General features: G+C 38.2%; 5 protein-coding genes across 11 annotated transcripts; 4 read left to right on the top strand and 1 right to left on the bottom strand.

The window, feature by feature from the left end:
- Positions 1–17602: 17602 nt before the first annotated feature.
- lsg1 (large 60S subunit nuclear export GTPase 1) lies at positions 17603–61386 on the top strand. Of its 2 annotated transcripts, XM_077534570.1 has the most exons (15): positions 17603–17667; positions 18311–18360; positions 56777–56903; positions 57087–57207; positions 57306–57392; positions 57472–57558; positions 57650–57710; positions 57788–57964; positions 58972–59313; positions 59396–59497; positions 59586–59729; positions 59821–59944; positions 60363–60442; positions 60562–60732; positions 60817–61386. In XM_077534570.1, exons 3-15 carry the CDS (start codon positions 56852–56854, stop codon positions 60994–60996), a joined length of 1728 nt encoding a protein of 575 aa, XP_077390696.1. In that variant the 5' UTR covers positions 17603–17667; positions 18311–18360; positions 56777–56851; the 3' UTR covers positions 60997–61386. The 2 variants fall into 2 exon arrangements, with proteins under 2 accessions (XP_077390696.1, XP_077390695.1); XM_077534569.1 differs by lacking the exons at positions 17603–17667; positions 18311–18360 and adding an exon at positions 55786–56180.
- fam43a (family with sequence similarity 43 member A) lies at positions 53208–55276 on the bottom strand. The gene is made up of 2 exons (XM_077534571.1): positions 55131–55276; positions 53208–55020 (listed from the first exon to the last, which is right to left on the bottom strand). Exon 2 carries the CDS (start codon positions 54989–54991, stop codon positions 53963–53965), a length of 1029 nt encoding a protein of 342 aa, XP_077390697.1. The 5' UTR covers positions 54992–55020; positions 55131–55276; the 3' UTR covers positions 53208–53962.
- Positions 61387–61758: 372 nt separating the features above from the next.
- Positions 61759–69946, top strand: tmem44 (transmembrane protein 44). Of its 3 annotated transcripts, XM_077534690.1 has the most exons (11): positions 61759–61998; positions 62466–62592; positions 62655–62745; positions 62871–63031; positions 63445–63531; positions 63621–63791; positions 63903–64028; positions 64144–64209; positions 64339–64467; positions 67768–67859; positions 69695–69835. In XM_077534690.1, the coding sequence occupies exons 1-10, from the start codon at positions 61805–61807 to the stop codon at positions 67843–67845; spliced, it is 1230 nt and encodes a 409-aa protein (XP_077390816.1). In that variant the 5' UTR covers positions 61759–61804; the 3' UTR covers positions 67846–67859; positions 69695–69835. The 3 variants fall into 3 exon arrangements, with proteins under 3 accessions (XP_077390816.1, XP_077390815.1, XP_077390813.1); XM_077534689.1 differs by lacking the exon at positions 67768–67859 and having other exon boundaries at positions 62466–62544; positions 69695–69946; XM_077534687.1 differs by lacking the exon at positions 67768–67859 and having other exon boundaries at positions 69695–69946.
- Positions 69947–70401: 455 nt separating this feature from the next.
- Positions 70402–72152, top strand: LOC144027189 (sulfotransferase 1B1-like). The gene is made up of 5 exons (XM_077534519.1): positions 70402–70570; positions 70701–70798; positions 70881–71064; positions 71681–71773; positions 72040–72152. The coding sequence occupies exons 1-5, from the start codon at positions 70522–70524 to the stop codon at positions 72150–72152; spliced, it is 537 nt and encodes a 178-aa protein (XP_077390645.1). The 5' UTR covers positions 70402–70521.
- A 3903-nt stretch (positions 72153–76055) lies between these two features.
- atp13a3 (ATPase 13A3) lies at positions 76056–102887 on the top strand. Of its 4 annotated transcripts, XR_013285289.1 has the most exons (35): positions 76056–76288; positions 81789–81874; positions 84451–84538; positions 84629–84802; positions 85537–85767; positions 86146–86216; positions 86404–86487; positions 87176–87245; positions 87367–87501; positions 88599–88671; positions 89252–89383; positions 89463–89645; positions 89834–89991; positions 90279–90467; positions 90611–90672; positions 92299–92449; positions 92624–92740; positions 92918–92935; positions 93278–93431; positions 93606–93726; positions 93817–93941; positions 94080–94240; positions 94396–94524; positions 94604–94683; positions 94781–94823; positions 94918–95027; positions 95125–95221; positions 95455–95527; positions 95612–95789; positions 95973–96151; positions 96239–96327; positions 96402–96482; positions 97051–97134; positions 98737–98985; positions 101664–102887. XR_013285289.1 is itself a non-coding variant. In XM_077533696.1 (34 exons), the coding sequence occupies exons 3-34, from the start codon at positions 84488–84490 to the stop codon at positions 98923–98925; spliced, it is 3792 nt and encodes a 1263-aa protein (XP_077389822.1). In that variant the 5' UTR covers positions 76056–76288; positions 81789–81874; positions 84451–84487; the 3' UTR covers positions 98926–102887. The 4 variants fall into 4 exon arrangements, 3 of the variants coding, with proteins under 3 accessions (XP_077389822.1, XP_077389824.1, XP_077389823.1); XM_077533696.1 differs by having other exon boundaries at positions 98737–102887; XM_077533698.1 differs by lacking the exon at positions 101664–102887 and having other exon boundaries at positions 97092–97134; positions 98737–98888.
- The last annotated feature ends 1677 nt before the right edge of the window (positions 102888–104564 follow it).

The raw sequence follows: 104564 nt of genomic DNA, 5'->3' as shown, positions 1-104564 counted from the left end.
GTACCTTCTACTCAATACCAATACTCTAAATGAATTACATCTTTAATATTCGGATAATGTAAGCTTCAAATTGCTACGTTATGTGAAAAACACATGTTAATTTTTGTCATTGTTTTCATTGTTTTGGGGATGAAAGTGAACGCAGACATCCCAAAAATGTAAAAAAAAAAAAAAAAAAAAAAGTCTTTTTCGAATAGCAGCAACAAAATACCCAATTCTTGATGAACCGTAAAAAGGTTTGTTGGTTGAATTTTTCAGCCTTGGGGTATCTAATTCAGTATGATTTAGAAGTTTGATGTTATGTTTGTGTGGTCAGTTTTTGTGAAAATATCTATTGTGTTTCTGTCAGTACACAGTGTGGCATATGTTTACAGAGGATAGGTAAAAGAGACATGAATTCATATAGGGTGGATGAATGTGTCTTTATGTGTCTCATTATAAAAACCTGCCTTCTTTCTGTCACAAACGAGCTGACCTAGTTCTGTCACTCGCCTTGAAAAATAACAGTCAGGATCTTGGATCTTCACCCCTGATATTTACAATGATCTATAAACTTGATCTTCTAGAGGGACAATGACAGGAAATTATATTTGTTCCCGGTTATCTTGATTATTTTCATTGTGGCAGTAGCAGTTTTTCCTTTATGTCAAAATTGTCTCATGACTGCCTTCAAAATAACTTTTTTTTTTTTTTTTTTGGGTCACTCTTTGTGTTGTGTTGAATGGCTGGATCATCAATGACACTTTATTCTTTAGGACTCCGTAGGGAGTCCCATTGAGGCTAGTTTAGTGAAATCGTTTACCGGTATATTCTTTTCATGCACGTCTCTCCTTTTGGCTCACGTTATGTGAACCAAGAATGGTTTGTCAATCTATGAGCCTCTCATGAACTGTAAGTAGACCAGATGTCCCTGATTAGCCGTGAAATGGTGGATTTTGCAGCCCCTCTGGGTTGTCTCACTTGTACGATGCCCCATCCCGTTTGGTTGGTTGGTTGGTTGGTTGGTTGGTTTTGTTTTTTAGCCTGCTCAGCAAGTCAATTGTTTGGGCCATGTGTATGTCAATCACACAGTTCGTCATAGCAAATCATACGTTAAACCAATTAAAACGGATCTCAACTGTTAGTCCTTCTTCCTATTGACTATACATTAATATTCATGTTTGCGTATTACCGGAACTGCATCTACTTTCTGCTTCCATGTTTAAGAATTATGGTAAATGTGATCAGCCATATTTGCGAGCTGAGCGTTTCTGGCGGTGTGTTTCTTATGGTAATTAGATTGCCACAACACCGGACCGAGCAGGATGACTTGTTTAACGCTGTATAACTGGCAACAAAGATCGCATTAGCTAAACTGACACGCTCACCACATTGACTATAGTGATTATTTTTTTGTTATAAATAGTTCCTTGTGAGAATTCATTGTATATTTGGCTTTCATCAAAATTGTAATGTCCCAGTTTTTTTTTTTAACTTCTCCTCACCCTACTTTCATAGCCAAACAAGAATAACAAGTACATTAGGCCTATACTCTTAACAGAGACTGTGTCCTATATAAATAATCAACTGTAATGTAATCATATATGTCACACATTTGTTAAGCGTATACATACAGTGGAACCTGTGAAGTCAAACAATCCATTTTGGGATACCAGTCGATCTCCAATTTGTATTTCAGAAGCTGTGCTTTATTGTGTTTGTCATATTTACTTCAATTTGAATAAGTTGAACATGCCAAGTTCTCCTTTAAAGCGCACAGGTGACACATAATGATGGGATGCACAATACAGTGAGAAGAACAGATGACCTTGACAGGCCTGTCCAATCCACAGGGAACTTGTTGCTCAACACAAAGAAGACAGCGAGATATGAGTAGACTGTCTCGAGTGCTCAACCTAGACATATTACAGCCTTTTATTGACAAAATAGGGACTCATAATGCCTACTTGGAAGATGCAAACTGTGAGCACTGGCCAGGGACACTGACCCACATAACGTATGACCATCTTGCTGAAATTAGATCTCTAAGTTGCCCTACTTCAAAATCCACAGGGATAATTAACATTTACATTTACACACCAGTTATAGCTTTGCTGTATTCATGGGTCTGTTCAAGCATCTTTGATGGATTACTCGTCTGCTGGCTCACACTAATAAGCATTCATGTTTCTACTCCATTTAAGTTCCTTTTTATTACAAAAGTTTTTTGGGTTTTCATGTTGTCTTTTGTCTGGTTTGTCTTCCTTGTCTAGTTGGCGTTAACCGTGTCTTCCCTTCCCGGTATGTGTGACCAATCAGTGCCCTCAGCCTATTGTGTTTCCCAGGTGTGTCTTGTTAATGTTGGTTATTTAGTCAGTGCTGTTTGTTCACACGTTGTGGGAGCATTGTCTTGTCTTGTCCTGTTGTGGCGTGCTGAGTTGGTGTCGTTTACGTCAAGTCGAGTTTCCCCAAAGCCAAGTCGAGTTTCCCCAAAGCCAAGTCAAGTTTCCCCAAAGCCAAGTCAAGTTTCCCCAAAGTCAAGTCAAGTTTCCCCAAAATCAAGTCAAGTTTCCCCAAAGTCAAGTCAAGTTTCTCCCACGTCAAGTCAAGTTTCCCCGCATCAACCCAACTCTCTTCACGTCCAAGCCAAGTCGTTCCACGTCCCAGCCAAGTCGTCCCACGTCCCAGCCAAGTCGTCCCACGTCCCTGCCAAGTCGTCCCACGTCCCTGCCAAGTCGTCCCACGTCCCTGCCAAGTCCCCCACGTTCGTGCCAAGCCGCCCCACGTTCAGTCCAGTCATGGCGACCAGTCTGCTCACGTTCCGTTCAGTCCTGTCATGTCAACCAGCTTCCCCTTTCCCAGTCAAGTCTTGGTGCCCAGTCCTCTCACGTCCCATCCCGTCTTTTACTTATCCATAAAGTTCCTTATATAGCCATCCCTGTCTGTCTCCCTGTAATGTTTCTCCGCCATTGGGTCCATCTCCCCTCACCCACTCGCTCTCCACCCAGCGTGACACCACAAAACCCTACAACTGAAATACAACAAAGTTTCCCATTGTTTGATTTCACTCAATATCATGAGCATCATGTCAAATACTTAATCTGAGAACCGATCAGATGTGAGTTACCCTCTTAGCCCCGGGAGAGAGGAAATTCTAATGCCATGACTGTAAAAAGGGGACCCATTGCCTTGGTCTGCCAATGCAGAGACATCTCATGTTACAGAGGCCTGTCAACCACCAGGACAGCCCCACAACATATAGGACCTTTTAGCACTCTGGGCCACCCGCAGGGCCATGCCACTGAGGAGCTTTTAAACCAACTCGGCAACTGCAACCCCAGGTATGAGAAAGCTCACCTTCGAGTACTCAGACTGCTTCCTCATTGCAAGATGTGATTTATTATTGTGTTGGTAAGGATAAGCGGTTCAGAAAATGGATATTATTATTAGTGTTTATTGTCATTATTGTTTTTTCTCAGCTTCTTTTTTCTTCCTTTTTTTTTTTAGTATTACTGAGTGAGTCTGATGACAATTTATAATGCAACCTTTTCAATCATTTCTCACCTACTATATACTTAAGTCTTAACTGTACATTTAAATGTGCATTCTGTCTCACTCAATTCATTGCTTGTGTTTGAGCAAGACATTCTGAAAGGAGGGAAAAGCCTGTACGGCTTCTCAGTCCAATTATATCTGTTCATTATGTTTGCAGTTGTGTGAGGTCAAATAGCAACAGCAGCAGCAGAAGTAGGTCAGTGTGTTACAGCGCATGCAACAGGGCACCTGCACAGTATCTCCAGCGGTGATTAAGAGCCACCAAGGCCGCGTCAATGCATCTATTAGGAAAGGTTAAATGCTAACAGGATGTGCTGATGTCACTTGGAGAGTAATTTCTGCGGAGGATTCACCAAGTCAGACAGATTAGACGTTTTTCTGAGCTTTTGAATTGGGCATGAATTGAAATGGAATTATTCACACTTGTCGGAAGTGAGATGCAAATGCGGGAGGCCAATCGAAGCAAGGCCAGACTTTACCTTTCATGATTACAAGCTGACCTAATTTCACCACATTCATCCGATTCTGAAGCATGAGGCTGCAGTATTTGGGCCATTGCAAATCAATACAAAAGAAGTCAGTCGTAAGAAAAAATCTAAAAACGTTTTGTATCATAAAGATGTCATTAGAAATAAAATAAATATTAGAATTAGCATTCAGTATGATGTACTACAGTTTTACATCACTTTACTACCCAACCACAATCATAAGTTTCTGCTCATCTTTCCCAGATTCCAAATCCATTTCATTGAAGTCTTCCTGATTATGTTCAAAATCCACTCCTCGCCCCTCTGCAAATTCTGAGTCATCTCTTCTTCCCCCTGCATCTGAGCCTTTCTCTTCCTCAGATGCTACTTCATGGTTCAGGATCATGCTCTGATTCAGTCATGAACCTGCCCCGGTGTAGATACATTGAGCACTAGTTTTTCTGTGGTTTTCTTCCCATGCTCCACAAGCTGTGTCTTGTGATATTTATATTTACTTTTAAAAGTCCCCCTATTGTTTAATAAGAGACAAATATGGTGGTCCGGCCAATGGGCCACTGACTATCTGCATGGTATACACGTACAGCCCATCACAGATTACCATGGGGGCACCAATCAACACACCCTGTTTCTATTTTGAGCTGCATGGATAAATATCCTACGAGTGCATGTGCACACAGTTGTGTGTGTGTGTGTGTGTCCTTATTCCTTGGCCCAGATGGCTGCTTTCCACGCAGTGTCTCTGCTGGAGTGGTGCTAATGAATTGCTGGCACTCGAGGCCCACAAGTCAAATAGTCACTCACAGCCCTTTTGCACATGCTGTTCTCTAACTGATTATGTAGACAAGTGTAGGCTTTTTTTTGGTCTAGGAGGACACTTTTTGATCTTAGCCTGATGCCTGTGTGCTCAATTTGATGTTAATATGCCAAGAAAGAGACAGACAGCGCGACAGAGGTCTCAATCATGAGTGATGCGCTTGCGAAATCGCAGAAAAGCATCATTTCGGACATGTCGAGTTCACAAATCATTGATGTAACTTTATGCATAGTAGTGGTGCAACGAATCATCATTGAGCCGTGGTTGGTTCGGATCAGGCCCCACACGGATTGGTTGGTGGGAGGAAAAACAAAACTACACATTCACGGTGGACACCATTGAGAAATGTCAAGGAAGCTGAAACATACTCAATGTAACACGCTAAACATAACTTCAAAATAAAGTTTACCAAATACAGTATTGCATTGATGGCAATGCAAATTTACTTTGAAGTTGGCCCACACCGTAGCGTAATGGCTAGCTTGACTGCCCTTTTAGACGTTTAGGATTTCTTTATCGTAGGTTTGATCGACATTGTAGTTGCGACCGACATCAACACAACGCTATCCCAAACTCGTATTCAATCTCTAATTTAGGATGCTAAGAAACCGCTAGTTAATTACACCATCATTGTATGATACGGCAGAAGTCTTCGAGGTAAGTGGATAGCAGCTAACTATTAGCATTACCAACAAGTGTCTAGCTGATAGCTGTTAGTTTGACAGCTGGTACCTGGTTTAATTATTTTTCAATATTCTGGACCAAGGCTACTTTGTAATTCACTCTCCATGTTTAAAGGAAGGGAATGTGCCTTAAATTGCACTTGGTCTTTTCATAATTATTAAATAAATAAATATAACTTCCTCTTTTATTTTCTAAAACACTTTTGCCCATTAAAAAAAAACAACATTCAACTCAAAATGTCAAACGTAGCCGTTTAGAATTTAGGAACACAACATTAATCCATGAATACCGGTACTTATTTTACACATGGTCCTTGTATAAAATAAGATCATTTCTGCCTCATATTGCAGTTAGTTGTGTTCCTAAATCCTAAAGAGATTTTTTTTTAATGAGAAAAAGGTGTTTTATCAAATAAATGAAGACAAAGTATTATTTATCTTTTTATTTTATTTTTGCTGATTGGAAAAAAAACGACCCGATCCGCGGCTCAAATCCATCATCTGCTACAAGCCGTGACTTTTGTGATCCGTTGCAACACTAAGTACATAGTGTACGAATTGGCACACAAATTTGTGGAGATGCAAAGAACAGGGTTGCACAATTCAGTAGGTCACTGTTTCATTGTTGTGGCACAAGCATACTTTTTACTAGGCAAAAGAATAAACGTAATGATGAATCTTCCAGCGTAATACATAAAGGAAGAGAAGAAAAAGACAGGTGAGTAAAATCAAAAGATAAATTCACCATGGAAAGAGAAGGGTTTTTTTTTTTCTTTGAATGTTTGACCCATGGTTTTCTATTCAAAGAATACGCAAGTGCCTTGAATGAAATTACATATTTCATCTTACACAAGAGGATGAGGATGCTTTGTGAAGGGGATAACTGTAATAGTTTGTAGTACTTGAAGTTCTGTGCGTCTTTAAATGGAAAACAGCAGTGGTGGTGCAGTGGTAAATCATCTCCCCACCCCCCCTTTTTTTTCTTTCTTCAATCTTCAATCAAAATTGGCTGGCGCCACTGAATAGTTGGCCTGTAGCACCCAGTGGGAGCCTCTGTTGTTTGGCCTTGGCCTTACATGTGCACGTGAGGAATTTGGGACACACGCTGCTCACATTTAAAGGTGGACACTGGAGGTCTCCGCGTGTCCGAAAAGCTTCCCTAGAATGTGCACGAGTGTCTTTGAATATGAATGTAATCTGACAAGCACGCGGCATAGCACTAATTAGTCAGGTTCCAACTGCTACTTAAATGTTAGCTTCTTCCAAGGACCTTTCGTTGAATAATAGTGTGACAAGAAGACACTGCATCTGTTTGGTGTCACTTGAACTGACACAGGAATATAATAGTTTAGTGTGTACTAAACTATTGCTAAACGAACATCAACTGCGGTCATACCCAACGTGAGATACCCACGTCGCGTTCAGGTATCCCGTGTACGAGGGCAAATCAGTTCACCTGAGCTAAATTTCTGGGTCACCATTGTGGCTTGGGGGAGCATTTGAAGGATTGTTTTTCCTCAACATGACCCACCCTATAGTCAACCTCCAATTGGCTCATCAGTCCTCATGTCAAAAGTTACCCAATTTAATCAGCGTAGGCATGGCGTACCAGCCAATTAGAGGCATGGGTAGGCCATGGGTGAACTGTGTGCATCGGGGGAGGGAATTTAGAAGTGATAGCAGTCATGTCTGGGGTCACGCCAGGGTTAAGTTTGACTTCATGGTCAAGTGTCTGTTTTGAACTGATGTAACCATCAGCTGGTTTCAACCTGAAATACGGTATGTGATGTCAGGACCTGTGTGATGTCAATCTTTACTTCTTTAGGTGATGTCTGGACCTATGTGATGTCAATCTTTTTAGTCCTTTACCTAGTGACAACCAATCAGATTGATTCACTGTCTGTAGTAGCGTTCTGAGAAGTGTTTGTGTTTGCCGGATTATTGCTTTCTGTTCCTCTGTACAACTCTCTTTGTTTCTCCTCTAATCAAGTTTGTTCCTTGCCTCTCGATGTGAATAAATAGGTAAAATTCTTATTTGTGTCTGCGCTTTGGGATCCAATCTTCAGCACATGACAATACCGTATACGCAATACTGACTGAAAAAGAAGTGGGTATACTCTCTGTATGCCCGTGTACACCCTGGACTACACCACTGGTGTTAAACCTCCTGGCCACCTCAATGATGAGTGATGTTCTCTTTTTTTTTTCTTTCTTTCCTCTCAATAGAGATGGAGATGTTGTGGACTGGTAAACATTACATGTTATATTTATTATCAAGCTTCATTTTTAGTGGGGGGTTTTAGGGGGGGTATTTTTTTCCTCAAAAGGGTGTTAATTATACGTGGAGTTTATGGCTGAGGGTCGACTGTAAATGAACTGTGTCCTGTAAATGTTGGTTAATATAAATGTTAAAATAGATAATTTCTCTTTGATCACATAAAGCCTAATCTTGTTTTGATTATACAGTAAATAAACAATTTAATTAAATCGACATATTTCTCCATCTTCTGGTCAGATCGAATCGGTGATCGTCCCATAAAATCCTGATCCCATAATGTCTAATTTTAAGCGATGGGAGGATGGCTAAAAATGTCTTTAAAGCTCATTTGCCGCCATTTACGTCTATAGAAGTCAAAAATTAAATTTAACTGTGCTGGCAGTGAATGAGTTAATATCGCCGAAGGTTAATTTTCTCCTCTGTTCCAAGTAATGGTCAACATTTAGATTTTTATAGTGACAAGGCGGCTCAAGTTTAGTATAAGCATGGCAGCTGTGTTAGTCACAAGGCTGTAATAATAGACATAAATAGACAATAGTCTGTGCTTTTCCTCTTCCTGTTGGAATAAAACAGCCCTGGGTCTTTTCCCATTTTTGCCACAGTAGCGCATAAAAAAAAAATAAAAAAATCACCACGAATGGGATAATGATAGCTCATTAATCATTTTTTTTTTTTTTTTTATTTATTTTTATATCGTACAGTAAATGGGTTGCAAGAATCTCTCTGAATGTTCTGAAATCTTGTTGCAATGCCAGTGTGATAGAGGGCGGTCAACTTTATTTTTGCACAATCACAATTTTTCATCCCAACAAAGCATATCTTTGTACTTGTAATGATTACATGTTTTTCTTGAAAAGTACTTTTTTTTTTTTTTTTTTTTTTTTTTTTTTTTTTTTTTTTTTTTATGTGTTGTACTTTTATTAGTCTGTCACTTTGTGAGGTTACCGCCCTTGCTCTCATCACACTGACATACATTTCTAAATTGATGACCTACATTCACTTTTCTGGTCTATCAATGCTGAGTCTTCTTTCTGTCTCTTGCTCTCTCGCTCTCTTTCTCACACCTCCAGATGCTGTTGTCACCACTTTGTGGAAAGGTGAGTGTGTGGGCACATGCTTTCAAGGAACGAATGAATGACAAATACATTTCCAAAGGGCAAAGCTGCAATTAATCTTCGGAATTGAACATTTTCCTCACCTTTGTGATTCTACCTTTGATCCGGTTTTATCCCACCAATCGGCTTCCCTTGTGTCCTTCTCAAGTGTTTTTTCCCTCTGAACCCGAGCCTATTTAATCCTGGTATGTGATTTTTAACATCTTACATGACATCCAAGTCAACACATGACAAAGTTGAAGAAAAAAAAAAAAAGTGTGTTGAACTCCAGATGACCGCCCTGTGTCTCCTCCTATAATTAAATAGAATTCCTGAGTGTTTAATGCGAAATTTGAGTCTACATTTCAATCATGTTGATTGTTTAATTTCATATCCACAGTTTATGTGTAGAGACGAACTCATAAAACCTCATTGTCCAAATACTTTTTCTGGACCTAGCTGTATGTGCTGTTCTTGTTTCTGTTCCATTCTTTATTGAACAAAAATAATATTTCTAAGAATTCTTGCTCTCCTTGTTCAGCTCATCTATTTCAGAGAGCACTTCGTCCCCGGAGATGTAAAATGTTGTTGGAAAAACTGCAAACCTAATCAGATTAGGAACAACTGTGTCGTGCTCACTTTTTTAGATTGAATGTCTAAGCATTATTTACGACATCCACATGATGTCATTGTCTGAATTAAGGTCACTTGAAATGGACGGCAACAAAAATATTTGATAGTTGTTTGAAAATTTGAACTCTCCATGAATATGTGAGTGTGTGAGAAGGAAAACTGGGATATGTTTGAATATCCTTGATGGATGGAGCTATCAATTTAATTTATATTCTGTTATCTTTTGCATCACTGTTAATTTGACTTGGACTCTATATGTTCTGTTTTCATGGAGTTAAAAATGTCAGATGTGTTCTCCCCTGAATAAGAAGATTAAAAATATACAGTAATTTTGCAAACAGGTTGACATCACTTCTGAAAAATGTCAGGTTTTGTGTAAAACAATACCACTAAAGTACCTATAAAGTGAAATACATGTCTATGACACTCCATAGAGAAGAGCGTTGTTAGCAACCCTGCCAAATATGAATGATTTATAAAAAAATAAAAATAAAAGTGAAATATATAAATTGGGGCTCTATGTATGTTTTAGCAATGTCCCTATTTTCAATAAATTTGCAAAAAAAGAAAACCTTTTTCCACATTGCCATTAAAGTGCGTTATCCATCCATCCATTTTCTTGACCGCTTATTCCTCACAAGGGTCGCGGGGAGTGCTGGAGCCTATCTCAGCTGGCTCTGCGCAGTAGGCGGGGGACACCCTGGACTGGTTGCCAGCCAATCACAGTAAAGTGCGTTAGAATTAAACTAAATTGTTTCAAAGTTGTTCCTGAAGACAAACATTACCGTCTATTATTGACAGATAAGAGAATCAACTTTAGATTTCCGCCTCTCCATTTGTGATTGTTCAATATTTCCTCTCTTCAAGGTCAGGAAATAAGTGGTTTAAAAATGGGTCAGTATATTTTCAAGCAATCTTGTTTTCCCCAGCAAATGTTTCCCAGCACGTGAGCTGCAAGATTGCTTTGAAAAGTCAAGACGTGAATCCAAGGAAGGAGTTGGGGGATTTGGTGTCAAAGAGTTCATGTGTTTTTGAATACCGCTTCAGGTTATATTTTGCCAATTCTCAAGACTGAGTGAGTGATTTTAAAATGCCATTATGAATGTTCACAAAGGATTCTTGGTTTCAAACTAAAAAAGGTTTTGGCGTGTGTGATTATTCTTTTTCATGTGATTAACTGCAAGCACAAAGAGAAGAGTGCCTTGTGTTAAAATTTCAACACTGAGAAGAGAGGTGGTCTCTAGTTGACTTCTTGTTATTGCCTTGGAGACTGCAGTCACATTTATTTATTTTTTATTTTATTTATTTTTTTATTTTTTTTTATTTTTATTTTTTTTGAATTTGCAGTCACATTTATAACTTAAGACACTTTTCCTTGCATGTCAAATGATTCTTTTTTAAATGTACCAAAGTCATCATAATTTTGCTGCAGCCTACACTCTACCTTCAGACAGACATGTGACCTGGAATGGTTGCATGTTAACTGCTTGCCAGTGACAGACAGCCTAATGAGATCACAACCGCGCCAACATGATAAGTAGGTACACAGTGTCCCTCAGGACTGCATACTAGCTGGAATTCTACCAAGAATTTTGAAAGAACTTTGCACAGATAAGGAGTCTCATCTTATTCATGTTATATATTTGGATTTTTTGTTGTGCTTCTGCTATATTTATTATTATTATTATTATCATTATTTAAGAACAATAGTTTTAGGGGTATATTCACTAAGAATGCGCTGCGCAAAATATTGCACCACAACTGCACCCGCAGTTTGCGCCCACTTACCCACCTAAGGATATTGCGCTAATCATATACCGGCGCAAACACGCCCACAAAACAGCTTGGAGCAAATTTGCACCTGATTTAACACACATGGCAATGGATTTGCGCCAAGAACATGGTTGTTATAGTAACAGTTGCGAGAAAGATGACATTATCAGAAAGCGAGCTTGGACCGAGAGTAAGCCTTTAGAGCGCCATTAAGCTGTAGAGAGCAGAAAGGACGACAACGACGTCATTCATTCATAAAGTATACATTATTGGTGCGATCGTTTTTTAACAATATATTTTCAGAGGTTGGTGTGGGCGTACAGTATGCATCTGGCACGTAAAAATGGAAAATGCCTCCCCGCCATTGCCGATCAGCCCAGGTTAGGTTGTGTCCTAAACCAACATAGAAAATGTCCCTCTCTCTCTCTCTCTCTCCTCTCTGCATGATCATCCAGAGAGGGACGTACACCATGGACCTCCACACCAAGCACTGCTGTCATGATCATGGTGCGGCAGGTTTATTCATGCTTTCCCATTGATGCACTAACGCTAGCGCTAATAGCCACACGGAGTTTGCGTGACACAAATAACGTTTATGGTCTATTTGCATTGGGGTGTGCATATTTTGCGTCAAATGTATGCAAATTACCTGATTTAAATATGCGCAAATAACAATGGCGCAAGCGTCCGCCTCTGCACGTGTTTAGTGAATTAGGCGCTCCCAGATTGCTCCATTATTACCGGTTAGTGCCGTGTAAAGGCGACGCAAACCTTTAGTGAATATGCCCCTTCGAGTTTTATTTGTATCACATCCAGGTGTGTGTTTTAAAGGTTTCCTGTATAGCTCAATTCATATGAGCTCAAATGTGCGGCCACGTGGAATCTTTGCCATTAAAAAACATGGGATAAGATTTTTAAAAAATAATAAAAATAACATGTATCCCAGGCCTAAATGTTTCAGATAAGAAAATTAATAGCACACCAATCCTGATTCTGATAAATCGATTATCAATATTATTCTTGTGATTAAAAGCAGGAATCTAATACAATACGGTGCAATAATGACGCTGTGAATATTGAATAAATGCTGATTATTATTAGTCCTTATTGCTTGTCCCCATGTTTTTTGCACATTCGAGCTAGTGTTTGCTCACAGGGTTTTAGACAAAAAAAAACAAAAAAACATCACGGATGGGAGGTGAAACCCAGCCAGATAGAATTCGGAATGTGTGATCACAAGTGTCGGGTTTAAGCAGAAATATTGAAAAAGATGACATCTAGGTCTAATGAGTCTTCATCTGCTTTTATGAGTTCAGCCTGACCTCATTGTGAAGGCATAGCGGCACCCTGACCTCTTATTTCATTACGCTGCTGCTTCTTGGTAATATGACAGTGAGGGAATGATGGGGAACTACTTTGGCATCCCCTCCCGCTGAAATGTGTCTCACAAAGTTTTCCTTCTCTTTTCTTCATTGATACGCCTCAGTAAAAAAAAAACATGAAACAACCTGCTCTTATTTGTAAACTTCTATACATTTTATTTTGCTTTGGCAAGACCTCTTTGAGTTTTTACAGCACATGAAGCAGTGTTTCTAAATAGAGGTTGCACACACGCACACACAAAGACATTAGTCATGCTCTACAAAGTCGCTGACAAAGCCTCATTAGAGAGGAGTTAGATAACATTTTCTAATTCTGTCCAAATGTTCTAATAGGATTTATTTTTAATTCCTGTGCTCCATATTTATTTACTGATATGATGATGTTGAAAGTTCAAAATTGTACCTTTTGCATTTATTATGTTTCTTTTTTGCAATAATTTTATTTCAGGATTTCCCAAATGTATTCAGCTTGGAATTCTGGGAATGGACTACATTTCTGTCCCTTCCTGGGACCAAAATAAAAGAAAATAATGTAATAAAATAACAAAAATACAGTATATGTAAGAAAAGTTAAATAAAAACATTATCTTGTACTGACTTCCTCCCTGATCCATCATGCTGTTCAGTCCGGATTTCTTTACTCTATCACTTACATTTATTTATTATATGTTCCTTACACTATTTAACAGGGACGGAAATTGAAAGGAAGTATTGTTACAACAGGGAAATAATTTACCAAATTCCAGTTTTCAACCTTTTTGTTTTATCGATAGGCAATATAAAGGTGCTAATTGGCCTATGTTGGAACCTGTTGAAGTCATCCAATTATGAACAATGACAGAACACATACAAGATTAAAACATACATGAATGAATGTATAAATAAATAAATAATAGCCAGTTGGATACATTTTATTTTCTCAGTTTGTTCTATTGTAACAGTCTGGTGCTCTCAACTGGAGATGTGTGCAACTAAAGGCTTTATCTTTATCACCCTCTTGCCTGGTTTCGAAAAATAAGATTAGGAGGATAGATTTAGCCTCAATGCTTACAAATAATTTGGCGCACATGAAACAATGAGAGTGGAGAGGAAAAAAAAAAAAAAAAAAGCAACCGAACACAAGACAATTTAGTACCAGGAAGAGCATTCTGAGGATGTCTTGACAAAGAAAAACTGAGACTGGAGATGATGTTATTTATTTTTTTGTACCCTTATGAGCTGTGACTGCTGGGGAATTGCTTCTCAAGGTCTTGGAGTGCAGCCAAGTTGAGATAAAGAACAACCACACACAGAGGAATATTGATGTTTATTATCTCCTTTAATGGAGTCTACTAAGTACAAACTCAAATGTTGTAAACATTTGTGACTGGCAGAATTGTGAGTACAATTGTCGATACGCATTTTCTAATGAAATCACAAGTCATAATAAAGATATTGCACTCGAAGAGTAAAAGCCCAACCAGAGAATATTATTGTTGGACTGTCTATGTTTATGTAATAAGTTAGTAGCTCAGTAAGCATGTAAACAATTTTGCAGTCAGCAAAGAGCAGGCCAAAGCAACAACATGCACTTTAACCCCATACTTCAAGACCATTTTAGCCAATAAGAATCCTGAAGTCAATTTCTCGCTCTTTGTAGCCCGTTTCAATTTAAATAATAATTATGAATTTAAAAAAAATAAGTATATATATATATATATCCTGCTTTTAATCTACAGGATCTTTCTGCAGGACTGATCAGCTCAGCTCATGCCATTTAAATAGCTTTGACTCAACAAGACCAGCCAATGATGCAAACAGTTTTGGACAGCGTGGCACCTCCTGCTGATGGGATCGCCCAGCCTGCTATTTACTCGACGAGTAGACTTGGCATCCAAACCCAGACTTACAGTAAACTGCGATCCGCACAACCAAGGTCACAGAGTGATTACTGTTCGGCCTTATGAAACCCGTTTGAAACATATTTAGGCCCACTAAAGCAAATTGTGTAATGAGAGAAATGCGGTACGCAGAAAGGCATTCGTAGTTGAAGTGAAGAAGAGTGCACTGGCGGCGAACGAGAGGTCAGAGGCTCCACAAATCATAAACATTCACTGGGAACTCATCCCTAAGAGCCTAACGACGGGCATTTCTGCTCATCCTGTAAATAACGCCGCTGTTGCGTGAGCAGCAGGCATCAAACCTTCATTGTTCATGAGCTCCATCATAGCTGTGCCACGATGGAGCTCATGAACAATCAGACTGCCCACCTCACAGCATAGATGTTGTTCCACTATGTCAAATCTCAAGTGTGCAATTAGTGGAAGGAAAGTAGCCGCTTTGGTTGGCCATAATGGAAGTCATAATCAAAAGTCAGCTATAACTGCTCCCACAGCAGTGGAGCCCTCCAACTCACAGATCTGCAAAATTACCAACACTGGGTCTAACCTTCCCCCATGTAAGGTTATGCCACACACTGCAAAAGATAACACCGGTAACAAAAATAGAGCCCAATATGGTTTTTTTTTTTTCCGGAGGTACATATTGCACCATAGTTTAAGCAACTACATGTAGTTCACATTCACCAGGACCACAAACGACACATGCTATTGACATGGACTAGCGTGCAGATAAAATATTGGGTAAGTAGTACGGCTTGACTGCGTTTCTACTAAATGCCTGTTGGACTCCACTAAGCCACTAGCTTGCTTTCACAGCAATCACAAAGCTAGCCTTTAGACGCTACAAGCACATGAGCCTTTGAGCAGACAAAATCACATAAGCAGCATTTCTAATCATTCACAATGAAAGGAGTATTTGAATTCAAGCATAGGATTAAGGTTGCATAACATCAAATTGAACACGGTTGTGATCTAACAATTTAAACACTTTTTTTTTTTTTTTTTGACAAGTCGAGCTACTTAGAGTAAATACACTGCAATGGAGTACGTAGAGAAAGGTAAGGGTAGATTTAGTAAATACTTGTGAGAGAATAGCACATACAAGATGGCAGTGTTGTACACTTTGTTCTAAATGTTACATCATCAGACCGATCTGTTTACTATGATGCTAATGACTGAATGTTTGCGCCACATCTGAACAACTGTGAAATGTCTACTGAGCTTGCCATGTTGCACGACTCACTGCGAGGAGCCAATAAAACATCTTTGCGATGACGTCGCCTTATCGGTGGGGTCAGACCAGAATACAAAATGTGTGTTTTCCATGTCAACTGTCTTTTTCTCACATGCTTTCCAAATATTTCCCAGTGAGTGAGGGGAAAAAAGGAGAAGTCCCGAGAGTGCCATTCTGAAATGTGGTTGCATTATTATAGCAGCATAATCAAAGTGTAAATGATATACGTGTTGTGTAATAGGCAGCCTATTTCCAAGGGCCTGGAGCTTTCTATTTGAAAACAAACAGTGAGATTAGCTGTTAGAAGTGTGCCCGTACAGAATGTCCACATTAGTTGATCAGGAGACTCCAACAGAAATAGAAACACACAAACACAGGAGACTGTTTGAAGGCTAATAGTTAGCTACCCAAAATATATCACATGAGATCTTGCCAGCATTCTATTAAGTTTTGTAGAAACTTTGCAATTTGTTTAAAATCCAACTTGGCCAAATTAGCCAACCAACAAGTGTGAATCAAAACAATACATCCATGTTCTGGTGAGAAAGTAAAGCAAACTCTACTTTTGTAGCAGAAAGCTTTATAGATGAAAATCAGTCTAATATCTTATAGGTATGATTTGACATTTGAACTTTGTACATAAAAGTATCGTAATATTCAAGTTGTTTTGACGCTATAGGTCTTTCATGGTTCCCAAGCCCCAAGGTATGTCATAATTAATGATCATGTTCAATGATCAAATGAATTGCTTTTGGCCCAGAAAAACACAATTGCTACTCCATGTGACATTTGTGCGATTTGAGGAAAAATTTCCATTTCAGCTATCTTCTACATGCAGAGTCGTAGATAGCACTTTCATTATCTAAATCACGTGATTTAAAAATGACCAAATTAGAAACACCTTCAGCTTGAGTTCTTTCCATCGGAGTTCTTCCTGTGGCAATCACAGTCAGGTGGTCTGGTTCTGGCTGATAAGACTTGAGCATCTATTTCATGCAGTCATAGAGAGCTTAAGGAGTCATAAAGTGATGCTCGCTGGAACGGTTGTGAGAAAATGTGAGACACATTTTATTCTGATTGTCTCAAAACATCAAAAACATGCTGGACTCCGGCCCTCGAGGACCAGACTTTGACATTTGTACTTGACTAACTTTCCATTTAAAAAAAAAAAAAAAGAGAGAGAGAGATGAGCATCAATTCCAGACACATTTTGTTGCGTTTTGGGGAACCTCTTAAGACTTTGGTTCTGAATCACAAGGATCCCGAATGATGGGCAATAACTTGCATTTTCACTCTAACAGATTGCTTGCAATGTGAGTAGGCATGTTGCATGTGAGCTACAATGTGCTAACGATTGCAATACAAAAATAAAAAATATTGAAATTGGACATTAAATACTATATTAAATTCATTTATCCCAACAAACATATAAGAAAACATGACAATTGATATGTTTTCAATGTGTCGTCACCATTTTTGTTTAATTGATGTAACAGGGGCAGATATCACAAGTTTTATTTCTTTCTGCCCCTATCATTTCTTTTTTGAATTAAAATTTGAATTGAAATTGAATTGAAACATTCACCAGTGACTTTCTAGCACAGCTTTGACAACAATGCAGACTGTGAAGGTTGGAAGGCTTTTCAATCTTACAAAGACGTTTTACTCCTCCTTCCGTCACATTGAGTGACGCTTGGAAAAAAAAAAAGAGAGAGGGTAGTGTGACTTGTGGCTCACGTGTGATTCTCAGCCGCCGGATGGGACGGGGGTTATTTAGGCCACAACAAGTGAGGATGCAGGATTGCAAAAGTAGGCGAGGCGTGGATGGAAGATTTGCAGTGGGCGAGTGCATGATCGGGGTGAGGCGTTTGAATGTGAGTGCACTTTTGTCAGCAGCCGCATACAAAACAAGAAGAAAATGCTAAAACGTTTATGATTTTGTGATGTGACGTACAATATAGCAAGGGAGTGCCCCACCAGATCCACAGATGGTGCTATTTTTCTTGCTTCTAATATACAGGATGTTAGTGAATTTAGTAGGGTGGCCAGATGTCCCGTTTACTTCCAACTGGCCAGTGCATTGACTTGTTTAGCACTGTTGAACAGTCAACCAAGATAGCATTTAGCATTAGCGTTTATTGATGCGTATGTGTGCGTAATCCACATATTTATATCCATCTCAGGAGTCTGACATTTTATCCTGCACCGCCCTTTGCTGTCGCCTGAAATTGACGTCAAACCGCCTTCGGGCTCGCATTGCAAATGTCATGACTCACCTGTTTTCTGAGTTTGGTCACATGATGCTCACAATGCGACTCATTTCTGTCGCCAACTCATGCCGTTTTATCCTAAAATGGCGCCTCTTGTACACTGATGATTTACTTACTTCATGTAATTCTTAATCCACATTATTAATCTGTACTGTGTTTGGACTAGTGGGGGCACACACATTTTTGCCTTGAGTTATTTTTCGTCAAGTTCACCGCTGCATATTAAAACTTGCCATGTAATTCTTAGGGAATCGCCAACAGATGTAGAGAGAGAGAATACTGCATGTGCCTGGGGAGGTGAGTCTTAAACAGTTAAACATAGTGTTTCAGTGTATATTCTGTTGCATGTTGTTTACTGATCTGCCAGAACAAAAATGTGTGTGCCACTTTTGTCTCGATCTTACCACTATACTACAGATGGTCATCACAATTTTTCTCTTTGCATCAATGCTCTGTAATAGCAATTGTATCACACAAAAAGCCAAAGCAAAAAACACAACAAAACATGACTTGCATAAGAGGAATATTTCTCTTTCTTTCTTTCTTTCTTTCTTTCTTTCTTTCTTTCTTTCTTTCTTTCTCACTGTAACTAATCAGAAACTAAACTTAACGCTAAGCTCCAAAGTTCATAAATTGTAAAATAAGCTAACGCACGGTTGTCGTGAGACTACGACAGATAGAAAGCAGTGTCCTTAGGAAAAGCATAAGGAGTGCGTGTTGACCTACATTTGGCATGACATTCTAGATGATAAAAAAAAAAAAAAAATGATGGCTGAATTGAACGGTCATGAGGCACGTGCACCAGCAAGTCTCAGGTGTCTCTGGCCAGGACACGTGCGGCGGATGTACTGTCTCAAGCTGTCCTCGCTGCGCTGTGGTGATGCTGACATTCACCTGGTGTCAACTCTCGCTTGCGTTATGGGCAGCTGACTTGGTGAATTAAATGACGTCATAAAAGCAGCAAAGTGGTGACATGATGCCAGCTGGTTAAGTGGGGCATCCCGATTTTAATTTTGTAGATGCACCATCTGATCCTAAGTAAACCTGTCTGCTGATGCCTTTGCTGTGACTTTAGACGTGCTTACCTACAATGCTGTCTAGAAAATCAGGTTAACACGCTGTGATGGGAACAGCAGTGAACATGGCCCATTACATTTTCTTCCTATTTGTCACAGTATTAGCCATCCAGTTTCTAGCCTGTGCTAGAAACAGCCTGTGCTCAAGAGGGTCAAGTGTGAATTGGAACTTTGTATTGTTTTTGTTTTTGTTTTATTTGCAAATGTATTGTAAATCAAAAATAAGGGGGGAAATTAGGGCTTTCAAAATTAAAGCATAGTCTGGAGATTAATTTTAATTCTTTAAACCATTTTAAAAAATTAATTTGGTTAACTCAGTTTTATTTACTTTCTAGGTAATATTTTAAACTTTCTTTATAGGTAATTTTACTTGCTTGATGCTTGTTGGAGAATTCTAAAATAGTTTTCGCACTTTCCAAAGCCAAATTCAAATAGCAGATTAGTTGTACTTCTTTAGCAGATTATCCATCCATCCATCCATCCATCCATCCATCCATCCATCCATCCATCCATCCATCGTGAACGTGCGGCGCATCTAAGAGAAAATGATTTTACTTCAATTCCATTATTTTACACGAGTAAATATCTGTTACAAGCTTGGTAGAACATAGTAGAAAAAAATATATAACTATAAAATAATAAATAAATAATACAATATAAAATATTGCTCGATTAGTTAGTAAAACAAAATAATCATTCGACAGCGCTAGAAAAAACGTCAATAAATTTTGGAATAAGACGGCAACAATAACAAAATGTGGAAAATGTGAAGTGTGGTGAATACTTTTCTGATTCCATGTAGTTTCAATCCATTGTAATGATTGATTGATTGAGTTTTATTGAACAGATAAACATCACAAGTATAAAATACAAGTTGTTCAAAAGGAGTAGAAAGAAGTAAAAAAAAAATGTATCAAGTCCTACTCCCTAATGCTTTAATATACTGAAGTTGTTTTTACGAACATAAAAGTTAAACAATAGAAAATAAACAAAACATGTTTTGAAATATTGAAACATCCATTTGAACTCGGACAGTGATTCTCAGTGGTACAAGTATCACTAGTACAGTATATGAATTACCACTAGTAGTACACAACAGAATCCATTGACAAAGTGCATTTCAGTTGTGTTGCACTTTAAAGTTAAGAACTGTTTGTTCTTTTAACATGTATTTAGGTGGGGGGGTTTTTTCATATATTTTGGACTTTTTTGGAAACTACTATGTGGGATGACTTATTTAGCTAGGTGAGAGTGTCAACACATTAGATACGTAGCTCTTAGCATGAGAGTCACAACTTCAAAATAAACACCAATGAGTCATGTTTCATATGCGTACATTCCAGTGTGTGCAATGAGCCGCTCCACAGATGTTTCCTCTCTGTGTTGTTATTCTCAAGTGTGCACCTGAGGGTCTCCACCTCACATGTATGAATGTGGCCTGGACTGCTCACATCCCCTTTAAACTGGTGCACTAATTATATTTGCAAAAAGTGTGGTCGTTTTCTGGCTTTTAGAGGAAGTGACAATCATCACATTGTTAGACGAAAGGAGCTATACAAACATGTCTCGCTACATGTTTGAATGCGTGAATAATAGACGATGGCCAAGAAGGGGAAGGTGATGGTAGTGACTAGTGAAAGTGTTACAGTGGTTGGTTCATCATTTACACTGTACATTTTTCCACTTGCTGTCGACTGAAGATGACATCACCTGTGTTGAGGAAGTGATAACAACCAATCATAGCTCAGCTGTTTTCTGGGTTGAGTCACAAACTGAGCCATGATTGGTCGTTACCTGTTTCCTCAGCACAGGTGATGTCATCATCAGTCGATAGCAAGTAGAATTTTTTTTTTTTTATGTATTAATTGTACGTGAAAAATAATGAAGTTATCAAATTAATTCTGGACAAAATATTAACTTTTCACTGCTGAAAATGACACTCTAAGTCACTTATGAAACCCCAGTTCAGGTCCTTTGATTAGTGGTTATAGTCATGTTAAAATATGGAAAATGTTTGTTTTAAGTATCACAGTACTTAAAACTGGCTGTTAACACTCAATGCCAAGACAAGATTAACGAGATACTTTACTTATTTAGGCATTTTTGGCAGTCAAACATTAATATGTTGCCTATAATAAATTTGATATTTTCATGATTTTTCATGTACAATTAGTACCTTTAAAAACACATTTTGCAACTTGCATTCAACTGAAAATAACATCACAAGGGTTCAGGTAACCAATCACAGCTCAGCTTGTGAATGTCACATGACCAAACCTAGAAAACAGTTGAGCTGTGATTGGTTACCTGAGCCCTTGTGACGTCATTTTCAGTCGACAGCAAGTTGTAAATGTGTTTTTAAAGGTGCTAATTAATTGTATGTGAAAAATAATGAAAGTATTAAATTAAGTATAGACAAAATATGAACTTTTTATTGCTATAATGGGCTAAATAAGTGAAGTATCCCTTTAAGTAATAAGTATCTTAAAATAAGCAGTCAGAAATACCGCATGTTAAATGCATTTGGAAGTAAATATTTTGTGATATGAGAAGATTAACAAAAGTCTGATTACTTGACTGGAAAAAGTAATATAATTGTTATTCACAAATGTGCACATTTTTTACCGGCATAACTGATAATGACTTTGGAATTCATTAAAAGCATGTATCCACATGACTAATTAAAACATAGCATGTTTATAATAAGTTTGGATGTTCATTCTTTGTATTGTTGTATTGATGTTTTGTGTAAGCTTCCTTTTACCTTGCTGCACATTTTTACACACGCAGGCATTACGTTTTCAGTCTTTGCATTTACATATACAGTCCTGCAAAACAATACATGCAAGTATGCTTGTATGCGTCTGTGGGCACGTGTTAATGTGTGAGCAAACGACGTCGCCCTTTTCTGCGTTTAGCTGTCTTGTTCAGAAATATCACGTGCGTGCGGCACATGCATCAAAAGGTCTCGTGACGTTTCTAATGTGTCTCTGTATTTATAGTATCCGTGGATTATTTTCTCTCGTGGCACTTAGAAGAATATCTAATAATAAGCACAGTGTTTGAGTAATGACTTTGAAAATGGGGCCACTAATAATGGAGACAAAGGGTAGATTCCACAGTCACCTCTTGGTTTAAATAGAAATGTGCTTCGTGCTTACTTTATACTCTCCTGTCTCATGCAGATTATACCATTATGTGCATTATGTAGTTTGTGCGACAATCTGCGACGACAGAAAGCATGTGCAGGGCAGTCTTTTTTTTTTTTTTTTTCTCTTCTCACTCGTTTGTTGAATCAGTAGGAGGTGAACAAACCAATAAGAGCTTGTCACCGGAATTCTCAGCAGTTTGACACGTGCCAAAGCATTGAGCGCCTGAATGAGCGTGTCACAATCAGGGACACGTTTTGTTCACGCACCAACAATAAGCCAGACAAACTTTCTTTGTCTGCTAACAGTTTGTTGCTGAAGTTTTGTCATTGTGTTAGACATACAGGGAATGTGGTTTTATTGCTACGACTAAATTTCAGTTTATAGAGTGTGTCTGTCATGAGACAAGGTCAAGTTTGTGCACGACACAATTGAGCACAACCACTCGAGAAAATAAATAGTTTCATTTGTTTTTATGTTTGTTTAATAATTCTTTTTTTAAAAATATTTCTGGACATATCTTCAGAAGTGGTCACAGAGTGTTTCAGCCATTGATCATGAGACACCCACGGCCCTATTTTGGTAGCCTGTGAGCGTGACGTAAAAACAGGTGCACCTTTATTTTGGTGCAAGGGCAAGTCTAATTTTGTGTTTATGAATTTGGTAGACACACTTGGCGCCCTGAACTGCCAAGCTCCCCCTCGGCGCATATCCAATTTGGTGACAAAAAGAGTAGATTTTAGACTCGGTAAAAGCAGGTCTAAATGGTAGCACATGTGATTATTTTTGATGCACTAAATTGAGGCGCAGGCACAATTTTGGCTACCTGTGCACGTGTGTGGTGCATGTCATCAGATTTGATACCTAAATATGACAATTGTGGGGAAAAATATCTCTGAATAATTGTAGAACAAATTATAATCATTATCATCGTAAAACACATTTTAATAGCACTCTTAAACACTCCTTTCGTTTAGCTGTAAATTACTGCAGTCAGATGCTTAAAGGGACACTTTACTTATTGATCCATTTTTAGCAGCAAAAAGTTGCTACTTTTTCAATAATTAATTTGGTGACGTGATTATTTTTTTATGTACATTTAATAACTTTTAAACCGATGTTAAAATGAATCGAACGCCGGCATGTTTGATACACGTGACTAAATAACCCGGATGTTTACGTCACTTAGTGTGTAAACGCTGCACTATGGAAGCGCTATGCAACGCAGCCGTGCATCTAGCGTCAAACCCGGAAGGATTAAACCTTATCGCTTCGAGCCAACACGACAAAATAACCCTACCGAAGGAAAATCTGCCTTGGATGTGAAAGTTGTGGCGCCAGATGGTCTTTTCGGGCACAAAATAAACTTTAATGAACGAGTGAATCAGGCGGTGGGTGAGTGGTGCTCGTGCGGGAGCTGCAGGAATGGACAATCCGCTAATAAATGTGTGCTGTCTGGAAATAAAAGAAATCGAGGATCGGTTCCTTGCGGACAATCTCAACTGCATCCTGGAACATCAGACATTCAACATGGCAATACTAAATAGACATTCTCAGGATAGCTTTGGTTGCGATGAAAGATGTGAAGAAGAAAAGTCTTGGAGGAGCAAATATCCAACAGGTAAAGTGACACACAGCACGAGCAATGCAAAACGTGTGGAACTGACAAACTATTTCAGGAAAAAGAAAAAAATAGTAAAATTATATGTATCGTCGTTACAGCGCCCAACCTCCCCTAGCTGTTTTTTTTTCTTTTTTTGCGTAGCGTCCCGATGATGTAAACGAAAGCTTGCAAGAAGGTTGTGTATTAACCGTGTTTATTTATAGACAAAATGAAGTAAGGAAATGCGAGACGCCGTTACCTAGGCTGGTTATCAATGGTTTGGATCCGAACGAAATTAATAGAAATGCAAATGAAACTGGAATGCACCACAGGAAGAACAGCGGGACAGAACACAAATGTAGTACGTCGCACATGCCGATGATAATGACACTAATCCACATTCAATAAATTTTTTGTTAAAATAAGATTATGAACATGGTCAATTTGTGAAGTATAAACAACTTACGAGCTAATAAAACATAACGTCCGCGCCTGCTTGTCCTTGCCGGGATGTCGACAGCACTTAGCAAGCCATTTTCTACGCAAATAGTCTTTTTTTTGGGGGGGGATAACATACCAGTGTGCTCCTCGCGGGTTTTTCCTTGACGACACCTTGCAAAATTTTGCAATACAGTAAGGCATAAGTGACGTTTGTGTCTTCCTCGTCGTTCTGTCTGCGTGAACTACTGTTCGCCAAGCGAGTATACACACTTGTTACGTCACCACTTGAGGGCGTTCCAACACGGAAGTACTTCTATGTTGAAAAAAGTTAAATAAATCAATATTTGGGTGTATTCTTCAGCTCTTATGCATGTTTCGTAGCTAAACTAACTATTTACTGCCAATCAAGCCATACATGTAAAATTAAAGGTGCCTTCCTTTAAGCTTAAAAGAAAACAATGAAAACTCAAAAATCATCACATCATGCAGTGGAGGAGCTACAGTTCGGTGCACTTTCTCACTGTTTACTCATTGCATATGCTAATTAGTGAATATGACAGCTGCAAGCTAAAATTGTAATTAGGTTAGGTACTGCAATATTAAACGGGTCTTTTTCTAAAATATAGCAATTTTATTTAATTTTTGAAGAGTTGCTGTTATCTTTGTTGACACGTTGATGTGGTCATGCCTCCGATTTACACTGGATTTGTATTAGGATGAAAAATTTGAAATAGAATTGACTGCATGTGCGCATGTGTGTTATGTAACCGTCGGATTTAGCAGAACATCGCCTGCAGCCACGTTGTCACAACTCCAGATCACAGTGACACTGAGCAGCACACTCTGCTCTTCCGCAGGACTGTTGTGACAGGTTGCTTAATCCAGCGCATCCTCGGCTCCTAAAATATATAGCAGCACCTCGGTCTGTTCTGGGTCACCTGCAAAGCCATCGGGAGGATGCGTCTGAGTTGAGAGAAAAGCCAGTTTCAAGAAACTCTCGCTAACTGTGAATATACACAGGAAATATATTATTCATACTAACTCATCTTTGCTGGTTTAGTATTCATTCTGTTCATGGTTGGTTCAGAGTTGGTGGATAATATATGGATCAGTTTTGATTTTTTGGCTCCTAACTCTATAAAGCCTGAACCATGAAATATATGAGAGAAAGTTCTGATTCTTTGTGAATAGAATATTAATTGGTCATTTCAAGCAAACTTTTTTTTTTTTTTTTTTTTGAAAATCAACTTCCACATATGACTTTTGATTTGTGTCATATTTGATACATCGGGTCACAATGCATTAAATTTGTACATTTATAACTATAAAAAATGTAATAACGAACAGACAATTGAAACATATTAGTATTACCAAAAATCAGAACGTTTACCAGTATTAATAAATATAGGTGTCTTTTCTCAATTGGGGCAATTTTGCAAGGTCTCTGGAAAAGCCATCAGCTGGGTGATACTGCCCTCTAATGGATTATCCGTGCAATGCATGTGTCAGATCATAAACATCAGGGTTTTAATGGAAAAAAAAATATTATACTCATGAAATAGAGGGCTAAAAATGTCTTGTATTTAATATGATATGTTTGCTTTATAGGGTTAAATACGAGGAGGACCGTGTTTTGCTTAAACGCAACTTGAGTAGTTTTTCCTCTTTGGTTTGGTTCATCATAGAAAGACAGGTTCTAAATATTTTTATTATGGCTCAAGCATTATCTCCCAAAACGTATTCATTAGTGCCTACTGGAAAAAAAAAAAAAAAAAAAAGCAAAAATCCCCAAACACCAGTTTCACTCATCAACATGAAATTGGACGGACATGTCTGTCATAACAAGACGCACGAAAAAAGGTCTCAGGAACCCTGAAATTGAACAAGAAATCGGCCATTTTGGATTGAAGTAGCCATTTTCCGCGAATTCCCGCTATTATTTCACTTGTGTCAATAGAAAAGAGGACAAAAGCATTTCTGCTTTTGCACATTAATTATATTACAAGAACCACTTCCTCAACAGTAGCATGCAGTGATGTGCCTCTGAGTAAATCCTATTAAATACCTCATGTTTACCTTTCCAGTTCTCTGTAAAGCCCGAGGATAAACGGCAGCAAAGCGCCAACGAATCCGCTAATAGCGGTTGCTATTGTCATCCATCTTTTTATGTAACAATTGCAGACAGATGTAGTGCTGAATGGATACTAACAGTGAAGATGCCTTTTGTTTTGTTGCTTTGTGCTTCTGTTGGTGGGGAAGTGGACATCTGTTTCTTGGCAACCAAGAAATAGTCACAGCTTGGCGAGCTTAAAAGGAAAAAAAAAACAAAAAAACAAGCAGTGCGCTGTTAAAAGTTTCATTCCAGTGTAAAGAGTTAGTACTAGGGTGTTGCTGGTATTTCAGTTTAGGTAGCGGAATGTTTTAGCTGTCATGTTTGAGGAAGTACACACACTGTATGTCACATGTTCATTGTGAAATCTGGAACAGAACTTTTTTTTTGGCAGAGAAAGTTTGACACTGAGGAAAGCTTCTTAAATCAACTCATTATGTCATAGAACTCGTATTAACAAAGAGGCTCTCTTTCATCAATTTTGGCAGTTTTCTTTCTTATATAATCTGTCTGCCAGTTCTGTTTATTTGGGAACATGACAGACAGTGACACCACCTGTTCCAACACACAAACGTTAGTCAAGTGCTACCTTTACTCATATTGTATTCTTTGGCAGTGACAGAACAGTAATGTACATTCAACTGGAGTCACAGAACATTCATACATGACATGTTCAAATATCACTTGAAAAATATTCTTAGAATTATTATTATTTTTTATTTATTTTTTTGCTGATAACATTTTTGGTACGGTTTTTATGGTGTGTGTGTGTGCAAAAATATTACGGCCAAAATGTAAGAGATAATCACGAGGATGTCATCTTTTTGTTCATATGAGTGCTGACTCAGCATTCACTCTTAAAGAAACATCATTGCACAAGTGCTGAACTGTGAATGAATCAGTGAATGACGGTAAATGTGTCGAGAGATAGATCCCTTTTATCGGAGGCAACACAGTGTTACCATAATTAAGACCTTTTCACACTGCACTCGCTCAGGGTCAGTGGTCAATTAATTGAGTTCATTAAACAATAGATTCATAAACGTATATTTAATGAACTGTTTAATGAACTGATAATGAATTAATTTTCATCACAATTAATTCAACTTAATATCTTCACTTTTGATTAACTTAATTCAATCGTGTGTTACCGACTGAAGCATTTTTTTTTAAGTTGGTCGACAATTTGTAATCTTAAATTGGTTCAACGATTCACTCTTTTTCGAGTGTACAACAGGTGCAACACAGGAGGCTCCGCCCTAGAGTGCTCTCTAAGAAAACAAAACGGCAAAACAGGCAGAGAAAGAACTAGGAACTTAACAGACAAGACCTATATAATAACAAAAATGGATGATGGATCATATTGTACATACTAAGACATTCTAATAGCCTGTTATGAATCTACTGTTCAGCCGCTGAGGTTTAAAAACTTTTCAAGTACATGCTGGAAATGAGGTCAGTATGGAAACTGAGTACTCGCAGTTATTCATTGCATGAATGCGTGATAAGCATAAAACTAGTTTTGACTATTGCACAGTTGCTGAGATAGGAATATTGGGATATAGTTGCCAAACCGCCTCTGTTGTCATTGTGTGACCACCGGTGTGCGTTGCTGTGCAGAAAGCATGCAGCCCCCCCGATGCCTCCTCCCACCTCTGAGATTCAGTTGGCATGGAGAAAAGTCACAAATATTTCACTCAACTGAAAGTCCTGGCAGCCAATGAGGGAAAAAAACATCAAACATGAAGGTTGTTTTATTTTCTACTGTGGTGTCAGTAATCTCATCCTGCCAACATTCATATTAGACAAATGTTACACTAATGTGAGGAAGTGATTTTCTCACGTATCACAGTTTTTGTTTTTTTTTATAAGGTATGACACCAACATGTTATTGTGTTGTAGTGGTTTCTGGCTGGATAAACAGATGAACATTCATTTTGGTGGATTAGATAGAGGTACCAAAAAAAATTAAAATAAATAAATATATATATATATATCTATATATATATATATATATATATATATATATATATATATATATATATATATATATATATGAACATTTTAAATATTTTTTATTTCAAGAGTTTTTTTTTTTTGGGGGGGGGGGGGGGGGGTTAAAAAATATATATCTTTTTTTACTTTTTCCACTTTTTTTTCCATTGCATTTTGGACACAAATTATGCGTAGACATTCACTATTCACAGGCTGGCACGGGTTCCGATCCCCATGCAAATAGCAGGCCTTAAATGTTATACATTTACGTGTCTTCTTTTGTAGCTTCAATCAAAACTACCCATTTTCATATTTTTATGTTCTTCAGTTCAATGCTGTGAACTTTAAAAAGCCCTTGAGTGCATATGAAACATTTAAAAGGTTCACACCAGGCCAGATCAGTAAGTGTTGGCTTAAAAGTGCTTTTAAAAAATCTCTGCAGCAAGTTATTAGCGGAGGTCAGTTAATCGTGGCCGGCGTACCTTTGACCACCGATCCTCTGCTTAAACCTGAGGCTGATTGGAGGATGTGTAGATTACTCAGACACACACATAAGACTGTCTCCCTCCACAGCAGAGAAGCACACGCATGCATGCATGTAAAAGTAGCTGAGTAGTGTGTGCAAAGCCTGTTTGCTGCCACTAATTATTGAAGTGGATGACAGACATGATGAGAGTACAGGCAAGTTTCGGGGCAGGCGGACTGGAATGTCAATGTGAACAAATGTGGGTGTGGATGGTGATGAATAAACATTATCTTCTTAACCTTCCGTTTACGAGATACTGGAGGGGGGTTGGTACCCAGGCCCCTTGCTTATCCCACTTATGATGCACCATTCCTGGGTAAAACTGCTCCCAATTTCCCAGTACTGTTCTCCAGGACGTATCTCTAGAACGGTTCACCCTATGGGGAAAAGGAGCACATCCCTGCAACCCCATGGCCGAAACCTTTCCAATGGTATATGGCTCGTCACCGTGCGACCTTCCCTTCCCCGGATCCAGGGGTTGCACTTCAGACCTACCTTTACCCAGAAATCAAGCACATTTTTCGGATACAGCTAGGGTGATTTACACTCCCCCCTACCGGGTGAACGATAGGCCCTGCAGAGAAAACCAGCACATCCCCGGAACCGGCTCGACCTCAGCTTGTCGGTGCCGGACCTCCACGACCCTTTAGGCCGCGGAATCAGCTACCCCACTCGCAGGAGATCCAGGCCTGGAGGCCTGCTATGCTTGTTTTACTGTCCGCAATTAATGAATGACAACGTGAAATGAGTTAGTAAACCAGCAAAAGATGCTGTGTCAGTTCTTGTGCCAGCATCATGAGATGACAAAACATCCTGTCTCTTCAATAGCTCTTTGTGTTGAATTTGATCAAAAAGCGCCACCTCGCTTGAAACAAAGGCACGGGTTCATGATCAGGACGTTGGCGTCAGAGGCTGCTCTGATTTAAACACCTTTTGGAAGGCTTTCTTCCGGAGCCCGCCAGTACACGAGCCAAAAGCGGGTTCTTCTGAATCCTTTCCTCCCCTTGCACTGGCGGCAGCTCGAAATAGCCCAGACGAGCAGGCCGAGTCGGAGCAGATTGCTCTTGGCGTCATCTCGGCCAAAACCTCTGCAGTCATCCTGCTAATCAGCAGAGACGCGAGGAAGGTTGCTTTGCACGAGCCAGACGCAGATCAGCCTCAGCGGGGGATGGCAGCCTGCTGCTAATTATAGAAGCAGAGATACAGGTGACTGTAAAAGAGACTTCCTTCTTGCATAGCACAAATGCAAGAAATATCGTTTTGCTTGCTGTTTGTTGGTTTGCAGGTTGAAAATTCACAAACATGCTAAACTAGACTTGCCTCAGCATGCAAATTAAAATGTGCCCGTTTTACCCGCTATGAGCAAAATATCAGGTACACTGGGTGTGCGGCAGCTTCATCAATTTCGTGGACTTGCACGAAAATGAAGTTATGACCCTTCTTAGGAAATCACACGTAAATCGGGCCCCTATTAGGCCTATATCGGGCCTATTAGTTCAATCAGCAAAATGACTCGATAGGAAAATACACATACAGACTCATGTCTCAAGATGTCTTAAAACCCAAATCAAGACATTATATATAAATTGGAAAAAAATAATAATAATTATGTATGTATATATATATATATATATATATATATATATATATATACATACATAATAATACATACATATAATAATACTCGTACATACGTAATAATTAAAGTAATAAAGTAGTTGTGGTTCACTTGCAGTCATTAACTCATTTGCTCCCAAAAACGTATAAAATCATTGTTTTTTAAATATTGCCATGGTCCCAAAAACGTATTTATGCATTTTTTAAACGTTTTATTTTTTATGCTAGAGCATACAGGAGCCTTTGATGCAGCCTCTGACTTGAAGGTCGCTTAAAGCAATGTATTTATTACAAAAACAATGGCCAGCAGGTGGCAGCAGAGTATAACAGATCAACCAGGGCCATGTTGCAACAAGCTCTTTTCCCCATGTACTAAACAGATTTGTGAATAATGATGAAACTCGGCTATATTCTAATGCTAATTGCTGCAAAACTGAAATAGATACAAATATACTTTTTTTAAATAAGAGATTCTAATCTTTCTTTTGGTAGGTTCCATGTTTTTATAGCAAGAGAACACAATATTCTGTGGGCCTTGCAAAATCAGTCAGAATCCAGTAAAACAGAAAAAAAAGTGAATGAGTTAGTGCTCTTTAAATAAAGTTGAGTTGAGTAGTACTGTATATTCCAATCCCGAAAAACCGCCAGGATTGAGTGACAATACAGATACGAATAGAAAAGTAATGAACATAAAAAAAAAAAGTTTTTCATATAATTGCTTGTCTGTAATGTAGTAAAGCATTTGTGTGGTCTGGTGACATGATGAGTCGGAGTTAGCTAGTCTTTGTAAGTGTTTTCATTCTAAAATTATGAGTCAACTGTTTATGAAGTTCCTGGCAAAGAGAAAGAAGCTATGTCAGCGCCTTTTGGTCTGCATTGTTCAATAGCGGAGCTGGAAACAGGGCGGACTGAGTCTAACTATATTTTGCCAGACTTTGTCTTAGATCTTCGCAAGTCCTTAAGAGTGCATCGGGGGGTACCGATGATCCTCTCAGCAGTCGGTTTTGTCCTTCAGAATGTGACAAACACAGTACCGATTCAATAAAAAGCTGCTTAAAAGTACCTCAACAGCTCGTGTAAAAGATTGTGCTTCCTCACCAGCAGCATGAAGAACATCCTCTCATTCATGGGCCTTTTGAGGATGGCGTCGATGTTGCCGCAGTTCCCAGGAACGAGGCATTTGAACGGTGTGAGTCACAGATGTTTTTTAGGGTTAGAGTTAGTACCCAGGCAGGTCTTAAACAGACCAAGGTCTGTTAAATAGAAAGATGGGGAGAATTCCAGTACAGAGAATTAATATGTGCAACACAATATTCAGGTCCAAGAGTACTTTCTACATTTCTTTCACCAACAGGCAAATCTTGTGAAAGGTTAATACGAGAGATGTTGCACTGCTATTGAAGTTGCCATTTAAAAAAGTTTTCAAGGTTGAAATAGAATTGGAATGCATTTAGTGTTCGAATGACGTCATTTCATGGAAATGTCAGCCCTTCAACTGAGTAGTTTCTTTCACAGCACTTTAGCACAGGAAACTCGTTTCACCTCATGACAGCGGCGTATTGTTATGCACACCCTGATGCGTTTATTCATTCAATGATGGCCATCATTAAATAAACACGAGAGGGGCCATTCTTTGCAAACTCCCCTGTAATTTAGTGCCAAGCATGCTTGGACAGCACACCCCCACACACACCTACACGGTGTTCTTTTTCTTTTATGCTCGCTGTTGTGTGGAACAAGGGTCAGACATTTCAATTAGCAGCACATTCAATGGAATCCGCACGTGTTCACGCTGATTTGAATTTCTTTTACATCACGTGCTCGGATGCACATGGTGGACATGTAGTCAGAAGGTTGTTGGTTTAGTATAGTTATGTGTCCTTGGACACCCACACCTGTTCCTGATGCTATGTCATTAACGTAATTATCAATGTTGTTGGAAAAGAACTTAAAAAAAACAACAACATGTTTTTTGGCTATCCAGTGTAGGCAAATGTGAGAGGTGGGAGAATCCAAAACTGTCAAATAATAATTTAGCCAGTCATAATCAGGAAAGAAATCTAATTATTTTTCTTTTTAGCCATATTGAATGAGACATGCACCGCTGTCCTACATTGTGATCATTCATACCACGTGGTATCACAAAAAAACCAAAGGGTTATATTTATCATACAATTTAAAATTTGGAAGGAACAATATGTTGACTATAATTGCTTCATATTTTTAAAATTTTCTAATTATTTTTCAACACTTGTTAAACTCAAAATTATGTAAGTTTTGGAGTTTTACATTGTTTAACTTGATCATGTGTTTTATTAGTTTGTTCATAATAAAGCAATTTGTCAATTATTTAATGAGATCAATTAATTAAAAACAATAAAAATTAATAATTCATGTCCAGGTTAAAGTTCCGCGAGACATATTACAGGACTGCCGGCAATGTAAAGTGGGCCGGAATAAAGAACTTGGCCATTCTGTGATTGGCTGGCGACAAATCCTGCGTGTACCTCATCTCTTGACCCTAATGACGACGCAATTTTGTTTTGTTGATCACAGAAATGTGCTTGAATAAAGATAAAATAAATACATTTACGCAACAGCAACCACCAACTGCCAGTTCGGTTCTTGCAGTGTGTCAGCTGATCCTCTTGTAAGGAAGTAGATTGAGCCATACATATAGTTAGACACATACACACTTGTTATCGAATGGCGAACATGTGAGGCTCAGATGATGAATACATCGAGACAGGCTGACAAAGGAGACGAGCGGTGGCCACTGGCAGGTCATCCAGCTTCCAAACACATTCTCCAAACCTCTGTCCTGTTTCCTGTTTACCGCGAGGCGCTATTGTCCACACGTATGTACGAGGCCTTCGAGTGGAACAATCGACTCAGTGTTAAGGAGCCTGAAAACACACGTCCATTTCCTGTTTGCGAATCATCCGTTCCATTTCACTCAGATGATCCAGCAGGCCTTGGTTTATGAATTTGTGAGGGCTTTCACTATAACTGTGCTTTCGTTACTTCCGCATTCTAGCCAGTGCGCATCCTGCTGATTGCAGAATGTGCCACTTGCCAAAATGTCAAGTGTGACTGGACAGTGGAGTATCAAGCTAACATTGGGGGGAAAAAACCTTCAAATTTGTCATGAGGCAATCTGAATATACATTTACATGTGAAAGAGACACCCCTTAAAAGCTACTTAAAGCTTATTTGATGGGGGCTCGGACCAGAAACGAGATAATCAACAAACTAAAGAAATGCAGACAAACATGCAAAACAAAGAACATCCTAAAACTACACAAACAAACAAACTTAAAACAAAGTTGTTAAGTTATATTTGGAGATGTGTCAAAGGTGATGATGTGGGAGGTTAACAAGTGCAGGTCACTTCATAAAGAAAAACATTTCAGTGGAGCAGTTTGTTCTAGCCTGACGCCTGTTTACCCATCACACATCCTGTGTCTGTGTGCTAGTGTGAGTGTGTGCATATATGTGTGCCTTTATTTTTAAAATGTGTCCTTTTATTAGTCTACCCTGTTATGTGTCTATTTTTTACGGTCTATTTCTCAGCCTAACACACATACACAAACCCAAAGATAAAACACTTTGTCATTGTGTCAGCTCAGGCCCAGGTGGATTCACTTATTTCTAATGAGTAGAAGGAAGTACATGTGGGAAAAGAAGCAGAGATCTTTTTCTGCTCAAAAGTCAACCTGACACCATCACCAAGTGCAGAATTTTGTGAGACTTCTGATTTCATTACCCATTATGTAGCTCGTGAAAGCTTTCCACAATTTATAATATGACGGGGTGATTATTAGAGTTCCCTCACAGATATTAGGTAACAGACAAAAATTTTGTTACTGCCTCGCAAATGTACATAATAGCCACTAATTTTTATTCAACATTTGACCAGCTCTGGTGAAATTATATTAAAGGGATACTTGACTGATTGAGCCATTTTCCACGGTAAGAAGTTAATGTTTTGTCCAGAATTTATTTGGTAACTTTTTTTTTTTTTTTCATGTACAATTAATACCTTTAAACACATTTTCCCACTTGCTGTCAACTGTTGATGACATCACCTGTGCTGAGGAAATAGATAACGACCAATCACGGCTCACCTGTTTTCTGGGTGAGCCGTGATGTTTAAAGGTATTAATTGTTCATGAAAAATAATGAAGTTATCATGTTCATTATAGATAAAATATCTTCTTACTGTTGCACATTGTCTACTAACCACTTGTTTTCATACACTCCGACTACAATTTTAGGTTTGGGCTGCTTGGAAAAGAAATTAGAGATCTGAAGGAGAGTATTTTTGGAGAAATCTCAAAATTGAAATTTGTAAACATCTGCCTTATTGTGGGAATGCTGAAACATTCCCACATATGTTACTGTGATTTTTATTCTCCACACTTTTTTTTGCCATGTAACAACTCCCACGTAATATTTCCGATTTACACTTTTCAACTTGCTTCAAAAATTCACGCCTCCCGGGGTATATAGTGTGTGATTCCACATTACTTACATTATTCTCACAATTTAATGTTAAATATCAACTTTTCCCCATTCATTTTCAATGGGATAAAGATTGAACTATTTCTAAGTGCCACTTTCCACGCCCACTTCTATACATATAACATATCATCATTACCAGGTGTTTGATACTGCTCGTTGGCACAGTTGGTAAAGTGCATTGTCCAGTAACCAGGAGGTCGTCATTTCATAATTGTTCTTTCAATTTACTTCATAAGCATTCCACATGCATCCAAATCTTAGCATTCAGCTATTAGCATTCAGCTTTCCCATGCAATTTCTCCAGAAATTGCTCTTAGTGTAGTTTTTCTTGATTATTTGAAAGTAGACCATGTGTGAACACTTTAGCCAGAGTGCATCACATTTAAAATGAGAGGGTAAAATAAACTTACTATATATCCAGTACACTGCACAGCTTAGTAATTTGCGTGGTAAATATAAAACATCACTAGATGACTGAGACAGAATCTCAGGTGTTAAACGTACACTCTACTTACACACAAGTGGTATTAAATAAAGTGAACTGAATTAAATTGACATTATTTTGCATGGTAAACATGATTCTTACATGTGAAAAGACAGCATCACTGAAGCGATTGCGTTCAGTTCGGTGGATGCCGGAACTGTTGAGAGACAAAACAAAGAAACTTCCAAAGGGATTCGCCCTCACACCCAAACATGAGCCGATGATAAGACGGTCGACAGACAGAGTTGTGTACCTATTTATAAACTGTGGCTTGTATATTGGGCAGAGTCAGCTTTGTGTGTTCCAATGCGTTGATCTCTGGCTTTGCTAACACAAATGCCGTAAAGCCACGTTTCCCATCCAGTCGAGGAGATAAGAGATTTTCTGCTATTCTGGTTGACAGGAAGCCTTTGCACAACAACAATGAAGATACACGTGCAAAACAAACATGCACATTCCTGCTCACATTCTTTCAAGCTCACCCGCTCACTAAACACGTTTGTGTGCGCATATACATACATATAGCAAAGCCCTCTAAACTGCTACAGCTTTGGAAACACACTGGCTTTAAAAAGGAGAATAGTCTCTTGGGTTTTAAGGTAATTGCTCATAATTGTGTGAAGTCAACTCAACTTTATTTATAAAGCGCTTTAAGAACAGGCGTTGCTGTATACAAACTACTGTACATAAACATCAGTTTTGCAGTAAACAAGTGCGAATACAGGTTTTTTTCCCCCAAGTAAATACAAGTAAATATATTTTACATCAGTAAATAAATAAGAAGTAGTGAATAAAGAGATAAATAAATAAATACATAAATAAGTAGACTAAACATCAAACTCATACACACCACAAAACACCAAGAACAAGTCTCATGGTGCGCCAAAAGCCAAAGAATACAGATGTGTTTTAAGACGTCTTTTAAAAGAGGTTAACGAGGGGGACTGCCTAATATTTAGTGGAAGGTCGTTCCAAAAGGAGGGACCGGCAACAGCAAAGACTCGATCTCCTCTAAGCCTCCGCTTAGTCCTCGGTACCTCCAATTGAGTCTGGTCTGCTGACCTGAGGCACCGGGCAGGTGTGTAGGGGTGCAAGAGCTCGGCGAGATAAAGTGGGGCAAGACCATTGAGAGATTTGAAAACAAATAGAAGAATCTTCAAATGGATTCTAAATTTCACGGGCAGCAGGTGAAGAGAGGCCAGGATAGGGTTTATGTGTTCCCTCTTCCCGGCACCAGTAAGGAGACGAGCAGCAGCATTTTGGACAAGCTGGAGACGCTGCAGGGAGGACTGGCTGATCCCAAAATAAAGTGCATTACAATAATCCAGCCGAGATGTAACAAAGGCATGGATTACCATTTCTGAGATAGGAGATTTTTTACCTTAGCCAGCTGTCGAAGATGAAAAAAGCTGGATTTGACAACAGTGGCAATTTGCCGGTCCAGTTTAAAGTCACTGTCCATCTTGACACCCAGGTTTGAGGCTGTTGGCTTCAGATATTGTGCCAGAGGGCCCAAGTCGGCAGGATGAGAAAACACATAAGCATGGGGAAAATGTGCAAACTACATACTGGACCAGACGACCAGAGATTTGAACCCGAGAACTGTGAGGCAGACGTGGCCGCCACATTTCCCACTGTACTGTCCCAAAACAAAGTGTGCTACTGTAACATTAATGCTGCCTTAATAACAGACATCTCAATAGACAGTGTTGCTTTCAGATATGAGTGACCCAATTTATGTTTTGTTTTTTGTTTTTTTTAAGATATGAGCAGTCATTTATTATTTTAAATTTTTGTCTTTGACTTGTGAGCAAATATTTTAGATACGTGTGTTGTAGGGGCAGTGAACATTACTGACTTCACAACAAGCAGCAGTTTGGCAAATAGAGCTGTCAAACGATTATTTTTTAATCAGATTAGAATTTTGATTAATCACGATTAATCACTTGCTTAAAAAAGGCTTTTTAATCAGCATTTTTTTTTTTTGCCCGTCAAATTTGTAGAGCACCTGTTGTGTTCTTTTCGACATTTAAAGGGATACTTGACTAATTGAGCTCTTTTTCTAATCAGTTCTACTTGCATAATTTAAAATGAAAAAAAAAGACACCATCATTTTGAACATGAATGTCATGCGCAGACATTTATTAAATTCTTTACTTTCATTTACGTAGTTATTTTTATTGCTCAAACACAACCTGCGCTACATTTAATGTCACCATCTGCCATCACGCTAAAGGATCATCTGCGGTCAAAATTAATAGTGTGATTAATCTGTGTTAATACATGATTAATGTGATAATCTATTTGTGATTAATCAATGTGTTAACACTTTAACTTTGACAGCACTAGCAAATAGTGAACTTTTTTTTTTTAAGAGGATTTAAAACGTATAACAAAGAAATTTCAAACAACCAGGCAACTTTGCTTCCGCTAGCTTAATGCTAATACACAATAGACGAGCTAATGTATAGCATTGATACACAGGGGTCTGGCATATCTGCTGTATACAACAGTTGTCATCCGAGAGTGATGTCATGCACATCTTTCATGAGTCTATTGAAAGTGTGAATTGTTTTCTAGAAACTTACCAAACAGGATCAATTCTCACATAGTTCTTGTAGCTGAACAGAAACTGGCTCCACCCTGCTGATATTAGGTGTTTTTGTTGGCAAGCCCATTGACACACCACATTTAATTGCTCTAAAACAGACAGCACTTGACGTACTCACTCTTTTCTGGCCTACTTGTACCTTGTGCAGTTTCTAGCTTGATTAATTGTCATCCTACTTTGTCTGGCTTATCCATGGGAGCGAAGGTTGTGCTTATGGCGCTTGACGGCTACTTTGGACCGTCACTGAACATTTCTTCGACGTCAAATCAAAGTCACACTATCAGCAGGTTGGATCTCCAGAGAGTTCCGCACACGCCTTGTGATGGTGTGCCAAACATCTGTGGTTGTTTTCATTTATTAACATCGGAAGAGCACAGAGTTTGTTAGACTTTTAGCCCTCCTGTTTTGTTTGGTAAACCGAAAATGTTCATGAATTATTGTGACCTGCTGTGCAAGTAAAGGAAATAACTGGCCCAGATTTTCACATTTTTATTTCCAATTTTAAAATAGTAACATTTGTGATGCCTCAGTCTGAACACTGGAGGGCATTGCGTCGGTATGCTATGACGTACATGACTTAGAAGAAGAATAAAGGCACGAAGACTGTAATGCACTCTGTGCTAAACTGGAAGTAAAGCGAATACATCAAGAAATACAAGACGGATTATTAAGAATATTATTCCCGACCTAACCCGAATGTCAGGTACAGATGGCGACTCCCACCCATTGTGAAACTCTGCGGCGAACAAAGGCTTTCACTTGCGGTGATCGAAGCACAATAAAACCAATGCTAATGAGCCCACATTCTATCAATGACGGGCAAGCTATTAACGTGTTACAAAAGCACACGCACTTCAAATGCCATGCTGTGACACACAGTAGCAACCCAGTACTCATATGTGTATTTGTGTTACTGAAAGCAAAAAAAAAAAAGTGTTTTATTATAAACTTTGATACCATCTATTGATGTGTCAGCAGTGTGCCCGTTTCTTAGCCTCCACCACTTTCAAATTGAACAAATCGAGATTCTTATTGCAACATTTAATTCCCTGCTTGATAAGAAACTTTTATGACAAACATTGGATTGTAATGCACAACTTTGATCTTAAAATCGGCAGTTTGCAGTGACCTTGTCTTGTATAAAAACAAACAGCATTCTCACTAAATACAACACCATCTTAATTTAGGGTGCCACAAAATATGACACAATAAGTAAGTGAGAACATGCACACAACTATTATTGCATTTTGAAGAATCACACCAACTAACGTGAATAGTTCCAAGTCAGCTGCAACAGGCTCCAGTTTCCCACGATCCTGAACAGGATAAATTGTATAGAACATGGATGGATGGATTTTGGGCCCCATATGTTGCGTATGTGGTGCTTTACCTTCTGATTGTGCCTTCATATATTTTGCCCAATTTAGCTGAAATGAAATGACAGCGTTAATCCTATTAGCTCTGCACTCCTTGGATTAAATATGGGGCAGATTAAAAAAAAAAAAAAAAAGCACTTTGGAGTAATTGGTTTCATTTTAAAGCCTCTTATATTTCTTATGAAGTGCGGCTTGTAACACAGCAGGGTTTTCTTTAAGTTGTGACTACTATCTTATTATGTTAAGGTACTTCCTAAACATGTCTGTTGTGTCATGTGTATTTACCTTATTTACTGTTTTATTCATTTCAAAAGTTTCAAAGATTTTAATGTCTATAAATTTGGTCGTGCCAGATTATGTTGTTGAAACCAAAGTGTTAAGATTCTCAATGTTCACACCCAGTATTCAAAACATGCTTACGCTCACACACTCTCGCACAAAGTACAGTCCCATTTAATCTAATGTATCCTGACTGGGAACATTCCTGCCACGCTAAGTCAGTGTATTTTGCTTATTGGAGCAAACAATAGTATCTGTCAATTTCATTTTCATAAATGAAAGGATTATAGAGCCTCGTGTTGATCTTTTGCATTCAGGCCAGTGCACCGCAATTCCTCTGTGTTCCCACGTTTGATAGGCAACACCTTGTACATGATGTGGCTGGCAATTCCATTTCTCACATGATAACCCACCATCTCTTTATTGACCTGACATAAACTTGAGTAAGTCAAAATTTACCAACCCTATGTCAAAAGTAGGTCTCTAATGACATTAGCTTGTTTTTTGGCCTTTTATTCCTTTTTCTTTTAGTGTTTGTTTTTATTTCGTCTTTTTAGCTCCAGTGTTTCCTGGGTGCCTTTCCACATATGGTTTCTCTGTGCCCCGCCATGTTTTATTTTATTTTATTTTATTTTTTATTTTATTTTTTATTGTATGTGTGTGTGGATGGAGGGGTGGGGGAGTGTCAGTGATGTTGGGGTCTTGGGGGGGGGGGGTTAATTGTTAATTGTCTTATGGATTTTTGAATTGTTTAGCACCTTGAGCTGCATTTTAATGTATGTATGGTGCAATATAAAGATTGATTGATTGATTGATTGATTGATTGATTAAACATTATTTTTGTATTTCTTTTGCTTTTTTGCCTTATACTATCACAGAACCATACCACACTGAACAGTTGAACAAATTAAGGGATGGCCAAATTAGGTTCACCTATACAGTAGTACATTGTAGGTTCACCCTAAAATTTCACTGGAAATCTGATTGTCTGTATTTATTTTTTTTGTGAGAAGTGTATGTCCAGGACATAATGTTACAGTATTAGAGCAAAACCCTAGACCCCTCCCCCCAAAAAAATATTTGCCCCAATACCTTATCATAGCTTGCTGCACCTGAAAGGCTGCATTGTTGTGCCATGCACAATCCACAAGTGCACATGGGAGGTTATTCATGTCACACACCTGCCCCAGATATGAAACGTTACTGAACCACGGAAGATGATTAAAAGATTTAAATCGGTGGGCGATAATTGGTAGTTATTCATTCAATCTTTCTGGTTTAAACGTCTGTGTGTTTAGTTTTATACACTGCTCATTATTCGGTGTTGGAGGGTTTATGTGTGACTCCAGGTGGAGGGAAGAGGGGGCAGTTTGCAGCAGGAGACCGGAGAATAAAATCAAGGAAACGGGAAGGAAATGACGAAGGCCGTCCTCTGAACCTGCACAACTACCACTTTGCCTTTGTCATCCTGTGTGGAAACTTGGACTCGCACAAACACACATGCGCATGCTTGCTGTGTTGTTGTTGTGACTAGGATGAAAAGTTCAGCACACAGACATAACAGCCAGGAGATAAAGAGAATAAATGAGGAGGGGGAAATTAGTCGGTAATGATATGAAGATTTATGGAAATATGCTACAAAATGGTCATCAAATACGTGAGTTAGTTGCTGTGACTGATTAGTGTTTTATAATACACATAGTACATATTAATGAGAGTTTATGTGACCTTTTATATCAAATAAATTATACTTTTAGTCAACTACTATTTTTGTCTTTACTTTTTCCTAACATACAAGCAGAGAATGAAGCCAGTTTATCCACAGTGATGACACAATCAGTACCACAATACAAGGAACCTGCATCAAACAATACAAAAAGAATTTGCCATTATTTGTTTTAACCTGCCTACAACACTGGCTTGTTCTCAGTGGAGTTTGTGTATTTATAAATCACTTGAACAAGAAGTTGCTCTGAGGTAATTATGATTCATCCGTTAGGAAGAGACGCAAAAACAAGTAAGGAATGTCAACGGAAGGTCAAAGGCCGCGACAAGAATGCCATTGGCATGTTTGTTATCGCATATTTGCACACACATGGCCATAAGTGTGAGGACGCAACAGTCGGGATTTTTTTTTTCCTACCATGTCAGACAACATGAAACATGCATTAACTGTACAGGCATCTTTTTGTATCTTTTTTTTTTTTTTTTTTTTTCCAATATCAATACCTCAAAACTATATTTAAGTGTGACATTTCGGTAGTTGTGTTTGGCGACGTGTCTGCTCACCCAGTGAAAAAACAATCAATTCTTTTAGTCATTATGCTGGGTTTTTCACACTGGCTTTTTCTTTTGAAAATTAAAAATATGATGTTTAAAATAGCTTTCAGCCTTGGTCATCATGGTAACAGGGAGACATATGAACCATGTCTCATTTGCATGTGGCTTTCTGCTTTAAATCTGGGTTGATTTTTTTTAACTTCATGTTTTTCTTCTCTCTTAAGTGCTCTTGTTGAATGTGCCCCTAATTTTCAAGGTTGAAACTTTTTTTGATGCAACATTTCAGGCACATTTCCCCTCATAATGTTGTCTGGTCTGCAAATTGTACGTTTGCTGCATTCAAATGTGATTCAATCCACTCTAAGTGGAATTGTTGAACTGTAGAGTGCATAAAATGTTTTGCTCCAAGGGAAGGCAAGGTCCAGAATAAATTTCAATGGGGATCAATTGTGTATGGTGAAATCAATTAAACTTCCAGCTACAGTATGATTAATAATATAGTACACAACTTGTAATTGAAATTAGGTTTAATTCGGTTGGTGTTCTGTTCTGTATGCATATAATTACCGGTAATCTTTGTGGTTGTCAACGTACATGACACCTTCTTTGTTTGTCTCCTTGACTCCCAGCAGTGAAGAATAATTGAAGGGTAATTATCAGACGAATCAATGGCAACAGACCTTGTGAAGGTAGTCCAAGATGAAATTAGATGTTGCTTCAAGATGCTAACGAGACTGCCTTAGTTACCAGATTTCATGCTGAAATCCTCAGGTGTCATTTTTGTGTTTATAACATCATAAATCATAAATTTACATTATTGCTCAATGAGTACCGAACAGTCAGACATAATCCCGTGTTGCTTGAAAAAAAATGAGTAAAATAAAACATAAATATTTACAGTTGTGCTTGAACGTTTACACACGCTAGTAGGTCAACTTATGAGCGCACTGTATGGTGGGAAAAAGGCCCGTAAAATCCAAATTGCTGTGGCAATTGTTTTGACATTTTTAGAAGTTGAAGTTGACATGAGTTGAGATGTGATTGTGAATTTTGGTGACAATACATATGTTTTTTTTGTTTCATTAAGCCACGTTTAATACATATACAGTGGCACTAATAAGTTTGCCTAACTCAAGGCTACGTAAACTTTCAAGCAAAAATGACATATAAATAAGATATAAATACAACTATATAGATAAATTAATACACATGAAATGCATATAATGAACAATGAATGAAAGGGAAAAAAAAGAAGTAAAAAATAATTATAATAAAACCACATGTTGCTATTTCTGGCTGGAGTTATAATCATCACGCTTGTGAGGCAGTTTATCAAAAACAAAACAATAGTGAAAGAAAAAGAAACAGATAAACACGCTTGAGTCAATTATTTGGATTAGCAGTACTCAACCTTTTTTTGCACCATGGGCTAGTTTCATGTGAAAAAAAATATTTCAACAGGCCAATCCAGTGCGGGTTACACTGGAAACCAATCACGACTCAACTTGCGAGCATCACATGACCAAACTTAAATAGGTGAGCCGTGATTGGTCGTTACATTAGCCTGAGCGACTGTGATGTCATTTTCAGTCGACAAGTGGAAAAATGGCCGCCCCCTGAAATCGATTTTTTTTTAAAGGTGGACTTTGTTGCTTAATTCATATTCCACAAATGTACGTGTGTGCATTAGACATGAATAGATTATTTTTTTTTAACTTCCTCAATAAACCAACAAAATGCAAAATGATGTGTTACATACAGTCTAAAGTTTGGGATTTGCCCTTTGTGATCACAAGCAGAAGTCTCGCATTGTATCAGTACAAGCTGGCTCAGCTCCAGGTGAGAGAGGCGGGCATAGCAACAGGCACGGTCGGTGAGCATTTCCTGGACGGCGTTTGGCTCCTGGGAGCCCATGACATGATAATTCGGCGGCGGTTGCGACCTATTGCAGGGGGATTACAGTCGGGCGGCACGGTTGCTCCGTTGTCTCCGGGCGCTTGCATGGCCTTCGTCTTAAGAGGCTTTCAGAGGCTTCACAGAGCTGAGCGGCCATCTGGCTAAACCTTCTGCAGCCAGTCACACATGCAGATGATGTCAATTGGGAGTTTGAAAAGAAGTACGGAACACAGACTTGGCCCAGGTTTTCAACTTTCGTGCCACCTCCTAGATTCAATGAGCCAGAAGCAGCCGGATGAAAACCTTTGCAGCAAGTTAAAAAAAAATATTAGATTAAAGATTTGTTTGTTTGTTTGTTTGTCCTACTACTACTACTACTACTACTACTATTACTGCTGTGGCTACTGCTAAAAATAATTAATGGCAATAATTTAATTAAAAAGTATTTTAGTTTACTTAAATTTCTTCCAAGAATGTAATATTAATTAATTATAGGTGTTTTTGTTCCTGTGTGACTTAAAAAAAATCTATATATATAAAATCTATCTATATATATATATATATATATATATATATATATATATATATATATATATATATATAGTAGTTTATAGAAAAATAAATAAATTTAAATAAATGATGGCTGGCAACCGGTCCAGGGTGTACCTCATCTATGTCAATAAATAATTGTCAGAAATAAACATGCACGTGTAGATTTATTCATATTCACAGCAATGCCTATAGTTTAATTTTTCAACCAGGTAAGACATATAAAAAATATATATAAAAAAAATACCAATAATTTAATGAAATTATGTTTTAAACTAATTACATTGTTGTCATTGTTATATATTAATTTGTTACTAGCGTGTATCAAATGTTACAGTTTAAATAATTTATTTTGTGATGTACGTATAAATATTTTATAAAATGTAAGAATAAGTTATTACTGTAAATAGATTAAATATATTACACTTGTTAAATCTAATATTAACTTTTATTTTCCACATATTTGAGGTTGTAGCTCTTTAAAGTATCATCTACAACAGTGATTCCCAACTAGTGTGGCTTGGCACATTTCTGTGCTGTGATTGTCCCAATGACATTATTGAAAAGTTCAAATGGGGATATTCAAGCACAATTATAAACACTATCTACAGACTTGAATTTACCTGAGGCAACTTTCCATGCTTACACTTTTCGTCCTGTTTCTCTTTTATAGAGTAGAAACATCGCAAAGATCTCCGCAATCAAAAGACCTTTTATTGCATTCCCCCTTGGAGGGGGACACATTTTTGGCACTGAACTGCTTCCAACAAATATCGTTCTTTGCTCCCTTTCATGTGACTACACCGAAGGTTCAGTCCTGTTGTTCTTGTGGTTTGGGGAAGGAAGATGGTATCAAGACCGTCCAGCTCCCTTTGTTACATAACTGCAAAACAGCTAGAATATGCTTTTCTCCTCTCTGGGAACATTTACCAGGTGTGTTAGAACAGGACTGGTTGTAGCAAACGATACATTTTAGACCAGAAGTACAAACGGCGAGTTTTCTCTTTCATTGTTGCCCGGATTCTGACTTTGTTCAGTGTGTGAGGAGAAGTGACACTTGTGACAGGATAATTCATGTCTACTTCACCATGACAAGCATGCATCTCCAAATTGTAAATGTTTTTTGTTTAGTTTTTATATATATATTTGTACACAAAATAAATTGAAATAGATTTGTAGGTATGTGCTTTTCACCAAAAAAATGACTAGTGAGTTTCAGTCTTGCTTGAACAGTGTTTGTGGTAAATAGGTAGTAAAAAATGTGTTTTTGGACAATTACTAGGGTGACTGCACCCAGTCACGACAAGTATCGACGAGTGTTGATCTGGACTCGTAATGGGATGCAGAATGGGCCGAATGCCTTGAATCAAATATCCATTCAGCAGAAACAGAGAGGCTGATCCCTTCTCACAGCCACATTGAGTCGATAGCAGTCGGCCTGTATGCAGTGCCCTCGATGGCACCCATCCATCAGTGACAGCTTGTCTCTGGTGTACAGCTTAGTCAGCCCATGGAAAAAAAATATAATTGATTACCCATGCCAATGTAATCACTGCCTCTATTGTCTATAGTGTGTCAGTGAGCTCAGATGGTACGCTTATTGATGAATAAAACTTGCGGCCCAGAAGACATTAGACAACAAGCATAAAGTGCAGTATGAGGCGTGTGTTGCAGTGATAGTCGTTTATGTAACCATGCCAGCACTGCGTAAATACGTCATGTTTTATAGCAGTGTGGACCTTTGTCTGCAAGGTAATCTGGGTACACACTGAACAAAATTTTCATAGAACAAATTTTTCTTTTAATGTGAGTTCAAACATGACCAGGAAAAACTGTCTTGTTTGTGTTTCCTACATTTAAGATGGCCAACACAGTCATACCAAGACTGACCTATGAGAGGCAGCATGGTGCAACATGACACTGTGGGGAAATACAAAGAAGAAATAAGAGAAATAGTTTAGTTTAGTTTAGTTTAGTTTAGTTTAGTTTAGTTTAGTTTAGTTTAGTTTAGTTTAATTTAGTTTAGTTTATACATGTATTGAAAGTTGACATACATCTCTGTTTCAAATTTGTTCTGGTTTTTATTTTCCTGAACATCGATGTTCCTCTCAACTCATAATTGCTAGCTCTGTGTTGGAAGAGCTTCTGGACACAGCAAGGGAGCATATTATTATTTATTTTAAACATAAATTTGACCTTTTTAAACTCCACCAGCTCGTTAAATTTAGGTATATGTAGAAGTATTTAAGTATAGTATAAGTATAAATCTTACCTTAACTTGTTTTTACTATGGTGAATGACTTGAGATAAGACATGTTTTCCTAACATTCAACAACCGGTTGTTCCTCTATTCCAGGTCGCTATCGGCTACAGACTTAAGGATTTACATGTGTAAATATTCAGCAAGTTTAACATTTATGATTGTCGTCCCTAACTGTTTTCAGAACAGATATGGAATGAAAAATCAGTCTAAACTCACTTCAGCCCTCACGATAATCACTCAGAATATTCTTGTTTAGCTATCTGGCAATCAGGCTTTTGCTGACTTGGAAAAGGGTTCAAATTATGTTGCATTTGTGGAATATAAATTAAGTAGCTGAATCCACACGTTTTCATCCATCTGGCGGCCATTTTGCCACGTGCTGTCGATCGAAAATGACATCGCAGTTGCTCAGGGCTCAAGTAACGACCAGTCACGGCTCACCTGTTTACTGAGTTTGGTCATGTGACGTTTGCAAGCTGAGCTGTAATTGGACTCATTACCATAGCCCTGAGCAAGTGACTTAATGTTCTTGATTAGAGGAATCACAAAGACTGTGATAGTCCATCCTCCGAGACACTATCAAGGCTCTCATTTGACATTTCATCTGTTGCCTGCCTTCATTTGAAACAGGAAAATTACACATGAGGATTTCGACATGAGAAAAGTAGGCCAGTCTTGCTGGTACCTAAGGTAGCGCACGCACACACAGCCTACTTCCCCTGCTTGCTGTCATTACTGAACAGCACAACAAGCTCAAAACATACTGATGGGTATCTGATTAGACTCATGAAAGGATCCCCCAGGCTACATCGCTCCCAGACAGTCAGCGCCCAAGAGGTCACCCAGTGATTTTTCTTTTCTCTATGCTAGGTTATTATTCCATTTCCTCCCTGTGAGCGGAAAGACCAAAATAACCCTGCTGAAATCTATGGCTCTCCAGGGGCAAGGCTTTGTGTTGCAGCAAGTGGAAAACAAGTGTGCCACTCGCTGAATGGGACACTGTGAGATATAAAGTTTCAAGGCCTGGTGAGTCAATGGACACAGACGCCACTTATTTCACTCTGTAAGGAGAGCCAGTGATGAGCGTGACACTTAGCATTAGGTCTCAAAAGGCACCATGTTGTCTGAAACTGAACTGATTTAATCTGTACCTACCTGCAATTGACAACCAAGAAATAATAATACAGGAATGACATCACAAATAAAGTCAGAATTTCAATTTTAAAAAAATAAAAATAAAATCTGCTCTCATTCTGTCAACGTTTTATTCCTGCTATGAAATATTCTTTAGTTTAAGGTGGCAAATATAACTGTTTAAGCAAGATAAGCTTGTTGACATTGTAACTGGAGCACATCCACAGTATGTTCCCAAGGTTAGCCCTATGCTGGATATTGGTCTGTGTAACCAACCTGTTGTCAAATCATGACATGGTCAGATCCTCTCGGATGTCAACCACTCATACAATGTGCAGAGCGGAAGAAAAATGTATGTGCCGTATATAGAAGTGCATGTTTGACGGTGAAAGGAAGTGGAAGCCCCTTTGCACCTGCACATATTTCCCACACCGAGTCAAGATTGACGACATTTTAATATAGCGCAATGGTATACCTACAACTTCATGGGAACAGTTTGTGGAAGGCCCCTTTTCTGTTTCAACTTTGACTGACTGAGTTTAGTGTGTCAAAAATACTGACCTGACACAATGCCACCCCTAGAAAAACAAAACTTTCGCTTTGAAAAATTTGTGGGACTCTTGCACGTAACGTAACATTGACGTCACATTTTTTTTATTTTTTCAGTAAGGCTGATATGCTGCTGTAGATAAGTGTCATGACTGGGTCATGCAATGGTTATGTTTGGGTCATGACCGTGAGGTCAAGTGTCTGTTTTGAACTGATGTAACCTAGTTTCTAGTTTCAACTAGTCTTAAGCTATGTGATGTCAGGAGCTATGTGATGTCAAGTATCTTTAATCTCTTTATCTGGTCAACAGCCAGTCAGATAATTCCATGTCAGTCCTGTTACCCACATGTCTAGCCACAGCCAATCTGATCGATTCACTGTCTTTCCTCTGTCCAGCTAGCCACCTGTTCCTCTTTTCCTCAATGCCTTCTTGTTGTTTCTGATCAAGTCAAATTAGTTCCACACCTCGATGTTATGCAAATAAAGTGTTAAACTCTTATTTTGTGTCTGCGCTTTTGGGATCCAACCTCAGAACATAACAATAAGATTAACCATCAATCAAACAAAATCACACCATTATTTCTTCACGTTTTTAATATCTTTGTGACCAACTCAAATTAATCTTTCACTACATAAGAACAGCTACTCTGATAAAACCAAGTAAAAATTATTTTAAAAAAAGAATTATTTATCTATTTTTTTAGAGATCTGTGCCTGAAGGGGGGTGGGGGGTCCAGGGCCCCCTATGGCCCACCCATAAGGATGGGTCTGGGCTTATTTCATAATGTTTTCCCAAGCACATCTCAGCCAAATCACATACCAACTAATTTGCTAAGGCGCAATATAATGACTGTGTAGGCATCCCCACTTTTTAAGGACCATTATTTTCTTTAGATGTTCACTTCTCAGGAATTCATTGAGGCTCCATTAAGAGCAACACACCAAATATTCATGACAAATGTGAATGAAATGACACACACGTAAGAGTCAGATCAAGAAAGATACCTGTCAGAGGAATGTAAACTGAAAGTAGGTGTCGCCTTTGGATTTCATTGTGTCAAAGCTGTCTGCCGTCAGCACTCTAAATAAGGAGGTAATTCCTCCAGCAGCGGTGCCTTTAATTAAAGTCTGTGTTTTAATTACACGCTGCGTCAACATGGATGGCAGCGTCAAGCTCAGCACTTGCCAGGAGTTCTTCAGTGCAGGCACTACGAAACGTCTAATTATGTTCTCTGGGTGTGTATGAACTTGTCACAAGCAGTCTCTGGCACTGTTCCCGCACATTAGCTTGACAGCTCTGACTCAGGCCACTGCGACAGCGCCAGTGTCATTAGATTCAACTGTGTGAAACTCCTCATGAATGATAAAGAGGAAGATTTTGTAGCAAGCCATTAGATGTCATTATCTTTTGGCTCAGATTTGCACCTTTTCCAACTAAGAAATTCTGTTCTTTGACATGCTCACTTCTAGCACAGACTGCATGGTTAGATGTTGACATTTGTTTTTTTTTAATAGCATTTTGTTTTTTGATTGAACACTTGAAATTAACAATCCAAATGTGTTTACATTTGACAGCAGTCTATCCAATAGGCGAGGGGTTGGCAGAGTGATTTCAAAGTGCGACCGACAATCGACAAACAAAGCAGGAAAAGCAACCGTGCTAGTTCTTGTTTAGGCTGCTAGGAAACCACTTCCAAATATGGGCAAACTTGCCCTGGACGTTTCCTAGTTAATAAACCCTTTTGTAGATTGTAGACATAAAAACAAATAAATAGAACAGACTTTTCTTCTTTTTCTTTTGGCTTGGCTTGTTTGCGGTTATTATGTTCTGGAGTTGGATCCCAAAAACCCAGACACAAATATGATTTTAACTATTTATTCACATCGAGGGGCTTGGAACAAACTTGACTAGACGAGAAACAACGAGAGTTGCACAGAGGAACAGAGGTAATAATCCGACACAAACACACATTTCTCAGACATCTTATATAGACAGTGAATCGATCTGATTGGTTGTAGCTAGACGTGTGGGTAGCAGTTGACTAGATAAGGAGATTAAAGATTCCCGACACCACATAGCTTCTGACATCACATATCTTAAGACCAGTTGAAACTAGATGCTGGTTACATCAGTTCAAAACACTTGACGTCACTTGGGTGGCCTTAGTTCAGCAAACATAACCCTTGCATGACCCTTGCATGACAGTAAACATGACCCTAGTCATGATGACAGTAAGCATAACCCTTGCATGACCCTAGTCATGACAGCGGTAGAGTATGTTGCATAAATGATATTACTAGGGCACTTGCCAGGGTGAAAGGCAACGGGGAAAAAAATCAAATCCTTTGCAGTAAATTTTCATTGAGTAATGTTTTTTTTCATGGGGGTGAACTTCATGTTTTCTTGGATTTGCTGTGTGAACACAACAGGAATTTTGTGTGCAAGTGATGCGTGTTGCATTTTGTGCGATAAATATACATGTTACTTTAAACATACGCCAGTGCCAGTGCTCCAAACTCCTAACTTGTATTTCTTGACGGTCAAGTCATTCCTGTCACATAAGTATTCTGACTCTGCTAAGAGTCATAACATTAAACATGGCAACATGAGTCGATCCAGTTTGTGAATCATATTTGATTAGCACTGTCTTTTGACGGGAAGCCTCTTTCATGCTGCCACGCCAAATAAGTGAGTTGAGCAAACACCCAGGTGTTTGTTTAACAAGTAAACGTCGATGGACTCTCCTTATCAGTAAGATAGTGCATGCATTGCCACCTTTGGATGTTTGGAAAAGCATTCGTCATCGCAAACACTGTCACGTTTTTAAATAGGCACACAATGCGTATATGGCCTTAGTTCAGCAAAGCCTTTGTGAAAATTGATCATTTTCGCTGAGGTGTAACAGATGCAGCTGTGAAAATGTAGGTCAGGGAAAAATGTGTTCACCTAGAACTACATCGAGCTGCTGTTAACGGCAGGAGCGGCCAACGAGTGTTCTGTTTGTGTGCGTGAGGCCATGGCCACAGATGAGACACGACAGGGCAGATGACGAGGTCACCTTGTCTACGCAGCAGGGCTGTGCAAAATTCACAATTCAATTCAATGGATGAATAGGAATTGACTCCACCATGTTGAATCGAATTTGATTTACAGGAAGTGGAATTAAATTCAATGCAACTCAGAGAAACTCATTCTCAACATATATCAGTGAGAGAATGAGACAATTATGTATTTCACGAGTGTGCTCCAAAAAAATATGTCCAAAATGTTTTAAAATTAAATTTTAAAGACTTGGAAAAAGTAATATAATCAGGGAAACGAAGTGTTATTCAAACAATTTAAAACATGTTACAGTTGTAATGATCTGTTTCATCTGAGTTTACTTTTAATATTAATTTAAAAAAAAAAAATACACATTACTACTTACTATAATTAAAAACGAAGTCAGCCCCAAATTGTTCTTTACAATAATATGTTCTATGTGCCCCACACTAGTCTAAACACAGCATTCTGATTAATCAGAATCAGCTGGTGAACGTCACATTGCCAAACTCAAAAACAGCTGAGCCGTGATTGGTCATTACTTGAGCCCTGAGCAACTGTGATATCATTTCCAGTCGATGGCAAGTGGCAAAATGTCCACCCCCTGGGATGGATAAAGATGGATGCATTTTAATGCGTAGCTCATAGTCCACAAACACAATATTAATCAGAATGCTGTCTTTAAACTGAGACTGAGAACATTGTAGAGAACAGTTTTGCATGGACCTCCCTTTTAAGTATTTTGTATATAAATAGGATTATATACCGTAACGTTTCACTCTTTATATTTTTGTTGAGTGTATGTTGAGCAATTTCAATCTTATTGCAGTCACGGATAAAATAATAATAAAAAAAAAAGTCAAATAAAAAGCACTACAGATAAGGCAGCAGTTTCAATCCCTTTGTTGAACTCCAATATTCATTTTTTTGGTCTTTGTTTCTCTACCTAAATCCATAGAGAGGGAGAGTATTGTTTTCTGTTAGCCTAGCGTGACCAATAGGATTGTATCGGCTGTCCTTACAAGATAAAGGTCACCATGCAGACAATATTTTCCTCTTTTGACTCTTATTGTCTCTCTCCTTGTGCATGTTTTCTGCTGTGACTGTGCACTGTTTCATTTCTGCACTGCATACCGCACCACATGCATCAATACATCAATAGAGATGTGTGACATCACTGAGCCAAATGAGGGGCAACTGGGACGAGCAACATTGTGTTGCTCGCCAAATATGAATGGATAGTATATTTAAAACATGTTAACAATTGCTAAGTCACATTTTTTAACGGTCATTTCGGAGTTGTGGGCAAGTTCCACTCAAGGCAGTGCTTGTTTTGTGCAAAGCAGACAATGACGACCATGTGACTCATGCGTTTGTGCACATAACACAATAAAACAATCCAGTGCTTCTGTTGCCAATAGTGAAGACCCATTTGATGGTCAAACTGCCTGTGATGTGAATGAGGCCGGTGACAATGAATGAGAAGTGGCCTTGCAAAATAACTTCTCAAAACTGATTTTTGATAATAAGCAAAAACTTACCCAAAGTGTAGGAATACACTTTTCAGTGGACGCAAACAGGAAACGAGCAACAAAGAGCACATGTTCTCACACAAAACCCATGAATTGACACATTTTATCACTTCCGTCTTTTTTTTATTATTATTAATGAGGTTCACAGAACAAACCACATTTTGTATTATTTAGAAAAAAATACATATTCATACTTTAAAACATCTGAACTTACATCTTACATAAAATGTTTCTTCTTTTGCACAGCAAAGATATCACATTTATGTTTAAGACAACATAAAAACAGACATCGTGTACATTGTAGTCAATGTGACACTTGAGTAAAGTCCACATTCACAAGCGTGCAAAATTAAACAATAGAAAGGGGTGTCATTTAAAAAAATATATATTTAAAAAAAAAATGGGTTGGCTCCACGAAGGCAGGGTGGGGAACCTGAAAAAAATACAACCAACAAGCATGTGTGGAGGAAATGCTGTTGCATGGCAGGTGGGAAGAAATGCACTTTGCATGACGTAAAAAGGCCCGCAGACCAAGGTCCCCCACCACTGAACAAAAGAAAAACTAAACAATATATTTGGATCGTAGTGATCACATTTTCAACAGATTATGTTATTTTCACCACTGGGAAAACTTGGGTAAACAAGTCTTGAGGCAAATCCTCTTAAATAAGAGACGGGAATTAGTCCTGCAATTTGGCAGGTTAAAAACCACGCATCCCCACGTGAATGTTTTTCTAACCCTTCCTCACATTGTTGTAGAGGCACAAATTTAAGAAAGTCTCCATGCTGTCAACAGGTGGTTTGTGTCTTGGAGGAGACACGTTGGCTCAACACACAACAGAGGCGTTAGTGTCATGTCATTTCACTGTACTTTTATCTCGCCGAAGCCGTTGCACAGTGTGTGGAGCTCATGGCTGCTCTCTATGGACGATTCGCTCCCCGTGCTCTCCCCTGATAGTAGTCTGGTAACTTTGAGGTCAGCTTTCAGTGTCTGCACGTCGTTGCCTATACTCATCTCCCCCAAATCGTTAATAATCTGAGTGAGTTCCTGTTTGCCATTGGCCACACATTCCTCCGTGTCCAGAATGTCCTCGCATTCAAAGTGCATGGCCCTCTCCTCCTCCTCCTCCCCGAGCAAGTCCTCCGTGATGGAGCCCAACTTCGGCGCGCTCCGGCTGCGCTCCACCGGCGGCTTGTAGTAGCACTGGCCGTTCAGCAGCTTCCTGAGAGGCGCCAGGGGGATTGTTTGCTCCCCGATAAGTTGCTGCTGCTGGTGCCGGGCGTCGTCCCTCCGCTTCAGGCGCTTGAACTCCGCCAAAGCCGTGGCTGAGGTCTGGTAGAGCAGCAACGCCATCGCTTTCGCCTTCTCCGGCTTGGACACGAGCACGGCGTGGCAGCGCAGCATCACCGCCTTGTGCTTCATTTCGTGCCGGTAAATCCACGCGAACACCTTGGGCAGCCTCGGGTCCGCCACGCAGTAGGTTATCCGGTGCAGCAGGTACAAGTGTCCCGGCCTCCTCGCCTTGTCGTCCACATGCACCATGCGGATGCCCTGCGAGCTGATGGTGAGCCGCATCTTGGTGCCGTTTTTTCCCATGTCGCTCTTGCCCCAGATCTTGCTCACCGCCACGTCGGTGCAGCCGTCCCCCTTGGACTGGATGGTGGTGGCGTTGCCCAGGTAGAGCACCGTGTAGGTGGGGTCGTCGCTGGTGATCTTGACCTTTTTCCGCTTGGACTTGAACATGTTGCCCACCCGGTTGAGCGCGCTCTCGGGGCAGGACTTGGCGAAGGAGGTGAGCGCCGAGTAGTTGAGACTCACCGCATAGCCCTTCTGCTTGGATTGTTTGTCTTCCTCGATCAGGTCGAACTTATTCTTCTTCCAGGGCAGCATTTTAGAGCCGTTCGCAGCGAGCACCTCGACTGAGAGAGAAGGAAAAGTGAACTTTTTGAAAAAGCACTTCTAAAGTCTAGTGAATGTCTTGTGCTTTCTAATCCTAGTCATGTGTGAGCTATTCTATGAGACACCGTACTTCATGTGTCCATCCTCTAAAGTGGTCCATCGCAGCATGTTGCGCGTGAAGTTGTCAACTGAAGACAAGCCGACTCGGATCTGAAGCGTATATATTGGCACAAACCATTTCGATGTTGTAGGGGGGACCGAACCAAATGAGAATGCTGATGTTGAGAATGTAAAGCGAAAGCCTCATAAGGCAGGAGTCATCCTCACGTATGTATGACACCACCCTCCGGTTATTACGAGAGCTGCATGCTCAAGTACAGTACGATACCGTGCATTATGACGAAATTAAATACAGTATTAAGTACTAAACTAAACTATGAAAAATTGTTTTAGTACTAAAAGAAAACAAAAAAATGCAAACGTTGCCCTTGCATATATTTTTTCATATGTTATTATGTTAACGCAAACGCTTATATTTTAGTGGAATCACGTATCATTCATGCATTTTCTTCTACATTCTCTGACAGACGGACACGTATTTGGCACGTTCCATAACTGAGTAACACAACAAATAGACTAGTTTCTGTATGTAATATTTTGCGTTTAATTTACTAACTGTTCTTTAAATTGTGTAGCCTATGTTTTTGAAAAACTGTATCAGCTTGGGGAACAAATCTGCTATGGTCGCGTTTCCTTTCAGGACATCTTTGTTAGTTGGACACATATTTGGAATGTTCCACAGCCGCATAACACAGATTGGCTACAAAACAAATTATACATTTTATATTTCGATAAAAAAAAGCTGATTTGTCATATAGGAATACATCAGTTCTCAGAATACTATTCTTGTACAACATCGAAGTTGTCTTTGTCAAGTTTTTACCGAATTGGTATATTCCATTTCCGGTTCTTAGGACAACAACCCATTGCACATGTACGTCCGTCGGTGGTGGTTCTCGTGTTTTTACAGTCAGATAAATTATTTTTTTGGGGAGGGTGAAGTGATTCTGTAAGCGGCGTAATGGGTAAGAAGAAGGCTGGAGGAGGACCAGCACTGGGCAGAGCTCTGATAAAAGAGAAATTTCAGACAGGCCGAAGCAAAAAGAGGGCTGACACATGGGTACGGCATTTACACACATTTTATCTAATTGGGATGTCTTATGAGTCAGATTTGTCTTTAGATAGGTTTCTTTAATGACATTTAAGTAATCAAACACGGTGGGAATTAAGACATCGTTCCACATAATCGGGCCAGACTGTTGTCACTTAGTTAAATTTCTTCAAGTTAGGAAGCCCCATTTGTTGTGACTTTCAAGAAATTTTTAGAGTTGCGTACTACAGAGAATCATGGCTGATTTGTACGTTTGTCATTGTATTTCTTACTATGAGTATTGGGCAAATGCAGTACAAGTCACGATTTTTAAAGCAAGATGTTCAAGTTACTATATTGTTTATGTTGTTTGCAGCATAGTACATGCTGACAGATGTATATAATATTCCTGTTGCTAAAGGAGGTAACAAAAATAAAATATTCACCACAGTACTCTCAATATTAGATTTACTTGACTGCCAGTGAGAACTGAGTGCAGCATTAGGACTGTTGTGGTGCAATGTTGTGGATGATATGTGCAACAGTAGCAATATGTTCTCATGAGAATATTATGTATCCCAGGAGGTCATTTAATTGTTATTGGGCAACTTTTTTTATGGTTCTAGCTGCACACGAGTGAGCTGAATGATGGCTATGACTGGGGAAGGTTGAACCTGCAGTCAGTGACTGAACAGAGTTCCATGGATGACTTTTTGGCTACTGCAGAACTAGCAGGAACAGAGTTTGTAGCTGGTAAGTGATCCTCTTATGCCCTCTTGTAATGAATAAAAATCAAACAAACAAAAAAAAAGACCATCAATTGCATAATTTCATTAATATGCTGCAGTGAGTCATCAATTAATATGTCATCATTTAACATAATTTTATTTTTATGAGAACACTTTCTAGCTTGTATTTTTCTTGTATTTATTATAGAGAAACTCAACATCAAGTTTGTACCAGCTGAAGCTAGAGCAGGTTTGTTGACAGCTGAGGAGCGAAAGAGGCTGAAGAACCTTCATGAAGACAACAAGCATTTTCTCAGAATCCCTCGACGGTAACTTAAAAAACAACAACAACAAAAACAATAACATATCAAATCAGCATGTACCATTTTATTTTATTGTATTTTTATTTCTCTCTTTTCTTTCCCAGCCCCCATTGGGATGAAAGCACCAGCCCTGAGGCACTGCAGTTAACCGAAAAGGACAGCTTCCTGGAATGGAGAAGACAGCTTGCACAGTGAGTCATGTTCTCCATACTATTTAAACTTCTGTTATTTATCAGTGTATCAATAATGTAATGTCTGTTGTTTCTTAAGGCTGGAAGAGGAACAGAAGTTGTGTCTCACACCATTTGAGAGGAATCTGGAGTTCTGGAGGCAATTGTGGAGAGTCATTGAGAGGAGGTATATATATGTATATATATAAAAAACCTTCCCTGTCTATCTCAGAATGCAGTCTTTGAAAATTGAAGCGTCATTTTGTGACTTCCTGCAGTGACGTTGTTGTTCAGATCGTGGATGCCAGAAACCCGTCATTGTTCAGATGTCCTGACCTGGTAAGAATGTTTTATTTGTATTCTTTTTGTCTCCATTATATGGTATTCATTACATTGTTATGATTGTATGCTACAAGGAATTATATGTAAAAGAGGTGTCAGAAAATAAGGTGAACATGCTGCTGATGAATAAGGCAGACCTGCTGACCAGGGAGCAGAGGCGAGCGTGGGCCAGACACTTTGAGAAAGAAGGCCTGAGGGCAGTTTTTTGGTCCGCCCTCGCCGAAAGCGACAGGCTGGATGCAGAGGAAAAGGTGAGCATGCATGGATTGGAAACAAATTATAAATCAAACATACAGTACACAAGGTTTGCTTTACGGGGTTCCCAACAGACAAGGTTTCAAAGTTATGTCATCGCCGTAGGAACAGAACACCGACGTAGAACGACCCTCTATTATACTTGTTTGCATTTTGAGTGAGTATAGATAGAATTCTGGCGGTGTCATTTTTAATCATGGTTAAAGTTTTTTTTTTTTTTTTTATGAGATTATTAACTCATTCACTCACAGCCATTTTCACTGAAGCAGCCCCCTTCATTCCCGGTTCTTTTACTGGATTTTGACTGATTTTGCAAGGTCCACAGAATAATGTATTTTATTGCTGTAAAAACATGGAACCTACCAAAAGAAATATTAATTTCTTCTTTCATCAGGAAAAAAAAGTACATTTATATCTGTTTTGCAGCAGTTACCATTAGAATACATAGCTACGTTTATCCATTATTCACAAACCTGTTGAAAACACTGGCAAAAAGGGCTTGTTGCAACATGGCCCTGAGTGATCTTATATTCTGCTGCGACCTGCTGGCCGTTTTTTGTAATAACTACTAACGCTTTAAGCGGCTTCTTCAGATCAGGAACTGCATCAGAGCTTTCTGTATGCGCTAGCATTAAAAAAAAAAAAAAAAAAAAAAAAAACACCACCAAAAAACGTATAAATAAGTTTTTGGGAGTGCAGGACAAAGTATTGAAAACTTATTATTTATACGTTTTTGGGATTGAATGAGTTAAGTGCCCTAAATCATCTAAAAAAAAATATCAATACCATGGAAAGTGTATTAATTAATTTATTTATTTATGACAGTAGTCCAATTTAAAAATACAGAACAAATTTCCTGTAGTATAGATTCTGTACACACTGAAATAAATATTTCTATATTTTTAATGTAATTTTGATCATCACAGCTCACAGATTACATTAAAAAAAAGCCTCTTTTGTCATTTAACTACTGAAATAAACTATTCTCCTACGTGTTCCACAGGGCTTGGAGATGGAACAGCCAGAATCTGGAGAGAGTGACCAAGAAGATAGAGAACAGCCAGACAATGAAAAGTTGAGCTTGAAGGCAGATTGCAAGGATGAGGAGAGTGAAGACAGCGAAAACAGCGAGGAACTGCGAGAAAGGATAACCGTCGAGGAGGAGGAGTGGTTTACCGCCTCAGAAGATGAGTGGGAGGATGAGGAGGAGGATGTTGTTGGCAAATCGAATGAGACCCCTTTCCGCAATTCCTCCCGCCTTTTGCACAAGGACGAGTTGCTGGAGATGTTCAAGATGGTTCACGACGGGCCCAGATGTAAAGAGGGGCAACTTACTGTCGGACTGGTGGGTACATCTTTTCAACTTGTCGCTTCCTTGTATTTGAAATCAGTACAGTATATCAGAAATCAAAACAAGCATTCAACAGGTTGGGTATCCCAATGTGGGGAAGAGTTCAACTATCAACACCATTCTAAGAAACAAAAAAGTGTCAGTCTCTGCAACTCCTGGACATACAAAGCACTTTCAGGTCCAAACCACAACCGTCTCTTTTATCACTTTGCACCACTGAGTCAAATAATTTGTGATTAATGTGAGTGTGGCCTCATTTTTGACAGACTCTGTTTGTGGAGCCAGGGCTGTGCTTGTGTGACTGCCCTGGTCTGGTTATGCCCTCCTTTGTGTCCACCAAAGCTGATATGATCTGCTGTGGGATCCTGCCCATTGACCAGATGAGAGACCATGTACCAGCAGTCTCCCTCATATCCTTTACACTACCACAGTACTTGAGAAACGTACATGTCACAGTATCACCTTCTCAAAACAGTGTTACGAACTTAACAAATGTGTTAAGTCTGCCAAACGATCCCTCGACATGTACTGGAGGGAACGTATGGTATCAACATCATCAGGCCACGAGAGGACGAAGACCCTGACAGACATCCGACTTCGGAGGAGCTGCTCATGGCGTATGGATGTAAGACGACTTCCTTACAGGAAATAATAAAAGTTGAAATAGGCAAAACAAAAACTGTCATCAACACAACTCCTTGTTTAACTATACAGGCGATGTCTTAAGCAAAAGTCTTAACTTTGGTAACAGGTGTGAAATTAAATTGACCAACTTTGACATCTTCACTGATCAGTAAGCGCACTAGAGTCCTGTTTGACTGTGTTAGCATGAATGTTGTCATAGCAGCAGTTTTACGAGCAGCCCTGGAATCTAGCCTATTGCCATTTGCCCCACCCTCTTACTTGGATACTTGATAACCACGGGGAATGTATTTCTTCTCCAAACCAACAAAGACAAAGAAGATGGTCTTAAGTTTTTGACTCATCTGTTTACAATTGTTCTGTTTTGTGCATTGCTAACCATTTGTTTTCGTTGCTTTCAGACATGAGAGGCTTCATGACATCACACGGTCAGCCTGATCAGCCCAGATCTGCGCGCTACATCTTGAAGGATTACGTCAATGTGAGTTACGTTTAAAATGTGCCATATTTATAACGGCAGTTTAAGTTCTATTTCAAAGCCACAAAACCATCATTGGAAGGAAGCAGTTTACTCATGTTACAGTACTGCCTCTTTTACAGGGAAAACTTCTCTACTGCCATCCTCCTCCTCACATAGAGCCTGACGACTTCCAGCCACAACACAGTAAATTCCAAAGAAGCGATTTGGACAACTGTGACCTCTCTTCGACCAGTAAAAAAGGAAAAGTCAAGAGAATTGAAAATACAGTGGACAAGAACTTCTTTGATGCGGTAAACTGCACCAGCAACAGCATTTTATGAGTATGGTTTAAAGACATTACATGAGTTTGAATGGGATCTGTGTGCATATTTTAGGAGAATGTACGAGCGCTCTCTAAAGGAGTCCAGGGTGTGATGGGCTACAAACCAGGTAGCGGAATCGTGGCTCCTGGGAAAGCTGGAACTGAGGCCATGGTGGGAAAACCTTGGAAGAAACACGGCAACAGGAACAAGAAGGAGAAAGTCCGTCGACTTAACAAGCATCTCGATGCCTGATCGTTCATAAGTGAAGATCTAATCTCAAATGGAGATCAATCTGAACAGGATGAAAAACACTCAAACTATGCCATTAATTAGTTAATGGTGAAAATAATCTGTTTTAATTAATCATGAATATGCTTTAACGTTAACTAAATGGCATGTGTCATCTATGAACTGTTGTGGTTTGTAGGTCAACATATGGAAAACATTTAATCAACTGGACCTTCAGTTATAAACCAGAGCACTAAAATCAGGACTAGTAAACATAAACTCTGTATTTTTAATACACCAGTAGGCACAAATCTTCAGCATACAGCCTGTGCATCACCCCATATCTATTGTACAGAACATTTTGACATATGATTTATGTACCAAATCAGTGTTTTGGATAAAATTATGAGATTATGTATGTGTCATGTCTTATATATGTTTACATTTTCACAAGTCGCAACATATATGTTGGTGCAACTGCACAATTCACAGGAATCTTAGAAACCAAACCAGTTAAAATCAATGTGGCTTTTTAATCACTTCATATTGTTAATTGAAATATGGAAAGTTGTCATTTGAAGTAATGGCAAACGTTAAAACAATTCCTCAATTAGGAACGATGCCCTTCCTTGCCTTTTAAGAAATCACGAAAATGGAAAATTTCAATTAATGAAAAGTTGAATTGGATTTGTTTTACGTCAACTCAACACGCCCCTCTCTTTTTTTTTTTTTTTTTTTTTCAAAGTCCCATCCCCAAATAAATATTCGTGCCATATTATCGGTCTTTCTTCTCGCCGCTAGACGGCATGCAAACGTCCGACCAGGTATCGACATGGCCACACCGAGCCAGGATAATGACTGGACCAAAGAAGACCACAACTCGTTTCCTTCGAGTTTCCTCAACTTTTGCACCACTTCTTTCACTACTTGCTTTACTACTAGTAGTAGTAGTACCGCAGGACCAAGTTGCTTTTCTTTCCGGCTAATTTGCTTATCTTCGCTGCTACTACTGATCTCGTGTCTGCAGTGAGTGCGTTTAATTAAAACTTTCTCTGCTTCCCACCCCTCCCTCAGTTTAACCTTCAAGTCAGTATATATTGATCAATTTAATTGATCACGTTGGTTAAATTGGCGTTAAATAAGTAAAATACGCTACAAAAATGCCCTTAAAAACATAAATTGAACAGGTGTGTTCATTTATCGACATGTACATAGATACCTAATTGAGTGGGTTACTATATGTCAACGCGTCCACCATATTGGGTGTGTCAGATATGCAGGTACAGTCCATTAAATGCACTTTTTAACCTTCTAAACTAGTGACAGCCTACAACGTGCACATTACTGCCACTAATTTACTCACACAAACACAATCTACAAAACAAAAATATTTTAATATGACGATAACAAGCATGGTGATGGCCTGCTTTTTCACTTAATCTAGATTTCTATTTGGAGTAGCTTATTCCTTTTTCCTGCCTTTACCTTTCAAGTCTTGTGGGTCAGAGGTGCAAACATTATGGAGGACATCCTGGACAAACTGTGACTTATCTCTACTGTTTCCTTGGAAATGTGTGTGGATTCACTGGAGCAGTTTTGTCCAGACAACTGCACATTCAAGTAAATATGACAATTAGGGTATTTAAGGCTCATTTTAGATATGAAGTCTCACTTCTCTGCAGGTTTTAATGGGGTTTATCTCTGCTGCTCTGGATATGGCAAATGTTATCTCCTGCTGTATTCCAATGTGTTTTTGCAGGAACTTGCAAGCAGGTAAGATTAAAATTTTAATATTATGTTGGACAATTGATGTCTAGACTAGTCATTGTGAAAACATTCAAGACACTCTAGACTAATACATCACAAAAGAATGGATTTTATGTGGCATTGTGCTTCAGAGAGAAGGCAAAGAATGATCACGAGGCGCAGGAGAGCTCACCTTCTTGCAGTTGGTCTCCTGACGGTGCTCACAGGAGGTTTCCTGAAGTCAGGCGTCCTCCACAGTCCAGCAGCAGACGGGATCCTCCGAGGGAGGAGGCTGCTTTCTGTTGCCCTGCAAGTAAGATTCCGACTATGAGAGCAATGATGAGAGAGTGATGTCTTGTCATCACATTTAAAAGCATTTACGAATCCTTCGCATTCCAGTCAGGTTGTTCTGCAGTCTTCCCGTGTACTTGTCATAGCCACTAGGAGGCATTGTTGTATATACTTGTACATTCACGCCCTCACATCAAAACAAGCAGGAGTTTGGCAGATACAGTTGGTTAAAAAAAAAAAAAACGCTTCAGAAAAGAGGATTAAAGTTGTTTGTTGCCACTCTTTAATGTCAAACTAAACAATTAACAACTAATATTACTGCCATACAAAGAATCCTAGAGGAGCTGAGTCTCTAGTACAGTCTACATATTTTGTATTTGTATGTATGTCTGCCGTTCCCGGACTCCCTTTTCTAACACCTGGATATTGTACTAGGACAACACTGAAATCTTGGGATACATCCTTGGCCTGTTGTCTTTTGTCATCACCTCGACATCCAAGTTCCCCAAACTTTACAGAGTTGTAAGTAATCATATTCTTGTTCTTGTCTCCAGTCAGCAAATAGCTTTCAAGTTTTTTGTTTTGTTTGTTTTTTTGTCTGCCACATGCAGCGCAGAGGGAAGACACTGTCAAGATCTTACATTTTTATTGGAGTGCTGACCTTGCTGGCTTCTTCCTTTTATGCTGCTGCCATACTTCATTACGTCACTCGGGTCAGCTTCCTGCTCAGGGTCATGCCTTGGCTGCTGTCTGCGGTCTGTGGGGCCTTGCTAGATCTTCTTGTATCCTGTTAATCCAAAAATAATTCTAATCTAAAATTTACAAAACACACAGTGCTGTATAATTCATCCATGGTCACGATCCTGCTGTAGTTGACCTTTGACACACGTCAGACTATAATCATCCACCTGTGTCACATGAGAACCAGGCAGCAGCTTATGAGTTTCTCTCTCGAAATGGAGAGCCTCCTGGGTGACTCATCCAAAGACAAAGGTGTCGTGAAGCATCGTGGGAAACAAGTAGGTCCCTTTTTCTTCAGGAGGTCCTTTTGAAGATCCTTCATATCAAACCTTTCTCCGTTTAATGTACAGGTGTTGCTTTTGTCGTAAGACATAATGATGCCTTTCTTTAAAGGGCAAAAACTTCCATTTGAACGAGATGGGCCGCTACATGGACGTTAGCATTGATACCACAAAACAAGTAAGCAATATTGCAACAGAAATCAAACATAGTGTCTGACTTCACATTACCTCATATCCATTTCTAAATAAAAACTGACTTTTCAGTGTGTAAAGAAATGTACTGCATATCATACTATATTTTTGACAGATGTACCCCAGTGAGGCGACAGGGTGTGCGAAGGTGGACAACCAGGTTCTAAGCAGGACAGGCCCAATGGTACAAGTTGATGGTTGTGATGCATCATGTGACTCTTCAATTGTCAGTTCTGATCTAGAGGTGGGTAGGACTGACTGAGTAATATTCATTCATTATCCGTTATAATCACTATTATGACATTTCTCATCGTGGGTACCAGTGCAGTATAATATTGTAAGCGCAAGCTAATACTGAGGAAACGCCACTAGATGGCGCCTGAGTACTCTAAACGTTTACACCCAACAGATGTAAATACAGTTTTGACTGAGAAGTTTAGATGATGATGATGATGATGATGATAATAATGATACAAAATAATAATAATGATGATAATAATAATTTATTATTATTATTATTATTATTATGGTTGTAGTATTATATAGTACATCTTACAAGAATGGTGATAAACATATAGTTGAATTAATACCTACTAAAATGGCAATTCAAGCTCATGCATTATATGTCCTTAGATGGTATAATGTTGTGTAGCTGCTTTGCAATGTGTTAGAAACTAACATTCAGACTTTCACATGACTATTAGGAAGTGAGTCATCTACTTATTAAAGGTCATTACCACGAGACAAGCGGTCAGCAAGAGTGAGATGCATACAGCGAGAACCTATAATGTGTGTTAATCATGTCTTCACAAAACTGTGGATGATAGAACCACTGTGTCGTACCATTGGCAAATCGACATCCATCCATCCATCCATCCATCCATCCATCCATTTTCTTAACCGCTTACTCCTCACAAGTGTCACGGGGTTGCTGGAGCCTATCCCAGTTGGCTTCAGGCAGGAGGCAGGGTACACCCTGAACTGGTTACCAGCCAATTGCAGGGACATTCTTTGGGGTGGAAACGCTACTAAATTTCTCACTACCGTCATGCATGATGCCACACAAGACCTCTTTGTACCTTACTTGGCCTCAGGTCAGTATCAAATGATTAACAGTTCATCCGTTTTGGTTCGTCTTTCTTTTTTTATTTTTTTTTATTTTTATTTATTTTATTTTATTTTTTTATAGACAAGTACTCAACTCTTGAGTAGTCACAGTTGCCAATATAAATTAATATAATTTTTTCCTTAAAGTTGCATGAAATTAATAGCAATTTTCTATTATCTTTTTTTTTTTTTGCATTTCTTTATAAATACATATTTTATGTATTACATACAAAGTGAATTATAAATAAAGTCAAACTCATAATCCAGTGGCCAGAAAAAGATGCAATCAAAATATGTGGTTGTGCAATGTACATCTACGTGGCCATCTCACAGACAAGTATGGCTTTAGTTGCTGATCATGAAATGTTGCGAGGACGAATTCCTTGAAACAAGGCCGGTTATTGGCCCACTAATGTAGTAGGGCTATTGTTAGCCTATTAGCCCATCCCTACTTTTAAAAATGCCTGTACAGATTCCAGAAGGTTTTATGGCAAAAGTTTGACTCTGGAACTTATTTTTTTTCACTCACTTGTTAAAAAATCTGAACAAAGCAAAAGTCAAGCAGCTTTATGGAATGGATTTTATTTGATGCTCGTCCCACTTTACTGGAAGAAGCAAATGTGTTTGTGATAAGTTGTATGAAACAATTCAGAGGATCATATAAAATAAATAGTCATGTATCTTTACAGACCTTTCGCCACAACTAACCTCTGCTCCCTAACAAATATTGTTTGTGTTCTATTGTTGGGTGTGTCTCCTTACTCTTTTATAGGACTATGATTCAATAAATGACACACAGGATTATTTTTATAATTACACAGATTGTATTAAATAATTTTTATGCGGAATCTTCCATATGAGACATTGAGTCGCAGTTGGCCTACTAAAATGCATTCCAAGCAATGCAAGGGTACAATACTTTTGAAGTTAACATTTGTGAGTACTCAATATATTGCTAATACCTCTGACTCACTTCTTCCAGCAGATTAGCATAGAATGTGCCATTATTGTGCAGTTTCTCCATCATGATGAACCAGAGAGTAGACTTGAGGCCGGGAAATGTTTGACGTTTTATGTGCTGCCCAATTGTTCTCCTGTGACAGATTGTTGATTAAAGCCCAATGCTGGGCAGGGCACGTCTGCATAGGAAAACGATTGCCGCTTTCTATAGGGGACCAGCAATCTCGTCTATTTTGGGAGATGTTTTTTCTTCTTCTAAGGATGGAGTTTGTTGTCTAGTAAAATGAAATTAATACTGTGTTTTTGAGACAGTAAGCAGACACGGCGCTCCGCATACGCTTACCACGCACTGTGCGCGTAGGGCACCAACTGCCTAAGGGGGCACCAAAAAACAAATCAAGCCCGTAAAAATAATCATATTAGTAATTAGAATATCAGTGTCTAATATATAAAATAAATATAAAATATTGTAAAGCATGTTAATAAATACAAAAAATAACGTAGCATTATTTACTCGACGAGCGGTATCGCTGGTCTACGTTGGTGCCCCGCCTCCCCTAGTAGTTTGTTCCTATTAGGGAAAGGGGGAGGGCTGAGGGGTGCACTTTTGCTCCGAGCAAACTACTAGGGAAAGGGGGAGGGTAGCGGGGTGCACTTTTGCTCCAACGAAACAAACTACTAGGGAAAGGGGGAGGGGGGTGGGGTATACTTTATGCTTCAATCGGCGGAAAAGAAAAAACAATGAGATGATGCTCATGAAATGGAGACATGTGCCTCTGTAGGGCCTTTACTAACTTGCTTGCACTTTGTTTATTTCCAGATGTTCATTTGTTAATAGTAGTGGCATTGAGTTTTATTTTAATTCATTTAGCTTTATTTATTTGAGTATTTGGTGTCATTGTTAGTTTTATTAAGACTTACTATTTATCACTTATTTTTGTGAACATTTTTAAAACTTCAATATTGACACTTAGAAGTAGGGCTGGGTATCGATTCAGATTTCCAGAATCGATTTAATTCGATTCACAAAGGCCCGATTCAATTCATAATTCACAACGATTTTCGATTCAGTTGAGAAATTCATGCAGCACATATTTTAGACAGTCAAAAGTACCAATGCTGCAAAGAGTAGAAACTTCTTGCTCTAATTTAATGTATTATTAAGAATATGAATATTTACATTAGGAATTGAATCCATTGCAGTTACGTTAATCTGTTTCATTTAACATGGCCTTATAAAAACAATAAATAATAATTTAAATAAATTACAACCACAGCACAGGCTGTGTAAATAAATTGACAAAAATGGGGGGGGTCGATATATTGATACATGGTTTTATGTATCGATATTGGGATATGAACAGGTGTATCGATATGATAGCGATATATCGATATTTCAAACCCAGCCCTACTTACAAGTTATTTTGTTTAATAAAGCAAAACTGACAAATACTCAGATATTGTTCATTTCTACCAGGGGAGGGGTGATGGGGTGTGCGGACGGAGTGCGGGGGGCACCACAAAACATTTATGCTTAGGGCACCAAAATGGCTAGCGCCGGCCCTGACAGTAAGTCACAATTTTTGGTCATTCATGCGATTTATACTGTTACAACTTGAAAAGTAGTTCACTAGCATAGCGTGCAGGCATGCACGGATCTGCTATTTACACTACCAAAAGGTGCAAAAAGCGACCAGGATTCCACCTTTGGTCACAATGACAATGGTATGAGTCCGTGCGATACTGTTGTCTTGTTTTTCAGTTTGTTTTTCCTCCTGCATGAGAAATTGCTGAGACTCCGGAGCGACATATACCGGTAGCCTGGGGGAGAAATTTTTTTTTTACTTAAAACTGTCTATAATAAATATTTTTATTAGTGTTTTTTTGTTTGTTTGTTTTTAAACAAGAAGGATTTACCAGGAAGCTAATAAGTGCCAACTTGAGTGCTAAAGCATTGTGATAGCGAGTGTCCATATAGCGCTTTTATGCTAGCAGGTGGTTGCAAATCACTTTTGAGCATACACCCTCGCAACTAACACAGTGGTGTCCAAACTACAGACCAGGGGCCATTTGCGGCCCGCCATCCATTTTTCAGTGGCCCGCGACATATGCTAAAAATGGCATTTGACTCAAATAAAATAAACAAAGCAAAAATGTTTGGAGATGGTCAAAGTAAGAAGGGAGGGTATTGACAAACAGGTGTCATTAAAGGTTATTTTATTCATCTAAAACTAATGAAAAACCTAAAATCCAAAAAACAATATTTTTACCAAAATAAAATAAAAACGAAAATGCTCTTTAAAAAACGAAAACTAACTGAAACTACATTTTATGTTTACAAAACTAACTAAAACTAACTATAATTATAGCAAATGTCCTTCATTTTAGTCTTTGGTAATTAATTTAATGCATGAGCCTTTGGGGATGATTTTAAATGTGATTTTTAGTAGATTTATTTTGATATAACCCGTAATAATGACGTTTGAAAGTATGTCACACAGAAGTGATGTCATCTAGCAGCAGCCAATAGAAAAGCATCTTCAGATGACGTTCTCCCATGGTGTTTTTTAAATATTGCGCACAAGTAATACACGTTTAAAAAAAAAACAACAACTAATACTAATACTGAAACTAACAAACTAAACTAAAACTAAGCATTTTTAAAGAACTAAATTAATAACGGAACCACCCTGAATGCTAATAAAAACTAACTAAAATGAAAAATTCCAAAACTATAACAACCCTACTACCATATTCCAAATAAATGGGTTTATATACTTTAGCATTTTTCTTAATATGCAAAAGCACAAATAAATTATTTGTACAATTTTTAGGACTAAACACAATTTCTCTTCCTAACATTATGTGGCCCTTGCGTCCTTCTGATTTTCTGTATGTGGCCCTCAAATTAAAAAGTTTGGACACCCCTGATCTAGCAAATGAATTGATGTCGAGCTTTTCCTGTATTTTAGTTCAACTTTCATGTAGAAAAGTTAATTTTATGCTTATGGTATTGTTTTGAGGACACCTTGGTTTGTGAATCATTTTGGTTTATTCAAATGATCTTAATAGGTTGATTTGAAACTGAGTGACTGCAATTCATCTCAGAAGATGTTACATTGATTTAAAATTGAGTTAAAACAAGCAAAAGTATTCCTGTAACTGCTAAAGATATCAAAGAAGCAGACTGATAAGGCAAAGTTACAGTTTGTTGGTTGTTTTGTTAGTTAACGCTACAGGATACAAAAATTGATTGATTTCAGTCAAATTTTGCATAGAGGTGGCACCTGTATTAAGAACATCTCTATTATTGGTTGAGAGTTGGATACAAAATGTATGTTTGACAGTCATTCACTCTATGCCGATTCTCAGTGATTTTATATGGACATCTCCTTATTTTCTAGTGGGATTTTGAAGAAGGAAATTCACAGTGGAGTGAACCAAACACAAAACCACAGAATGGAGAGATGTTCCCCTTGCAAGAGTGGCCAAGCAACCCCAAACCGTTTGACCTACGCACCTATGCCTCTTGTATAATCCCTCAGAATGGTGTGTCTTGTAACCAGGCTGTCTGCCAGTCCAAATGATAAAAAAAATCTCATTCTTATGCAACTAATTGAATTATAAATGCACATTTGGGATTCAATTAAAAAAAAAAAAGCATGAAAAATGTTATCTCTGAGATTGTTTTTAATAGTTACAAGATGCCTCTCATGGTGCAACAATATTGCTTTATTGTTGCACTTTTAGGGTGTTGGGTTACATCCTGTATTTTGCAAGTCACTCTAGGCCAGTGATTCCCAACCACTGTGTCACGGCATGTTAATGTGGCGAGAGATCATGAGGTCTGCAGTGTGAAATTATTCAGTTTCATGTAACCGGTTCAAAAATTATTTATTCCAAACGATATCTCCATCCACCTATGACAGTGATGTATAAGAGGCAGATGGATTAAATGCTCTTCCACTATATGGGAGATTCGTATCCACTTTTGCCATCACACTAAACAAGCACAACCTGATTTGCTCGCAGTGGACCTGGCAGCACCCTGCATGGCAGCAGCCGACCACTGGTGTGAATGTGCGCGTGCATGGGTAAATGTGAGGCATTGTAAAGTGCTTTGGGCACCATATTGTTATGTTCTGAGGTTGGATCCCAAAAGCGCAGACGCAAATAAGATTTTAACTCTTTATTCGCATAACATCAAGAGGCGTAGAACAAACTTGACGAGATGAGACGCCAAGTCCCCTTGGGCTGTGGAGATGCACAGAGGAACCGAGGTAATAATCCGACAAACACACACTTCTCGGTTTGGCTTAAATAGACAGTGACACTTTAGATTCAAATTAAAGTGGATGTAGGACACGGCCATATCTCCTGTCACGAGCATGTTTTTTCTGTAATCATCAGGTATTGAAATCCTGAAGAAATTGGATCACCTAAGAGTCATTAAGACACATCTGCCACTTCAGCTGCTTCCAGCTGGGTTTGGGGAAAACGAATACAAAGTAAGTTGATGGGGCCATGCACCAGCATGGATGGCAATTATAGACTGGTGCCTGATGATTTATGAATGTGATGTTTTTAAAGAGAATCTACATTGCGCGCAATGCTAAGGACACCCTGGTGAGCTTCTACTACTTTAATCAAATGAATATGACCAGCCCCGTCCCTGGGTCCTGGGAGGGCTACATCCAAAAGTTCATGCATGCAGAATGTAAGTACAATGAAGTCTCTGCAGTGGGATATGGCTCCTGGTACGATCATGTGAAAGGTTACTGGGAGGAGCGAGAAAAGAGGTAGTGACCTCTCCCAACTGCTTTTGTGTCTAAGAGTCATGGGACATGTAGTCCTACAAATTCTAATGCTGCGATCGCCGGTCAGACCCAGTGCAAGCAGATCTTTTCTGGTGGTATATTTCCAATGTGGGACAGGTGTGAGGTAAACGACACAGCCAGCTTCCAATGGATGCCGGGACAGAGCAAAAAAAGGTTGAATAATGGCAAGTGCGTTGACTTGTTTAGTGCTGTTGAACTGTCAACCAAGTTAGCATTAGCTAAAGCGATAAAACAACCACCAGATTGACCAGCAATTAAATTTGTTAAATAATTTTAATTTAGAAAATCTGGTCACCCTAATCAAGTAAAGTGCTAAATTGGTATTTATGCTTGCCAGGAATTTACAGGTTGTGGATGGAAGGAAACCGTGAACGTCTTACAAGCCTTGACATAAACAATACAGTAATTATGTGTGCAAAATTGTCTCTGTTTTGTTCACTTTGCCCGCCCACCCAGAATCCATGGCGTGAAGTGACGCGAATCATGAGATACCTGGACTTGTCCCTTTCTGATGACATCATCAACGGCATTGTGGCCCACACCACCTTCAAGAACAAGGACGGAAGAAGAAGGAAAATCCAATGACGAATTACACCTTCGTTCCCATAGAGATTTTTACTTCTATCTCCAGCTTCATGAGAAAAGGTCATTCAACTTTTTTTTTTTTTTTTTTTGTAGCCATAAAACCTCAATAAAGCTACTGTAAATATTTAAACCAAATTTTACAAGAGCATTGAAACAATAACCATCTTTTTTCTTCAAGCTCTCTTAAACGGGGATGGGGATCTTTCCTATCACGGGCCATTTCCATCACAGTTCTTCATTCTACAATTTTAACACTTGAAATAAATTTTAATTAATATTTGTCAACATAATTTAACAAACTAGTGTGTCTGTTTTATCCTCAACAGGAGAAGTTGCTGATTGGAAAAATCATTTTACCCCTGACCAGTCAGCAGAATTTGACAAGGACTACGAGAACAAAATGAACCAAATCAACATTCCGTTCAAAACACAGTTGTAATGGCTTGGCAACGTTTCTGCTTAGCGTGAGTTATTGCTTGTTATAACCTTTGCAGAACATTACAATAAAATAAAATCTATCAATATCAAAGATATGAGACCATTTGTTATGCTGGCCCGCCAGTCCTGGGGGCGCTATAGCGAAACATGCTACACGATGTACAATCCATCTGCATCGTAGTAAGATACAGAAGGCAAACGTGAGAGAGTTGTTGCTCGTGTCGCTTCGACACACAATATTTATACAATGTAATTTCCTTGTTTCAATACTGATTTTATTTGAATAAAATAAGGATAAGTGGGCGACAAGTAGGTTAACAATTTCATCACATTTTAAAATAAAAATAATCCACACAAATCGAATTTACAATGATCCTTTCACTGAGTAAGACCGCCATTTTGACTTGTGACATAAGCTCGGAATTGTCATTTCCTGGCTACAGTAACGTCTGCTTTGTGGGAATTCGAAATTTATTTCACGCCCTACTAACAAAATGAACCATTTGATTGCATTTAATCTGAATCATCTTTATTGGCAAGTATGTAAAAACACAAAGAATTTGTCTCTACTAGAATGAGCTACACTAGTATTGCAGTGCAATAACTCATTCCATACTGCCATTAGTTTAATGCCTTACTAATGGTCTGTTTAGGGCTATCAAGACTATAAAATAGGGAAAGGGTGATTAAGAAGCAGACTAGATGACAGCGCTCCATAGTCCTCTCCATCATTTGCCTGATACTGAGCTTCATGACACCAGCAGTGCTCAAGCACATTTTAAATGAGCACTTTCCTGAAGTTTGATTATAGAACAATACAATGATTAGATAAACTTTATGAAGCACATTTGTACTCCTCCCTGTTATGTTTCCTTGAATGACTGTCAAAAACAAATGAAGTGCGCTGAAGCAGTCGCTGGTGGTTGGAATATTTTTAGCAATTATGACATTTTTGCAAACAAGTGGTGGGTGGATGCAAAGTCAAAATTAATTAACACCTCAAGTCTTAAAAAAAACAAAAAAACCTACAAGACATTTTAATGAGATATTTGCTGAGTTATTTTTGTAAAAAAAAATAAAAAAAAATCGTACTAATAAAGTTTTTTTTATTTTTTATTTTTTATACTCATCATTAACATTTTTGTCTAATGAACACAACAGGTGGAACTAGTCTGATTTTCTTTTATAGTATATCTGGTTACTGAACTATTCGAGTGAGTCGTTTATTGCAGTGCTTCATGCGCTTGGTCCGGTTTTGTATGCGTTTGACGCAGACTGATTTCATCATAAATGCTGAGTTAGCATATCTATCTCTGGGCCTCCTCTTGCCCCTTTCAAGATCGGGTGTCAAATGAAAACACACGGCGTCACAAGTAAAAAGATGGAATCCTGTTTGCAGAAGGGTTGAGGGGCACGGATTAGGACATCAAGCAACAGTTTGCAAAGGCCCTTTGTGTTTTTCTTGGCCCGTACGTCAGCAATCGCCTTACTTGGTGAACGGGCCTGGTCGGCGCCATATTGTCTGAGCCCACAGGACTTTTTTTTTTTTCTATTCTGCAAATTTTGCAATTGCTTTAGACACAAGAAATACAAAAAAAAAAAGCTGAGTCATTGTCAATCATGAGACTACAGTAGAACGGGAATTAAAGGCCAGCTGCAAACAATTATGTGAGCAATGAGTTAAACTATATAATATTAAATTGTTCGTAATGTATTAGAGTTAAACATACTCAAAGTTATTGATATATAAACCTCAATTCCAATGAATTTGGGATGTTGTGTAAACGTAATTAAAACAATATTGCATAATGATTCTCAAATTATGATCAACACGGCCAACACGGAGGTGCTGATGCATGCTTTTATTTCTTGTCGTTTAGATTATTGTAATTCCCTGCTCTCTGGTCTTCCCAAAAAGAATATTTCAGTCCTACAGCTCCTTCAGAACTCAGCTGCACGTGTGCTGACGGGGACCGGAGGGCGGGAGCACATTACACCAGTTTTAAAATCGCTGCATTGGCTCCCCGTGCGTTTCAGGATTGATTTTAAGGTGCTTTTATTAGTTTTTAAATGTCTTAACGGTCTTGGCCCATCTTATTTATCTGACTTGCTTTTACCCTATTACCCCTCGCGGCCTCTGAGGTCTTCTGGCAGCGGCCTTTTAACTATTCCAAGGGTGAGGACCAAGACACATGGTGAAGCTGCCTTTAGCCACTATGGTCCTCACCTATGGAATGGCCTGCCAGAGAGCATCAGGTCTGCAGAGAATATTTATGTTTTTAAGAGGAGGCTTAAGACTTACTTTTTTAGTTTGGCATTTGATTGACCTTTTTTATTTTTATTTTATTTTATTTTATTTATTATTATTTTTATTTTTTTATCCCCTTTTATTTATTTAATTTTTAATCTATATTGTCTTGTAGCTTTGTTTTTATTTATTTATTTTTTCTATCGTGTTTAACCGTTTTCTTTTAGTGTTTAAATGTTTTTATTTGGTAGTTATAAAATTTTTAGCTCCAGTGTTTTCTCATGGGGGAGCCTCCACAGTGAGAGGGATGCTTGGTCTTCATCCATCTCACTGTGGATGAACTCCTCCTGGGTGCCTTTCCTTACAGGGTACATCTGTGCCCCGCCATGTTGTGGTTTTCATGTGTTTGTTGGGTTTTGGGTGTGTCTGTGGGTACGATCATGGGGATGGGGGGGGCTTTTTCTTTCTTTTATTTTATTGCATTATGGATGTCCAGCACTTTGAGTTGCATTTTAAATGTATGAAAGGTGCTATATAAATAAAGTTGATTGAAAGTTGATTGATCAACTATGTTCAATTGAATACACTCCAAAGATGAGATGAGAGAGGTCAAAATTAATTCACTAAATGACAACCGATTATCAAAAATAATCGACATATTTTAATAATCGAATAATCATTAGAGGCATTATATAACTTCTGATTTCAGCCTCTTAACAGTAATTATTCTCTGGTTTCTATAGTTGTTAATGCAAGCAGATGAAGTCTCTTTTGTGTTTTATCAAGATAAGACATTTTCAAACATCTGCTTATACTTTGGAAAACAATGACCGAACCAGTAACCCAATCAGTTTCAGAAAGGTTGGTGAGTACATCAAGTCCTCATCTGTGATATTGCTTAATTCTACTCTTTAGCTGTTTTAATCACTATACTATACTATACTATACTATACTATACTATACTATACTATACTATACTATACTGAATAAACAATATTTGGTTAATAAATAGTAATCAGGAAACACTTTTCATAATACACTTCCATGCAAAATTACTTCATGATTTGTATTTATTTATTTATTTTTTAATACTCATCTCATTTGATGGCTGAACCATGTTCCAAAAAACAAGGAAAGCAACATTTTTCATTTTTACTTATGTTTACTCCGTGACGTATGCTTAGGAAAAAGATACCTGCACCTATATTCTCTTTTTTTAACCACCACTGATGATGTATAAAACACAACTACAGAGGTTGAGTCAACTGCGAGTGAGTGAGTGAGTGAGTGAGTGAGTGAGTGAGTGAGTTTATAGGGTTTTACACACTATGACGGCAACCGTTTTGGAGAAGCACAATATTGCTAATTTATGACTTTATTTAGGAGAATTATGTGTTTATTTGATACGTTAATTAATGTGCCAGCCGTTTGAAATTGTCCTTTTGTGTTTAAAAAAAATGTGTTGAATTTTAAAAGTGAGATTTCTATTGTGAAAAGTGTGGAGAATTCACCCGATAATAATAATAATAATAATAATAATAATAATAATAATAATAATAATAATAATAATAATAATAATCGTCATCATCACACGAGAATCCTTACGTTATTGATCTGTGACGTCAGAAGCATCACGTCGTCAGGTCGTCACGTCCTGTTGCTAGTGAGCTAAGACGCACAAGCCGGTTCAGGCCAGTTCACAACGCGCAAAAGTGGAGTGTCTCGCCGAGCTGTCAACACAGCACCGCCTCCCCACTGGCATTGTGTCCACGCAACATTTTGCTGTCACGAGCCGCATCTCTTCTTCAACGACGTCCCTCCCAAGATAACAGCAGCTCTTACTTCACGATGACTCGAAGGTGATCTTCAGCGTGTCCCGGTGGTTCTGGGTGAGTGTGAGCGATACTGCTGTCATATTTACACGTGTGGCAGCAGTCGCTATTTAGCCTTTGCTAACGCTAAAAGCTAGCAGCCGCAAGTGAGAGACCCTAGTTGAAGCCAGGGCACCGGCACGAGGCTGATGAAACACTACATGAAGAATATGGATAATATTTAAGGTCGCGACGGTTCAGTATGGAAGCTGTTTTGGGTGGCGGGTCAACTCCGTCCTCGCCGACGTTAGCCACCTAGCTCGCTAACATCTCGCAATGTTTCCCCACTTCGGCTTGTACGAAATTCAGTTTTGCTTGATGTTTGGAATGTGTTTCAACGTGACATCTTAACTTGATGGTTAACCAAAACAAAACCGAGATGAAAAGCGGTTTACAATCATTAAAGGATTGTTCACGGTTTACTCATCTTTATCGAATTTCCGTCACGCGGTGAATAAAGTATTTATTTATCTTGTCCACATCTCAAATTCAAGATTCAAAGTATTTATCAACGTAATTATGCAAATCATTTCAAACGTTGTGTCACAATATTAATTAAAAAAAAGCCAAATGTGCTTGTTCAAAAAAATAAATAAAATAAAATAAAAAAAATCTGTAGATTCTCTCTCCCCCAGGGTAACGCTGAGCCACAAAGTTTGAATCGTGACATCTTTTGAAAACTGTACAAAATTAATTAGGCTTTTATTTCTTATACACTATTGATGTGAAATGACAAACTGTTAAAATGCTGAGTGTGTCTGGAATGGCCACTTCAACCAGAGTAAAATGCACCAAGAATTTTGTGCTAATGCTTATCGAAAATCTGGTCAAAAACACCTTCAAATTAGGGGTGTCACAAAATTCAATTCGAATCAGAAAATGGGTTTATTTGGCAAACTCAATTGAATCGTTGAATATTGAAATCATCCTTCAAATCAAATCGCACCCCATATATCTAACACATGTATCAAATTGTCCTTAACAAGATCTGCGCACCAGGTATAAGCAAGTATAAATCTATTAGACGTTGCTGATGACTTGTTTCATTGAATTTTTTTTTCATTGAGCTTTTATGCGTTGTTACAGTATTAATAAACATGACAAAAGCTACAGCTGCGCGATATCATATCAATTCGTAATTCCACTGAATTGAATCAAATCGTTACATTTTGAAATCAATCCTTGAGTCATATCATAACCCATGTATCAAGAAACATTGAATCTTGTTTTATGGAGCAGCGCATGACTCTTTTGCTTCATTTGCTGCTCGGGGAACCTCTTCTCCGATTTGCTGAAAAGTTTCAGTTAAAACTATCCACAGACCACAGATAAGCTCATATGTGCAAAATGTCTGAGTCAACACGTTAAAATCACTGTGATACTTCAAACAGCATCAGTTGCGCTAAAAAGTGCACTTGAATAGCTCAAGCTTTTCATGAGAAGACCAGTGTAGTAACTGCAGTAGAGTTTTTTTCTTTTCTTTTTTTTGTGTGAATTCAACATGTATATCAGGATTTTAGAGTTGGTTGAAGAGCTTATTCCATGTTTTGTTTCAAATCTAAAATTCCATGATGATGACAGCTACTAGTCATGTTGCTAATAATAGGGGAAGTGTTTCCCCTGTTCAATTAGTGTGTTACATTTCTGTCCACATGGATTCCAACAGATTGTTAAATACAAAAAAGAAAAGAAAATAGAGGCATAACAATACAAGAGAAGTACTGTAGCTGTGCATAAGTTGACTATTTACACTGAGAAGAATATACAGTTGAGTTGTAAAGTCATGGAGCAGCTGAACAAATCATGCGACGTCGAGCTGTGTCAGGTCAAAGTGGAGGCATGCCATCAGTGTAACATAACTTAGAACAAAGTAACTATGCATACATTTGATTTGCAAGGGTAGATTTTTATTATTATTTTTAAATACATCTAGTTGTAAACCTGTAGCTGTACAAATCGTACGATAAAATACAAAAATATATAATTGTACGCTTTTACTACACAAAAGGTAGTAAAAGAGTGGTTGTAATGGAAAACATTCAATTTACTGTTAAGTTTCAGCTAATGTTTTAGTTGTTGTTTGAGGGTAATGTCTTAAACCACGTTTTTTTTTTTTTCCCCCTGACGTTCATGCATAAGTACAAAATTATAGACGATAAATGCAAATAACATGTAAATATGCAGAAACACCAACAGAAGCACGTATGAAAAAACGTATGTCAAACATTAAGTGAGCCAACACTTGATTAGTTACCCAGGGAATGTTCATAGTTAATGTTTTATTTAACTGCAGCTGCCAATGTAATTTGCTAATGTTTAGAAAGGTGCTTGAAAGACCAGCTTGACCTTCCGTGGCCAGTGTAGAAAGAATCCAAACACGTTTGCATTCATTTCCACCTTTTTCTGACGACAAACGTTCGTGAAAATCTGTTATTATGATGATGCTCAGGTACCCAACTTCTATTAGTTTAGTTATTTATGTAATTAAAAAGGAACCCCACCCCATTTTAGAATTCTTGTTTATCTTGAAAATATATGTATCACTCTCTTATCTTTCACTCTCCAAGGGAGGGATTAGTAGTACTAATAAAGCTTTATCAACCTTGGACATAGTTGTTTAACCTATTTCTGTAATCACATATACAGTGTTAATTTTAACAAGAAATTTTAATTTACTTTGTTATATAGTCTTTTGACTAAAATTAATTAGTTTTAGTTGTAATTTAGTCATCTGATTGTATTTTAGCTTTAGTCAAATTTTAGTCGACAAAAATAAAGAGCAATTTTAGTCGACTAAATTGACAGTTTAGTCTATTTTCCCTCAGCATACATTTGAACTTTTGTACAGAAAATTATTGCACATTACACATCTATTTATAACTATAGTTTAACATGCCACACACACTTAATGCAATGGCGTCTTTATTGTTTCAATGAAACATGTTGAACTGACAATAATATAATTTAGTTTTCACCTAAATAAAAAAAATGCATAATTAAATAACTTGAGATTGTACAGTTCCACAATGAATGTAAAAATGTTTGAACATTAAATAAAATGCAGTGAAAACTGAACAGTTTGTGTTTCTTTTCTCCCACCCGTGTTTCATTCCTTCTGATTGGATTGTGTGAATTTTCGTCAGTGTTGTTTTCATTTTCATTTTAGTCATTGATGAAATTGTCAGTCAGTTTTAGTTATAGTTATCGTCTTAATGAATGGCTTCTATTTTAGTTTTCGTTGACTTTTTGTCTGGGGACATTTTTTTTTTGACCAATATAAAGGTGAAATTATCATTGCACATATACTATAAAATTCACAAACTTATGTAATAGACACATTAGCTTTCACCTGTTTGTCACAGCCCGCTATCATTAATGAGGTCACACTTGTGGTTAGTTATTATTACTTTTTTGTTGAACCTGATTGGTAAAGCATTAGCTCGCTGTTTCTAAATAATTTTATATTATAAACTAACTTCTCTAGATAGATAGATAATTACATTTGCCTTGACATTTCAAATGATCATGCGTAAGTCAGCTTTGACGTAAAATATTTATTAAGCTTAATTGAATATACATTCCTGACAACTACGTGTATCTTGTATTCCCTTAGCTGATTGTTAATAACAACTCGGTCACAATATAGTTAGAAGATGATAAATGCTCAAGGGTGGTAGGTGATGACTTGTTTAGTCCATCAGGCAGAATAGGAAGGGTAAGGAAGGGTAAGTGGTCATGGATTTTTTTTTGTTAAGGCCTGTTGTGATAAACGGAATGATTGGTCCTTGAGGGGAGCAAACCTTTGCTATTATGGCTCAAGAATAGGAGGGGAAGTGATAAAGAAAGCACATTGAGCTCGCGGCATGATGATAACAAAATGCATTTTCCTCCAAATGCTTCCATGAATTATGGATTTTGTCATTAGGTCATGGCTCATTGTTCCCCCTTTCCTTTTCGTGTCTCTGCTTAAGAACAGTACAGAAAGATAGATGTCATTATGTGTAAAATATACACAAACTAATCCTCGGCACTTGTACAAAGATGAAACATTTTCGTACTTAACTGATACTGTTTAACAGTTTGAGGTATCGTAGTGACAAATCTGTAAAACAAAAAAAATTCCTGTACTTTTCATAGTATGTGTGTGTGTTTGGACCTCGGCTGCTTCTATTATCTTTAAATGTCAGAAAGTGTAATATTTATTTCTTTATTTTTAAATGAAGTTTGCATTCTTGAAGCTGCTTGCAAGATTTGTATCACCACACTTGCTACCTCACACTCCCATGCTGCTACTAACACACGTGCATGGCAGCACACCGGGGCAGCTACATTGTGTTGGTCATGTTGGAGTATGGACAGAAATCAAATGTTACAGTTTTGATGTTGTATTTTTTGGAATGTCAATGTACTATCAGCTAAAACATTAGAGAGGCTAGTATCCTTACCGTATGTGATGAACTGATAGGATTTGGTCACATTACGCTCTTGCAGTCCATCTGCAGCTGTCTGCACCTCAAATAACACCTTTCACATATGACGTAGAACGTTTTCCAGTTCTTTCTTTTCAACCCTTGTGCTAACTGGCATTTAATGATGAAAGATGCAATCTGTACTCGCTGTTAATTGCAAAGGTTTTGCTATTGCACCGGCTAAGAAGTTGGCCTACTGCTCCATAGTCATTATGAGAGTTGAATACATCCCATTGTTTCAATGTCACTTTAAGGTCCATGATTGTCCCTTACATGCTTGTGATCATGTTACTGTGTTGACATAAATTGGTAATGTAAACAAAAGCTGCAACACATACTGGTGGCCTATGTACTCAAACTGCAAATGTGTCTTAATGTGTTAAACTAATAGTCGTCGTCATTCTCAGCTAATAAAAATGTTTCAGCCTGCCACAATATCTTGCACAAGAGCCTTCTTGTTTCAGCTTGCTCACCAAAGCATATAAACCATGTGCTTCAGTGTTTGAGACAAATTGTTTTCTTTTATCCAAGTTTTGGTAACTGCATGTGACAAAACCACCAGCACACCTTCAAATTAATTACACCAGTGTAACGGCATAATTTGGCAACATATTTCACACATTATTAATAGAATTGCTGAATTAGATTTTGAACTTGTTTCTTCTGACGATGTGAGAAGTATTATTGATGCAGTTTCATCTACATCAATAAATGAGTTCAATCAGAGTTGGCACTGAGTCAAAACTCTTCCACAATGTGGCTAAACAACAATCTCCTCGCTGCACTTGTTTGGTTAAGACCCCACTGGATACCAAACAATCAGATGTGATTATAATGTCTCTCTCTATATGATCTTTTATGAATAGGTAAATGTACAAAAAATTGCTAAACTTATTCCTGTAATGACCAACTATCATCTTCTGGGGTTTATTTCTGAAAATATAATGTATCTCCGATGAAAGGTTAATAACATCAACATACCTTAATTGTCATTTTCCTCAGGATGTTTTGTTAATGTAAAGCTTTTGTTACTTATTTTGTTTCTTTAGGGTTCCAGGTTGGTGGGAAGAGCAAGCTAACTGCAGGAGACCACCTGGGGCAGTTTGTCCTAGGCTCTCAAGGTAGAAGCAGGAAGGTTAGTGGTATCTTCTTTAAAATTATGTAGTCTTAGGAAGTTTTGAGAAGGGGGTGGGCGTCGGTGGTTTTATTGTCTTCGTCAGAAGTACCTCTGTGCAACAAACCTGTTGGCAGAACGGATCATTCAAGTTATACCTGTTTAGTTGACCTATTGAATGCAAACGTTTGCTAGGAAGCCTACATAGCCAGGGGACTAACTTGTTTGCTGAGTAACCTCTGTCACTTGTCAAATCAAGATCGAAATACAAGCTAACCTATTCAACAGGTATCTTTCCATTCAGCAGAGAAAGTAAAGGAATTGGCATCATCATTCCAGTACCTTTGTTGGGAATGGTTGGGAGTGAGCAAACTTGGTCTGCTAATTGAATTTAAAGAGTTGCTATCCATAAAACAATCACAAAATAGGGCTCTGTTGAAAAATATGACCAGATGATCAAATCTGGTATCTGGTAACATCCTAACCCTCTACTTGAATGATACACTCTTGACTGGTAATCAGTTCCCCATAATCTTAAATTAACAAAAAAATAATAAATACATAAATAAATAATCTGATATTTTCTGGGTCTTTTTTCACATTTTGAAACCCTGATGCAGCAATCCTCAAATGATCAACCGGTCCATTTCTACATTTTTGTAAATGAGCATTTTGTCCAGTAAGAAAGAATAGCAATCTCCTTTCACACAAACATTTACTGAGAAGGTCTGGAACTTCATATCAAATAGGTTACTTGTTAATCATAAACCAAGAAATAGCAAACCAGCTGTCTGACACCTAGATATGACAGCCCCATATAATCCAGTCAATTTTTTTTGTGGGAGAGAAGCTTCTCTTACTGCTGTTGGCACCTTGCCTTCAGCTCAATGAACATCCTTCTGTAAATTTACTACGTCAGGTAACCAAGTTTCCAGAATGGAGCAGGGAGCAATAATAATCCATGCACATACCATAGCCAAGAGGATCACAATTATTCCAGCAACTGCTGGGCAATGAAGGGACAGTAGGCAGTTCAGGTGTGAGGTAGCATGTTAATGTGTTGGTAAGCATGTAAATGCATTTGTGACAACATGGGAAAACGTGTTCAAACTCAAAACAATTTTCTGCACCTAGCTCCTCCAGCCAAATACTGTGGCGTACTGCTATCTTCTCGTCACCGAAAAGTTTATAAAAAAAAAAAAAATGATGCCATTTCAGCCTCAAATTACTAGCAGCCAAATATTGACTACCGGTATTCATATTACACAACCTGTTATCACACGTTTAATGACTGAGGTTATTTTTCAGTCAGACGTCGCCTAGGAGCTTGAAACATATTAACAGCAAAAACTGTCCTGCAATCTGAATGTTGGCCTGCATAGAGCCCAGTAACTTTTTAAAACCATGCATATAAAACGGTCTTATCATTGAAATGTTAGAATTTGAGCATCATCGAAGTGAGCACCAATTTTAGAAAAAGAACGACAACTACTTATATGCATGTTACTTCAAATTTGAACTAATATAAAGATAATTTAGATTACAACATTTGCTTTCAAATCATCCTCAAGAAGTGGAAATCCCCTCGAGGCGACAATATTTCCACCTGTATTGTTGGAGTAGGGCATCACATGATAAATTGATTAATCAAATTTTGATTGTACTTAAAAAAAAAAAAAAAAAAGTCAGATGTACAAATTGATCATGATTGACCAAAGAGAAAATGAATGAATGAATGAATGAATGTTATGTTGGGACTTGAAGTAATGCTTTCCACCACTTGCCAACAACAAGCAGAGGCATTTAATTGGTTCCCAGTTAGTTTGCATACGATACACACTGAGGTCATACTGTACACAGCATTTAGGGCTCAAAGCACAGCCTTAATGAAAAATAATTCTATAAATTAAATTTAAGATAAATCTGAAATTTAAGATACATCTGCACTCCAGTAGCTGGAGGTATTTTAGAAGCCTCTTTTTGTGCCATATAATTTATTTTTGCTGTTTATGATTTAGTAACTGAATAAATCATAGATATTATTAGATGAAAAAGATGATTTAAGGAAAGGTATGTTCTTTCCTAGTGTTAGGGGGCTGCCATTGTCCAATACTAGGAAGGGTTTGGTCCAAAGCAAAATGTTCCGCTGGATTCCACACCCCACCCATGTATAGTCTGGTTGATAAGATCAGCTGTGGGTGGGAGAGGCAACAGTGGCCCTTTATGTACATCATGTCAGGCCCGGTGCAATGAGAGTATTTCTTGGTGTGTTGTTGGTATTTACTTTTCCTTCTATAGTTAACTGACTATATACAGGGTTTGGGAATCCATGTCCAGAAAGTCAAAACCCTCAATCTGTTTGGCTTGAGCCACAGGTGCTTCTACTCAACAGGTGGAAACCAACTCCTTTACCTGCCAGTTGAGTAGAAGCACCTGTGGCTAAAGCCAAACTGTGTCAGGTTTTTTACTTTGTGGACCTGGATTCCCCAACCCTGAATATATACGATGAATGAGAGATTACCAAAATGTTGCATGTTACTCTTGCAAAGTATTACATTGGGGGCAGAAATAATTTTTGTATATTTTTATCGCTGCAGTGACATAGGGAAGGTGCTTTGGATTCAGCTTTGAATCATGGAGAAGGAAGACATAAAGGTCCTCAACAAGGGGGAAGAAGAAGAGATGGTGAGCATCCTTAATTGATGTGTCAAGCGCAAATGTGCAAATTCTTCAGAGATTTTACATTGTCCACGCTGCTCTACTTTCACTTTCAAGGAGTTGCAAGGCTACCGTTTGTGCCGCTGGCGGCTGGCACTTGTGGGTCTTGGGGTACTCTGTACAGGGGGCTTCCTACTCCTGCTGCTCTACTGGATGCCAGAGTGGTGCGTCAAGGCCACCTGCATCCCTACCACAGCCTGCGATGCCGAAGTGGTGTTGCTGCGTTCCACGGTTTGTAATCGTTGAGAAAGCTTTGTGAGGCTATTAATGACTGAAATGTAACATGATGTGATCAATGACATCGACCGTCCACTGTAGTTCCATCATGTATTTGTGCCCGAAAATGGACTGGCCGTTCAGGACACTCTTGAAATAACTGATGGCCATCACAGCCCCGATCATACTCCAGGAACGTTGATTCCATAATTTTTGCCAGGGGTTGTGGAAGCAAACAAAGAATAATTGTTTAATAATACGTTGAAACAAAAAAATGCATTCAAAAACTTAACAGAGAAAATACCTATAGTAATTTAATTCTTGTGTAGTACTATTATGTTAAAAGTACTTAGCCAGCATTACACAGGAGACTTTAGAGAAGACAGTGGTAGTGCATGAGAAAATAAACACTTATTTGATGCAGCACTGAATTGAAGATTAACAAATTTTGTACTTGGCCAACATGCACATAGCTCCAGTTCTCTTGTTGTCCAGCATTGCATTCAAGGCTACATTAATTCTAATCTAATCTAGCATTAGTTTTGCACTCCATCCATCCATCCATCCATTTTCTTGACCGCTTATTCCTCACAAGGGTCGCGGGGGCTGCTGGCGCCTATCTCAGCTGGCTCTGGGCAGTAGGCGGGGGACACCCTGGACTGGTTGCCAACCAATCGCAGGGCACACAGAGACGAACAACCATCTAGTTTTGCACTCATTTTATTAATTAAAGTTGTACTTTTAACCAGGATGAATTCCGGCGCTGGTTCCTGGCTAAGGTTCGAGTGATTCTAGCCCCAGGAAGCAACCCCTTCCACCGCCTGGAGACCCAGACCACCTCCCCCTCCTCCCTTTCTTCCCCTTCTTGTCCCTTCTCCTCTTCCTCCCAGTCTATCGCCAATGGAGACACACGGCACTCTTCTGATGGGATCCCCGCTCGGGAGCTCATCAGAAGATATGTGGAATACCAGCCTGACAAGGTAGGGAAAATCCTGTCTTCTTGGTGTGCTCCATTTGTGGACATAACCTGTTCAATTATGGTCAATCATGATTGAAACCTGAAGAGATCATGAATATTACAAAAAAAAAAAAAAACACATCCTGACTGCTTGGCCAGTGGTTTTTTTCAGTGATGTAGCCCCTGTGAAATTTTTAGGACACTGACATTCAATTGCCTACTGAATATAAAATTCAACTTGTATATTTTTGTAGAAATATTTACATTTACTTTTTAAATATTTTTAAATTTCATGTACCCCCTGGAGTCCCTTCACGTACCCCCAGGGGTACTTGTACCTCCATTTGAGAACCACATGTGCTGCAACTCTTAATTTTCGCCTCTCTTTTATGTCTTTCAGATACGTTATTTTACCCTCCACAGCACAAAATATTACTGGAACGACAGAGTGCAGAACTTTGAAGTTTTATCGTAAGTATTTTTTTTTCACTGTCTTTTGTGATATGTGAAGTCAGATAATTTGGTTGTTGTTTTTTTTTTCCACCAAAATATTAAAATGTAATCTGCATCTTTGTTAAAATAATGCACATTCATGACATGACAGTTTACACTTTACTATGCAGTCAGTGTTGTACAATGCTCTGACTTTGTCCGACAGTGGCCTGGATGATCTCAATTTTACCGCTGCAACTCTCCATTCAGAGCACAGCAAAGGCCTAACCAAGAACCAGCAAGAGTACAGGTAATATCTGGTTTACAAAATTTACTTTTGCTTGTCATCTCCTGACCATTCATCAGTTGGCGTTTAGCCTCTTCTCTTCAAGGACATAATGAATGTCCAGATGGTCCATTTTTCACTAACATGCTCACATCATTCTTATTTATTTATTTATTTATTTATTTATTTATTTATTTATTTTTGTTGAGGAAAATTAATCTGGCATTCATTTTCAATATCATCAGGTTTTGGCAGCAATCTATAAATAACTAATGGCCTATTTTTAAATCACCAAAATTGATTAAATAGACATACTACTAAGGGGGATTGGGCTTGTCTTACCCCTGTAACAGTCACACATCACAGTTTTCAACATAATGTTGTTGTTTTTTTTGGGTGGATTTTTTCCCCCCTACAAATTAAGTGCCAATGTTTGGCCCACTAAAGAGGACATTTTTGGTACGTTAGATGTGTGATTACATTTGCTTGCCATGATGTCTCCTTCTGGCTAATTTCTCTGGCTGCACATTTTATATCAGCTAAGCAAACTTTTTTTAGCTGACCAAAAACCACCACCACTTGGTCACTGTATGAATACAGTTAGAGAGTTTCTGACCTCATTTTATTCGCTAGTTTATCTTAATAATAATTCTGTTTGATGGCAAAATTTGCATTAGAATGGTTTAACATTTTCATTTGTTTATATTTTTAGGAGACTGTTTTTTGGATTGAATGAAATTGAAGTGAAAGTGCCTTCTGTTTTCAAGCTGCTTATAAAAGAGGTAATCCCACGAGGATTTTGTAAAAACGTTTCAGCTGTAGAAATGTCCAAATTCAGAATTCCAATTCTCACAGCTTCCTTTCATTGCTACATTAACCCATCCGATATCTCTTCTTTTATAGGTCCTTAATCCTTTCTATATCTTCCAACTCTTCAGTGTGATATTGTGGAGTGCCGACGAATATTACTATTACGCTATTGCCATTGTTATCATGTCATTTATATCCATAGCTACCTCTCTATATACCATCAAAAAGGTAAGCAAGTTGAAATTTTACGAGACATTTAACCATTGTGTAAAACAAGTCAGGTTCTGAAATAGTGGACTTTGTTAGAAATGGGGTAGTGGGCAGAAAAGAAATTAAGATGAGAACCCCTCCGTGCACTCTCTAGCACAGTGATTCTCAACTGGTGGGTCAAGACCCCCCCCCCCAAAAAAAAACAACAAAAAAAAAACAAAAAAAAATAGGGGGTCTGAGATACCGGACCGATTTTCATTTGTTTCAGATTTTTGTTTTTGTTTTCTCCGCCCCACACATAATGAACTGTAATGTACTTGTTTAAAAATACACACATGAACAAAAATGTTGTTAGCCCTCTGTTAATAAAAGAAAAATAATAAGATGGAAAGAAAAAGAATAATAATTCTAACAAAAAGGAACTATAATTTTTCTCCACGGCCAATTTCATTATTTTGTTTTCAATTAAAAGGCAAAATCTAATTTTATTGGTTAATTTTCAGAAATTTTTCACTTATCATCAACATCAGCATCATCATCATTTATTTCATATATTTTCTTTCTTTAACAGAGGGGTACCAACAACTTTTTTTTTTTTGCAAGTGAGTCATTATACCAACAATTGGGAAATGCGTGTCTCTGGGTCGCAAACCACTGCTCTAGCAGATTTTGATCGATTTTTTTGTCATTTAAATACGACATGGATTAAATTGTTACGTTATCGTAACTGTTAATACACAGTGCGACTTCGAAAGTCAGACACAAGCTGGTCCCTGTCACTTCTTGACTGTATGGTTGTGATATCAAATACCTTTATTAACTACTCAATCATTTCAGTAACATTTTAATACTACTGTCATAAATACGTGTAATGAGAATGGGAGTGTAATATAATCGTGAAGGTGCTAACAGCTGCTCTATAATTATTTCACCCTTTTTATTGTCGCCATAAATTCCGTGATTCATGGTATAATGGTTATCATCATATTTTTCACCTTTGCCCAGAATATTTAAGGCTATTGTGCTTTTGTCATTGTTTTTTGTTTTGTTTTTTTTTTGTTTTTTTGGTAATCAAGAGGTGCAATGTCTTATGTTTTCTTCTCTCCATTCTCTAGCAATATGTAATGCTTCACGATATGGTGGCAGCTCACAGTATTGTACGTGTATCTGTATGCCGAGCCAATAATGGTTTGTAATTTTTTTTTTCTTCTTCTAATTTTCCCAGTATCGAAAGATAATCTGTGGCTTCTGTTTTTGAGCCTGACAGATTATTGACAGAAGTACTATATGTGCCTCAGACTATACATTTTAAATAGGGCTGCAGTAGTTGTAGTTCATTTTGATATTTATTATATAAACAAAAACAAATGTAAGCAATATCACATGAGAGTGAGTGATTTTTATCACCACCACATTTTATGAAACTGAGAGCTACTTCTCGAAGTTCTATTAGTTATGCACTTCTGAGGCTGCTTAACGTTATGTCCTGTACCTGTCAATCACAGGTTATTCCTGCTATGGTTGTGAATAATTATTTTCATAATGGATTAAACTGGCAATTGTTTTTCCCGTTAATGGGCTATGATTCAGTTACTGATTTGGTCCCTAAAATTGTCAGAAAAAGGGCATAAATGTTGATCATTGTTGCAAAATGTTACATCTTTATTACTCCATGCTTCTTTTTTTTTTTTTTTTTTTCAATCATAGCACACAAATTGTCTTCCTAAAGTTTCATTTATTTGGTTCTCATGTACTTTCTTTGTGGCAGATATTGAAGAGGTTATGTCTACTGATTTGGTGCCTGGGGATGTGATAGTCATCCCCAGTAATGGGACCATTATGCCATGTGATGCCGTGCTGGTCAGCGGCACCTGCATTGTTAATGAAAGCATGCTTACAGGTCAGAAAAGGAATCTGGTATTTCAAAGACGCTTGCAAAATCCAATACCATGCACCAATACTGGTCTACCTTTCAACAGGTGAAAGTGTTCCAGTGACAAAGACCAACCTTCCAAACCAGTTGCCAGGGGAGAGCGGTGATGAGGCTATGAGTGCCTACAGCGTAGAGGAGCATAAGAGGCACACACTCTTCTGTGGCACTAATGTTATCCAAACACGTTTTTACACTGGTGAACTCGTCAAAGCTGTAGTAGTCCGCACAGGTAAGTGTGTTTCTCAGGTGTTTTGATACATTTGTTGCCACACATCTTTTATACCTTCTCAAAGGTCTAACCACTGACGAACCCATATTGTCTTTAAAAATATGCTTTTAATACTTTGAACGTGATTTAAAGACTATGCATGTCCATTTACATGTTTAACACGAGAAATGTCACCTCCTCTCACGCAGGTTTCAGTACAGCCAAAGGCCAGTTGGTACGCTCCATCCTTTACCCCAAACCCACAGACTTCAAGCTGTACCGTGATGCCTACCTTTTTCTTTTGTGTCTGGTGGGTGTGGCTGGGATTGGCTTTGTCTATTCCATCGCCATGAGCATTAGAAACAAGGTAATCTTTGTGAACACACCAACGTAGCAAACTGAAGTAACTTCAATACATCCAAAAGTTCTTCATTCTGCAGTTTCCAAACATTTGAATGTAGCTTTTCATATTACAGTAATAATGCAAGTGAAATGGTTACCATGCAGCTATTCATTTTACCAAACTGTTTAATTACTAGACTGTTTTCAGATTTGTTGACACTTTAACTTAAATAGGCCCCTCAACAGTTTCCAGATGAGTTATATACCAAGTCGTATTTTTAAATAAAACATTTATCTTTTCTGGCTTCCCAGGTGCCAGTCAATATCATCATCATCGAATCCCTGGACATCATTACCATCACCGTTCCCCCAGCTCTGCCCGCAGCCATGACGGCTGGTATTGTGTATGCCCAACGACGCCTTAAAAATATTGGCATTTTTTGCATCAGCCCACAAAGAATTAATATTTGTGGGCAGATCAATCTGGTCTGTTTTGACAAGGTGAGTACCAAGCTAAGTGTATGATGATTGCTTTGTAATGACAACCCTTTTTGAAATGATTTTTTTTCTCATTTTATCATGTTTCCTTAGCTCTGTGTGTTATTAAAATGCTAAATGTAGATGATGTGTACCTCTTGTGTTAGACAGGAACTCTTACTGAAGATGGTTTAGACCTATGGGGAGTCCAAAGAGTAGAGAATGGCAGGTAAGCTCATACTATCCTGCATAAACTTATTTAAATGTGTACCCTTTCAGGTTACATGCAATAAATATTAAATTAGTGGTGAGTAGTTGATACAGTGTGATGGGAAGGGGTATGTAAATGTTTATTACGCATAACGTAATTATTCACAGGCACGCAGCAAAAAGTAAGTGAACCCTTGGATTTAATAACTCGTTGGCCCAACTTTGCAACATCAACCAATTGTTTTCTGTAGTTGTAGATCAGACGTGCACACAGATCAGGATGAAATTTAGACCATTCCTCTTTAAGAAACTGTTGGTGTTCAGCAAGAATCATGATTTGTCATCTGTGAATTATACTCTTGAGGTCATGCTACAGCATCTGTTGGTTTTTGGTCAGGACTTTGACTTGGGCCTCTCCAGAACATGTTTTATCTTTTTATGAAGCCGTTATCTTGGTAGTTTGCGTCTGTCTTTTGGATCATTTTCCTGTTGCACCCACCCTCTTTTGAGCTTCAGATGTTGAGTACAAGCACTTCTGCAAAAAAAATCATGATAAACCTGTACATTATTCTTATTATTTTGTTCGATGCAACACAGCAAGCTCTCTTGTCCCTGAGTTAGCAAAGCATGCCCAAATCATGACACTCCCAATTGTTTTTGTGCTGTACCATTTCTTCTCCCAAACAATTCAACTTTGACTTCATCTGTCCACAGAATATTTTCCCAGTCGTGCTTTGGAACATTCGAGTGCTTTTTAAGTTTAAACTTTAATTGTGCAACAAAATTTTGCCTTGTTTGTTTTTACAGCAAGGTTGACATTTGCTAGTGTCTTTGCTGTAAGTCTTCAGCTGACACTGGGGATGTTTTTATTTTATTTTACTTTATTGAACCTCATTGAGCATTCTGTGCTGTGATCGTTAGTTGATGGCCACTTCTTGGAAGAGAAACACCAGTGCTGAACTTCCTCCAATTATAGACAGTTTGTGCAACTGTGGACTGATAAACATCAAAGACTTTTAGACACTTCTTAACCTTATCCATCTTTATTCAAGTGTATATATAGTCCTGACCTCTACCTGATTTAAGGTGCTGTCTGTGCCATGACCAAAAGTGTGCTATTGACACCTGATATCCCAGGAATCTTGTTGAACTGCAAGAGTTGTATAAAGAGAAATGATCCTCTCCAAAATTCATCCTAATCGTTGCACGTCTGATCTGCAACTACAGGAAACGTTTGGAAGAGATTATTGCTGCCAAAGGAGTATGAAGTAGTAAATAGACCCAATAGTTCACTTACTTTTTCCTGTGAATGTTGATGCTATGCTCTATAAAAATATGATTACTTATATTGGTAGGCTACGTGTTTATGGGTATTATTTTAATTAAACAGGCTGTTTTTGTGTGTGTGTGTGTGTGTGTGTGTGGGTAGGTGGGTGTGTGTGTGTGTGTGTGTGAGAGAGGGGGGTGTATTTTTTATTTATTTTTGGGTGATTTAGATGACCAGACCACATTTTATGACCAATCTGGTTATAGTGTTCATAACCTTTCCCAGAGATTGTATTTTTTTTTCCTTCAAATTCAATTTAAATTGTAAATGTGTTTTTCTAACATTAATACTGATCACCCTTGTAACTGACCTTTTCAGTTTCCAGCAATCAGATGAAAAAGCCTCCAAGGAAAATCTAGTAAAGTCCCAGTTTGTTGCTTGCATGGCTACATGCCATTCTCTTACCAAAATAGAGGGCCAGTTGTCTGGAGATCCACTGGACCTCAAAATGTTTGAGGCTACTGGCTGGGTGAGTTTAGTACCTGCATACTGGTCTACAGAATACAGTTTGGTACAATAACATCTGACTTGTGTTTTTTTGTTGCACATTTAATGCTGGATAGCCTGCTGCAATCCTGTCCTGAAACAGCTAATTGTGCACTGAGAAAAATCTTGATAATCAATTCCAACTCGTTCCCACCAGATCCTGGAGGAAGCCACTGAGGAAGAAACAGCTCTCCACAATCGTATCATGCCGACTGTGGTTAGACCCACAAAGCAGTTGTTGCCCTCACAACCCATATCAACAGAGCAGGACATGGTAAGTAATGCAACTCTTAGGGCCGGGTGAGATAAAAAGAGCCCACAGTGTAAGAAATACAACAGTACTCTCTTTTAAGCATGATTCAATCACATTTTCCAGCTAAACATTCATCAGTTGAAGAAAAACTATTTTCTTTCTAATAATGATGATTCTTCTGTCCTTTTCACATTATAGGAACTGTATGACCTGCCTGTAAGTAGCATTCATTTTTACAATACCTTTCAAATTCCTTCTTGCTGTCTTGTTCCTACTTTTTCCATGAAATATTAATCTAATAAAATGTCACAAGACATGAGTAAGATCTGATTTAACTAACTTTATAAAATAATGGCTCGCAGATTTATTTAATTTAGAGTTCCTGCTTTTTCAGAAGATTTTAAGAATTTGGGACAATTCTTGAGCTTTTTTATTTGACTATTATTATTATTATTATGAGCCCAGGATGTTTACTTTGTGGTCTCTGAGGTCACATTCACTCTCCCTTTCAGTGACATGCTGTAGGCAATTTAGAAATCTGTGTTTGTTTTTTTGTAGTCCCAGTATGAGATAGGTATCGTGCGGCAGTTTCCATTTTCCTCTGCACTCCAGAGGATGAGTGTGGTTGCTCGTCTGTTAGGGGAAAAACGTATGGATGCCTACATGAAGGGAGCACCAGAGGTGGTGGCTCGCCACTGCAAAGCAGAGACGGGTGAGCCCTATCAACCTTCCCTACTGTATAAGATTCTAGTCTAATGCATGCAGTTTTCCCGTGGCTTAGTAATAATTAAAACTTACTGAAACAGGCGATTGTCGCCAGCCTTGACTGTTTTTTATTATTCAATATAATAGTAATGCTCTTCATTATCTCACTGTATCTTTGTAGTGCCAGATAATTTTGCAGAGGTCTTGGAGGGCTACACCAAGCAAGGTTTCCGAGTAATAGCTTTGGCTCACCGCCGTCTTGAATCCAAACTCACATGGCACAAGGTCCAGAATGTAAACAGGTAAAGTGGCTTTTTACTTTTGCCATATGGAAAATAGTCTGTGGATTGTTACACGTAATTTGGCCTGATTTGTATCTTTTCATATACTAGAGATCACATCGACACAAACATGGAGTTCCTGGGTTTAATAATCATGCAGAATAAGTTGAAAAAAGAAACACCAGGAGTGCTGCAGGATCTCCACAGAGCCAACATCCGTACTGTCATGGTTACAGGTAAGAATGAACTACCACCATAGCAAAAATAAATGGCACTTTTTTTGTTGTGTAATTCATATAAGAAGATGACATGAAAACCATATGCCAATTCAACCACTACATTAATCTTGATATGTTTGCTCTGTGCATTTTTAGGCGATAACATGCTGACAGCTATCTCTGTGGCTCGGGACTGTAGAATGATTCTTCCACAGGACACGGTCATAATTTCAGACGCTATCCCACCACATGATGGACAGACGGCCAGAATCGTCTGGAGGTGTGCTGACAAGCCTAGTAAGGCAGCACATCTGGAGGTGGGACAATTGCGAAATAGTGCACTAATGACCTACTTAGTTAGACACTATTTTTTTCATTTTATTTTTGCTGTCAAAATTGAAGATTCTGCCCCAATGTTATGATTTGATAAAGCTGTGAAATGTGCCCATCCATTTATAACTACTGTTTTTAGGAAGTGAGCATTAGTCTGGAGGATGTATGTTCTATAGATGAGCCCAAACAGCATGAGCGGTACCATTTTGCCATGAACGGAAAGTCATTTGCGGTCATCTCGGAGCATTTTCCAGACATGCTTCCAAAGGTGTGAGGCCTTAACAGAGGGAATACTATATATTTGAAGACCATTTGCATCTAATAAATGTTTTTTGATTACCTTAAAGTTGGTGCTGCATGGGACGGTGTTTGCCAGAATGGCCCCGGATCAGAAAACCCAGCTCATTGAGGCACTACAGGATGTGGAGTGAGTATAAAAAGCATTTAATCCGTGCTGATAGTCCAAATAAAACATTTTGAAACTAACTCGTTCTTAAATGTCCTTTTTTACTTTTCTCCTTCAGCTACTTTGTGGGGATGTGTGGAGATGGAGCAAACGACTGCGGGGTATGTTGCAGGCCTTTTTCAGAGTGAACGTGAGAGCGATAATAGTAAACCTAGATTTTATTAAACCTTCCTTTTTGCCATTATTTTTTCTTAGGCTTTAAAGAGGGCACATGGTGGCATCTCTTTGTCAGAGCTTGAGGCTTCTGTAGCCTCTCCTTTCACCTCCAGAACACCTAATATCTCATGTGTCCCAAGCCTTATTAGGTTGGTTTCACATTTGAAGTTTTATTTTTATGCGTACTTAAAGCATATATTTTTAAAAGGAATGGTGAAATAACAAGTGCTCGCTGGCTTTTTGCAGGGAGGGTCGTGCTGCTCTCGTCACCTCCTTTTGTGTATTCAAGTTCATGGCCCTTTACAGCATCATCCAGTACATTAGTGTCACTCTCCTATACTCCGTATGTAATACTGTTCTGCTCACAATCATTTTCCTGTTGGCAGGGGTGCTGCCAGGTATTTGGGGCCCTGTGTGAGAAAACTATTGTCCTACCACTTAAGTGCTGCAAATTGAAAATGCTATATTTGGGCACCAGTTAGTCATGCACCCCTATCTTGTCTTACAGTACCCATGCCTGTGGGATTCGTGCAGTGAATTGCTTCATACAAAGTAAATGTTCTCTTTTCCACTTAGATTCTCAGTAACCTTGGAGATTTCCAGTTCCTTTTCATCGATATAGCTATCATCCTTGTCGTTGTTTTCACTAGTAAGTTTCTGACTAAATGCATTTAAGAAAAAAGAAAAAGAAAAAAACATGATATATGTTGGTGGTTGATTTCTCCCTTTTCAGTGAGTCTGAACCCAGCATGGAAAGAACTAGTTGCACATCCGCCTCCATCAGGCCTGATCTCAGGGCCTCTGCTCTTCTCTGTGCTGAGCCAGATCCTCATCTGCTTTGGCTTCCAGATGCTTGCATTTTTTTGGGTCCAAGTCCAGCCCTGGTACACTGTCTGGACACCGCTTTCAGAGTGAGAACATGACATCACACGTGATCATGGTTGTTCTTGGCACAGTTTTTATAAATATTTATTTACCATAGTTTCAATGTGCTGGAAAAGCTTGTATGTTGAAAAAGCTTGAACATGTGTGTGTACGTTTGAAATAGAATATGACCGAAATTGTTGAATGTGTAAAAGGATTTGTTGTTTCAGTGCCTGCAATTTGTCATCACATACAAACATGTCCAACCTCAACGAAACTGAAGTCGATGACCACAACATCCAAAATTATGAGAACACCAGCCTTTTCTATGTTTCCTGCTTCCAGTACCTTATGGTCGCCATCGTCTTCTCAAAGGGGAAACCTTTTAGGCAACCAAGCTACAAGAATTGTATGATCATTGCTTCTTAACAATAACAAAATTGTAAATGGTTGGACATTTACGCAACGATATCTTTTCTTTATATGCTTCTGCCAGGGCCATTTGTCATGACCGCTTTGATTTTATACATTTTCCTCCTCACCAACATGTTCTATCCTGCAGAAGCCATTGATGAATATCTACAGGTAAAAGTGTGAGAAATATCAGACTGCACGGATGAAAGTTCCTTGTTTGAACATTTTTATTTCGATCTTCACAGATTGTTTGCGTTCCTCTTGATTGGAGACTAAAACTCCTGCTTATTATTGCGGTCAATGCTGCTGTGTCTGTCGTGGTAGAGGTAAGACTCATGAACCAATATGGTAACAAGTGGTTGTTTTCTCATGATGAGTTTTTTTTTGTTTGTCATGCAATGTCCTCATCTTTGTCCTGTTCTCTTGACAGCAGGATCGCTTAAATATGTTCTAAGATGCAATTTGTTCTTTCTTAGACTCCTCCTAATATTTGCCAGAAGGATTGCGGTTCAGTGGAAATAATTATTTACTTGTATTGATTGTCAAGTGCATGACTATTGGACGTCACATTCTTGCTTCACTCAGTGGAGTTTTGAGCTTCCTAACACTTGGCTGCCTTTGCATCCGCACCTTGCTTAGCACACACCCTAGATGGTACTGTTTTGCTACCTACAATCAAATTGTGACTAAAATCAAACAAAATGCTTTGTCATTGTTTGTGATCTAATACGCCCGTGCATTTTCCTGTTGGTTTTGTATTTACTTTTGACCAAACTAGGACTTAATTGCAATAATAAAAAGGAAAAAAACATGAGACCCTGCAAAAAAATATTCCAAAATAAATGAGCACAAATTAGCCTCTCTGTAATTCTGTCCCTGCCCACTGCGCCACAGACCTTCATCATTGACATCATCTTATGGAAGTTTGTGTTCAGCAGAGACAAGCAGGACATCGCTCCTGCTGCCCCACCACCACAGGTTGGGAAAAATGACATCTCCTATTCTAGCCCTTTCATTTCCCTTTTGTGTGGTGTTCCCTCCCCCTTTTTATTTTGGCACATCATGATCAACAGTAATATCTTTGCGGTGGTCAACTTGCCCAGGCTTTTTCCCCCTCGGACTTATAATTGCATACCCCACCTGCTCCCTCAGTCTGCTACCCCTCCCGTTGCAATGTGCTAGCCTTAAAGCTCTACTTGCTGCATTTGCCTTTTCACTCCTGTTTTACCCGTGCTTATCTAATTCATTCAACCAGTTATCTATCTTGCTACCGCAGTGAAATGTGTATTTGAAGAAGGCTATTCATCAGTGTCTTCATTCACCAATATGTTCGTATTTGACTCCTTTGATTTATCTGTTACTCCATATGCTTTTTTTTTTTTTTTAAGTTTTGAATGGTTAGATAGAAAAGGTTTCTCAGAACACTCCTTTAAAATGCCATGCTCATTTTTTGTTCTTGAAATGCATGCAAGTCTGTTGTGGTGAAATAGTATGACACATATTGCCTGAAGCGTTACAAAGGTATTTATTAGGTCAGAAAAAGAAACAATATCCAGTCTCCCAACGCATTGCTTCTATTATCTACTAAAGATACAGTTTACAGAAATCAAGGCTGTCTTACTGATGTGGAATGCGTTTTAGGTTGCTAACTTTTGAAGGTCTTCAAATTCATAATGAAAGATGAAGGCAGAACTATACTAGTGAATTTTTCGTTTTTCTTTTTCTTGCAATCACACAAGCTTAGACCATCAAGCTTTAGACATTTGTGGGACTGCTTGCTGTATTTAACAAGGATTGACGTGACTTTAGACCAATTAATTATGTGCCCAATGAATTAGGACACGGCTTATGTTTTGGTAGTTAAACATGCTGGCTCTGTGTACCAGTTTAATTTGCGGCGGCTGAATGTAAAAAGCAAATAATCATTTTGACCTGTGCGACCTTCAAACGTCAACCCGCAATGCATTGCAAACCTGTTAAATACTAATACTTGTGCGTCTCACTAAATTGGAATATCCTGTGATACTTGGTTTATTTCAGTTGTTCAACACAAGGATTATTATAATGTTCTAAATTCTTGAAAATGGTGAGTTTGGATGTTTGTTAGCTGCAAACGGTTCTCATCAGAATTATCTTTTGTAGTGGATCTATATGATGAGTTTCACTTATTGAATTGAAATGCTGAAACAAATTTACGTTTATTATTATTATTATTATTATTATTATTATTATTATTTTTACAATTACAAGCACCTGGATATTAGATGAATTTTAATTAAGAGTTACATTTTCATCGTTTTGGGCAATATTTTATTTTTTATGTTTTTATATATATATATATATATATATATATATATATATATATATATATTTTTTTTTAATAAGAGCAGAACATTCCTGATAGAGATTCGTGTTGCATGTAAATGAGTATGCCTTTGTCTCCTGTGATTCAAAATACTTTAGAAAACTCCACATTGTGCGACATCAGTTACCGTAATTAAATCCTCCACATTTTTTTATATTGTATAGATTTTTTTTAAATGAATAATTTATGTATGTGTGGGATTGTGGACATTTCAGAAAGGCATTGAGCTGTCAGCATACAAGTGTCGATGCTGTCCAAGCAAGATGATGCGCAAGGCACGCTACATGCATCTGGCCCAGGAGCTCAGCGTGGACCCTGACTGGCCCCCCAAACCAACCACTACTACTGAAGCCAAGGCCTGTCCTGAAAATGGCTCCTCTTATCAAATTAAGAGCATTTCCTAGCATCCCAACGCCCCCTACTATTAACAACACTTTCCATCCAGGAACTATCAAAGCAAAAGAGTATGTTTGCTCATTAACTTATTGAAGTGAACACATAATCTCTGCCTGTCACTGCTCTTGATGATTGTAGACTTTAAAAATGCTGTAGCTAAAACAAACAAACAAACAAAAAACACTCAAACACAAATTGGAATGGTGATGTTTGGTTCAGCAACTTGTGGGCTGAGGTCGTCAGTAAATGAAATGAAATAATTTTATCCAAATATTGGAAGTGAAGCTTGGCGTAGAGGATTAGAAGCTATGTCCAGTTAATAAGTTGGAAACCTTCGAGATTTAACTTAAAGGCAGGCAAACTATGAAAGCGCCCAGTGCCGTGCTGGATGGAGTCTTGGAAAAATTTTCATGACAAAAATTGTTCTTCCTAATCCATGACCAAGTCTGTAAATTGAGTTTTAGGTTAACTGTTAAATTGTTATATTTGTTCTGTGACACGATCTCATTTATTTTTTACAAAGTGGATTGGATGATTGGTTGAAGGTGTCCTTCTGCAAGTCCTGCTTGCTAATGTGTCGTAGAAGTTAAATCTAAATAAGATCTGTAGTGTCCACAGTTACTAGTAGTGTTGTTCCGATACCGTTTTTTGGCCCCCGATCCCGATACCCAGCTTTGCAGTATCGTCCGATACCGATACCTACGTTTTTTTGTTTTGTTTTTCCACAACATGAAAAAGCTGTCCTGCCATTGGTTCAGAGCATTCAAGGGCCAATAGGATATCTTAGATCGGCATGCAGTGAACATGTCACATATCAGTGAATGTCGTGCATGAGCAAGACACTAGATGTCCATCCAAAATCCTATATTAGCATTGGAATTAATGGTATCCGCTTGTTACTTGTGAGTATTCACCGATACCACTGTTTTAATGCAGTATTGCGCCTCTGCCGATACCAGTATCAGTATCGGAACAACACTAGTTACTAGACTTCCTTTTTTTTCTATTTCTTTTCGGGTATCATTCAGACAGACCTGAGGCTATCAGTTTTTCACATCTTAGGGTTTAGAACTATATTGTATCATTCCTTTCCCCAGAGCACTGCCATGGATATTAAAATAGCATTGGGGAAAAAATTGTGGATACCGCCGGCTGCAGTTCTGCCCAGTGAAGCCTTGCCCAGATACTTTCCCTGGCTTTGTACAAACTGGGGCAGAACTGCAGTCAGGGACAGAATAACTCTTAGAAAAACAAGACGTTAAATGCTGACGGCATCTCACATCTGTGAGTGATACCTGAAACGAAATACAAAAAAGGTTCATATATACGTTTTAAATAGATGTCCGCTGTATTTATTTTGACGAGTGTAACGCTATATATTCATACTGGTTGCTTATAGGTAAGTCAGTGACAGGAACTTTAAAAGTTAGTGAGCTACTGATTAAATCACATCAAATAACAAAGCACAGCAAGCATTGAACACTAATGACTTTCTGGACAGTGAGAGACTGATATCTTTTCTTGAACCAGCCAACAGTTAAAGGTTTGTCACATGAAAAAGACCATGTCATGCCACCAACAACCTGCCTCTGAGACAACAGTGTTAAATTTTGCTTTGCTGCGCCTCACCAGCCAAACCATTTTGCTGCTGACCATTAATGTCTAAAGCTCAACGTATGTAGTCATCTCAGTGGCAAAATGATGTGATCATTCAGAAAGGACATACACGATGCGTATTTGCAGGATGTTGAAATGCTGTTGAGCTGTTATACAAATGAGGTTAAAACTGTAGAATTGTGCATGAGGAATGTGACTCTGAAGCATCAAAACTACAAACTCTGCAAGCCACTGCTCGTTTGTTAGTTTTTTACTTTACAAAAAATAAAATTAAAAAAAAAATAATTTCTGTGCTCATCTCAGCTATAAATCTCTTCCTATGGAAGAATCATTAAAGGTGCAATGGTTATGCATTCTGCATCTCATCAAATTGCTGCTTTGCCAAGCAACTCTAGTGCAACACTGAAAGCGTTTATCATTTTAAAGCCACACTGATGTTTTATATAAGGGCTATCATATTCAATGCTCTTATATTTTTTAAATCAATGCTTCTCCCAACATGTTTCTGCTAGTTAATAAATGTATCATTTGGAGAACTGCCAACAGTGTGATAGAATCAGATGATTAAATGTAGATTGTTTGCCACTTATATAGCAGACTGATAGCAAGGGAAAAATTTGCACTGCATAGAACTTAAGTCGCTAATTCTTTGCAGAGTGCTAACATAGTACTGTATGTAGTTTTTAGCTTCAAAGATTATTCTAAAACAAGGACACAAAACTGTAGGCTTCAATATATGAAAAAGTTAATTCTGAGGATCAAAGACTTATGTAGTTCTATTTTTGTTTTTTTCTTCAGTAGCAGATCTAATGTATTCGCATGGTCTCTGTGTCCACACAAGAAAGTCTGTGTAATAATGTAACAGGATTGTGCACATTTTGCTACTACCATAAATCGTGTGTAGTTTAATCATTAAGAATTTTTGTCCAGTATAAGCAGCATCACAACTTTTTTTGGGGTGGCATTAAAAGTGAAAAAGCCCTTTTTTATCAGTATGAGATATTTTAAAATAACAAATGTGTATTTGACCTGTTCAGTTTTTAAAACAAGTAGATTATTTTATGTATGCGTTGTCACGTTTTTTTTTTTTTTGTTTGTTTTTTTTTTTTTTCCTCTCTCCTCCTTGCAGAATGATTCAAAAACCAGGCCAAAAAGTTTGCTCGGGGACCTGATGTACCCAAGCATTTTAGCATTTGCTTCATGGATAGACCATCTAAGGCACCATAGTTTTCTCATGAAGACGGTAACATGCTACCAATGCAAAGCTTTTTTTTTCTTCAGACATTTGTTTTTATATTGATTGGTTATTTGAGAAACAGATTAAGATGTATAGACATTCTGTATACAGTAACTCCATTTAACGGAACAAATGTTGACTGTAATAAGTTGGGTTCTGTCTATATTATGTTTTGAGATGTACTTTTTCTGTGTGAATGAAAATCAGAATATATGGTTATCTAAAATTGTATAGGTTTTTGGTATATTAAGGGCTGGTTTTGTGGTACTATTTTTTACAATCAAGTTTTGATTAATTTGTACATTCTTTTATATTTATTTGTGTGTTCACTTTCATATCAAGTTGGACCCATTTGTACTTTTCCTTACTTGGGAATGAATCATGGGCATTTTCTTTATTACTTTCTGGTTGCTGCTATTGCTTGGCTCAATATTTGTCTGGCTTGGGCCTATAATGTACACGATAAAGCAAATTTCTACTGTAGAAGTGTAAAAGTGAGAACTGATAAAACGCTAACCTCCATGAATTCACAAACTTGCCACTGCTTTGAAACAAATTTGTTCAGTGACTGTACACCATAACGAACATTTACTTTTTCAAACCAAATGCCACTTTAATATGTTGTTGCTGAGTGTAAATATGAACATTTCTTGTATACTAAAAATTTGCCCTTTTTTGACAGCTATATTGAATCCCTAGATTTGATTTTGCTTTAACACAGGTACAATAATATGCTGACAGGTAGCATTAGCTTCCTATTCTCATGTTTTGTTGACAAATGGTTGAATGGCATTTGAGTCAGCAATTGAGTGTTATAGGCTCAGATGGATGTTTCCTCAGGGTATGTATAACAAAGATTATGATCAAAGTTGATAGTTGAATGCAGAGGCATCTTTATTACTGACAAACCACCAGTACAGTTAATTGGATTTGCTTTTATTGACAGCTTCTACACATCGATCCACTCAATTGGGTATATATATATATTTTTACCAGCAGAGATGTACATTTTGTTGACATGTTTCTAATTAATTTATTGGATATTTATGTTTGTCTTTTTTCCCCTGGCAATTGTACTTAAGACGTTTTTTTGTTTCAATAAATGTTTTTGAACAATTATGTCTACATCTAGTTTTGTCCCCATTCAGTGATAGAGGTCCGGGTACGGAAAATCTATCCTTATTTGAGGTATGAAGAAGATATTGTTTTGAGTACAGATAACCGCGAAGTATAATTTTACAATCTGTAATGCAGAACATGAGAAATGGGTACTTTTTTTTTTTTTTAAATACATGTGTAACTTCAGAAGGTTGAGATCTAGTACAAGAGCTCTACCAAACATTGTCCATAATGACTACATAACAGTGCGGTGCAGTACTCGGTATTGAACCGCTTATTGCAATGTTGCAGCTCACAGATTTCACTTGTATTGGGTGCAGGGACTTGCAAAAGGAGGGGGCCAATGGAGGTGGCCCCCAAACATCCAGTGGATGGAAGATTTTTCAACTGGGGTAAGTTTTCCAAGTAGGGTTTCAAACTCAGTTTGGTGTTTCAAATGACAGTTTAATCTATGGTTGGAGTTTCAAAGTAAGATTGTAACACCACCAATTGTAGATGAAGGGACATGTGGACGTGCCATCCTGCTGTGATTGATGGCCATAAATTTAGCAAGACTTATGTAGCAACACACACACATAAACAGTTAAAAAAAAACAAAAAAAAAACTAGAGGGATCAAAATTGGCCGGTCACCCCAACATCCGTTTTGTATGCCACTGATCGACTGACACTGTATTCGGATCATAGCAGTATCACAATAATTATTTTTTTGTGCTGATATAAAATTTATGAAAATGACAGCATAGTTTGTTTGTTACAACTATTGCAAAACTCAGCAGCCCGTCTGCTGACAGGGACCAGAAAGAGGGAGCACATTACGCCGGTTTTAGAGGCTCTGCATTGGTGCCCTGTGTGTTTAAGGATTGGTTCTTTTATTTATAAAGCCCTTGATGGTCTTCTTTTATCATATCAACCCTTGCGGACCATCAGGTCGTCCGGCTCTGGCCTTTTAACAATACCCAAATCTAACACTAGATCCGAGGTCAGGTGTCGTTCCAGGTTTATGGCCCTCGTCGGTGGAATAGCCTGCCAGAGAGTGTCAGGGCCGCAGAGAACGTTGATATTTTTTTAAAGGTAGACTCAAGACCCTTTTTATTTGACTGCCTTTTTCTATTTATCGATTATGTTTGACTTTTTAAAATATGTATATTTTTTCTTTGATTGTAATTTATCCTGTATAACATTTAAATTTTATCCTTTGTATACTTTTTTTTAAATTAATCTGTTATTTATTTTACTCTATTTTATTGTTAGCTTGCTGTTATTTGTTACATTTATTTATTATGGTGTTTCTCTATCTTATATATTTTTTTTGTACTCTTAGTTTTCATTTACTTAGATGCACTTTTTAGTATTTGCTTTTATTCTATTATTTTATTTTATTTTTATTTTATTTTTTTTATATATATTTGAGTGTTTCCTCACTAGATGGCGTTTAATTATTATTTTTTAAACTGCACCTACTCTGTGTGGAGCATTCCAGGGAACCGCCTATTACAGGGGGTGGGAGGGAGTCGGTCAGTGTTTTTGATTTGCGTTGTGTTTTTTTTTTTTTTTTTTTTTTTTTCCAAATGTGAAGCACCTTGTGTTGATTTTAAAGTAAGAAATGTGCTATAGAAATAACTATTTGTTTTGATTTGATTTGAAATAGTTTTTACTATAAACAGAAATACTA

This window comes from Festucalex cinctus, chromosome 10, assembly GCF_051991245.1.
Source record: "Festucalex cinctus isolate MCC-2025b chromosome 10, RoL_Fcin_1.0, whole genome shotgun sequence".
In the NCBI taxonomy this organism is placed as follows: Eukaryota; Metazoa; Chordata; class Actinopteri; order Syngnathiformes; family Syngnathidae; genus Festucalex; species Festucalex cinctus.
Note: the sequence above shows the minus strand (reverse complement) of the source record. Positions and strands in the feature narration are given on the sequence as shown.

Coding starts and splice junctions, on each gene's coding strand:
- atp13a3 (XM_077533696.1), top strand. CDS start 84,488: ATGGAGAAGGAAGACATAAAGGTCCTCAACAAGGGGGAAGAAGAAGAG. Junction 92,450..92,623: donor TGTTTGAGGCTACTGGCTGG/GTGAGTTTAGTA, acceptor CGTTCCCACCAG/ATCCTGGAGGAAGCCACTGA. Junction 95,222..95,454: donor GTGTCACTCTCCTATACTCC/GTATGTAATACT, acceptor TTTTCCACTTAG/ATTCTCAGTAACCTTGGAGA.
- fam43a (XM_077534571.1), bottom strand. CDS start 54,991: ATGCTGCCCTGGAAGAAGAATAAGTTCGACCTGATCGAGGAAGACAAA.
- LOC144027189 (XM_077534519.1), top strand. CDS start 70,522: ATGAGACGCCAAGTCCCCTTGGGCTGTGGAGATGCACAGAGGAACCGA. Junction 70,571..70,700: donor AGATGCACAGAGGAACCGAG/GTAATAATCCGA, acceptor TGTAATCATCAG/GTATTGAAATCCTGAAGAAA. Junction 71,065..71,680: donor CTGGTACGATCATGTGAAAG/GTTACTGGGAGG, acceptor ACCACCTTCAAG/AACAAGGACGGAAGAAGAAG.
- lsg1 (XM_077534569.1), top strand. CDS start 56,082: ATGGGTAAGAAGAAGGCTGGAGGAGGACCAGCACTGGGCAGAGCTCTG. Junction 57,559..57,649: donor TGGAGAGTCATTGAGAGGAG/GTATATATATGT, acceptor GACTTCCTGCAG/TGACGTTGTTGTTCAGATCG. Junction 57,965..58,971: donor GGCTGGATGCAGAGGAAAAG/GTGAGCATGCAT, acceptor CGTGTTCCACAG/GGCTTGGAGATGGAACAGCC.
- tmem44 (XM_077534687.1), top strand. CDS start 61,805: ATGGCCACACCGAGCCAGGATAATGACTGGACCAAAGAAGACCACAAC. Junction 62,593..62,654: donor CCAGACAACTGCACATTCAA/GTAAATATGACA, acceptor ACTTCTCTGCAG/GTTTTAATGGGGTTTATCTC. Junction 63,792..63,902: donor GGGCCTTGCTAGATCTTCTT/GTATCCTGTTAA, acceptor GACACACGTCAG/ACTATAATCATCCACCTGTG.